This window comes from Lissotriton vulgaris, chromosome 12 (genome assembly GCF_964263255.1).
Source record: "Lissotriton vulgaris chromosome 12, aLisVul1.2, whole genome shotgun sequence".
Classification (NCBI taxonomy): domain Eukaryota; kingdom Metazoa; phylum Chordata; class Amphibia; order Caudata; family Salamandridae; genus Lissotriton; species Lissotriton vulgaris.
In genome coordinates, this window is record NC_141700.1 from 296,613,480 (window position 1) to 296,757,658 (window position 144,179).

Genomic DNA, 144,179 nt, shown 5'->3' on the forward strand with positions numbered 1-144,179 from the left:
CCACGCCTGCCTCTCGTGATCCTCGTCTGTCCCCCCGGGGACACCAATTCACTCGGGAGGTGATTGTGATCGGTCTCGGGCGTGAGACCATGGACCGAAATGTGTCTGAGCCATCGCTGAGCTCATTGATGGCAGAACTCTGGGCGTTTCAATCGCAAGTAACTGTTTCAATTAATAAAATTGATGCAAGCCTATCTGGGATGCTGCTTATTGTACCAGACCCTGCCCCAATATTGGACCTACCATCTGTAGCCATTCAAGCAGCGGCCATTTTGACTCACTGCGAGGACCCCGTGGGGATGCGAGTATTGGAATCATCGGATGAAGCCCTGGAAGATGGTGTCCTAGAGGTCGTGAGTGTGCCACCGCATCTTCCACCGTTATTGACTTTTGAGGTATTGACTGGCATCCTACCCCCGGAGACTTGTGTTGTAGACTCTTTTTTCATCTTGTGGTCGTCTCCCCCCCCTTTTGGAAACGTTGCGACCCCGGGGCAAGGAACATCGGAACTGTCTTGATGGGGGAGGGAGACTTCATGCACCTGAAGCTCCCGTGGATCTACTTGCTGCAAGTGGTAACGGACTGATTCTCGATGATTTCCCTATCCTCTGTGACTTGCTTGTATGCCTTTGGGTCTCGCTGGGAAGGGTTCGTGTGCTGGTCCGGAAGGGTCAGGGGTGAGAGTAGTCAACTCGGGCGGTTTGAAATGGTATTAGGACAGTTCGATTTGTAATGGTTTGATTACGAGGCTGGGCGGTGTGTCACGGTGCCCCCTAATTTCTTTCATAAGGGTCGCTTCACATCAATCTCTTTGCGATAGGGGGTGTCTGTTTTTGGCGGGGGGACTAAGGGGCTGGGAGCATGTACTACTAGGCCCTCCTCCACTCTTTCTCTTTCTTTCCCTTCTTTTAGGGTTTTAGTTCTTTAGGGCGACAGGCACGCTGCTAGTGGGGTTAGGCTATAGCCATCGGCAGGGGTGCAGGGTGGGGGGTTGGAGGGGGGGGGTTATTTTGCCTTTCTTATTTTCTATGGCCTTTTTCTCCCTTCCCTATCTTTCCTTTCGGGTCAGTCTTGTCTGTGTTCTATTCTGCTTACACTGTGTTCTGGAATTTTGTGCTTACGCTTCCTAGGTTAATCGAAAGTCCGGGTGGGCAGGCTTTGGGAACCGGCGCTTACTAACCTGTATTCACAAGCATCGGCGCCAGGGTTCCTTATATTGTTGTTCCTGAACGTATATCCTGTCTCTTGACCTGTCCCCCATTTCCTTTAGCTGGATTGTATGGCACCTGATCCGTCTAGTTATATAATATAAAATTAAACCTTTAGTATATCCTGTGACCTATCCATGTTTTTCAAGACAAACTTCATCCTGAATCGCTGCCGGACCTCAGGGATGTCGGCTGATGAGCTGTGTTACACCGTGCTATGATTGGTTACATTTATGACTAGCGGCCGGCCCCTGCGGTTGTAGGCCCATACTTGTACTTTCATAATGTTGCAATAAAGGTTTAAAAAAGAAATGTATATTATTATACACACACCAAGTACTGCGAAGTAGTGAGATTGGAACTCATATCAATGGTACTTCCAGGACACATCTCCTTCAGTACACACAACGCCAGACAGGGCTGCTCTCCCCTGGAGCAAAGGGAAGCTAAACACCATAGACGGCATAACGCCAATGTTGGCAAGGTTAGCTAAGCTGGCGGCCAGGCAGTGGGCTTGTCCAACTAATGTGATAATGTTAAGGGTTGCAAGCATGCACCAAGAGATGGATCCTCGAGACCATCCAGGACAGACAAAACAACCTCCCTATAGCCGGGGAGCCAGGCATTTGCGGAAGCCGCCAGCTAACTTGTGGGTTGCGGTGCAATAAGCTGAGGGGAACATGGGGTCAGAGCATAATTTGGCTACATTGATTGAAGAAGGATTGTTTTGCGTTCCCACTGCTCAAGAAGGGGCAGGTATTTGTTCATGTTGTTCCCCCTAACACGGCAGGTACACGAGGACACCTCTGCTTAATGTCACATATCCCATGGCAGAATAGTCACCAAAAGGGGGGAATGGCCATTGACATGTCTTGCCAGGACAGGGATAGCCACTCACACTAACTGGCGCCTCTAGTAAAGATAAATGTTAGAAACACAGACTGGGTGTGCTGGGCCCAAAACCCTTCACCAAAGCTGCAGGGGTCTGTCAGGTGTCTTTAAGGGACGGGCAAGGGCATTAAAGGGCTGTAGTGCGTGACACGGCATTTGCAGGGATACAGAAGGGTCCCAGCGGATCCACCAAAGGGGCTACAGCAAAACATGTGACACAGAATCTGGTAGTCCGACACCATTATGGTATAAGTATCAAGGGTCACAGGTGGTTAGCAGGGACCAGGCATCTGTGACCAGTCGAAGGTTCAGCAAGCAGGGTAGGCTTCATAAGTTGTCACTTCACGAAAAGGTGCAGTGTCTAATAACGGGCACCATACACTTATTCCCTCAAACCTGTTGTGAAACCATTACTATGTTCGCCAGGGATCAATCGAAAAGAACTATGAATTGGTCTGGTCAATTTGGCAAAGTAATGCACCCTAGAATAAGACCACAAGTTGGGGACAGGAAAACTTTAGTGGTTTGAATTCAACCCCCGGCTCCCTTGGCAGGGAGTTCAGTCAGGGGAGGCGATGGAGCCTGCGCACAAGAGGTTAATCTGCGCTATGCGTGAATACTCGGAGCAGAGGGGTTTTGGCTTCATTAGACATGGGTGCTACATGCCAAATTCACAGGGTGCTTTGAGGACGATGGGGTACATCTGTCCAGTATAAGAAGGGACCTGTTCTTGCTGGATAAGGGGAGAGGCCCTAGAAATAGCAGGATGTAAGTAGGAATGCCGGCCTTGGTGGGGGGCCCTGGCTGCGACAGTCACCACACCCAGGGCTGTGGTGTGGTTACAGGGCGATCTAGCGGCGGAAAGGTACTCAGGGGTACCCTCTTCAAGGGCACAAACGATGCTGAGGCCTAATATCCCCATGAAGTCTTTGCGGTGGACCCTGAGGTGCGACGGTGCCCCGTCTGTCCTACAGGCGGTTGGAAACCTGTACAACCAGGGGTCGCTTCAACACGCCACCCTTCATAAGGGGGGGGGGGGCGTAAGGGGTGGACCGATGGTTCACCAGAAGTGGGAGGGGCTATCACCTCACCACAACCGCTAAGCACCGATTGGCTATTGCCACGATGCCAGTTGGCCCATTGGGTGGTAGGCCGCGAGGGGCGGCTTGCCTTTGGATCGCCTGTAAGATAACCCACCATGTTGGCATATTTGATATGCTAATAAACCTGCAGCAATTTTCTCCACCAAAAAGTTGTCTTGTCTGCCTATTTATGCTACCTGTATGTTGCTGCAGGGGGCTGGTGAATGTGGCCGATATTGGCACTATGCGGGCTAACAGACACGTCCCTGCAGGGGACCCTCATAAGGGGGTGGTCCCTTTAGTGCCACAGGATGGCACACTGAGCAGCCTAGTATTCAGAGACCCCTTTAGGGTCCTGCTCGTCACTTCCGGGCGAGGTGGGGTGGGGAGAAGTATAAGTTCCTCCACCGCCCACCTGGCGGCCTCTTTGTCCCTCACCCTGACGCAGTTTCCCTCCCTACCGCTTACTCGGCCTTCTCAGGGTGGGGGGGGGGTAAGAATTGTAATCTTTTTTGTTTGTCTTGCAGACGGAGTTACAGGGCGATCCAGAGGCGGAAAGGTACTCAGGGGTACCGTACCCTCTTCAAGAGCACAAAGGGTGCTGAGGCCTAATAGCCCCAGGAAGTCTTTGCGGTGGACCCAGAGGTGCGACGGCTCCCCGTCTGTCCTACAGGCGGTTGGAAACCTGTACAACCGGGGGTCGCTTGAACGCTCCGCCCCTCATAGTAAGGGGGTGGACCGACGGTTCACCGGAAGTGGGAGGGGCTATCCCCTCACCACAACCGCTAAGCACCGATTGGCTAAGGCCACGATGCAAGTTGGCCTATCAGGTGGAAGGCCGCGAGGGGCGGCTTGCCTTTGGATTGCCTGTAAGATAACCCACCATGTTGGGATATTTGGTATGCTATTTATTTATTTATTTATGCGTTTTTTATATAGCACGGACCTTACCCGAAGGCATCAGAGCGCTTCACAAAAGGAACAGAACTGATACATGAGGAGAACATTACACGTGAACAGATTACAAAAGCAGACGTTAAGTTACATGAGGTAAAAGTGACAATTGTGAGCAAACAAAATACATGAGGTAGCAAAAAGTGCACAGGAGGAAAAAGTGACAAGTGTGCAGGTTACAAGAGAAAACAAAGTACAGTTAGAGGTATAATACTGCAAAATATGCTAGACACTCAGGCACAAGAATAAACGTAACGTAGGCAATGGTGGCACTTGTGCAAGTATCAAAGGCAAACAAAATGTGAGAGGTAGTATACTGTGTGTTACAAGGGAAAAGTGGTGTGTGCAAGTTACCAAAAGTACCAAACACAAGTACAAGGATAAAACAGCAGTGAATGTTAAACACTCCAACCACAAGAACACACTGGGAAGGCACTTCCATAGTCAAGGAGAATAGAATTTTCAGTAAAGGGAGGTCTTCCTACAGATAATAGAGTGGATGTGGATTACTTTTGGAGGTGTCTTTGGAGGAGGAGAACTTTGAGGTCCGTTTTGAAGGCCTGGGAGGAGGCGGTGGTCCGGAGCTGCGGCGGAAGGGAGTTCCAGATTCTCACCGCGTTGCCTGAAAAGGATTGGGCCATCGTTCTTTCCTTCTTGAAAGTGGGAGGTTCAAGCAGAAGATTTTCCGCATTACGTGATGGTCTAGATCCTCCAGAGAGTTTCAGTTTATTTGCCAGGCAGCTAGGAGAGGAGGAGTGTAAGGCTTTGTAGGTGAATCAAGCAGTCTTGTAGATAGCTCTAGCCTCGATGGGAAGCCAGCGGAGGGTGGATAACATCGGTGTGATGTGGTCGCTTCTTTTGGCCCCATAAATTAAACGAGCTGCTGAATGGAAAACAGATTTAAGGGGGGCCAAGTGGGATTTGGGGAGGCCAGTAAGAAGAGAATTGCAGTAGTCAAGTCTGGAGAGGACCCGCGATTGCACCAGGGTTATAAGGTCCTGCTCCGGGAAGAAGCGACGGATTCCCCAAAGAAGGCGCAGATGGTATCGAGCAGACTTTGCAATGGAATTGATGTGGGGGATTGAATTGAGTTTTTTGTCGAGTATGACACCGAGGGATTTTGCGCTGTCGGCAATGATGGGTTTAGTGTTAAGTAGATTCAACTGATTCATCCATGATTGCACCGGGGGAGGAGAGATTGAGGAGGAGAAGAGGAGGAATTCAGTTTTGGAGGGATTCAGAATCAGTTGATGAGTAAACATCCAGTTTTGAATGGAGACGAGAGTAGAGCTTAGGATAGAGAGATCATGAGTGGAGGCCACCTTGAGGTAGATTTGAGTGTCGTCTGCATAGAGATGATAGTGGATCCCAGATTTACTTAGGAGATTTCCTAGTGGTTCTAAATAGAGATTAAACAATGTGGGTGCAAGTATAGAGCCTTGAGGAACACCCTGACCTACCACCACAGGAGATGAAAGACTGTTTGCTATTTTGATCATTTGGGATCTATCAGAGAGGAAGGAGGCAAACCATTTAAGCACAGTGCCCTCCATGCCCATTCTCTGTTGAAGAATGTTGAGGAGGGTGTTGTGATTGACAGTGTCAAAGGCTGCAGAAAGGTCAAGGAGAATTAGAAGACATGACCCCCCAATTCGAGGATCCTCAGCGCGTCATCAACCACTTGCAATAGGGCTGTTTCAGTGCTGCAGTTTTGAATGAAGCCAGACTGGAAATTGTCATGAAGATCATTGTCCTTGATATGACGAGAGAGTTGTTTCGCTACACATCTTTCTGTAATCTTCGCAAGAAAGGGTAAGTTAGTGATGGGGCGAAAGTTGTTAAGGTCAGACGCATCAGCAGTTGGTTTTTTAAGCAGCGGGTGACCTGCCCAGTTTTGAAGGAGACCGGAAGGGAGCCTTGATAGAGGGAGAGGTTGACCAGAGTAGTCCAGTAGGAGAGGGGAAGGGTATAAAAGTCAATGGCAATGGCACTGGGGATGGGGTCCAGATGATGGTTGGAGGGCTTTGTTTCATGGATGCACTTGAGAAGGGCATCTTCAGATATGGGGTCAAAGTTCTGCCAAATGGCTAAGGATTTGCACTCCTCTGGAGGGGTAGGATGAGCGACCTGATCCACAAGTGATTTAACTTTTTAATCGAAGAATATAGCGAAATCCGCTGCTCTCTTTGCAGAATCCTCCAACTTGGAGGAAGGGGGAGAGCAGTCAGGAATCTTGATGAGATCGAATAATTTATTGGGTCTATTGTTGGCTGACTCCAGGAGAGTTTTGAAGCGCTCCGCTTTCCCAAGGAGGCCTAATAAACCTGCAGCAATTTTTTTCCACCAAAAAGTTATCTTGTCTGCTTATTTAAGCTACCTGTAGGTTGCTGCGGGAGGGCTGGTGAGTGTGGCCGATATTGTCACTGTTCTCCATACCTTTATCGCCATTATTTTCACGGATTAAATTTGAAGTACAACCGAGGGCATGCTAAGAACCCCACCCCAGAGGTAGTTAGTCAGCGCTATAAAAATACAAGTACATAGAATGATGCGGCTAAGGCTTGCCAACTAGGAAGGTCATGTGAACCAGGCAAGACTGGGCCCCTCACGTGAAGTAAGAACATTCTCCGCAACCGCTATCTACTCGATTTCCCATCATCCTCCTCAGCCCCTCGTACTGGTTAGTGTTGCTGCGTGCCAGGTGACGTCACTTCCAGCGTCGGCGTTCCCTTGGCTCTGCGGCGGCGGTTGCCCCTGGTTACGATAGCGTCTGCGGTTTGTTCTGGCTGTGGTGAGGCTAAAAGTGACAGCGTGGCTGCTGCGCCCATAGAGGGCAGGTACCTGTTCTACCGTGCGCCTCCCACCCCGGCTCGCCGCCAGTTTACGGCCGGTGTCCTCGGGCATGGACACTCCGGTGTGGATCAGTAGCTTGGTAAACACTGAAAATCTGGATCTCCGCGGGTACTGCGCATGCGTGAAACATTTGGTATGTAATATTTCTTTTTCGAACTTGCTTTATACACTGGACGCACTGTGAACTTAGGAGGGGTTTTCCTTTTATAACAGTCCCGCGTAGTCCCACTGCTTTGCTTAATGGTGTTCTTGTTTACCATAAAATGTAAACATCTGTGACCATATCTAAAGTGTAATCCGCCTCTTATAACGAATGCTGTGTAACCAAAAATTTAGTAAAAAATATCACGAGCGCTCTTACATATTTCTCCGTTCGCATACATCACATGAAAATAGTATTGTGTATGCTAAAAGATAGCTATGAGCGTTTCAAATTGAATGATAACATGGTTGCAGATTAGTAGTCATGCGGTTTAGTATTCTTTTGACCTTCGTTCTTTGCATTAGCATGACATTATGAAGTTCAAAGTGGTTCCAAATGGCTTTACGCCTGAGCATGGTGGGTGCCTCCGTACTTTGTCCGGTCACATTAATTTTGAAATACAATTGGAGGCATTGGTTTAGTATGACTGCTGAATTCTCGTCCTTAATGTAGAATTGTGCAGAGTAGTGCTGGAACTTTCTTTGCTACACAAATAAAGGAATAACTGACATATTGACGGATTTAGCACACACTAGTTGTTCATTCTGTTCGCTATCTACCACATGAATGTGCATCGAGACATTTTGAACAATCAGTGCAACCTTAAAAATAAAAGCTTGGACATTTGCAATAAAATGAGAATATTCTTGGACATCTCCAGCACCAGCCAGAGCATCCGCCGGTAAGAATGGTTCAGCGTTATTAGCTCCAATCTGAAAAAAATTAAATGTTTGTGAAATTCCTGTTCTCTTAAACAATACCGCATCAAATCTTTCTGTTCATCTACTTGAGAGTCGTAGCAAGTACTGTGGTCTCGTGTTCTGACTTCAAGCATTTCCCCTGTTTCCAATACAGAGGGAGTACTTTCGCGTTTGAGTTGTACTGAGGCAAGGTTTTTTAAGGAAGGAAATCTGAGCATTACAAGTACAATCAAAATAATGAGAACATATCTTCAATGTCTACATTTGTCTTACGTCGAAAAAAGGGTTGGCTTGCCATCCCTGAAGACATTTACAATGTTGATTAGAGTGTCATAAGTGATTTCAGCGTACACCATATTATATGACTCATTTAGTCTTCAGAAACAACCAGGATTAGCTACAGAGCGAATTTGTATTAAGTAATGCACGTCTTTTCATAATGCAGTAGTTCAAAATGTACACTGCAAGGAGTCAAAGGTGGGCGTTATATCAGACTATATAAGTCCAACTTTCACAGCACCTTTCCAATTCGACCGCAAAATGCCTTTCTTGTTTAATTTAATCAATGTATTGCTACCCATTCATATTTCTATATTTTTAAGACTTTAGTTTCCAATATAATGCACTTAACAGGTAAACTATGGGATGTTTCTCTCATAGCAAAGAATGGGCCCTTTATGGAGTGAAAAGGGATAGAAAAGAGTTTCCATTCAGAGAAAACTATATACTGGAACAAATCTCTTTTAAGCAAGGATAAGCTCCTCTAATGGAAATGATCTAACGACAACGAGGAATGTGCTGTACTGTCAAGAAAATAGAAACACTGGAGACCAATTCACCCCCAAAGAGTTAATTCATCTAGAAAGCCAAAACAAATGATAATCCCCATTGAGAGGGGAAAAATACGTTTTAGGGTTGCCTGTTTATTTGCTTACATACTTTTTCCAAAACACTTGACAGAAGTCATAGTATTGCACAATAATGCAAATTAAGGTTGTTCTACTTATACCTAAGAAAGGGTACTTTTCAAGTAAAAGAAGCATGGGGTGGGAAGAAATTTGTCTAAGTGGAAGTTGAGATGTAATCATTTTAAATAATTGAACATCAAGAAACTACTTACTCATGAATCAAAGTTGGTTATGGGATGGTGACAAGAGGGAAAGGAGCAACAATGTTTGGTAATACACAGGAGAGAAGAACAAACATATAGTAGTTTCTGAAGAGTGTCTGTTCATAAATTTCATTATCAAATTTGGAAAATAGACACAAATGTGGTAGGCAACATGAGCTTTGCCCACCAGCACAAAGACCCAAATTCCCTATTGTGAAAGTTGTCTCTTTAGAGAGCATTGTGGCTCTTTTTTATTTGTTTATAACACTTGTACAGTATACAAAAGGAAAACACTAAAACACATACATATTTGTAATTATATGCTAAGTCGATAGAAAATGCAACGGGAATAGATATTTATGTTTTTGGTTCAGATAATTATCAGGACTACGTTTGGGTTAGTTGTCAATATTTACCAGAACTGACAGATATCCTGTGCATGTCTGGAAGACACCACCCCTATGCAGAACACTCCACTGTGCTGGAGAGATTCATAGACACTGTGATGTCTATTCACAAACTGCATTTTGTAGTACACTTAGTAGTACTACAATAGTACTCCTAATGTACTACAAATTGCTATTCATATACCTACATGGGGAGGTCTGTGCCTCCACCGGTCTTATCTTTTATGTGCGGAGGTGTCCACATCAACTGCGAGGATCTCCACACCTGTAAGTATACATTTTAGTAATAAATTGTAATTGCATTTGTATAGCGCTTACTATTGCTGATGAGGTGTTGAAGTGCTTTATGCCCAACCAGCATGCTTATCCAGAATCCAAGGGTAGTGGTTAGTCCAGTGTTATCTGTTATTGTTAGTTATGAGGTTTAGTCTTGTGTGCGCAGCAAACAATTTCATGCATTTATTCCAGTTTCTTTGTGATAGATTAAATTAATAGTAGTTAGATGTGATCATTAGTGGTGGTGGGTATGTGAGTTGGTTAGTGGGATTAGTAGTTGAGATTGAGAAAATAGGTATTGTTAGGTTACATGGTTATGACTCTCACAGAAGGAGAGATTGTGATCCTTGATGTGAGTTGTGGGCTGTTAAAAAAATACAGTCATAGAAATTAAGGCAAACATGCATGTGACTTTGAGATAGTTGTGCTCAAAGAGGGAGGAGGCATGCAGAGGATGGAATGGAAAGATAGGGGCGTTTGAAAGTAAAACAGGAGCGGTGACAATCTGAAGTTTTAAGTAAAGGTCAGTTTTTTATCAGTGTATTTAAAAATATAGAGGTTGCTTTTTGAGGATGCAAAGCTGTAGAAAGAAACACCTTGAAGTGAAGGCAAAGATAGTGATATATTATGTACTTTTTTAGGCTCTAAAATCAGACAAAGGGTCTGTCTATAGCGAGGCTACCACTAGACTACAGATCAGGCAAAGTAAACTGATTAGTCTAGGTGGTAAACCATGTGAGGCTATCCTTTCTATTTATAAGGCAAAATGCCTGGCAATCGCGACATATGGTGCTGCAATTTGGGGCTATAAACAAACGGAATGTATCCAGAAGGCGGAAAATCATTTTTTTCGTTCACTCCTATCCCTCCCCCAGTCTACTGCAACTTTTGCAATCCATCAGGAGTTAGGGATGGGATATGTTTCTGATTTAACGAGTATGGCCCCCCTACTCTGCTGGATCAAAACATGGCTGAATCTGGAGCTATCATTAAATCATAAGATTCTAAAGGATTGTGTGAGCTTAGAGAGAGCTAATGAGATACAGTGGCTGTCCTTTATCAAGGCAATGTTTACGAAACTGGGGCGACCTGAGATCTTTTCTGTACCTGAGGGAATAGTAAAAGCAGATGTAAAGTGGGTTAAAACTAACTTCCTGAATTTTAGAGAACAGGAACGTGAGGCAGTGGAACTAAAAAAAACCCTGGTTAGGGCACACTATTTATTAGTAACATCTTTAACTATTCAGCCCTATTTAAAAATCGTTTCAAAACCGTTCCACCGTTGGTTACTAACCAGATTTCGTTTTAACCAGATTCACCTCATTTTGGGGGATTTTGCGGGGTGAAGTAAACCAGAGGACGCTGCTTTCTGTAACTGTGATTGTTATTCAATTCAGGACACTGCACACTTTACATTCTTTTGTACTTTTTATACAGATATCTGAAAGAAGTACATAATCCCACTGTTAAAAGATTAAGGCTTTTTACAGGTTAAACCAGCTTTACTGTATCTACAATTATTGGATAACCCACAGAATTTTTTTTTATATTGCAAACTTTTTTGTATCTGCTGTTCGGATCAAGAAACTAAGAAACACAAGAATGATACAATTATGAATTTTATTGGACCCTTTTAAATTATAATGAAATTGTTTTTATTGAGAAATTTTGTATTGTATATAGGAGTCTTATAAAATGGTATTCATGGATTTATTTTAAAGTATACTTTTATGATTTTTATTAATCGAATAAAAGGGTTTTGACTGACTGACTGACTGATTAGCACAGGGGTTGAAAGTATTAAGTAATGGCTGGACGCATATACTGGAAAATATTGACCTTTAGGCTGTGCTTGAAAGAAACAGTAACCTCTTGGTCATGGTGAGAAGATGTAAAGGTAAATAACGCTAAACTTAAGAAAGGGATTCTGCAAATGCTAGAGTGGATGTCTGGTGATGTTTATTTTCAAGATTGTCTCACAGTATTAATTACAACAAGTAAAGTGGGGTCCCTTTAGATGCCCCTGGTTGTAGCATTGCAAAAGGGGGTGGTAATGGACGGAGCATCTGAACCAATCAAACACTCAAACCCAGTCAAAAGATCTGGGTTTAATCCAGCACTGTTCTTTAGCCCACTCTGCCACCCCAGTTCAGATATGGCTATATGCAAATCAGTCTGACCCTGTGCCTCATGGGAACAGTTCAGCCCGAACTGCCAAGCCATGCCTTCCCTGGACCGGAAACAAGCTTCCGAGGACCGGTTTCTGGCATTACAGCCGTCTTCAGCCCGGCTTGCTTGAATCCAGTGGCAAAGTGAGCAAGGGACTCGCGTCTGAGCTTACCCTGCCACACTTATGGCGGCCAAAAGCGGTGCAAAAGGGGGTGGTAATGGACGGAGCATCTGAACCAATCAAACACTCACACCCAGTCAAAAGATCTGGGTTTAATCCATCACCGTTCTTTAGCCCACTCTGCCACCCCAGTTCAGATATGGCTATATGCAAATCAGTCTGACCCTGGTTGTAGCATGGCACAAGATGGAGGGTGAGGACAATTTACCCAGACAGTGGAAGTGTGCTTACCTTCATTCCTGTGACTGGAGAGTGGCAATCTAGACACAGTAGGCAGAAGAATGGCGACTGTGCTTCTTTTAGGAATTAAATGAATACTTTGTTATCAAATGCTATATTCAAACCGCCGTGTGAAAGCAGTCTCATTTGATATCCAACTTAACTGAGGTAAAATTTGAAAAGTAAGCTGCTGCTAGAGTACTGCAAATCAACAACACATTTATTGTTTTTCCATAGGTTTTGGAACCACTGCTACTGAAATCCAGGCAATGACTAATTGCAAATGCAAAAAATACTCACAGTGTTGATTGAAAGGTTTAGGTGGAATATACAACATCATGTTTCCTCCCTTAGGCTTCTATTAGAATATAAACTGTGAACGGTACCAGCAAAACATATTTTAGGTTCAGATAAACATTTGTTTCCTTAACAACGTTTCTATACAAAAAGTAAAGCTGGATATCAAGCTGGATATCATATATGCACTCCTCTAAATGCTACAGGTCTATCACATGAAGTATTTAACCGTGAGTGTGCACACAGCCCAGGGTGACCGTTAGCTGAAAGGAAAATGCACCAGAGTGAATGAGCTGATAAGTAACCCCTCACAAGTGCAGGTTATGTGCAGGTTATTTTCCTTACTTGGTATGCTTCTTGTGAGACTCGAATAAATGCGCCTCCTCCTCGCTTTTCAACTCCGCCCTGGACGCAAACATCTCTCACATGCCACTTAGGAGACCTTGGGTTGCCTGCTTGGAATCTAGTATCTTGGGAACATCTAAGGAACAAATACCTGCCCAACCTCTCCTCTTTGGTGCTCCCTACCTTTTCGAAGAACTCAATGTTCCTTTTGATGCCGAGGTCCTCTGCCCTGCCGACAGATAGTGCATGACTAGCCCTGGCACCCTTTCCTTTCTGATGAATAATATATTTTAGAACATTACAAGTATCCTGTCCATTTCCCGGAAAATACATAGAAGTTGCAATTTTTTTTAAATAACCTCAGAGTGTGGGCCTCTTAGTGCATCCCTGTATAAGCTAAACAAGACATGTTCTTCTCTACCATTTTTGGCTTCGAGGCGCTGCTCTTTTGAGGTAATGCACGCAATTTATATCAGCCCCTTTCTTGGCAGAGAGTGTTTGCCCCAATGCGAGTTACAACTTGTTTCAAATAGGTTCCACCCATTTAGTGCGGCCAGATTTGTTTGCTTTCTGATCACTCAGTTTTGCACCTTTACTGTGGATCTCACTCCCAGTAATTTAATGGTAAATTGGACTGCATGTGTTTACTGTCAGTGTCCAACATTTAAGATAAGGCCATTGCTACGCAGCTAGGGTAATGGGCACTAGGCTGGTTACACATAAACATGTGTGCACACGCGGGGGCAGGCTGCACAAGAGAGAATACAATTGCGCGCAACCTGGTAGCTGAACAAGGTAACCTGCCTATGACAGTTTTAAACTGCACATTTGACATGCCAAAACATTCCTTTTGACAGGCCTAAACCATCCTTTTAAATATTAATAAGTCACCCATATGTAGGCCTTAATATTAACAACGCCCTTACAGTGAAATATCCGTAAAAACAGTTTTTACTGTGGAAAAGCTGGCTGCTGCCATGGGGAATCATTGGGCTACATTGTTACATTTATTAAATGCAAAATTCGGATTGCTAGCAGCTAGAAAAAAATACTACTTACACTCTTTTGAATTGTTAGTTAAAGTCCTCTTTAATGGTGAGGTCAGATTTTAAATCATTATTTTAGAAATTACAATTAGAAAGCTGACATTTTTCTTTCTAAAGTTTCTGGGAGTTTCCAGCTGCCTCGGCTGGTAATGACTCTCCCACTGGGAAATGCGAATTTGAGTCAGATAATGCACAAAGGGGCTTGGGTGTAGAAGGAGTGGGGCTTCCTGACAGGATGGCAGGGGAGGAGTTGGGCCCTGGCCGTATTACACTGCAGAGGGACTTTACCCAACACCCACAAAGAGACCCATTACCATTGTTTTGCGTTACTAGCTGGGCCGGAGCCAAACCCAAGAAAGGGGGAGGGTTAGAAAAAGGGGGAAGACCCCACCAATAGCTGGACTGGTCATGAATGTGGCACCGCAGAACATGAAGGAGAGCAAGACATTGGACCTGGACTGCAACAGCGGCAGCTCAACGGACAGCTGGGAGAACAAGTCCCCTGATGCTCTAATCGGCAGAGAACTTAGTCTACAGCTGACCCCAGGACTACAGGGTCTCTCCAGGGCCAGTGATACTGGTTCCTTTACCTTCCCCGAGGACCAGTTGTGAGAAGACTTGAACTCAACTGCCCGCCCATATTCTCTACAGGAGGAAAAGGGGTCTGTGGATGGCAAAGCAGAGGAGAAGGCGAGCCACAGGAAGCAAGTGAAACCAGCTCCCCACCTCGTGCAACCCTTTTGTGGCCAGATTTAAAGATTTCACCTTTGGACCCGCTGTAGAAAATGGAGCACGTGGGGCTCTGCCACAATCTTTTCGTGTTGCCCAGGGGAGGGCCAAGCCCCTGGGGGTTGGTGCAAGCACCATCATCTACTGTGTAAAGGGAAATGGTATATATGGGGACCCTTCCCCAGAAGAAGTGGAGCTGTTATCCTAAGCACTCTATTTCTCTGAAGTTTTAACGTTTTAATGACACTAGAGGTAGGAGCCTCAGTCGTCGCACGTAGTCAATGAACGTGCCTGGTAAGCAAATGAATGTGGAGGTTAGGGAACTAGCCTCAAGGCTTGGCGCCAAATTTAACACGAAAACAACGTTTTCTTATCAATCTTCTTCAGTTTATTTGATTCTTTAATGTTCATTTAGAAACGAATTTTCTGATGTGATAATCCATATAGATTTTTAACAGACATAATATCCATCTTATGTCATGCATACATTCAATGTATAATCCATTTTTCAATACACCCAATGCATTTCGGGTCAAACCAACAAACGTGACCCTTCGTCAGGGGTCTGTAAAGGAACAACAGACAGGACCAGATTAGTCACTCTCTATAGTGTAAAACGATATAATGCTCTCTGCTTATCAACATTACATTCCTATAACTCATATCAACATGAAGCGTGATCAGTGTATTAATTTACGATCTACTCAATAACTCGTAATGATCAGGACTGTATAAGCATATAAACCAAATTGTAAATCACCTTAAAATGCTATACTTAATCTGAGTGGCATATTAATCAATATCCTCAGTTCCAGGACTTACGTGAATTGGGACGCGGAGCGCGTCTCCGAAGGGTTCTGTATGAAATTGACCGCGAAGGATCAACAGTCCTAATAGGTTGAAAACTCGGTCACGTGCCCGCGACCGCATCCAATCGTAATGCGGTAAGCGGGACACGTGAAATGAGTAGAACGGCTTCAAAACAAAGCGGATCACGGCAACAATGTTACATGGTATTCTATGTATACGAATTCGCTCAGAGTGACTGCAGTGCGATTTAAATGAATAACTAATAGAATGAAGAGCAAAAAGATTACATTGCTGAATGGAACTAAACATAAGCTGAAAATGATAACGTCAACATTAAAAATATACTTTACCAATTGAATACGGGGCACAGTATGTTGCAAAAGACAATGCTTAAGAATCAGTCCATTTATAGAACCCAACAATGTTCGATCCTGTCATTCAACCCAAATGGGTGCAAGGAGTTCAGTCTTTTTATCCAATAATATTCCGCTCTCAGCCTTTGTTTTATTGGATCCATGACGGGGCGCTGTCGGATTACCTCGATCACAGTGAATTTTAATTGGGAAATTTGATGATTCAACTCTTTCCAGTGTATTGCCACAGCCGATTTGAGATTGTTGAGTCTAATATTGCTCTTGTGTTCCGTAATGCGGATTTTGACCTTGCGCTCAGTTTGACCTATGTATATTTTGCCGCAGGGGCATTTTATAAGGTACACACAATTAGCAGTGTCACACGTGCTTGAGTGTTGAAGTTCTATTGGAAAGCCTTTAGTTGGATGCATTAGCGTTTTGCCACACATGACGTTGTTACAATGGGTGCAGTTGTGGAAAGGAATGTCCAAGTGTTTTAACTGCACCCATTGTAACAACGTCATGTGTGGCAAAACGCTAATGCATCCAACCAAAGGCTTTCCAATAGAACTTCAACACTCAAGCACGTGTGACACTGCTAATTGTGTGTACCTTATAAAATGCCCCTGCGGCAAAATATACATAGGTCAAACTGAGCGCAAGGTCAAAATCCGCATTACGGAACACAAGAGCAATATTAGACTCAACAATCTCAAATCGGCTGTGGCAATACACTGGAAAGAGTTGAATCATCAAATTTCCCAATTAAAATTCACTGTGATCGAGGTAATCCGACAGCGCCCCGACATGGATCCAATAAAACAAAGGCTGAGAGCGGAATATTATTGGATAAAAAGACTGAACTCCTTGCACCCATTTGGGTTGAATGACAGGATCGAACATTCTTGGGTTCTATAAATGGACTGATTCTTAAGCATTGTCTTTTGCAACATACTGTGCCCCGTATTCAATTGGTAAAGTATATTTTTAATGTTGACGTTATCATTTTCAGCTTATGTTTAGTTCCATTCAGCAATGTAATCTTTTTGCTCTTCATTCTATTAGTTATTCATTTAAATCGCACTGCAGTCACTCTGAGCGAATTCGTATACATAGAATACCATGTAACATTGTTGCCGTGATCCGCTTTGTTTTGAAGCCGTTCTACTCATTTCACGTGTCCCGCTTACCGCATTACGATTGGATGCGGTCGCGGGCACGTGACCGAGTTTTCAACCTATTAGGACTGTTGATCCTTCGCGGTCAATTTCATACAGAACCCTTCGGAGACGCGCTCCGCGTCCCAATTCACGTAAGTCCTGGAACTGAGGATATTGATTAATATGCCACTCAGATTAAGTATAGCATTTTAAGGTGATTTACAATTTGGTTTATATGCTTATACAGTCCTGATCATTATGAGTTATTGAGTAGATCGTAAATTAATACACTGATCACGCTTCATGTTGATATGAGTTATAGGAATGTAATGTTGATAAGCAGAGAGCATTATATCGTTTTACACTATAGAGAGTGACTAATCTGGTCCTGTCTGTTGTTCCTTTACAGACCCCTGACGAAGGGTCACGTTTGTTGGTTTGACCCGAAATGCATTGGGTGTATTGAAAAATGGATTATACATTGAATGTATGCATGACATAAGATGGATATTATGTCTGTTAAAAATCTATATGGATTATCACATCAGAAAATTTGTTTCTAAATGAACATTAAAGAATCAAATAAACTGAAGAAGATTGATAAGAAAACGTTGTTTTCGTGTTAAATTTGGCGCCAAACCTTGAGGCTAGTTCCCTAACCTCCACATTCATTGACCCTTCCCCAGAACCCTTTTATGCCCCGTGGCCCGGGACACTCTTTCAAGCATGGGGCTCAGGATCGCATACCACGCCCCAACTACAAAGACTGGGTCCAGAGACTCTATCCCTGCGACCTAGGAGCAACACTGACTGCTCCCGCCATGAGCAAAAGCCATATAGGAAGTAGCAGGAAAAGCTAATGCTAGATCCCGTGCCCATGCTGTAAGGCACCCAGTGAACTGGCCAGGCAGTGCAGAATTGGGCTCCCCATGCTGCCCCAACATACAGAAAGGCTTGTGGTGTCCCAGGCGGGAGCAGTAAACCCCTTTTCAAAAAAAGAAGCAAAAGAAGAAGGATTACGGCTCTCCTGAAGGCAGCGGGAAAGCGATTCAAAATATTCACTGTTCCACTGAGGCCCATAATGCCCTGCGGGGCTTAATTTGGCAACGGTTTTTTTTCTGCTTGTGGCCCCAGGAGGGTAGGGACACCACCACATTTTAAGTATTGGGAGGAGAGGCTGCAGGGTGTGCAGCAGCCTCTCCTCAAAAGCAGTTTGAAACTTGACCCTAACTTTCTGGAATCAAAATATAATTACATTGGATTTAATTTTAAAAAACGATTTCTAATAATAACACATTATTATTAATTTAATGTAAAATATTTTATTAACCTTTTGTAAATTAAACTATTCAATGAGTCATTAATAGTAATTCAAATAATTAAATTACTGTTAATTAATTCTATACGTAACTTTTAATGCCTTTAAATATATAATCCAAATGACATATTTTGTACTTTAGGTAGGATTTTTTAAATTAAACTTCAAAAAAATAATTTTATTTCACATATAATATATTTGAAATATATTTTTAATTAGAGGAATTAGTACTGCTGCAGCATTTTATTATATTATTCGTTATTTAAAGTAAATATATAAAATAAAATTGACATTAATATTTAATGGAAACATATTTTATCTACGTTTTTTTAAATTTTAATAAACTTTTAGTCTTTTCCCTATACTATATAATACAGAGATTCCCTCCCCGATACTGAGGTCTCCGTCAAATGTGCGGAATATCAAATGCAGTCATAAAGTTAATACAAATAGTAACATTATGGTCGTATTGGACATTTTTGATGACCACCCTTATTTCAGGGGGTGGGGTTATCCAAATCTACACTTTTGAGTAACTTTACACTATGAAAGGGTGAATAGCCTAAAGTAGTAATGTTACTCAAAAGCTTAAGGGGTAAACCTACACTTGTAGATTTACTAATGTGTAAATTTACCTTTGTGAATGGGCCCCCATGTTTTTTTGATGAACCTCAGCAGTAAGATGTAGTTGTTTCCCATGAATAACATGCTCAGATGCCAATTTCTAGATGCACCCAAAATGCAGAGGGAAAACATTTGTTTGAAACCAATTCTGACGCACAGAGGCGTATACATGCCGAACTTCAACACAAATAATGAATGACTGAGCCGAAAAAAATATACATGTTAAAACTGAGTGCAGTGAAACACTAAAAACATATTTTGAATGTAGAAAATATTTTTTCTTTCAAATATTGAATTAGTTCTAACATTGCATGTCGTGCTTTGGACATCGTTTTACAAAAAAGTTCTACATTGTGTTTAAAAGCAAATGGGATGTTCTAAAATAAAAAGGTATACCACAAATATGGTAAATACAGCAAACGTTGAAAAGAAAAATCTATAATAAAATATCCTGAAAGTGTGGTACACTGAAAAGATGAATTATTTTTGAGTGTGATAGTGATTTTGGCGAATCTACGAAGCCTCCAAATTGCCGATAGGGAGTACTCACTCTTAATTAAACAACACAAGGCTTCTGTGTCATCCAGTAACTTTTCTGTGTCATTGAAGAAGCAAGTCAATTGTATTTTTCTTGAATATCTCACTTCATAGATATTGTATACATAACTCCAAATTTTCACAAAATTACAGAAGGGGACCATAAGAGACAGCACCACTAATACCCTCATTGTTGCTAATAGAAGTGCCTGAAAAGTTTGATTTGAAACTAATTAGGGTGTACGTTTAACATGCATAAATATGGTAAATTGTAACAACAAGGTCGTTCATTTGCAAAATCCTATTCTTCTACGAGAAAATCTAAAATAACCTGCCATTATGACACGTTTGGGCAGTACAATGGAACATGTAGCATTCAGCAGAACCATGCTTTAAAATGCTTCACAGTTATCTTCAGAGAATGCTGTTGTTTTGTTTTAACAGGGTTATAGCTGAGCATGTAATAAGCCTTAAACAAAAATGAATGTGATAATGTAAATGTACATCTACATCGTATCAGTCCTCTAAAGATTATTCTTAAAGTTGAACCTTGTAGGTTGGTGTTTTTCCATCTTATTTTAGAACATTGTACTATAGTGTGAGACCAGAGAGTATCATGAAAACACCATAGGAAGGAAGGGGTCCACCACACTCAGGATATCTACCCCCAAAGGAGACAGCCATTTAGATTAATTACATTTTTCAATGAAACATTTACATGTCACTGGTGTGTTGATCGAATGACATTGTTTTTTATTAATTCAAACTTTAAGATTGATGTCAGTAATGATAAACATTTAACAAAACTGAAATAAACCCTGTGTCATGTGAGCCATTCCATAGTTTGTTAGTACATAATACCCTTTGTGGTAACAAACTATCAGTCACAGAGGACAATCCTATGGTACTTTTGAAGGACAGATTATTGCTTTAAAAAGCAATACTTTTTGCTGTGTTCAAGAGAGCAGTGGTAAGCTCACGGGGAGAATTTGTGCTATGAGAGTAGAGGCATTAATCTTAATATAGTTGGCAGCCACCCCTTTCACAAAGCATGTCGTTGTTTACAAACGTAGCTAAGAAGCAACAACACAGATAAAGAAAGATAAGATGTCTTTGTAGTACAGGAATTATTGCACAACCATAGTTTCCTTCAAAGATAAAGAAAGATAAGATGTCTTTGTACTACAGGAATTATTGCACAACCATAGTTTCCTTTACTAATTATTTGGCTGGACTAACAATCCCACAAAATTACTCTGTGGGTGACAGAGATTAATAAAACATGAAGCAAATGTTGATGGTGTTATTGTTGTAACTTTGGCACAGCATGTTAAGGTCACATTAGCAATGCCAATGAGTCTGGCTTTAAAGGTATATTGTATAGCTTTTTGTATAGTAATATGAGGGATTGCCGCTAGATAGCATGGAAAAGGGTATGTGTTTGTTTGGAAGCAAGGGACTGTAGAATATGATTGGCACAGGTTAAGAGTAGCTTTATTTGGATGTTGTTAGCCGATGTTGAAGAACAACAGCATGATGATAATTAGGTATGCGCTACATTGGTAGAGGATGTAACCTATGGAAAAACCTATGCAAATATACTGGATAAGTGTGTAATGTAGGTAGGAAGTAAAGAGTTAAGACTGTGGAAGTTCTCATTCACACATACACACAGACATGGGAGGTTGAATGGGAGGAGGATCAGTAGCTGAGTCAGGCAGCTTCAAAATAAATGTTTCACAGAAGGTGAGATGTAGGAATGTGGGTAGAGTCTGTGGATCAGGATTGTTTGGGAAGAATTGTGTCCTTCTTGTTAGGGAAAACAGAATATAAAAAACAATATATTTAACTTCTCCTTCCAAAACGCCTCCTGATCAACAATAAAACATTCTAATCCGTGCATTAAAATATCTGCACTAACAAATTATACTCCATTGCCAAAAAGTAGAACATCAAAAATAAGGACCCCAGCCAGAATAACCCTTTGTATTTTATCTGGCTGGGTTTAGAAACACCATTCACTAGCTGACCCTTTTGAAGTCGTTTTTAGGCCTGGCATGACAACACAGCTCTCTGTTTGCCTATTGTTGATAATTCTTTAAATTTTCCATAGGTATGGGCAGGGGCCAATGACGAAGTAGAGAGGTCAAGATAAACGAACAGCTTAATATGCGGTTCCTGTCGATCTGGTACAGAAATACAGCAGAGTCCCAAGTTCAGGAAGCACTGTGACATGATGTAATGCTGGATAGATTTCAGTCCTATGGACACGGTGCCAGGGCATGGCTTGTGCCTCCCATTGTCAGGGTCCTCTGTTAACAAGGAGAGATTTCACCCCAAAACTGCCTATTGCAAAATACGCAGCAACTCAGGGAGAACACATTCTATATCTCAAACTTGTTGATTGTAGCAACAGTGAGGACTAAGTTAACAAAAATTCGGTATCACCTTTTAAGCATAATCCACAGTATCCGACGCTTAAGAAACATGAGTTCCTGCTGTAGTTCAAGCAATTTCCTGACTTCACAGACCTAACCCTAGAGTGAGGGCAACACCAGCATAATATGCAAGTCATTATCAATGTTAAGTTAACTGCTACATATAGATATTTGGCTCCACAGGGAGTTCTTCTACAAATTAGCCAGTCATTAAAACTGACTATAAGCTTATGTTTGCACACCTTTACTTTATGAACTAAAAAACAGTAAATCCAACATGTTATCAGGACAACAATGTAAAACAAATTAATCTACAAGAGTGGTTAGTGAATAACCTTAGCCTCCCTCAAAGCAACCGATAGGCACTTCCTAAGCAACACGCATAAACCTGCAATTAAAATGTCAGTAAAGTACACCAAAGAACACATACAGACTGATTACAAGCTACACATTGTTATGCTTTTGTGGTCCAACAAAAGGCTTTTGGAGCTCAATCACCAAGAGGACCACAAATGGCACATTGTAACAATCCACAAAAAAGACATGGCCTTAAATAGACAACCCATCCAAGCAATGGAAAACCATGAAAAAACCATGAAAGTCAATGGTAAAATAGGGTGATCTGAATCCCACTCTTTCTGTTCCACATCTTGCACATACTTTGTTAAAGTATTGGTAACATGAGTTGTCCAACACAACTAAAACTCTCTGTAGCAAGATGTAAAACAGACATCACCACACGCTTTTGTATATTTAAATACCTTTCACTACAAAAGAGCGTTTGTTTGAGTATATGTATATGTGTATATCTATGTATGTATATTACCCAGTGGGGTCCCCACTGGATAGATATAGCTAGGTCAGTTTTTCCACAGGAAAAACGTTTTTGTGTTGATGAATCTTCATGAAACTTTCCAAAATGGTGCTAATCTTTTAACTAGTTCGTGCATGGAACATTTCGAGGTGATCCATCAAGCGAGGTCCGAGAAAAAAGGGGGCGGTGGGTCCCAAAACGCAAAATCCCCATGTATTTTCCATAGACAAGGTAGCAGCAGAAACAGCTGAACTAAACTAAATTTGGCAAGAAGCCAGATCTTGGTCGGCAGATTCTGCTTTTTAGGTCTCGCCTTTACCATTCCGCAGGAATGGGAAATGGGGAGAATTCAAGTCGGCTATTTTCTCTTCAAACTAAGGGCTTTCAGCCGCGGTCTTCTTTCAGTTCACGTGAATCACGTGAGCAAACATGCACGAGCATTCACGGCCAGGGCTTCTCCTCCCCTAGCAGCACTCCTCCCACACTAGCAACTCCCCCCTCACACACCAGCACCTCCCCTCTCTCTCCCCGCAATCACAGCCTTTCCCTAGCAGCACTCCTCCCACACCAGCACCTCCCCTCTCTCTCCACGCAATCACAGCCTTGCCCTAGCAGCACTCCTCCCCCCTCCCACACCAGCACCTCCCCTCTCTCTCCACGCAATCACAGCCTTGCCCTAGCAGCACTCCTCCCCCCTCCCACACCAGCACCTCCCCTCTCTCTCCACGCAATCACAGCCTTGCCGTCTGGTATCTGCCTCATCCTTGTCCTCTAGTTCCAACTCTCCATTGAGGACACTGGCCCGTTTGTTACTTGTTTAAAGTGGCAACGATGTCTAGGTGGTTTGTTCGTCTGACGTCTGCAGTCTCTGACTTCTGCTCGGATAAGTAGTTGTCCAATTGTGACAGACTGTGAGCATTTCATGTTATTAGCAAATTGTACAGTCTTCGTGACAGCTTCGCACCGCATGCTGGATGCAAATGAACAGTATTTTAAATTGTGATACGCTCAGGCACTCATTATTTCCATATTTTTCGCATTTTCCCAAATTAAGCGACTCACATGTCGTAATAACTTTTCTTTTCGAGCTGCGCCTGGCGTGCTCCACTGACGCTAGACCTATCATTACATGCCCATTTCCCCTTTGTCTAGCTCCTCGCCTCGTGTCAGGGATACTCAAAGCCCTGGCTGACACCGCACGCGCTGGCGGGTAATTCCGAGGGGTGAATATTCCTCATTTTGCCGCAGCTCACAGAAAACAGCTGTAATTTCATCCTTCGATGTGAAATGCGACGGGGAGCAGAAGGGGACATTACATTTCCGTCACCGGAAATATTTATGGCTCATAATTCATATGGTATGGTTGAACTGTCATAGGGAGGCCGTAGTGCACTTATTAATCGCGCGACGGGAATGAAATGATGTCTCTTCTGTTTCATGAACCCTTGGAACGCGCTTGTCTCAGTTCCCGAGGGCATGAGCTTCAGTGGATGTCTGATGTATGCCTGTGTCTGCAATGAAAGGATCTCTCCACACAATCACAGCCTTGCCCTAGCAGCACTCCTCCCCCCTCCCACACCAGCACCTCCCCTCTCTCTCCACGCAATCACAGCCTTGCCGTCTGGTATCTGCCTCATCCTTGTCCTCTAGTTCCAACTCTCCATTGAGGACACTGGCCCGTTTGTTACTTGTTTAAAGTGGCAACGATGTCTAGGTGGTTTGTTCGTCTGACGTCTGCAGTCTCTGACTTCTGCTCGGATAAGTAGTTGTCCAATTGTGACAGACTGTGAGCATTTCATGTTATTAGCAAATTGTACAGTCTTCGTGAGAGCTTCGCACCGCATGCTGGATGCAAATGAACAGTATTTTAAATTGTGATACGCTCAGGCACTCATTATTTCCATATTTTTCGCATTTTCCCACATTAAGCGACTGACATGTTGTAATAACTTTTCTTTTCGAGCTGCGCCTGGCGTGCTCCACTGACGCTAGACCTATCACATGCAGCCTCACTCAGCCTCACATCCTCACCCTCACACACTCTCACCCTCACACACCCTCACTCACACTCACACACCCACTCACCCTCACCCTCACACCCCATCACCCTCACACCCTCACACCACTCAGTGCTACAACACATATGTGTGTGTAGGTGCAAATGCAATGTTCTTGTATTTTCGTCACAATAAAATACACTGAACATAATCTTCACAAAATGTATTTACTAACGTTTAAGCTATTGCCATTATAAATTACAATAACTTTTATTTAAGTATTAATTATTTACAAAATTAAAAGCCATTGTTATTAGTAATATCAATACATCTAAGTCACGTAAATACAACACATATTGCATTACAAATGCTAAAGGTGTCACATTTGCGAAAGTTAAAACTATTTACATTGTAACTGACAAAGCTATTAATTTTGCTATTTTCAAAACAAACACATAAATTAAAAAAGTGTCATTTACAGTGTCATTTACAATACAATACAATACAATACGAATCGCTCAAACTTTCCTAATACGAAAAGTTAAAAGTAGGGGCATTGTAAATCACAAAACAAAAAAATAAAATGTCATTTAGAAAACCAATAGCTCAAACTTTCCTACTGCGAGACCTATTGGCAACGCCAGTGCTTGTTGTGATTTGGCATACATCCATTCAGTAGATATTGAGAAATTAGGGTTAAAAAAGAATTTTATATCTGAACAGTTGGATCGACGAAAGGCTCAAGAGACTCACAGGAGCCCTAATTTAAAAATAGAGCATTCTAATTTGCACAGGGAGCTCTATTTCCCTTGTACCATCTCGCTTCTGTGGGAGTCAGACTCGCGCAGGCGGGAGCTCTCCGATTGTATGCCAGCACAATAAGGAAAATTTGCTGATGGCCATTACAGGACTCTGAGACATAGTCCCTTATCAGGAAGTAAAAAATAAAAAATAATATTAAGGGGGCAGGGTAGGGATGCTTTGACCCTCCAACACCATGTGGAACTCATAGAAAAAAGATCTGTAAAAATTACTGGGATCCCACAGGACTCCTGCAGGTTAAAAGAAAAATGGCTGCTGTACCGTATTATTTAATTAGAAGCCCCAGGGCGCCCACCCCTGGGACTGTATTCAAAAAGGGGGGAGAGCCACATAGCATCCCCTCCCAAGCCATTAAAGGCCCCTGGGAGCCCATCCCGGGGCCGACATTTGCATAGACGGGTAAGGGGCCCCCCTCAGCAACTCTCTAGAGGTCCTGGGGATCCCATCTCCTGGGTATGATGTCAACAACAAAGGGGAGCTACGACACGTCCCTGAGAGCCCACCCCAGGGCCGAAAATAGTGTACAGGGGGGGGGGGGGGGCACTAGGCAAGCTCCCCTAGCCATTAAAGGCCCAGTGCCAGCTCACAAGCTATGTCCTGGAAAGCCCATCCACGGGACATAGCGGTTTCCCTGCTGTCAGCGGCACAGGCAGGGAAACCTGTGTATTTAAATCTCCGACCACGCGGGACCAAATACAAAGTCTGCTCACCGCCAGCGGGAGCTTTGAAAATGCACCAGCAAGCTGGGAGTAGACTTTTGATTTGTTTTCCTGCCCGCACTGATGCTCTCTATCACCCTCTCATTTAATTTGTGTAGTGGCCCTGGGGGAAAAGGGTCCCCAAGGGCTAAGAAGGTTCGGGGAGGAAACCAAGCGGCCCACTCCACTGTAATAAAAAAAAAACAGCCCTGGGGGACGGGGTCAGCAGGACCTAAGAAGGTGTCCCCTCCTGTTTCTTTATAAATAAGGCCCTGGGGATGGAATGCCCAGGGCCTAACAAGGCTTGGGGTGAGAGGGGGTACATGGCCCGCCTCTCCTTTTAAGAAAAAAAACAAAGTAAGTCCCTGGGTGATGGGGTCCACAGGGCCTAATGAAGCTCTGGGAGGGGCGTATATGGATCCCTCCCCCTTTTAAAATAGATGGTCCTGTGGTCAAGAGGCGGGGTTGGCTTGACGTGTGGTATTAGAATATTACTTTACGTTAAAAAAATCCTAGCAACTCACTGAACAAAAAAGGTTTAAAAATGTTTTAGTTAGGTGTAATAAAAAGATCTGTTTAAAACACAAACAAAAAACCTTAGTAATTCTCTGAAAAACAAAAGTTAAAGTAATGTCATAATTCGGTGACAGCATTAATGTTTTAAACAAAAAAAAACACTGAAATACACCAAAGATGACTTTCCTACCCCCTCCACCATCAAGTCTCCGCATTGAGAAACTTTCATACCTTTTCTCCACACTGTCATTATCTTGCTAACCCAAAGCATCTTCCCAGACAGTCACAAGAGCGGACTGATCCTCACCCCTCCTACAAAAACTTACCATGCCAACTTCTGTCCTTTAAACACCTCCTGGAATAAATCATTGAGGAGGCAGTGGACACACAGTTTCAAGAGCACATCAGCAAGAATGACCTACTTCAGGACTGTAAGTCGGGGCTTTACAGTATTGAAACAGCCACCTTCCAAGTAGTCGACAACACCCTCTTCCTCCACTACAAAGACAACCTTAACTTTCGGGTCCCAGTCACCCTCTCTGCAGCTTTCAACAGAGTCGAACAACCACATCCTGAAACTCGCATGAATTTCACTGGCAACATCTTACTCCACCACCCAAAAGCAAATCATTTACATAGTAAATACCAGATCATTGACTCTCTCGATCATCTCTGGAATCCCCCAGGCCTCCATCCTGTCAGCCATCATTTTTAACCCTTAAATGGAAACGGTGGGAACAATCCTTGCAGGTTGCAACATAAAGATCCACCTGTATGCTGACAACACCAAACTCTATCTCAAATGATAACATCTCCAAACATTCTAATTCAATCATAGCTGTCCACTTTAATCTAACAGGCTTCACAACCCTACTGACAGAGGAGGCCAAAACCCACAGATTCACCACAAATCAAACCTCTCATTCAAAGAACACATTGCCAAGAAGACGAAAACAAACTGGTTCCAACACTCTCTCCTTAAAAAAGTAATTCCTTTTTTTCATAGGAGAAGACTTTAGTGTGATTATTGGAAATGGGGTGGGAATTTTAAAGAATATTTGGAGTCCTGTCCCTTTTGACACATACTTCTAGCTAGGATATAAATGACAAAAGATGTTAGTGATGGCCCATTACAGGGCGGCTTTCTGCTGCTCATTTTCTTCCTGCTTAAAACAAAGCACTGCTATCAGCATGATGCTTCTTTTGGACAGATCCTGCTGCCCCCCCTCGAATCACTTGAGGCCCCTCTAGGGGGACCCGCCCCCCAGTTTGAAGAACCCGCTGTAAAGAATCTACACTGGACTCCCCCTGCAAGCCTTGAATATTTCCAAGATCAGCTACTCCACTTACAAGGACTTCTACACAAAGACCTAATTACCAAGGTAGAGATTAACAAGAAGTGGATATCAGTGCTAGACAAAGAGCTCTGACTTTGGCAGACTAGAGACTAAACACTGCAGAAAGGAGAAAACAAAAAAACAAGCCTTAGCTTATGCCTCTACGATCTGTACCATTATCCCTTCTCACATAAGAATGGCACCAACCCTCCAACATTTGCGGAAGAAGCAAAAACAAAACTCACCTATTTAAGTAATGCTGTCTCGGATAGGTTGACTTTTCATCTGTTTCACACACTCAACCTCCTCCCCTTGCCTCCTCGGTCCACCCCGTTTATCCCATATGATGCTCTCCATTTGTACCCTACTCCTTTGTTAGGTATATGCTTTAGCAATCCCAAAACACACATGCAAATATACATATGTCTTGGCATTTGGCCACATCCAGCAAATTCTGTCTCATGGGCATTTTGGGGGAGAGATCACAAGGGTTACCAAGATGTGTTTTTCATTTGACATTCTCTGAAGAATGTTTTGTCAAACATTCACTAAAAAAATGCTGGACATATTTGTATCAAACTTACCACTCAGGGAAGGTACTGGCTGTGGTGTGCGGGCTTTGATTTAGTGTGAAGTCTTCCAGCAGTTTTTTAAATATTCATAACACCATGTTTTAATCACTGTATTGGCAGCTGAGTTTTAATTTTAATTTGAACCTGAGATTTTACTGGCTGAAATATTTTCTCCAACTTACATTCTGTGGTCCATGAGGCCCCCTTTAGAAAACAAGCATTGGCAAAGCCAATAGGTTTATGGGGTGAGCTGTTGGCTAGGTCAGTTGCATGGGGTGGTGAAGAGGTGGGCAAGTAGGGTGGAGAGCAGGATGGTAAAAAAAGCAATATGAAGTGGACAGTGCTTCCCTTGTCATGGTGCTTTTTTCCCTTTTGTCTGTTGGGGAGGGGAGAAGAAAAGGACGGGAGTGGGTAGGAGGAAGAGAAGAAACAGTGATGGGCAGGTGGGGGTCACTGAAACAGGTACGGGACAGGTGGGGGGAGAAGAAACAGGTATGGGCGGGTGGGGGAGAGGAAATAGGAACTTATTCTATTATCCGCGCTTCGTGCATCTCACAAGACTGGCCAGCTGCCCCCACTGTCGTATCAATAACAACGGACATACCACTGCTACTGGCACCAAGGCTCGTGCCAAAAATTTCACTCTAGAGAAAAGCTGATGAAGCCACCACGGCATCAGGGCTCACTGTCCAGCAGGAGAAAGCAACTGTACTATAGCTGTGTGACTGTGTACATGAGACTCCCGCCTTTCACTGTTTCTGGTGCAGCAGCCAGCCACCGATTTAGCAGGACTTACAAAAATCAGCCTTCTCAACAGCCAGGACCTCGGGTAGGCGGTGTTTCTGAGCTGCTCACAAACTGTATGCCTTGCACATACATCTTGCTTACTGAATACACAGAAAAGATGTTCATGAATGGTACTGTTAACATCATAATGAATGAGCTAAGAAGGTAATATATTGTTTTTTCTATTTTGAATGTACTAATATTCGAATCCTGGTCCGTGCTGTGAAAAGTCAGAAGGAATAGAGTACAAATGGCCTCACCAATGTCAGCTTAAAACAGAGCACAGCAACCCAGCCTCAAGAACAATGGAGGTAAACAACCACTACATACAGCTTAATCTCAGTGTGAGGAGTGGACGAACACTAATTGTTGTGTTACGTTATGTTGTGGGGATTTCTAGGTTGCTGCTCACCACCAGTGTGGGTATCCAGGCGCCATAGCAGGAGCGAGGTCTGGAGGTGCTCTTAGTAGATATTCAGGTCTTTCACTTCTCTGCGAAAGTTGAGCAGTGGAGGTGTGTCTGGGTATGTAGAGGAATTTGTTTCAGCTTTTGACCACGATAAAGAAATTGCGACCTCCTAGCTTGCTTCTGCGGATGCAGGGATTCGTGTGAAGCAGAGAAAAGTTGAGCATAGGTGTCTGGAAGGTTGGTAGAGTTGGAGTCAGTCATTGAGGTCAGCTGGTCCTGTACTGTTGCGAGCTTTGTAGACATGCGGGAACAACTTGAATTTGCAGCATTTATGGATTGTAGCCAGTGCAGTTCCGTGGGGTAGTGCATGATGTTTGCCCTTCCGGGGATGTCTAGGATGAGTCTGGCAGCGGTGTTCTGGATGGTGTGGAGTCTTTAAGTGAGCAGGCTGGAGATGCAGACATATAGTGCATTGCCGTAGTCGAGTCTGCTGGTGAAGAGGTCTTGAGTGACCATGCGTCTGGTGTTCGTTGGAGCCATTTAAAGATTTCCCATAGCATTCTGAGGATGTGGCAGCAGGATGATATCACAGTGTTGACTTGTTTATTCATGGAGAGCTCGTCATCAAGGATGATACCGAGGTTTCTGGCATGGTCTGTGGGCTTGGACTAAGGACCCAATTTGGGTAGCTACCAGGAGTCCTAGGGGGAGTTCTTGTTTCCAAAGATCAGGACCTCTGATATATCTGTGTTGAGTTTGAGGCAGTTCTCTTGCATCCAGTTTGATACGTTGGATATGCAGGCGCTGACATTGTTCCTGATGGTGTTGTTCTTGTCGCAAGGGAGTAGATGAGCTGAGTGTCATCGGCACAGGAGACAATGTTGATGCCATGGGTTCTTATGCTGCAATTGAAAGGTGCCATGTAAACGTTGAACAGTGTCGGGCTGAGGGAGGAGCTCTTTGTGGGGTCAGAGGGAAAAGTAAAGAGTCTGACCCCTTGTGTCCTATTGGAGAGGAAAAAGGAGATCCTTGGACTTGTGATTCCTCATGTTTGCCGACGAAGATGTCGAGGTGTTGAATGCTGTCGAGAGGTCAAGCAGGATAAGTGCAGCGGTCTCTTCTCTGTCCATTATTAGGCGTATGCCATCTGTTACTGATAGAAGGGCTGTCTTCATGCTGTGTTTGCGGCGTAATTCTAGTTGGGTGGAGTCCAGGAGGTGGTGCTCTTCAAGATGAGTGGAGAGCTGCTTGTTGATCTCGTTCTCCAGGACTTTGACTGGGAAAGGTAGGAGTGAGATGGGCCCGTAATCTTCAGGATAGACCAAGGGTTTCTTCAGCAGAGCAGTGATCTCCGTATGTTTCCATGTGTCCAGGAAGTTCACACTGAGGATGGAGGAGTTGATGATGGTGATGATATTGGTGCACTGTGCTTCCCAGGTTATACATGTGGTGAGGGCAGGGGTATGAGGGTGATCCTGAGTGGATCGTCTGCATGATTTTAGTGTTGTCATCTGTGGTGAGTGGGCTCCAGCTTGTTAAGAGGTGGGTGCTCCAGGTGGCGGGGGAGGTTGCGTAGTGATGACCTCAATTGTGGGTTGGGGTGCGAAGTTGGAGTAGATCTTGAGGTTTTTGTTGTGGAAAAAATCGGAAAGGTAGTCACAGAGGATCTGTGAGGGTTGATGGTGATGGTCGTGGCCGTCGTGTTCTTGACCTCCTTGACGATGTTGAACAGCTATTTGTCTGTGTTGGAGCAAGATTCAAGTTTGCTTACGAGGGCCAATTTCCTGGCTTCTTTGGTCTGTGCTTGGTACCTTCTGAAGGTGGATTTGTAGGTGTCTTTAAAGATGATGTCTCGGCTAGTCCTCCATCTTCTTTTCAGCTGCTTACAGTGGCTTTTGGATACTCAGGTCCTCGGTGTTACAGCATGCTTCTGCGCGAGTTCTAGTGTGTTTGATTCTTTTCAAGGGGGGTTATTGGCCCAGTCTGAGATCCATTTGTCGAATGTGGGTAGGTCTCTCTGTAGGTTGCCAGTGAGGGTTGTATGGTTGGATCTGAGGGGGTGGGTCAAGTCCTATTCTTTTAAGTTGCTCCAGTTGCACTCAGTCTGCTGGTTGGTTTGTGTACGTTGGGGGGAGGCATGATGGAGTGGTCTGTCCATGTGAGCAGGGAGGTGTGGCTGAAGGTGATCTTATTGCTGGACGTGAAGATAGGGTCGAGTGTGTGTTCGGTGACGTGAGTCGCGCCCGGTACAAGCTGTGTGAGGCAGATATTGTTGAGGCTTTCTAGGAGGTCAGTGGTGTTTCGGTCCATGAGGTAGTCGAGATGAATGGTGAGGAGGAAATCATTGGATCTGATGGCGATTAAGTCAGTAAGGAGCCTACTGAAGGACATACAGAGTGGTTGTTAGGCGAGAGTGCCTGTGATGGTCGTGGAGTGGCTGATCTGTAGTTTGAATTGCAGGTGTTCCATGAGCACAGTAGGTTTATCCTGAGAGGTGGTGCAGGTGATGGTGTTCTCTTGTGGATGATTGCATGGCCTTCTCCTGGCTTGTTGGGCCTGTCATGGTGGATGTTCTTGTATCCAGGGGGGTGGCTATAGCGATTGCAGGGGTTGAAGATGGGTTGAGGCAGGTCTCAGTGAGGAGGAGGATGTCCAGGAAGTGGCTGTCAATGAGATCCAAGATCTCAGTGGCGTACTTGCAGAGGGATCTGGTGTTGAGAAGCATGGAGGCATTATGGGGTGAAGTGTGCGGAGGGTGGTGCAGGGGGATGTTGCAGAAGAAGTGAGCACAAGAGAAAACACCTACCATACGGTGCGGGGGCAGATGTGGTGGTGGCTGCGTTCAGTGATGAGCGCTAGCAGGTCGGCAGGGCTGTAGCAGGGGAAGTCAGAATGACCATGGGCTGTGGCGCTGGGCGCCGGCTAGGCGCAGACAGGCGTAGGCAGGCTTGCCTTTGGCCACCATTAGTTTTTTTATTTTTATTAACTGTACAATTAATTAAAATCATTACAGTAAAAAGTGCTCATCATATTACAGCTAGAACAATAATTAAAAACTATTATTTTTGGTCAGGGGTTTAAAATACGTTTTGATAAAAAGAAGAAAGAAAAAGTTTGACTCTCCTCCCCAAGTTCCACCAAAGTCGGTCTTCCCCAGAGTTAGTGTTTATGGAGGTGTGGCTTTAAAGGTGGCCCAGGCTCCCATGTTGTTCTATGGGTGGCATTGTCGGGTAATAATTCCTTCCCCTTGGCCTCTAGACCATTCACCATGAGGGAAGTTTTCCTGACTGGGATGCTGGAAGTGCAGACAAGCCTCGATGCACGGACTAGGCCACCTCAGCATCCTTGCGCTGGATTTGCAGTGATCTTCTCCAGAGTTTTATTGCATTTATTTGCCAGTTTTAAGTCAGTCCTAATATGATGGAGAAATTTCCCCAGTCTGGCTAGAATCATCGTGCTGTTTGTGGAAAAACGCATGGCTGATGCTTCGCTGCAGGATTTTGTTCCATTAGTGGAGCAAATCGGGCGCAGTAATCGCCTTCTTTCCTTGATAAGACTGGGGCAACAACATAGCAGGTGGAGCCACGATTCCCTCTTGTATGGGCAGAGTCTGCATTTAGTGGCTTCCCCTCTGCGAGCCCACTCAGGATTAAAATACATAATTCCTAGGGTGATTAGTCGCATGGACAAGATTTTACTTTGAACTGATGGTGTAATGGCGTCACTTAAATAAGCCTAGGCTTTTCCAACTGTTTAAGAACTATTCAAGGAGACTAAGAGAGGACTTGAACGAAGGGATTTGCAGTCCAAATCAAATGAGATTTCACACACTTGTTCATTTATCACTTTTTTCCATGTGTTCAGGGGGATTTCCGGCCTCGATATGCTTTCTCTCACTATATTCAATTTCTCAATTGCTTTATCGAGTGCAGAATGCCAGGGCATACAAGGCTCTTCAAAGATTATTTTTAGTTGGAGTTTTAGGGAGTAGTCCGGAGCCCTTAAAATCCTGAGGTAGAGTTTCATGATGTCACCCTGGCACATCAGGTCCGGCCTTGCCATTACCAGCTCCAATCTTAAGCCTTGCTTGCCTTGCTGCCCTTGGGATTTGAAACAGTTTTATAAGCTTTAGATTGGGCTGTATTTAAGTAGGCCTGCAGTGACCCGGGGAAAGCCTGGTGGCCATAGCTGATTGCAGGTAGCAGTTTCACTTTCATAGCTTTCAATATTGGGCCGGCGGTTGGATTAATCAGCTGATTGTTTAGTTGTTTGAGTGAGTATATGACCCTGTTGGCCTTAGTGCTTTGATGTTTCAAATGGGCAGTCGCCTTAGCCCGATCCGTCGGCCAGACTCCTAGGTAATTGTATGACACCGCCATCTTGATTTTCAGATTGCCCAAATGCCATTGTGCTTTCTTTTTCTGATGGTAGGACCCAAAGATGACAACCTTGGTCTTTCCTTGGTTTACTGTCAGATTATTGATGTTATTAAATTGATTTAAAGCAGTCAGGAGTCTTTGGAGACCCACATTTGTGTAATGCATTATGGCAGTGTCGTCAGCGTATTGGAGCACCAGCAACTTCATATTTCCTAGTCTTGGAGTTACCAAGCTGGCTCCTTTTAGCGCATTCCCCAAGTTCGCTGTGTAAAGATTGAAAAGAATGGGAGCCAACATGCAACCTTGTTTCAGCCCGTTCTCCGTGTTGAGTTTCGAGGACACAGTGCTGACGCTGGTTTTGACTCTTACCCAGGTGTCTTCATAAAGCGATCTTATTGCCTTCAATAGGTTCGGTGGAATGCCCCAGTTTTCTAGCTTCCACCATAATCTTCTTAGCACCACTTTATCGAAGGCTGTGCTGTAATCCACGAAGCAGCAGAAAAGTGGGGGATGGTTCTTCATGGTGGCCTGGGTGGATAAATAGGCCAGTGCAAGTATGTTATCCATGGTCGATGCCTTTGACCTGAAGCCCGTTTGATAAGATGGTATAATGCTGTTCTCTTCTGCTCACCCCTCCAGTCCTTTAGTAGAAGGCAAGCGTAGGCCTTGGCTTCAAGGTCAAGCAGGGCAATAAGCCTATAGTTCGAAGGTTTTAGGCTGTCTCCTTTTTTATGTATAGGGACCAAAATGGAGCCCCTCCAGGAATCGGGGGTTGTTGATGATTGGAATGTATGGATGAATAAAGGAGTTAGCAAACCTGCCCAGAAGTCGGGGGCCTTTTTAAAGACCAGTGCTGGAATTCCATTTGGTCCAGGGGCCCCATCGTTCTTCATGTTCTTAATGATCTTACTGACCATATGGGTATTTAGCTTGGCTGGTATTTCATCGTGTGATTCTACCGGCGCTCTATTATCCTCAGGCCAGTTGTCTTGGCTGGCTTTCGTGTCGCCTGGAGTGATGTTTGTTTGCCGGTCTGGGCCCTCTATGCCACTGGCCACTTCTGGACTGTCTTTGTGGGCAGCGGTACTTGTATAAAGCTGGTTGACATACGTCAGCCAGTCATTTTCTGCTACTCCATTCTCTCTTGGTATTCCTCTGTTGCTCAGTTAATTTATATGTCTCCACAGGTGGACTGTGTTCTTTCGTTTTATCAGGGCAAAGACTTTTAGCCATTCTCTTTCTGTGATGGCGGTTTTGTGTTCCCACATTTTTTTTCTTAGTGCTGCTCTCAGAGATGCAACCGTCAGTCTCTCCGAGGCGCCATTTACTAGGTCCTAGGAGAGGAGGACTGCAGGGTGCAGGACTAGGTAGGGGATAGAAAGTAGCGGGAGAAGGCAGCAGAAGAGGCACGCAGGTGAATGCACACAGAGAAGGAGGTAAGCAGAGGGGAAGGAAGTAGGCAGAAAGAGCACGGGAGGCAGGAGGAGAGGGGATCACAATGACTGGGCAGAGCAAAACGTGCAAAAACAAGCACAAAAGACGGAGGCATAAATGAGTGGAAAAGACAACAGTGAAACGGGCGCAGAGGTAAAAGAAGGTATAAAAAACTAAGGCAAAATGGGCACAGAGACAAAAATAGTACAAAAGAGAAAAGGCAAAAAGGTTATTGAGGCAAATCGAGTACAAAAGACGGGCACAAAAGGCAAAAGGATTGGGCAGGTCACTGGGAACAGGGCACAAGGATAGACAGGCACACACAGAAAGTGCAAAGAGGCAGAGCCTCAGGCAAGACGGCCGAGTCTGGAAGCCCGTAGACTGGTCGGAGGACCAGTCCAAGGTAACTGGGAGCTGAGGCCTAGCTACCTACTCAATGGGGTCATGCAGTGGCCTCCATTAAGTAGGTCCTAGAAGGAAAGGAGTGCGGGGTTAGGGAGGGGCAGGAAAGCAGCAGGAGAGGCATGCAGGAGTAGGCACGTGGAGAAGCAAGTAAGGAGAGGGGGAGGAAGGAGGCGGGAAGATCGCGGGAGGAGCGAGGAGGGGGAGCACAAAGACTGGGCAGAGCAAATCGAGCACAAAAGACAGAGGCAAACATGAGTACAAAAGACAAAGACAAAGCCTACACAGAGGCAAAAACGAGTACAAAGACAAACACAAAAGAGGCACAAAAGCAAAAAGGAGTAAAACAGACACAAAGCAAAATGAGGTAAAAAGAAAAGAGTACAAAATATGGGCACAAAAGGCAACAGGATTAGGCAGCAAGGAATGTGTACATGGGGCACAGAGCGCAGGTACAGAAAGGCGTGCACAGAAAGCTCAGAGAACTGGAGCGTAGGTCAAGACGACTAGGTCCAAATGGGCATTGGACTGGTTGGAGGACAAGTCAAAGTTAAGTGGAAGCTGGGGCCTAGGCACCTGCTCAGGCGGGTTGTGTAGCGGGCCCCATTAAGTAGGTCCCAGGTAGAGAGGAGTGCGGTGGGTGAATCAATCTGTGCTTGGTCCTTGCACCACAGAAAGAAAAGAAAGTGATACCTGGCAAGTACTGCCCAATTAGAAGGCAGCAAAGAAGAATGACAATGATGCCAAAGAATGGCATGCAATGGGTGGACTCCAACCCATTATTCGACATAAAAGTCTTGCAAGTGACAGCCCATGCCCTAGCTCATGCTCTCGCAGGCGAGGCCTAAAAAAATGCCTGGACCGCATGATTAAAAGATGAGCTACAGAACACATTGCAGTGAGGTTAAACTTGATATACATTTTTTGCCTCTAAAAAAAGTCACATTCAAAACGTTGGTCTTGTGAGTCTCTTAATTAATTTGTGAACATGGGTTCTTAATTCCAAACCAATATTTTTAAAAAAAATATTACCCATGTGGTGCCACAACACACTTATTAGGTTTTGGCGAGGGAGAAAGAAATACATAAAATACAGGTACAGGGAGACTGGACACGTGGCTTGATCAAAGATTACATCTGGCCACGACTGCGAACTGGCCTAGGTGCAGGAGAACTGGGCTCAGAACATGGATGGAGATCATGACCAGTGGCGTAGCTCCAGGAGGGGGTGTGAGGTGTGAGGCCCCCCCCCTAATAAACGGATTCTGGTGTGTGTAGTTCGGTGAATCTGGCCCTGACTTTTCTCTATACAAGAGTCTCATGAGGGATGAAAAAAACGATAGCAACACAACATGTGGAAAAGCAAATATTCAGAGGGAATGCAAGATGGAGTATTTATTTTATTTTATTTATTATTATTATTTTTTATTCATAAAGTTTTATATAGTGTGAACAAGATCCCGAAGGATATCAGACTGCTTTACAAAAGGGTGGAAGGAAGGTTAAAACCCAATATCAACATCAAGTAAGAATACAAAACATGAATAATCGCATGATTCACATACAAATGACACAAAGGAGAGTAATACAATATTCAGGTATATAGCGGGCTATGAGGGGGCACACAATGCTGTAAAGAAGAGCAGAGTCACATGATGGACCAGTGATTGTAGGATCAATGATTTCAAGCCAATGGACCTAGCCCAGATTAAGGTAGGAATGTGTCCATTAGGAATCTTTTGGCTTCCAGTTTGAAAGCTGCAATCTGAGTAAACTCAGATTGTACTGGACAGGTTGTCAAAGGCTGCAAACTGTGCAGTCTGGGGATGTTTGCAGCCCTGTCAAGTACCACACATCAGGCGTTAGATTAACGCATTTTAATGCGGGTGCCCACATCACCACATTAAAATGCATTAGGCATGCATTCATAGATTCCAGACACACTCTGGGGCTCATGCAGCACTCCTCGTACACAGCACTTAATGTCTGCACTGCGGCGGAAGGAATTTATGCTGCCGACGCTGGGCCTGGAGGACTCATTGTTATGGTTACCTGGCAATGCAATACATTGTTCTTTTCCTGTGTCAGGAACACAGATTGTGCGCCGACTGTCAGCTCCACCTGGTCTTTCTGAGACCCGTGTGTATTTGCTCATCTCTTCCTGCATGGATAGCTGCTAAATTAAAAGTCATTGAATGGGGCTATGTTTCCTCTTGTCACTGGCTGTAGCAGATGGCCTCCTAGCATGGAAAAAGTAATGCGATGTGTGTTCACATCTAATATTTAGTGCCACTGCTGCCTGCCAGAGTAAAACACTCTCGAGAATCAAGAGGAGAGCTGACTGGCTCTCTGCCCACTTGAAAGAAGGTTTGAGCTGCCGCCTGTGCTGCACTGGTCTGATCTCTGCAACAAGTGCATTAACCGCTTTCGGCCACCCTTCGCTCTAGGCTCATGGTGGCCCTGGGCAGCGGGCGTAGGTAGGGGGCCCTGGAACAGGGGGTCCGGGCGGGAGAGAGCCCCCCCCAGCCCAGGAAGGTGTTTGGAAGTGGAACAGAGCCAGAGGCCGCCATATCCCTGCCAAGGGCCACCACGCAAATATGTATCCATCCTCAGAGGATTATTATATTAAGGATATATATTGGTGCGGTGTCCCCTGGGGTTTGGTGGCCCTGTGCAGGTGCACAGCTTGCACATGCCTAAGGCCGCCCCTGTTCCACCTAGTTACACTTAACCCAAAAGCACGTTTTTCTTATTTTATTTTATTTCAGACGGATAAAAAGGTTACAGTCTGGGCCCAAGTCTCGGAGATGGGGTTTGGTTGCCGTTGTGATCAACGGCCTAAGCCCAGCAATTTGTTTACGTAACTTAAACTTTTTAATTAAGCTACCTCTAGGCCCATCCCTGACTTGTTAAACACAAAACAAAAGCATTGTTTTTCGGGCCCAGTCCGCCATTCAGGCATCTGGCTTCTGACCTCTTTCATTCCACAGTGCCTTGCAATTAGTAGACAGGCTGGCGTCACACACCATTCACAGGTGTTACTCGAGGGCAGTGGGCTCAGAGAGGCGGGGCACGTCACGTGATGATTCCATCTCGAGGTGCACAGGGAAGCCGAGGCACTATGCAAGTGGCAGCGGGATAGCCAGCGCAAGCTCTCTCCATTCACGCAGAGTTTCCAGCCAGCACCCCTGTATAAGGGCACTAGGTTAGTGCTATCCTTCTGGTGCTGTGCAGCAGTTTAAAGATCTTTTTAGAGTTTCTTGTTGCTCAAATGGGTGTCATTTCTGTTTTTATATGTTTCCTTCGTCTTCATTTCTTGATTTTGCTTGTGAGATAGTGTTACTCATATTCGTTGAAAGCCACTCATAATTACACTGAAACTATGAAAATGTCACACATAAGCAATCTAAAACCTTGGCACTTGGAAGGGTGCAGTGTGCCACTGCTGGAGGATAATGCATGTTTTTTATTATAGATGTGAAAACTATTTCCTTTAAGGATACATAGATTGTGCGTCTTACATTACTTCGGCATTTTTTACTTGTTTGCAGGCCCAGGCAGGCCTTTTATTCCACTGGGCATTTCAGCTCAGCCAGACATTGAATTTTCATGCACAAATGATACTCATTCTGTGCCTGCACTGGAACCTTCTTAATGCTAGATCCAAGACAGGAGATCTATGAACGCTTGACATTTTGTTGAAAATTCTTTCAACTTTCCTTCCCGAACACTACCTCTTTAGTATGTCAAATACGAACAAACCAACAAATGGGATTATTTAAAACAATTTATGCTTACATGTTTGGTAGAAAAATAACGCTATATGCTGGTACAATCTTTTAAATTTACCCCTAAAGATCCATTTTTTCCTGTATTGGTTACTGATTGAAATCCATAGTAAAAATATTCAATTCTATTAAGTCATTTCAGTCTTTGAAAATAACCCCATTTTATATCCTTTTTTTCAGCTGCCTTTGTCAGAGTTTTCTATTGGTAAGATCCCTTTGCTTATTATTTGTAATACACTGTATGTTTATTGTTTTAAACAAAACACTGTGAAAAGCGTAACAAATAATTTGGCCCATATACTGTGAAATATAATTTGTTTCAGTACGCACTAAACACATCCTCCATTCTTTTGCTTTCTCGTCTTCCATCTTGTCATTTTAAGAATCTAAATCTGGCATTCAGGTAAGTCATAGTACTTTTGTGTATGGGAAAGTAAAATTCCTGGAAGACATTTACGCCAGCTCTTACTAGAACTGGCCCATTAAAAAGAAATTAAAAAAAAAAATTCAAACACAATACTTTGAGAAAAAATCCGGACATGCTGTTCTCTGACCCATATTTTGATATAGTCAAAGGCACAGTGATGAACAACCTAATATTCTACACTGACAAAACAGCTAAATGGCGTAACGCCCTGACAGAAATGCTGTTCACTAAAACTATAAAAAACATACCATATGGCACAAAAATAACGACCTCATTAACTAAAAGAAGTAATACCGATCTATGCATTACCATCTATAAAACGGGAATAGTGCTGATACAAGCAACCAACAGAGAACTTGAGAAATTTGTGATAGCCTTCCAAAATTTAAAGAAATATATAGAAGGACCAAGCAACCAACAAAACTTGACATTACCAGATGCCACACTAGAACATAATGACCCTAATACCAGAGTCACCATTCAAACGGAAAGCCAGAACAACCAAAGTGATAACACCGGAGATTCTACCGAAAACATGGAGGTAATACCAGAGAATGAGATAATAATGACAGCGCTGTCCACTAACCCTCGAAATAAAGAGAAGAACCAGGCCCCAAGGAAAGAGCCGCTGCCGCTAACGCACAACTCCGTCACGCTTGAAGAGTGTACCCCAGCCCCAAGCGAGTCACTCCACGAAGCTATCGAAAGATCTACTGCAGAGGTCATTGACCCACTCCATCCTCCTACGAAGATGAGACTTGAGCCCCAGAGACCCCTATCCACAAAAACACCACTTACATCCCATAATATCAGAATCCTTGAGGACACCTATCATAGAACCCCTGATAGAATCAGAACTCAGAACCAAACCAAGGACACGAAGAAAAGATTTGGGGTAATCAGAACAGATTATTCACGAAGAAGAGCAAAATCTAATACCAACCCAGCCAGGACTATCTCACACACGAAATCATCCCGAACGCAGAAACAACTCAAGGAACTCCAGAAAATCGTAGATAACCTGGCACAAAACTCGATGAAAATCACACAGACAATTGGGAAAATCTGGGAGATGGCGATAAATACTCACACCAAGGTCTCACACATCCAGAATCTGATACTCAGACCCAATAGACCCAACAGGACCAAGCCTATGCCAAAAGAAGAAGCGCTGGCTTTGCTACGATCTTATGAACAACCTCCCCGGAGTAAGGAGGAGAATATCAAAGTAATACCTATCGACCATAATAGAACGTCCAGAAAGAAGGACAGGAAAGCAATTCACCAAAATCTACAACAAATCCAGTTAACAGCATCCGAATATGATAATGGAAAATGCGAAAAATCTCAGAAACCCCTGAATTGTCTGCTACTTAACTGTCGTTCAGCAACGAAACATGCATCAGACATAGCTGCCCTCATCATCAATAAGGAAATTGACTTGGCCATCCTCACAGAAACATGGCTCAATGAATCATCATCTCCTACCATGGACCTCTTAATACCACCCCAATATAACATCGTCAGGTTAGACAGACCAAGGAATGTGGGAGGTGGCATAGCTTGCATTCACCGCTCGGAGATCGAGGTCGGCCAATTCCAATCTGACCCCTTAGACTCCTGCGAATACCTGGGGATCAATGTAAGAACACCAAATAATCAAAACTGCATCATACATGCATTCTATCATCCACCTGGAGAGAATGCAAAGTTCACAGAACAATTGATGGAGATCATAACGACTAACTCTAACTCGGATGCCAACAACATATTCCTAGGCGACTTTAACCTGCACTGGGATGACGGAAAGGACAAACTGGTCAACTCGCTTAAAGTCTTCCTCAATGAGCTAAAACTTATACAAGCTTGCAACCAACCCACTCACTCACAAGGAGCGACCTTAGACTGGATTATTGCAAGAAAGGATATGGCATCAATCCTCGCCATAGACCCATGTGACTGGTCTGACCATCACGTCATAACATTCGCGATACCGATAATGAAAAAGGGTAGGACCGTGCAACCACACAAGCTCAAGAAACTGATCCGAGACACAAAAGAGGCTAATATAGAACTACTGGTTGAAAGGTGTGAGAAAGATCTGAAACCACCTTACAATAAGCAAAATGTAAATGAGCTGACGGAACACTATACAACCGTGATCGATAATATCGTCAATGACACCATGCCCCAAAAGCTGAAAAAAGTCTCTGAGAAACCAAAAAATCCGTGGTTTAATGAATCATTGAACGAGGACAGGCGCAAACTGAGAATGGCTGAAAGGAAATGGAGACAACATCCCTCCTCCCCGGAGCTGAAAGCCCTCAGGAAAACTAGAAATGAATACAATAAAAAGATAATCAACTCCAAAAAAGAATTCATCCGATCGGAATTGGACAGAGCCACAAACAGACCGCGAAAACTCTTCGAGATTTTAAAACAGCAGTCAAACAAACTAGCCAAAACGGTCCAAGAGAATACAAAAACCCCCATAAGCTGCGAGGAATTCTCCTCCTTTTTCACAGAAAAATCCAAATTACTAGAGGTGGAACTCTCAATTGCAGCAACTAACCTCTTGACCCTTCCTCCACCTAAAAATGAGGCCAAGGTCACAACAGGAGACCTACAAACAAAAAATATGGCAAAATGGGATACATTTGAATTATATGACCAGAGAAATATCGCCAAAACGCTGGCGGAACTCCGACCGAACAACCACTATCAAGATCCTCTACCGGGAAAATGTGTAAGAAAAATCAGCCACACTCTTGTTCCGATCTGGACTGAGATAATAAATGCTTCACTTGCACAAGGAACCCTCCCGGACTGCCTAAAAACAGGGCAAGTAGTGCCCATCATTAAAAAGCCGACGGCTGATGCAACAGACCCTAACAACTATCGACCAGTGACCAACATCCCTCTACTGGCCAAACTCATTGAGAAATGCGTACAGAGCCAACTGAGTCAACATATCGCTAAATTCTCACTACTAGACGACTGCCAATCTGGATTCAGAACAGGACACAGCACTGAGACTGCGATCCTGCATATTGTCGATGACGCACTTCAAGCCTTAGACCAAAATCAAACATGCCTACTAATCCTCCTAGACCTGTCATCAGCATTCGACACGGTAAACCACGAAGTGCTATTGACTAGGCTACAAAACAGGATGGGATTGTCCGGAAACGTGTTGAAATGGTTCAACTCCTTCCTACAAAATAGGACTCAACGATTCTTAGTGAATCAAGCAATCTCTTCCCCAAGCCCCAACGAAATCGGGGTCCCACAAGGCTCAACGTTATCCCCAGATCTATTTAACTTATATGTAGAACCTCTCACGGAGATTCTTCAACAATCACAGATATCCTATCACATGTATGCTGATGACACGCAATTATACATAAAGATCGCCTCCCTCGAGGACATTGACCTAATGAACAAGACACTAAAGAGAGCACTGCAATGGTTAACAATGAACCATCTGAAACTAAATGCCCAGAAAACAGAATTCCTGCTAATTTCACCGACAAGGAGCCAACCGGATGTTAAGGAATGGACTAAATTGGTGACGGCGCTAAATTGCGCCCCGACCCTAGTTAACTCAGCCAAATCACTAGGAATCACCTTAGACGAAAACCTTGATATGAAAAACCATATTAACTCAATGGCCAAGAGCGCCCGCTTCCACCTAAATTACCTAAGAAAACTGAAACCCTTTATCTCAGAGTCCGATCTAAAACTGGCTATCCAATCACTAGTTATCTCGAGGATCGAATATGGCTGCACCACACTAGCTGGCCTACCGAAAACTTCCACAGCACCACTAAAAGCCTGCCTCAACGCAGCGGCAAGACTCATCACGGGATCGAAGAAATTTGATCATATATCTCCTCACCTGAAAGCACTAAACTGGCTACCCTACGAAGCCAGAATTCAAATGAAGATGGCCTGTATTACACATAAAGCGGTTCACTACAACACGCCTAGATACCTAGCCAAGAAACTTAAGATATCAGGAGGTAACAGAACAACTAGAAGCGCAAAAGAGCTGCTGCTGCGACCAGCCTTTTTCCACAAGAAAAAAACTTACAACAGAGCATTCTCTGGAGCTGCCCCCAGAATATGGAACTCACTCCCGCCAAGCATCAGGAAGATTCAAAATACATTATTATTCAAACGAGAACTTAAGAGCCACTTGATGAGTGAATACCCTACTTAGAGATACCTACGGACTACTGTGACGAACAGTTATGCTACCAGAAGATTGCCCACTTCAGGAATGTGGGAAGTTCAATACCTGACATCTGTCTGTGCCCATGTACAAGCCGAGGCTAGACACTTACTGCTACCTCATTTACTTGTGATCCTATAACTATATCTGACTGACAAAACTATATAACCTCTACCTCACCTATCTATTTATCCACACTTCTTAATATGCACTGGAATACTATATAACGCTACCTCACCTAGCTTGGTTTGAGACCAAGACTAATTGCACAGACGTTAAGAAATTATATATCTAATCACGTCCATTCATTACTTTGCCTTTCTACCTCATATATATGTTACTATTATTATTGCTACTATAATGTCTATTTTTGTTATTCTTCCCTGTTAAGCGCTCTGATACCTACGGGTCTTGTACGCGCTATATAAAACACTATAAATAAATAAATAAATAAACCCTTGGGGGAATGTTTGCTTCTGGGTATGTGGTTTTTTTTTTAAATAAAGAGCTGTCTAAAGCAAAATGTATGAGTATTGGTTATGATGTTGTCAGAAAGGGAAACAAAACAATCCTGAGAGGACCTCTATGTATTCTAGAAGGGGACCCAGACATTGTCCTCTTATTATGAATTTTTGAGGACCCCCCGTTTGAAACAACTTTGAGTTTTATTGCCTATTTTCTGCCAATTCAAGCCTCCGTCAATTTAAAAATATATAGATATGCAGGCATATTTATACACACACAAATGTGTATTTATTTATATATGGGGGGTCCTTAAAAGAGAGAGAGAAGTGGAGGTACAAAAGATCTCATAGAAAAATTGACAAAGATAAGAACGAGTGAGCGAAAGATTCCTTTACCAGAGAGCCCCTTGGAAGGTGGGGGCCTTTGGCAGATGCCCACTTTGCCTTTATCTTAAAACGTCTGTGTCCCGAAAAACACTTTTCAATGGAAAAAGTGTTTCTGGCTTTGTTGTACCAGCCTGTTCCCTCCTCAATTTAAGCTCCTTTGTCAGCTCCGATCCCCCCCCCCCCCGCCCTACCTGGGTTTTGTCTTTTCTTTTAGTGTAACTTCCTCAGCAACTCAATATTTGAAAGATTTTGTTAGAGCTTCTTCTTGATTGAGTTGCTCTGAACGTCCAGTGTTTCAAGAATATTAGTGTTAAAGAGAGACACAAGACCAGGCTTATTTCAAGGGACTTTTCTGCCTTCATCCAAGAGAGCGCAGGCCTCCAGTTTAGCAATTACTCTACTGACTACCTATAGCCAGAAGAGGACTCTTCAATGCACTCTGCATTGTCCACAGAGCCTACCAAGGAAAAGGACCACTATACTTACAAGTTAAATTAAAGAAATACAAACAAAACAGGCACTGCACTCCAGGTTTGCTCTACAGGTCATCATACCACCTTTCTATAGGAAATCCATAGGAGGCACTGATTTCTCAGAACAAGACCCTTATTATATCTTACGTTCAGACCATCCGGTTGGGAAAGCTGGAGGTGGAGTCGCGATAATTATTAACTCGAACTTCCAGTTTCTGCCTATGCCCTTCCCCATCATTGCAGCGGTTGATTTCCTCGTTATCCAATCAACCTCCACCACTGCCCCTTTAACCTGTGTCCTTTTTTACCGCCCACCGCAGTCCATGCCCCACTTTTCACAGGTAGTCGGGAACTGCTGGCTACGCTTGTTGCAAACAACTCTCGTTTACTGGTGCTGGGCGATTTTAACTTCTGGCCCTCTGACCCACGGGAGGATCCCCACTCCAAAGAGTTCCCTGATCTTCTCTGCAACTTGAATTTTTCCCAGCATATACATTCCTCGACCCATATTCATGGCCATATCCTTGACCAGGTTTGGTCAATCAACTTGAGCATTCCTACCCCGATCATCAGCCCATGTCTTTGGTCCGACCACTCCCTTATTTCATTTTCCTTTGACCTCGCGGAGGTTAGTAAACCCCTGCTCCCCTCCAATACCTGGGCCCAAAATTGGGGACGAGTGGACACATCCCTCCTCTGCTCTTCCCTCTCATCCTCATGTCCTAACATATATGACCTTTCCCCTCACACCCAGGCTATCGCAATTAATAACTGGCTCTCTTCAGCCTTCGATCAGCTGGCCCCTCTAAAACGCCCCAAGACTCGACTCCTCCATGACTCTAATAGATGGTTCACTCCCAAGTTAAAATAAAAAAAACTGGCCCTCATGCAAGCTGAACGTCATTGGAGGCTCAGGTACTGCCCAACTTTAAGATCGCTGTACCTTACTCTGTTACAAGATTATAAAAAATCTATTCTTCAGGCTAAATCAGACTACTTCACATCAAAAATTCTCCTCTCTTCCAACAAACCTAAATACATTTTTTCCATTGTCCATGACTTTTCTATATCTGCAAGAGCCACCCTTAAACCTTCCCCTTCACAAGTCCTCTGTAACTCTCTCAATGAGTATTTTATTGATAAAATCAGCATAATTAAAGCAAATATCTCCTCTCCTTCACCCAATTTCTTCTGCCCTGATCCCTCACCTAATTCCCACCTTTTTGAACAATTCCCTCACATATCTAGGGAAAATGTCATCTCTTTACTCACCAAAGTCAAATCTGGCTCTCCCATTGAAAGCTGTCCTGTCTACCTATTAAAAGAGGCCTTCTTTGTCTGTCCCGATCCCCCTCTTTTACTTCTTAACAATTCCCTTTCATTGGGGACGGTCCTCGACCTTTTTAAATCAGCTAAAATTATTTCCATCTTGAAGAAAGTAGAGGCCGACCCCTCCTTCCCTTGTAACTTCCGTCCCAGTTCCTTGCTTCCCTTTTTGGGGAAATTTTTAGAGAGGCATGTCACAGCTTGTCTTAGCTCTTTTATTGAGAATACGCACTTTCTATATTCCCATCAAGCGGGCTTTTGTCCTGCGCACTCTACAGAGTCTGTCATCCTCTCTGTGCTAGATGAACTCAGATGCAGAGCCGACGCTAACTCTTCTCAGGCCCTGGTCCTCCTGGATCTTTCGGCCGCCTTTGGCACGGTCGATCATACCATTATGATCAACCGTGTCAAGAGTGCTGGCCTCCGGGGATCCTCCTTAGCCTGGATCTCCTCATTTTTGGAGAACTGTCAGCAGGCGGAGGAGTGTGGCTCAATGGTTAGAGCGGCAGACCCTGATGCAGAGTTCTGGCCAGGGATCAGGGTTCGATTCCCGCCTCGGCGGAGTCTCGGGCTCAATTTCCTCGGACCTGTTAATTCTCGCCTCGGTGCCTATTCTAATCACGGGCCCCATGCTGCAACTCTGGGCAATAGCTTGCTTAGCCTCCACACCGGCCCCAACAGCGCTAAGGATGCCTGGCTTCACCCTGGGCGTGCCAAGGAGTGGACACTTCACAGGGAAAGCCAGGAGGGGTTCCAAAGCGGTATGAGTATCAGCGCCAGGAAGCCGAATAGGCGACACCGCAAGGTGACCGTCTGGTGACAGTGCGCTCTATAAGTACCATGACATTTACATTTAAAGGCCGTCCAGTTAGCCGGCTTTTCTGCCGCTGCTTGTCCTATCACCTGTGGTGTTCCCCAAGGTTCTTCGCTTTCTCCTCTCCTTTTCAATCTGTACATCTTCCCTCTTATCTTTGCCCTTCAAAAACTGGACGTTACAGTATTTAACTATGCTGATGACCTCCAACTCATTTTCAATATCTCTTCTTCTCCTTCTTCTGTTTCAAATTTCCAATCAGTTATGATTTTCATCAGCGACTGGATGAATTCCAACTACCTTAAGCTCAATCGCGACAAGACTGAGCTTGTACTTACTGGTGGTGTCTCCAGTCCCTGGTCCCCCATATTCTGGCCCCTTTCTCTTGGTCCCACTCCCTCTCCTTCAGCCTCTGTTAAAAGCCTTGGCATTAGAGTCAGCAGCGATCTCTCCATGCACAACCAAGTCAGTGCGGTGGTCTCAACATGCTTTCTTAACTTACGTATTATACGTAAAATTTCCCGTTTTTTTCCCACCGAGGCACTTAAAGTAATCTTGCTAGCCATGGTTATATCACGTCTGGATTACGGAAATGCTCTGTACCTCGGAATTCCGGCGTACGCGCTCCGCCGTCTCCAGCTTGTCTAAAACCAGGCTGCAAGGTTGGTTTATATACTTCCCAAACACTATAACATCACCCGCTCCTAAAAACTTTACATTGGCTACCACTTACTGAACGTTCCTTTTTTAAACTCGGCTGCCTAATTTTCAAGGCTTTAGACGGTTCAGCCCCCGCTTTCGTATCTGCCAAACTCAAGCTTTAAGTCCCCACCTGTGACCTTCGGTTTTCCTCTAAACACCTCTTGCACATCCCCCGTTGTAGAAGGAAGAAACATGGCGGCATGAGTTTCTCCTTCTTGGCCCCCTCTTTTTGGAACTCCCTACCCCTCAGCATTAGGACCACAGCTCTTTACATGGATTTCCGCAAGGCTCTGAAGACCTGGCTTTTTTTGCAAGCTTTTGCTGAGTAGGCAACCCTCCACTTACTCCCGTCCTCAGCGCCAAGAAACCGCTTGGTCAACGAGCGCTTTATAAATCTTTTAACTTTAACTTTAAGCCACCAAACATTGGAACTCACTACCAGCGAAGATTGAAAGCATTCAGAAGCATGTACACTTCAGAAAATAGTTGAAAATATGGTTCTTTACAAGATAACTGCATCACCCCACAATCCTAGAATAGAACCCGCACCAGTACTACACACAGGTTACTGCTTACAGATATGGACCAGCTCAACTATAACACTACTTTTTATATCCAGGCCTCTGTATTGTATAGTAATGTCAATTAATATATGACCCTTGTGACCAGCGGTAATACTAATACCATAACACTCAGCAGTCAGCAGCCAATTGTAGTTCATAGAGGCTTCACAATAACTCTTTAAGACTGTTTAATCCCCTCCCATTAAACTCATATAAGATATATCTGCTTTGGGTCTCGTTCATCACCCCTATAAACCAGTCATTACTAACTAAAAAGGCATGAAATAACTGAAGAGATGTGCCAAATACTGCTAGTGAATTGGAGAACTCTAATCTAGTCCATCACTGCAGGGCCAATTAACTACGTACTATGACTGCTTCCTTACATCTCACAATGGCAATCTGTTGTTGTTGCAACACACTTTAGTTTGCTGTCAGCCAAAAAAGGTATACACCAAATCCATCACATTTATATTCTATTTGCAAAAATTAATTATATTAAAAATAAAGAAATTTAAAATCTATAAAGCCACTAAACACTTCATTAAAATAAAAAAATCAGTTAATAATAAATATTTGTAAATCGTGTGCAAGCACCAGTAACAATACTAAGGGGCCTTGTTAAAATACAAAAGCTCTCCTAAGCACAACTCTACTCAAGATAGAGATTCCTCGCTGGCACGTGACAATGAAGAGACATGGTGCCCGATTCACAAAAGTAATCTGAGACAAAATCCTAACTTTATGACTTTTGGTATTCACAAAGGGCATTTAGGAGTAGTAAAGATAGGATTTTGTTTCAGTTTTGGTCGTATGTTTAACTTAAGTAAAATTTAAGTTTAACTGAGACAAAATCATAACTTTACTACTCCTAAATGCTCCTACTGCTACCAAGTCAAATCACCAGTAACACCCAATTCACCGTGGAGAGAGCTCTGCAGGAGATGAAGTGTCGTGAGCGCATCATTCAAATTTTGGGTTTACCTCATCTACGAGAATTAAATACCACATGGTTTCTGTCATTTAGACCAATCTGGCAAGATTGCATCTTACCTGTTCTACACTGCCTGCTTTGCGGCGAATAATGTGTGCTAGACATCTGTCTCACACTCCCATCAGTCATGCCAACGGATGGTGCTACTCTGCTGGACCCTGTAACGGCCCATGCGCTGTGTTGCCCCCAGCGGCTACCAATTCTGATGATGGCATTCATTGAGATCTCACAGACGAAAAATGCAACTGCTGAGGTACGAGAGGGAACAAAAGGCGCGCAGGTAACATCCGATAAGAACATTGCTGATGCAACCAATGCTGAAGGTGATACTTCTCATCTATGTGAGGTTAATCTTCTAAACAAGGTAATCCAACTTTCACCTACAATAATAGATTACTTTTTGTTTACGGACATAGAAGATTTCATGTTTTCTCCAAGCCCTAACACTGACTTTTGATTTTGTACTGAGAGACTCTGAAATGGACCTTCATTTTCAAAACAAGGTACTAAATTTGAAACGTTTTCCTATGATTCATTTTTTTCTCCAAATTTGTATTTTTAATTTTTGGCACAAAGTAATCTGCTTGTAGTAGAACTATTCATAGAGAACAATAATTCTTTGAATACTTCCAGAGATAATATATGACCTTGTCCACAAACAAACAGCTTTATGTAATCTGTCATGAAATGGTTTCGGCCTTTTTTCTTCTGTATTTGCGAGCCATTTCATATATTTTTCATGATTCATTCAATTTGCATTTCAAATGTCAACATATGCTTAGAATGAAACATTGCTTTAATATGTACAGCACCAAGGCATTTTTATGCTTACAACCAGTTCTAAATACATTTTACAATGTATTTTTGACATGTTTTTAGCACTTCGTGTGTAGATATATTTTAGATATGTTTAAACATGTTTAGGATTTAGTAATGTCGATCATACGAAAGTGGAGTGGGTGTTGTGTGTCGATTTAGATACCGTATATAGATTTACCGATTCTTGCCCTTATATGGTACAATTCACATTGCCCTTATTTAGGTATTGCTCATGTTAACCAAATACAGGCATGGTCAACTACATCAGATACCCTTTGTCACAACGAGTTCTTGGAAAAGTAGACTCTTAAGCCTTTAGGACTTCCCCTTGCCTGGATATTGATTTCTCCAAGAACTCATTTATTATGCATGAACATCTATTGCTTAGGGGTTCATTCATGACGTTCATATGCCCAACTTGTCGGTCAATACAGGCATTCCTAAACACCTTCAAGGTATAAATATACCTTCACTTGCTATGGCAAGGCACGGTGCGGTTCGGCTACCTACTTGCATGACGCCTTGTGCCACACCAAGTCCCGAAGGAAGTCAACTCCCCAACTGACGCACTGACCAGACGCTGTCATCCTCCTCACTGAGAATCCAGCTCCAGTGTTTCTGGCTCCCCTTGCGGGGTGTTGTAGATCGAGTCCCGGGAAAGAGATACCAACCTCTCTCATTCTAAGGTATGGAGCTAATTAGAACCTAGAGAAACTTTTGGCAATTCTTGGCACAACCAAACTAAACTATAGCTAAAACAACACCTACTGCTTCCCTCGTACTAGACTTAGGTTAGGTACACTGCGGTAGAATTAATTTAGAAGCACCAGTTGAGTATTTTAGCCTGTGCTATTTATGTATGTATTTTGATATATGTCATAGCTACAAGCCATGCTATTGCAGTATTATTTTATATTACTGTTAACACTGTACATATTATACTTTGCATTCTGTCATACGATTGTAGCAGTTCATATCTCTTGCATGAGAAATAAGACTGTTCAATAAGCCCTTTTATTGAAACGTCTGTCTCTATTTCTGTGCAACTATGTAGAAACGAAGCATGCACGATTGACTGAGTGAAACTGTAATCTATTGTTTCCATGACTCTGAAGATATTGTTCCGACTCTAAGGGAAACAAAGTTGTCATGTTTATGCGGTTGTCAGAAACTAATCCCTTCTTGTTCATTTGAGAAGTTTCTAGTGACCTCTGAGTTAACTGGCACACACAAGTAATTAAGTTTAATGTACTCGATAGAGACATACTGACCTCAGTCCTATGTCAAAACTGTAGTGTATATTATTCCAATGTGCAGAGCCTATCAGGGATATCGGAACTACACTACATACCGAAAGTCGTAAAGTTAGGATTTTGTCTCAGATTACTTTTGTTAATCGGGCCCATGGTGTTATTCCAATATATATAACACAAAGCAGCAAGGATCTGTAATAGATAACAGAAGTAGACCAAACAGGAAAATTAGAATCTCAAATCGAGTGTGAGAAAATGGGCTGCTGCCATTGTAATGCAAACCCCAGCCTCTGCGGCTAGCAGCAGATGACAGCCCCCAGTTTAGACCCCCCCACAGACCTGTTCCTGAGGCTCAGCTGGGAACGAGCGCGCCAGTTTAGCCGATACGCTTGCGATCTGTGCTCTGATTTTTAATTGTTCTGTGACAGTGTGACATTGAAGCTACTGCTTAATTTTACAGTATGACATTGAAGCTATTGTTTAATTTAAATTTTGTGACAGTGTGATATTGAAGCTACTGTCTAAACTGCTGTTGCGCTGACAATGAAGTGAGTCTTTTAATATTTAGCCCTACCTGACTTAGCACTCTGGTTAAAACGCTGCTTCCAGCGGGACGCCATCTTGGGTGTAACTGGGGTCAGCACGCTAGTCTTTAGCGCCCTCTGACTCACTTCCTCTCCACTATTTCTTCCGAATGCCTCCGAGGACGTGCAGCGGACGAGTGCAGCGGGCGCGCCTCATGCGCGCCGAAGGTGCACCTAAGGTAAGCCCGTCTGCGCCCGCAGCGTCCCGGAGGCACCGGGGGCCGGCCGGTGGTTGGACCCATAGCCACTATTTCTGGTAATGTGCATAGGTATGATTCTAGTTATTTAAAAACTCTAAGGGGAAATACTGGCTGCTGCTGTCCTGTGTTCCCTACCAATCCTAAGGGCAATTCATGCTGCACTAGCTGTGGATGGACACTTTACATCGTACCACCCAGCAAGGACACCCCTTGCTCTTTAGACCCCTCTGATTCTGGGATGACCAGGGGAAGCCACCAAAAAACTACTCTTGCATGCTACTCAACACGCGGTCTCTGGGTAAACATGCCCTTGATCTCTTTAATTTACTAACCGAGTCCAATTTCTGACAGAGACCTGGCTAGGAGATTCCTCTAGTCCTGACATATCCAATGCTCTCCCTCAAAATTATTATATACTGAGGAGAGACCGGGATGTGGGCAAGTGAGGAGGAGCCGCAATTGTAGTGGACAGCCGCTACTCCTGCTCAGTCGTCCCTACGGAGGATATTCACGGGGTGGACTCACTTGGCTTTTGTCTGTCGTTCTCACCCCACCATTCGTGCACCGGATTATTGCTATATAGACCGCCTGGTCATGTTAGTTCCTTTCATGACGAACTTCATATTGCTATCTCCTCAATAATTATTCAATTTAAGCACTGTTTGCTTCAGGGTGATTTTAACATCCATATGGACGTGGCAGATGCAGCAGACTCCATAAAACCTCTGGATGTTACAAGTCCATTTGGTTTGATCCCTTCCATTTCTACAGCCACTCACAATAAAGGTCACATCTTGGACCACATTTTTTTCAACGATCCCCATCACTTCTTCCCCTCCTTTACCTCTGGTGTGGTCTGATCACTACTTATTGAAGTTTGACATCCTGAGTGTGACTAAAGCTGCCAGTACTGGTTCTGGCTCACAGCCAACTGCCACTCGCTCTTATCATCGTGTTTCTCCTGATATGCTAGCCCAGTCTCTTGCAATGCATCCTTGCCAGCTAACAGGTGATTTGGCCAATGACTTAGCTCTCTTGCAGTCCTAGCAACGTCTCGATGAGCTAGCACCTCTCTCTACCCGCTTGAAAAGAAACTATTGTGCTTCTGCACCTTCACCCCTGCGCTACATGATAGTAGAAGACTCTGTTAGAAAGCCGAGAGAGCCTGGCGTAAAAATGATGATGTTTCATCAAAAGAGGCATGTAAGGAACTTATTAAAATCTACCATAAAGACATTGTTACCGAGGAAAAATCTAATTTTTCTAAAAGAATTGAATCAGCAGCCAACATTAGCAGGGACATTTTTACAATAGTTAAGGAATTCATTTCCCCTACTACCTTAATATCTAAATTTTCACCCTTGGAACTCTGGATTAAACAACTGCCCAGTTTTTTGCCAACAAAATCAAAAACATTCAGGCCTCATTCACGCCAACTTGTTCAATAAGTGATTCTGGCTTAAACCTCCCCGCACCTCCTTTTCTCCCCAAGAGCCACATGCTCTCGACTTTTCCTCCCCTCTCCCCACAAACATCACTGGAGCTACTGTCTAAATTAAAGTCTGGCTCTCCCTCGGATTCGTGTCCTGCGAAGTTCCTTGCCAAGATAGCACACATTATCAATCCTATCATTAATCCGGTTCTTAATTCCTCTCTTAAAACCGGCACTGTTCCCAGTACTTGGAAAAAGGCTCATATCCTTCCCTTACTAAAAAAACCTAATCTGGATCCCCTCGCACACTCTAACTATAGACCTATTTTGTTACTCCCTGCTTTTGCTAAAATTGTGGAAAAACATGTCCATTCCTCCCTCTCGAATTTTCTTGAAACCCATGATATCCGCCATCACACTCAATCTGGGTTTCGCTCTAACTTGAGTACGGAGAGGGCACTGTTGGAGGTTACTGAGTCTATCAAGGAGGTTTTGGACAACGGAGGGAAGGCGATGCTGGTTCTACTCGACCTGTCGGCGGCTTTTGATATCGTCCCTCACAACCGTCTTCTTTCAAGACTCCAGGAGATTGGTCTGAGAGGGACGGTATTCAGTTGATTCGAGTCCTTTCTTTCTGGTCGGCAACAATTAATTTGGGCCCCTCCCTTCACAGCTTCAGTTCCACCGCTGATGGTAGGGGTCCGATAGGGATCGATTTTGAGTCCCACTCTTTTTAATATATACATGTCCCCCATGGCTGATTTAGTCCAGTCTTATGGAGCCCAGATTGTCTCCTACGCTGACGATACGCAGCTTCTTTTTACCTGTGATAAAAACACAGACTTCGCCGGCGATAACATTAGGAGCTGCCTCGAGGCTGTTTTCTCGTGGTTCCAACTGAATCAACTCAGATGCAACTCTGATAAATCAGAGGTCCTTTTTTTCGGCTGTCTCCCCGACGCGAATTGGAGATCCTGGTGGGCCGCCGATATGTATCCTCCATCGTCTGCTACTTCTATGGCGAAAAATTTGGGTGTTAAAATTGACAATGGTCTGACCTTTAAACCCCAGATTCTCAGTGTAGTTGGCCAATGCTTTGGCCTCCTAAAAAACTATCATGGAAATGTCTTCCCTTTTTGTCACCTGCCCACAGGAGGATCACTGTACAGGCCTTGATCGGCTCACGGCTGGACTATGCCAATATACTTTATCTAGGCCTCCCGGAATATGTTCTCACCCGTCTACATTCTGTTCAAAACTCGGCAGCAAGGGCCATTTTTGGCCTCAGCCAAAGGTCTAATACCTCTGCTCTTTTAAATTCACTCCATTGGCTGCTGGTGCGCAAACGCATTTACTTTAAGACTCTTATCACGGCGTTTAAATCTCTTCACGGCACCGGTGCCTTCTATTTAAGGAGAAGAGTGTGCTTCTATCATCCTTCCCGCTCCTTGCGATCCGCTTCTCAAGCGCTGGCTATTGTTCCTGCAACCAAACGAGCTCGCATTGGGGGACGTTCATACAGACTCCTTGCGCCTCAACTGTGGAACAGATTGCCTCTTTCCCTCAGGAAGCTAGACAACCTGCTTTCCTTTAGGAAGGAGCTTAAGACCTGGCTGTTTGGACAGTAGTTCCATGTGTTTTCCGACCAAGCCCCCGCAGGTGTGTATAGCGCCGGGACACTCTGCCCGAGTAGCTGAGCGCTCTATAAGACCACCCTTAACATAACATAACATAGGGCGGGAAAATCGGCGGTTAAAGCTAGGAAGAATAGGAGGTGTGCCAACCTCTGCCAACTCCATCCCTAAGGTGTAAGAGGCGAGGTGAAGCACATCTTTCAGTCCCCGCCATTTTGAAAATGGGGGGATTCCTCCAGTCAGGGTTAGAACTATGCCCTCTCACACAGGAGGGTGACTTAATTGAGGATCTAAACACCCCAGGTACATTACCAATTGGCCCTACCTGTCACTCCCTTAAAACGTTCCTAAATGTAGTATTTGGGTTGCTCACCCAGACTATGAAACTATTAATGCTGAAGAAAGATGATGAAGACGTCAAACAGCTAAACCTGAAGACGCCTACTGACTTGGCCCCAGCCCTACCAGCTTGTTTCCAACTTCAAAGACCCTGCAAAAAAGACAATGCCTGTCCTCCAGCCAGCGAATTCCAGAACCCGAGGAAAACTGCCTGACCTTTGATAAAGACCAGAACTCCAGAGGACAGCGGACCTGTCCCAAAGAAATCTACACAAAGGACTCTGGTGTCCTCCAGAGCCACAAGTCCTGTACAGTCTGCACCTAATGCCTCTGGCCCTTGTCCAGCGTGCCCACCAATCCAGAACAGGTTCCCCGGCGATTTTGACCTCAAGTCCAGCGTTGGCTGATCCCCTCCTGGACTCCATGAAGACACCTGCAATCTGAATCCAGAGGCTCCCCGCTATCATGACCGACCCAGTAAGAAAAATCTGACATCAAATGACACCCCTGCACCCAAAGCCCCTAGGCCTTGGTGATCTCAACCAACGGTGTCCCTATGACCTACAGCATCGCAACTTACCTCTGTTGTTACTGCTTCCCTTCATGCAGCCTCGGGTTCAACGCCTGCAGCGTGTTTGTCCAACCAAGTTTCTCCATTGGAAAGCATTGGGCGCCCGACGCTGTGTTTGTACTCTGCATTCAGCCACCCGTGCCGCTGACAGGTGCATGTTTGGTGCTGCTTTGTGGCCCCCTGTGCTTGCTCTAACCCCCGAAGCTTGGGCCCTGCAACCAATTTACTTACCCTCAAGCAGAGTGGTTTCAAGCCGCCCTGTCTCCATTGAAACGCATTGGGCCTACTTTCGAATTTGACCTCTGCACATGGCTGCCCCTGTGCGGCTGGTGAAGCAGACTTTGTGCTTAGCTGAACCTTGCCCTCTGCTTGACCTTAATCCCTGAAGATGGGAACTATAGGTTGGGTACTTACCCATGAAACCGCATTGTTGTTTTCCCCCATAGGTTAACATTGAACAGTTTGAAAATTGCTCTGTCAACTTTTGAAAGACTAAAGTTTTTTGTTTTTTTTAAACATACATACCTTTTTGGGAAGATCTTGGTCTTAAAATAAACCTCAAACTAAGCTTATTCTTATAAAATTGGTGTGGATCTCCTTTTGAGTGGTGTATCATTTATTGGTCATTGTGTGCATAATAAATGTCTTACTCTCCTTTATGTTGGACCTGAGGATTCTCACCCACACTGCCATAAATAGAGAATTTCTGGTTTGCATTGAGCCCTGTACACTTCTGGGGGAATCTCTGGACGGTATAACCACCTAGTGGTATACCATATACAGAGCTAGCTTCCTACATTGAGTCCACCAACTTTACTATAAACTCTTTTATGGTGACCGACTCGCCTCAGTGCTAAACCAATTGTAGGTTCCTATATGTCGGATTGGGCTTGACTATGATGTAACCAATAAACAATTTTCCTGAAGTCTTTTTTTCCTCACTATCCAGACTGCCAATAAATAACAAGATTCGGCAAAAACAATTAAACACGGAGTATTGCTCTTCAAGATTCTAGACCCCTCTCTATAATCCCTATGGCATAAAAGATTTATCTATTTCTTCAGTGCTCCTATATGTTCTGAGCAAAAATAGAGCAGATGATCTACTGTTTCATCATCTGGCTTACAGGATGGACACCGGGTATCAATTATTGATGGAGTCTGGTTTAATTTAGAGGTGAATGTATAGATTGGTAAAGTCCCACGTCTAAACTTCCAAGCATAATTGCTTTTCCCTGTGGGGTTTGAGCTCGTAAAGGAAACCTTCCCTAATATATTCGTCCTTATGAGTTAGGAAGGAGGTGGATAGGTGTCCATGGGCCACATGCCCAATCAGTAGCTGTTGTTGCCAGTGCCCATACCTAGACTTTATCAAGTCTGTAGTTACAGCTCTCGCCTCCATAGGAGGTCAGCTATGGGGTTTACCATACTCTTCACCAGTATAATAGTGGCCTACCCCAACTTTCTGTTTAATAGATTTGAGGCCCTGATCTAATCTTATGGGAATTAGTGGAGTTCTGACAGGAAGGTTAGTCAACAACCAAACAGTTTTCTACAGCCTCCAAAATGAACGTATTCTTAAAAACCAAGAGCTTGTTCCCATACAGGGCTGATCCCAAAACTTGTTGAGTATATATTTGAAACACTAGACTAATGGTCAAGCTGAGGTAGAACGGTGCAATTTTGCTATACCCCGCAGACTGCTGTTCCATTCTTAGTCTATACTCTTTTAAAAAAAATGTTTTTTATTAGTTTCCATAGTGTATGTTATGTGTTATGTTAAAAAGCTTATACCGCGCACGTACACCGAAACGGTTTCTTGGCGCTCATAATAGACATAGCGGACCAGGGCAGGTGGTTTACTCAAAGGCAGCTTTGAAGAGATAAGTTTTTAAGGTCTTTCGGAAAAGCTCATAGGAGGGGCAGTGACGAAAGGAGGAAGGGAGAGAGTTCCAAAAGGAAGGACCTAGAAAAGAGAAGCGCAGGCCGCCATGTTTCTTACGGCGGTTGGATGGAATGCACAGAAGATTGTCAGCAGAGGAGCGGAGATTGCGGGTTGGGAGATACCGCTTTAGCTTGGAGGAGATGAAAGCGGGTGCACGGTTATGAAGAGATTTAAAAATAGTGCATCCGAGTTTGAAGGAACACCGTTTGGCCACTGGAAGCCAGTGAAGGCTCCTCAAAAGAGGGGAAACATGCTGGTGTTTGGGTTGGTGGAACACCAAGCGTGCGGCCTGGTTCTGGATTAGTTGGAGTCTTTGGAGCTGGTAGGCAGGAATCCCCACATATAGGATGTTTGCAAAGTCAACCCTGGAGATGACCAAAGCCAGGATGACTAATATGAGTGCCTCTCTGGTAAGAAATCGACAGATCTTACGAATCCTGCGCAGCTGAAAGAAGCAGGAAGATGTTACAGCCGAGATCTGCGATTTCATAGATAGATCTTCAGAGATGACCACTCCAAGGCTTTTCACAGAGCTGACCGGGCGAGGGGGGATGCCAAGAGAGGGGGGCCAGTAATTGTCATCCCAGGGATTGGTCGGGCCACCCACCAGAACAAGTTCCGTCTTAGACGGATTCAGCTTGAGCTGGCTGTGAGCCATCCAATCGGAGATGTATAGCATAATGGTTTGGAAATTAGTGCGGGAAGAAGGTGAGGTACCCAAAGGAAAGATCAATTGCAGATCGTCTGCGTAATTATAAATAGTGGCAGGGGAGTGGCGGAGAGAAACCATAAGGGGTTGCATGTATAAATTAAAAAGAAGGGGGGATAGAGCCGAGCCCTGAGGGACACCACAGGAGAGGGGGGAAAGAGGATCAGAAAAAGTGGAGAGGTGGACTGCCTGGGAGCGGCCTTGAAGGAAAGATCGAACCCAGTCAAGGGCTACGCCCTGAATGCCGGCGTTGGTGACACGGTCCATCAGTATGGTGTGATCGACCGTGTCAAAAGCCGCCGACAGGTCCAACAGTACAAGGGCTTGGGGAGTGTTGTTGTCAGCTCCTGTTCTTAAAGTGTCCATGACTGCCGCGATCACCGCCTCGGTGGAATGGAGGGGGCGGAAACCAGCCTGTTGGGGGTCCAAGAAAGATGAATTCTCAATGAAAGTGCTCAGACACCAAGTTACATAGGTCTCTAAGATCTTTCCCAGAAAAGGGAGAAGGGGAATAGTGTACAGCATATAACATTGCATATTCAACATCAGTAAACAAATTAGCCTCATCCATATAAAAAAAATTGCATTGATCTGTTACATATTCAGCTTAAAAATACGGAACACCTCCTCCCAATATTTCAGTATAGTCACACAATTCCAGGCTAAGTGCGTAAGGTTACTAAATAATGGACTGACCGTAACGCTGGAGGGCCTTAGATAATGCCTTTCTGGCCAGTCTACCGATATTATTGGACCAGGTTGGATATTGTGTTTTCAGTACCCTTTGCTTTGCCTAGATATAAAGCATGTTATGTAGGGTGACTGTCATTTGTTCATGAAGAACCCAAAGTTTATATGAGTTACATTCAGAGGAACCCATCAACTCTATTACCTCTAAGCCATATGCCACCACTTTATAAACCTCTGCAAGAGATTCTTCAGAATGAGCCATGTCGCTCCACCGAGGGGGTTCATTAGTGGATTCTGAAATTATTTATCCAATGGCATTTAGGGTAAGTACAAGAACATTGTGATCACTATCCTGCCTGGCTGTCACAACCATCAGCCCTAAATGAAGGCTTTGATGCCAATATTTTGCTCCAGTTTTCAGTATGAAATAATAAGGAATGTCTACGGGCTTTGCAGTCCTCAGTCTCCCCCTTTTGTGATGTCATTTGTTTATGCTTATTTTTCCACTAGACATTTTCTCTCTTTCTGTCTCTGGAGTACTCGAGGTTATTGCCCTGGGCTAGGCCTCATTTTTTGCCTCAAATGTTGCCACTGAGGGGGTCAGAGTGCACCTGAGACATGCAGTATAAATAATATCATATTATTTATACTGCGTGTGTTTTTTGCTGTTGGACACTCCAGGGCCGGATTCCTGCTGAAAACTCATGCTGCCACAGGCCTGGAAGCAGGACGTGCTCTGATTTTGTTGCTGGGGGACGATTTTTCCAAAATCGGCAGCCCCAGTAACAAAACCGCCCCCCCCTGTAAAGAAACCAGCCCCACCCCTTCCGGCCTACTGGGGGATTGCCCAGTGCCCGGTATTTCCAGTCCCTGTTCGTCTCCCTCTCCATCCAAAGCATCGTCTGTTCCTGTGCACCATACAGGCACTGTGCAGGACCTGTGGAGCATCAAGGACATTCGAAGTATCTCCCTTGGGGGCGAAGGAGCCGCTCCTCTGCATTCGCAGGCACCATAACACAACTTACCAGTCTGCTGATCCTGAGCTCCTGCGGACTCCGAAGGTTACAGCAACACAGGAGGTGGGTTCCTAGGTTCCTTGAGGTTGAGCTGCTTTCTCACCAGGTTTGAGACCAGTATCCCTCGTGGGGACCGCATAACCCGAACCCTGTGCACCTCGTACTTTTGCAACTGCATATGCTTGTTGGCGTTCCCCAACTAAGTGCATTTGGCTATTGATAGCCCCAACCTCTGCACACATTTCTTACAAGGGACTTTGGCCTCCTCGCACTCTGTGCCCTGCGAGCGGTGACTTTGGGAAACTGCTAGAGGTCCCCTCGCGACTCCTGTTCCTTCGGCCTGTGGGTTCATTTGAGGGACAACACTGATTATCTTGGGCTCCCTTGGTTGCTCCAGCCATGTCCTGACTCCCCTTGCTGTGGTGAGTCTCCTGGTCCTTGCTGGGCCAGACCCTGACCTTTCTCAACCTTCTTCGTGGGTTACCGCTGCCAAGGCTTGTTTGTGCTCCCGCCAGACATCGACCCCTCAGCACTCGACATCTATCGTGAGACAGTTTGTATCCAGCTCCTGGTTGTCTTTGACGTCTCCTGGTCCCCGTGGCTGCAGAGTCAAGGTCTCCTTCTTCGCACCTGAAGCACCGACATCGGAGGGCATTCGTCTACCAAGCCACTGGTCACTCCTGAGTGACCCAGACTCTGTCCCCTCTGCTTTTAGGTTCTTTCCTTCAAGAATCCACCTGTGGGTTCCACCGGACACTTTCTTCTTTCCAGCAGTGGCATTTCTTTGAAGACTTCCATTGAGTACGAACGGTTTCTGACAACACTTCGACCCTATGCAGCCGGCTTCCCTGGGATAGGTAACTCTGGTACTTCTGCATCCACAGGTAGGGTGGCTCTCCAACCTTCAATGTTTTAAATGGTTTCTGCGTAATCCACTGGGAAGGGTCCTTGAACACTAAAACTGCAACTGTGACTCTCCCATTGAATTGTACGTAACACGCAGTCGTGTTCTAACACTGCACCCGTCCTCCGTGGGGTCCCTACTTACTCACCTTGGGTGGTTCCTTGGTGTCCCAGCGATTCTACAACCTCTAGATACTGTCTTGACTCAAGTCGTGCTTCTTATACCACTATTTTAGTATATGGTTTGGTCTCCCCCTGAAGCCCACTGTGTATTAGTGCTACTTACGTTTGTTTCTGTGCTTCCTTATTGTCTACTTTGTGTTTATCTGCGTTTAGCAGATACTGTGAGGTTTTTAAGGTGTGATGTAATAATAAATACATATTTTCATAACTACTGTGTGGTTCTCCTTTCATTTAACCAATACATTAAGGTTGCATTCTGGTAAAACAAGCTGCTTAACATTCATTCAAGACTAAGCCTGAAGACTGCTCTCCACAGTTACCACTTGGATAGCTTTCTAAGGTTATCTTTGACCTCTTAAATCACCATAAGGGGTGTTTGGACTGGTGCAAGGTGCCCACTTTAATTAGTGGACATCAAATACCAGACCAACTTCTCACAGAGAGGTTCAAAACAATTGAAAAGTGGGAAATCCGACTGAGATCATACTAGGCACATTCTATAGTCTAGTGGGTCAGGTCTCTGTCTGATTCTGCTTCCATTATTGTGTGATTTAAAAATAAAACCTTAATGGTACAAGTTAGGCACCCCTCTGTGTTTGGTTATTATAGTAAGCTGATTGTAAGACAGAATGAACATGTTCGGAGGTACAGCAACTGATAATTATACAGTCACCATCACAGTCTTTTGAACTACTCCTAATCCAAGCCACCCGCATTCACTAAAATCACTTCTCTGTGTAGATAATTTATGTCTGTAGTATAGTCCGTTAACCAATGAATACGCTTATTTTTTAGTGACTCAGAAGTTTCTGTAATGGACATTTCTAATCACCATGACGTATGGTGTGGATTCAGGAGGAAGATGCATTCACGGTGGGTTACTTCCCTTCAGTTGGCAAAGCACAGCATTAGAATGGTTAGCTTTTCTAGCCTCCTTATGTATAGTTGACAAATCCATATCACATTGTCTAACAGTTATTAATGATTATTGTCCACTATGATGGCCCCCTTACTGGGTTGATTGACTTGTACTGAATTATAGTTGTATGAAGTATTTGTCCTTAGGTCCGTTTCTTGTACCCTTTCAACATTATTTATTAAACCATTACTGCCTATATCAGAACCAGAAAAGACCACTGAATTCACATTATTACCTTTATGTAGCCCCATGAGGGATTTAAGATTTAAGATTTCAGTTTTTAATTTTTTACTTCAATCATAATACTTACTTTACTTGTCCTTTGCTTTTCATTACTCGTCCAATCAGCGGATCTAGTTAAATGGATGGAAACAGTGGAGGTTACACCTGACTGGACCTGCTCATGTGCTTTTCATTTTGCACCTTCCATTGGGCCTTTCTTCTCCTCATTTGATCTATTGGCACCCGCATTCACCTTCGTTTGAGCACTGTTAGATCCTCCTGTATGTACTTTAGCAACTTCAGGTTAACAATTAGTGTTGTCCGCTTATTGGTTGCGTCCATACCCTGGGCACTACCTTTTTCCAGTTGATGGCTTTCAGATGAATTTGCCCCCGAGGCTCTTCCCCCAGTTGATGTATTTGATACATTTCCTTTATTAGATTTTAAAAGGTACAAAGAGTCATCATTACACTGTTGTTAATACTTGAAGACAACAGCGTATATGAGCTACTAACCGTTCCAAATTGTCAAAACGATTTGGCTGACATTGTGAAGAATGTACACACCATTTGAAACAATATATCAATCATCCAGTGTTGCTAACTTACCAATAAAAGTACCTTCCCTTGTAAGTAAAGCAACCCAGCTAAGAAACATGTAAAAAGAAAAACACAATCAATAAAACTCAACCAACACAACAACTGGCAAAGAAGATTCATTGAAAGCAAAGAGGCCCACACATGGGCTCCATCTCCTGGGTGGGAGTGTTCTTGTGAGATAGTTTAACCTGTGGCAAATTAAAGGTATGGGTGGAAGGATTTATGTCTGGAAGAGGTGAAGCACTGCTACACAGGGTGATAAATAAAGAGAGGAAGTCCTCTTGACAGAAATTGTCTCAACAGGCCACATATTTAATCAAAGTTTTTCCTTGAATCGGCCAGGATGTCAGCTATACGTTCCATTGTAATGGCCAGCCAGGGTGGGGCATACCATTTGGACATGGACAGGGCATCAGGTTTACTTTCTTTCATGCTGCTGGTAAGGCATTCTTGGCTGCCCTAAACAAAGCCATAGAATAGCGAAATATCCCAGAGTCTGGTGTTTTAAAGATGGATCCTCAAGACCTAAAAGTAAGTACTCTGGGTGGCCAGGAATCAGGTAGCCAAAAATCTCTTTTTTCTGTGACAGTATTTCATTCCAATAGGGCTGAATAGTGGGGCAATCCCACCAAATATGCTGAAAGTCTCCCGGCATCCCACACCCTCTCCTGCACCCCACACCCTCTCCTGCACGTACAAAGTATTTGGGAATATTTTTTGAAGTTTCTCAGAATAACGGTACCAATCGTAGAGGAGATTGTAGTATGCTTCCCTTAATCCCAAGGAGTGATTATGCTTAGAGATATCACAGTAAAGTGTGCGCCATTGCTTATCCTCTAGTGATCACTATTGTATGTTCCCAGAAAGATACATAATGTGGAGTAGGGCTGTGCTCAGTGGACTTCAGGAGCTCTTAAAGAAATTAAATACATTGTGGGGCCCACTCACAGATCGTGCATACCGTTCTATGGGGAGCAGTTCTTTGGTAGCAGTGAGTCGTACATGTGGCTGTAAAACCCAAGCTGCAGCAGAGCGTAATGACAAATTTCCAAAGCTTGTAGATTTAAATTACAGCAGCAGTTTTAGAATGTTAAAACGTCCCACCCATGAGATAAATCCGGAGACTTAAACAGCCTCCTTCCCGCCATCTATCAAAGGAGCCTGGAAGTAGGTCTTGGGGGAAAGGATGTATTATAGTGGATAGGCGTTTATGGAGAGGGGAAAGTCATCAGTTCATGTGACTTACTTACGATGTTTCATATTTTAAGAGTGGTGGACTTGGGATTGCTAAAATAGGCGTTGCTCGAACGTTCCTGTCTGGGCTTTCATAGGACATCACAAATTGTTTGTCCCACTATCACCCTATCCATCTGTAGCCAGTGCTTATCTCAAGCCCTGAGTGACAATTCGGATATAACTTGAAGTTGTGTCACCCTGTAATAGGCTAGTAAGTCTAGCAATGCCAGATTTCCAGATTCCTTCAGGTGAGACAACAGGTTGTGGGATAGTCTAGCCCTGTGTCCCTGCGAGATGAAGCTAGTTACAATAGATCAGCCCGTGGAAAAAAATCCCCATAAACCTCAATTGCAAGTCCTTGAAGTAAATATAATACGCATGGAAGCTCTGTCATTTTATTGGATTTATGCCACTTATCCAAGTGAGGTACATCAGAGTCCAACTGTTGAAATATAATTTCAATCGCCTTAACAGGGGAGGGTAATTTGCCTTGTATAAATCCGTTACTCTGAGTGTAATCTTAATCTCTAAATAATTAATCTCTTTTTTGACCCACTGAAAGGTGGAGGCCAAAGCAATATGCTCCATCTCCGTCAGAGGGGTCGTCAGATTAAGTAGAAAGGTTTTTTTAAGGTTATCCCGGAAGCCTGATATCATTTCGGAGTGTCTGATTTCTACCTGTAGTGAGTATCAGGTCAAGGCAACGGACAATAAAACGTCGTCCACAGAGAACGAGATCTTATGTTCATCTGGGCCGATGTAAATCCCTCGGATTTCAGAGTTGGTTGTTATTTTTGCAACTAGGGGTTCAATGCAAAGAGTAAGGGAGAAAGGGGGTAACCCTGCCTCGTCCTCCTGGTTGGTTCAAAGAATTCAGAAGATAAACAGTTTGTCAATACATGGGATCGAGGGCATGAATAGTGTAGACTAATCAAAAACTACTAACGGGTATAATTCGAAATAATAATGGGATGAATTATCGCTGAGGTGACTCTCGTTAGCGCCCCCCCTGCTCCTTTGCCCAGAGGATTCTGGGTCTTACGTTTCAAATGATGAACTACAACAGCACAAAGTTCCAGTGAGCGCGCCCCATCCTGCGGGGGATTGCAGGTGCTCTTAAGCGCTACAGGTGACTCATGTTAGCGTTCTTCCTTTGTCCAGAGGATTATGGTCTTGCGGTCTAGATGATGGGCTACAACAGCACAAAGTTCCAGTGAGTACGTCCCAATGACAATCACATATGGGATGAAAGTAACAACATGCTTCCAGGATCTCTCCCCACCATTGCTCTCTCAATTGTGTCAATCACCCGATTTAATAAATGTGCACTTTCAAAGCAAAAATATATATTTCTAAATATGTTGAGGCCCTATTTCCTTCCTTTCAAAGCTACTTATCACCAAGTTGCTGTAGACTTGGCGTACTTTATGTAGTGTAAAAGAAAAAGAGAAAAAACTTGATAATAAACAGGTAAAGCTCCTAAGCATACTTAAAGTGTGCAGACTTTCCATACAAGCTGTCTGGCTTTAATAACAATCAACCATCAAGCAATGAGAGCCTTGTAAAGTGTGGCTACTCACCCATGTGGATCTCAAGGCGCTGGGGAGGGGGGCTGCTGGTTGGACTGGGTGGAGGATCATTCGAAGAGCCAGGTCTTGAGGTCCTTCCTGAATTTGGGTGAATACTTGTTCTGTTTTTATTCGGAGGACGGGACTAATTTAAATGAGAAATTAGTAGAGTGATAATTTATAATGTGTACATAATATGGTTAAAAATACAGGACTGGTGCCTCATTTCATTATGATGCTTTTATGAGCAACCTCAAAGATTTGAACTGTTTACATTAGGAAACACATTTAGCACCTTCACCCCTTTACATGAAAAGTATTAGAAAAAGTAAATGGTTTCTTAGAGTGCCTACATTTATAATCACAGACCGAGGTCCAAAGTCACACACCTTTCAATAAAACCTGTTGTTCAAACAACGGGGTTATTCTTTATGAGACACCAACTAGACCATCTCCATTTAGGCACAAATTTAGACTCCACAATACAAAATTAGAAATAAAAAGGGTGAACTAAATGGGCAGTTAGTAAAACACAGAAAACAAGTTTTATTTGCATACATTCTTACTTAAAAGCTGTGGTCAAAAACAACATTTTTACTTGTACTTATCTTAATGTAGTGCTTGCCTCCCTTCAAAAATGTATAACTTGAATGTATAAATAGTTGGTATTTCAAAGTCAAGAAGAGTCATTTTGGGGTCTTCCAGAAAGTACCTTGTGAGAGAATGCCCTTTTTGCATAGCCACCCCCATGTATTTGCTGATTTCTATTGCTGTTTTTTTTGTGATGCACACTGCGGCACTTCTGTCAAGTGTCCAGTGTATATTCTCTGACCCTTACAGCATGTAGAAATTGGCTACTCCCAAATTGGCATATTTACCTATCCTATCATATATTATATGATGTAGAAACTGCAACCTTAGTATGGAAAGTTGTAGACTGCCCCTACAAATCCCTCCTAGAGACACCACTGTTAGAATGTGAGGAAGTGGAGTGGCTAATACCACACAGGAGGAGGCATCTGGCGTGTGAACCAGAAGTGAAAATGGGCACATCATGACTCAGCTGGATCCTGACAGAAAGCCAGTGAAGGGGATGAACCCAAATGGTACTACAGTGTAAACATGAGGGGAGGAGTAGGGTATTATTAAATAGCTCTGTAACCTTCCTGTGCAGATACAAATGATTGTGCATTGCAGGCAATTCATTGCATGGAGGTCATCAGCAAGAATGCTGAAACTGAATACTCACACACCATTCATCTGGTACCAGAAGTAAAGTTTGTGCTCCGCCTACCCTGTGCAGAAATCCTAGCTACATCCATTTTCAGAATCTTGATTTTTGCCAGGAGCATGCAAACATTAAAGGAAGACACTGGATAAATGGATGGTGGATTTCCAAGCTTGGGCACATTTAGTGTCACTGGAATGGCACCCATTGTATCTCACTCCAGTATTGGCACACATCCTTCCCAATGTCATATGCATGCTTCCCTGGAATTCATGAGGCTACCTTCGTCCTTCCTCTCCCTTATCAGCAGTGTGCCATCTTTACTTGCAGAAGGTTGTTGTATGGCGTTTTAGATTCCGAATGCATTTTCCCGTTTCATGCCCTTATATAGGTACAATTCTCATTGCCCTTGTATAAGCATATAAATTAAGCCCTTATTTAGACATAGCCCATGCAACCCAAATACAGGCATGGCTACTTCCATCCGTTCACCAAACGATTTCTTGGAAAACCAGCTTAAGCTGTTAGGGACTTCCCCTTGCTTGAATATTGATTTCTCCAAGAATTCAGTTACTTTACAATGAACAACTATTCCCTAGGGGTTCATTCATGACGTTCATATGCCCGATTCTACGTCAAACAAGTCATTTCTAAACACCCTCAAGGTATAAATATACCTTCACTTGCTATAGCAAAGTACGGTGGTTCAGTGCAGTTCGACGACCTACTTGCCCGACGCAGCTCGCTACAGCAAGTGTCGAAGGAAGCCGACTCTCCAGCTGACGCACTGATCAGGAAGCTGCCCTCCTCTGCCGAGAAATCCAGCTCTAGTGTTTCTGACTCCCCTAGCGGGAGTTGGGAAATCGAGTCCCGAGACAGAGATACCAGACCTCCTTCATTCTAAGGTATGGAGCTGATTAGAACCTAGAGAAACCTTTGGCAAATTCTTGGCAAAACTAAACCTATGCTAAAAAACAATACCCACTTCTTCCCTCGTACTAGACCTAGGTTAGGTACATTGGGGTAGGCGTATTTTAGAAGCACCAGTTGAGTATTTTAGCCTGTGTTATTTATGTATGTATTTTTCTATGGCTTAGAAATCATACAATGCTCTTACAGTATTATTTGGTATTACTGTTTACACTGTACGCATTATACTTTGCATTCTGCCTAACAATTGTAGCAGTTCACCTCTCTTGCATGAGAAAGAAGAATGTTCAATAAACCTTTTTATTAAAACGCCTGTCTCTCTATTTCAGTTCACCCTGTGTAGAAACGAAGCATACACGATTGACTGAGTCAAATACTTATCTATTGTTTCCACGACTCTGAAGATAGTTATTGCAGTCCCAGGGAAACAAAGTTGTCATGTTTATGCGGTTGTCAGAAACTAATTCCTTCTTGTGAATTCGAGAAAGTTTTTAGTGACCTCTGAGCTAGCTGGCACTCACTATTAAGTTTAGTATATTGGATAGAGACCTACTGACCTAAGATCTACGTCATATCTATAGGATATATTATTCCAATGCGCAGAGCCTATTGGGAATATAGGAACTACACTACATGGAGCCCAACGTTTGGTAAGGCACTAATTTAACGCTAGATACTAAAGTAACTCAGTCGTGCTTTTCTCAGAGACCCCTTTTTTCGTAAATACTCAAATAGACGTCTGGAGTGGGTAAAAGGATAATATCCGCCATAGCTGAGTAGGACGGAAAATCTAATGTATTAGCTTTTTGGTTTGTTTAACGTTGAAGGATACAGTGTTCCAAAATATTGTGCACCTTATCTTTATTTCCTTGAAACTTGCACTGCAAACTTTCAGTCAAGAAAATGCCAGATAGTGACAACAACACTGAAGCCGGTGGAGCTACAGGCGATGGTGCCGTACAAGCTTTAAACTATACAGGTTTCCAAGAAACCGATGAGGATGCTATAAGCATACTTCTAAATTTTAGGAAAGTCATCACTATAAAACTTATAAAAAATGGCCTATCAGCAAGAGGTGGTAGGGCAGTTTTTGTGATAGAGGCACATGAATAGCACCAGACAGAGGTATTCTATTCATGGATAGTTTTCCCTGAAGCAGATCCAAGAACACATGTGTTTCACTTCTACAAAGAAGATGAACCACCAGGGAATACATTCCTTTTGAGGATATTGAGATTCCACTAACTTACCAAGAGCATGCACTCCAGTTTAAAGGCGCCCTAAAACATATTATTCACATTACCAGGCTCGGCCCACTAGGTAGAGCAGGAGCAACATGGCCGGTCTTAGCCAGCTATACATCACATCCTGAAATTAATGAAATGACAGATGTGGCACTACTAGCTCAACTGAAAGAGCTAATAAAAATGTATAGACAATTGGTTCAATATGTCATGCGGACTCTTACAGTCCAACCAGCAATATTGATTCCACAACACTCCCCTCACCAGGGGAATACAAATAAAAGGACACCACAGACTTTACATTCAGTCGTTGGTAAATTACCCTCAAAACCGGAACAAATTCCATTCTGGATAGCTCAAAAAATGACTCAAATCGAAGCAGTATTTCCAAAACCTACCCCTCATGATAACACAGAATTTTAATAATCTATTTACCAATGGGGATCGCACCACATCTGGAGGACTGCGACACTTGGGGTGCAGACTTTGCTGCAATCTACACTAAAACACACAGTGTTCCGTCTATGGCGCTAATACCAGATGTCCTGAAACAGATTCAAAATTAATACGGTGCAGAGCCTGCTTTAAATCTAGGTATGAAACTACTGAAAGATTTCAAACAGGTCCCAACAATAATATTAGCCAATATTAAAGGTGAAGCAGCATCCGTGGCGATCCGCCAAAAGTTAAGGGAATTTGATGTAACTGAGCAACCACAAGAACTGGCCAGAATAATTGAAAAATCCTATGAAGAATTAGGCAGAGATAGTCTGGGAGGGAAACCAGTAAAACCCCAACTGTATGAAAGTCCTGAAAAGGTCTTTACTAAAAACACTCCTACTCCTTCTAAAAAGAAGTGGGAAAACACTAAACAAATTTCTAAAGAGAAACGTTCTCAATCCAGAGGTAGTCCTCCTCAAAAGGAGCCCTCTGAAAGGAGGTAAACCCTCAGGAATAGGGATAATTTGAGAAAACCTGATAGATATCAAGATACTGATACACGTTCCTTTCGTACCTTTCAGACTTCGTCACAGAAATCCGGTCAGAATACAAGGAAAGAACGTGTGAAGTCCAAAGACGATCAACACGTTCAAAAAAGCAAGAAACCTCAATTCACCAAAAAGAAGATAGCAGGTCTGAAAATCAGACATGCTGAGGATCTTGAGGACACAACTCGAGAACGGGGAATGGGCTCGGACAATGTTGGACAGCGCAGCAGAAGTGACCATAACTCGCAAGAACTTAAAGTATCATTTGGAGACAGTGGACTTGAATGAATGTATTCAAGTTGAAACTGCAGATACCAGGGTTAGTTCTCCACATAAGTTATATGAAGTAACACTCCGGATGGAGGGAGACATACCAAGAAAAGTGAGAGCACTCTTTTGGGAGCGACTTTCTAAGGGTTATGACATTCTTCTAGCTGAACAAGACAGGCCACCAGAATTTGTAAGGGAGTGCCCACATGGCGAATAAATCATTATGCCAGCCTTCTACAACCACATTCCAATTCATTTACAATATACCTATGCCAGGAAATGGGCAGTAGCCCAGGCACCTGCATTATATAAAAAATCATGTAGGATGGGATGAGGATTCTCCTCACCATAAAATCCAGTTAAAAAAATCAACCAACTGCAGAAAGGCAGTACCCAGTTAAGCAAGAAGCTAAAAAACAGGCCAGGTAGATATTAGATCAACTTGAATACCAAGGGGTGATTGAAACATGCACCTTGTCCATGAACAATCCTTTGTTTCCTGTCTCCAACCCAGACAATACATATCCTCTAGTTTTGGACTACAGACATCTAAATTCTTGTTGCAAAACCTTTGCAGTACAAAATGCACACAGTGCAGCATTCATGAATAAGATTGTGCGTAAAAAATATAAAACCACATTAGATATTTCTAACAGTTTCTTCTGTCAAAACATTGCACCAGAAAGTAGGTATTTGACCACTTTCTCAATTATGAGGACACAGGGTCACTTCTGTCGTCTCTTACAGGGATTCAAGAATAGTCCTGGGTTATTCTCAACGAGGGTAACAGAGTTACTTCAAACTTATGATGATGAAGCATTCATATGTCGATGACATCTATCTGACAGATGATGACTTGGATAGGCACTTGAACAGGATGAATACAATTATATTGAGATTCGCCTCTGAAGGGTACAAAATCAATTTCCAAAAATCTAGAATTGCCAATTTAAACGTCCTCTTTCTAGGATATGAACTTTCAAGTGAAGGCAAAAGCTGGCAGCAAACTTTCTAGAGAAATGTGCGCTGCTCCAACCTCCAAAAATGCTGAAAAATTTAGTCGATACTAGGTTTCCTAAATTTCGGTAGAACATACATTCTAAATTACACACCTTTCTACAAACTAATCAAACCTGATTTTAAAACAACTAATTGGACACAAAAACACACAGAAATTTTGCGTTTATTGCAAACAGACATGTTAGCAACTAAACATTTGCAAACACGCGTAAACTTACGCAACTTAGTGATCCGAATCATTCCAGGGCTATGTGGATTCAGGTACTTAACTTTTAACGTAGGTGAAAAAGTACCAATAGCATACAAATCACACTTGTACACACAAGCAGAAATTAAATTCACTTCACCAGAAAAAATTCTGACAGCGGTTCAAACTGCAGTAGCAAAAGAGAGAGCCCTCGCACAGGGAAAGCGCATTATTGTCGTTACTCCGGTACCCGCCTTAGAGGCAGTGACAAAAGCGAGCATTCCAAACGCTAAAGCATTACATCCAAGATGGATACAATGGGTTAATTCTCCTGCTGCAACAGACGTTGAATACATTTTTGATCCATATTTAAAAACACAAGCCTTTCTACAATATGAACAAGAATGTCCTCTGCTGACTGAAATTCTGCTTCTAGAGCAGTATGAATGTATAATTTATACTGACGGATCAGCTCAACCCGCTACGGGGGTTAAACAAGTCTATAGTGCGGCGTGCACACTCGTTAAAGGTCGCTGGCGCAATGGCAAATTCTGACCAATGGTCACTAAAACACAATCTCTAGGAGATTGTACAGCTCAGCGAGCTGAACTACGAGCATTCAAGATGGCACTTGATAATACAGATCGCAAATTCCCCACACTCATAGTGTGCGATTTGTATTATTGTGTTCAATCTTACAATGAATACTTGCAAAACTGGATTCAAAACGGTTACAAAGATGCAAAAGGTGGCAAAATCAAGCATAAAATGCTTTGGGAACAAGTAGTTCAGTTACGACAAGGACTACAAAACACTCATGTGATATATACGCTGATCATCAACGTTACCTAATGAGTTTCCACTCAAATACTCATATATAATTGATGCAAACTCCGTTCCTTTTTCTCGAATCCCTGGAGTCGGGATAGGGTACCAAACAGGAAATGTAGAGTAGCTTTGATACACGAAGCACATTTGGGAGAGGGTCTGATACATCAGGTGATCTCTAAGTCTATGCTAGAATTAAAAGAGACGTACTGGTGGCCAGGGATGAATGCTCACATTTGCACATTTACAATTAACTGCCATCACTGCAATAGAGATCGCAGCAGAGAACGCCGCCAGATACCTGACTACAGTGTTGCCAGCCCAGTACCGACACCATTGTTAGACAGCATTAGACTTTCTACACGTAGACGTCCATGTGGACAAATGTGGTCCCACAAATATTAAGACAAGATTCATTTGGATGTGGCCTCCGCGCTCGGCTGACACTCGAACTATTATAAAAGATTTGCGAGTCTTTATCGGCACATACGCAGTCGGCACACTACATTCTAACCAGGGTCCTGCATTTAGCTCCCGAGCTTACAAGGAGGCCATGCTCAAATTGGGCGTTGAATTGCGGCACTCTAGTCCATTCCATCCTGAGGGAAATTCGGTAGTGGAGGAAAAACGGGACATAAAGCAATCTATACCAGCTAGGGTATTAGGCTCGGGTGACGGGTGGGTCAAACATCTATTAAGTGTCCAAAGTAGTCTTAACAATCTGCCAAGAAGTTCTCTAGAGGGTATCACTCCATATGAAGTCCTTTTTGGGACCAGAATGTTAGTATCAGACCTCGATTGTCAAACTTCAGTGGTAGACCAAAAACCCTTTGATATCAATGACCGTTTGGCTGTTTTACAGGACTTAAATGAAATAAGAACAAAACAATGTAATGTGTTCCTGAAGCCAACCACCACTGAAGAGAAACCGACCGTCCCAGCAAGGCATGTCTGGATTCCTAAGCTTGGGGATCTAGTCAGAGAGAAGATCGCAGACAAGAAGGAATTTGGGCCTGCTTATAGACAACCAGTACCTGTCCTAGCAATCCACGTATCAAGAGCAGTATTACTACCGCCCCTTGCTGGTAAAAAGGAGAACAGATTTGTGTCCATCGACCTGGCCAAACCACATCATGTGGCCGATAATAAGCAGGAGGCCAAGTGGACTCCGCCGATGTAGCCGACGCCCTAATCTAGCTACTATCCAAGAGGTTCAAACTGAGAGACTCATCACCTTTGATGAATCTGCAGTGCGAAATGAAGGACTAAGCGACAAAGCTATGGAACTTGTACCTCTTGAAACCTAAATAACAGTTCATCAAGAAACGCCTGTCTACAACAAAGTATCATCTGCCTAAACAAATGTAACAAGTGATCGTGAGGTTCCAGCGATTTCAACGAATCCTGATGCAATCCCTACAATTGACAGAACTGCCTCTGGCAATTTCATTAACTTTGATACATTTTCCGAGGATCCCAGTGAGCCTGAAACGACGCCAGTAAAAAGAACTTTCAAAGAAAAAGCAACAGACCTTTTTCATCCCTGGAAAAGACTTATCTGGTTTCACCATGGATTGAACTTTGGATTGTGTTGGGTGTGCTATTTCATCTACTTTGGTTGACTCTGGTAATAACTTTGGGAATGCTGATAAATGGAAGATATGTCAAAAAGGACACAGCAAGTAAGAACATCAACTTACTCCTCAAGCCAGACAAATCATCTCATTGTGAACAAAGAGACTTGTCAACAGTGAACATCACAGCCGTTCCTATACCTGGTGGTATAGCTTGGGACAGAACTGACTATGACATTTTTGGCCCCGCTGAGCTGTTGAAGATTCCACACCAGTTCAAGATTTCCTTGAATGACTTTGTTTCATCTAGTACCTTTTCTGATGATTGGGACTTTGAGACTGTTAATAATATGATGTCAGATTAAAAAAAAGTCTGCTGTTTTTACAAATCATGAATAATTAGAAGGTTCATCAGATTATGAACAAATGTATTGTTATAATCATTATTGTCACCATTTCTTTCAACAATGCCTAGAAATGTATTAATGTATAACCAATGGGAACATTGTCCTACACCACCAGAGGGTAGCTCAAAAACATATGTAGGAAAATTTCCATTCCATACTTTTCAGGTTTTAAGGTATCCAATCCAGAATCATTTTACTTTAAGAATGTTAACAAGACAGGATTGAAAGTATGTTGGCAAATACCAAACAAATGTATTCTGCCGCCACTTGGCTAGACTAGGTTTCGACTTTTGGAAAGACAACATTGACACAAAAGCTGTCTTGGGCACAAAAGATTGGCAGGTCCAGGGTATATAGAAGCTATGTTTCAAGCCTGTATCATCCCTGAGCAAATTATGGTTTCGAATGACACTGTCTAACTGTCGTCTTGTCTTGGGTTAGCCAAGATAAAAGACCTAAACAGTCCGTCCATATCTACACCTACACCTGATAGTAATACTTCAGAGGGGGAGGTCGACGTACATACTATTTTGTTTCACAACAGAACAGATCCAGATTGGAAAAAATGGGTAATCTGTCCCAGAGACACAAACAACTGTCAAGATAGATCCTGAAAAAAACACAGGGTTTCACATTCACTAGGCCAGATCCAAGATATGTTCAGAGACAGCATCCAGGAATAGTAACAACATACAGTGTAGGGAAGCTGTGCCTTGATTGGCTACATAGATCTACACTTAAGGATGTTAAACAACACTTATCTTTACTTAAAGATGGCGCTGATCTTAGGGAATTCTTGCTAGGACCAAAAACACTGTGTCATAAACGTTTTATATATGCCGGTATCTATGCTGCTTATAATGAAGCATGGAAGATTACGCAAGCAGAGACTGCAGCAAGAATACGAGAAATTGATCGTATTAATTTAGAGAAAACTCTCTCTGTGGGTGACAATGGGTTAATGACTCTGTCGTCCAGGATATATTCTTTGTACAGCATAGTGTCTTCTGCCATAGACATGGTCAGTCGCAATTACGTTCTATCATGCTATTAGGCTGGACGCTGCAAAACCTTTGTTCAGGCTATGTGCCTTGGCATTTAATCAATACTACGTCACTGTTTTCAGAATTCAATCTTACTGATAAACAGATCGAATTGGCACAAAGGGGAGCAGACTATACGGTGCTAAGCACTGAAAAACTGGAAAGATTGCCATTTACAGTTGCTGAAAAGCCAGCCACTGAATGGATTATACATGGAACGATCACTCTGCCTGTTAGAATTTTCCATTTTCAGTATTGCCTAAAACATATACCAGCAAGCACATATGAAAGGTTGGGTAAAGAATACATCAAGACATCCTGGGAATTACCATACACTTACAGATGTTGGAGTGGTGGTCGTGAAGTGTTTCTTAGTGGTAAAAACTGTGAAAACGCACTAAGCGGTTCCCCCCTTTCTCAGAGTATAAGCCTACACTGGGTCTGCGATATATAGACATAGAAATCAAGCCCTTATTTAGGCAAAGCCCATGCAATCCAAATACAGGCATGGCTACTTCCATCCGTTCACCAAACGTCACAACGATTTCTTGAAAAACAAGCTTAAGCCGTTAGGGACTTCCCCTTGCTTGAATATTGATTTCTCCAAGAACTCAGTTACTTTACAACGAACAACTATTCCCTAGGGAATCATTTATGACGTTCATATGCCCGACTCTACGTCAAACATGGCATTCCAAAACACCTTCAAGGTATATATATACCTTCACTTGCTATAGCAAAGTACGGTGGTTCGGTGCAGTTCGACGACCTACTTGCCCGACGCAGCTCGCTACATCAGTGCCGAAGGAAGCCGACTCTCCAGCTGACGCACTGAACAGGAAACTGCCCTCCTCTGCCGAGAAATCCAGCTCCAGTGTTTCTGACTCCCCTTGCGGGGTGTTGGGAAATCGAGTCCCGAGACAGAGATACCAGACCTCCTTCATTCTATGGTATGGAGCTGATTAGAACCTAGGAAAACCTTTGGCAAATTCTTGGCAAAACTAAACCTATGCTAAAAAAAATGCCTACTTCTTCCCTCGTACTAGACCTGGGGAAGGCGTATTTTAGAAGCACCAGCTGAGTATTTTAGCCTGTGTTATTTATGTATATATTTTTATATGGCTTAGAAACCATACAATGCTCTTGCAGTATTATTTTGTATTACTGTTTACGCTGTACGCGTTATACTTTGCATTCTGCCTAACGATTGTAGCAGTTCATCTCTCTTGGATGAGAAAGAAGACTGTTCAATAAACCTTTTTATTGAAACGCCTGTCTCTCTATTTCTGTGCACCCTCTGTAGAAACGAAGCATGCATAATTGACTGAGTGAAATACTTATATATTGTTTCCACGACTCTGAAGATAGTTATTCCAGTCCAAGGGAAACAAAGTTGTCATGTTTATGCGGTTGTCAAAAACGAATCTCTTCTTGTGAATTTGAGCAAGTTTCTAGTGACCTCTGAGCTAGCTGGCACTCACTATTAAGTTTAGTTTATTCGATAGAGACCTACTGACCTAAGTCCTACATCATATCTATAGGATATATTATTCCAATGCGCATAGCCTATTGGGAATATAGGAACTACACTACAAGGTCATTTTATAAAATATCAACCCTGCTTCTTTATTTGCCATGGGAGCTCCATTAAGCTTCAAACATTTCTTCCGCACTATATAAAATATTATCTTGTGTCTGGTAACAGAGCTTTCCACCTCCCAAGAGCAGTGGAGGGCCTTACAGAAGACATCCTTAATGCAACAGGGGTATCTCTGGATACAACAGTATTGTTTTTGTTAGATCAGGTAGCAATCAAATAACAGAAAACATGATGTTTGTTGCAAATGAAACTGTAGAACTGGTTTATAGCATTACACATGATTACAGTTTAATGAACAGAGAGATAAAGTGATTTGGCAAGAATCACACAATTTTGGTCATGTGGCAAAGCAAGTTTTTAGAACCTGGTATGCAGAACCAGTTTTAAATTTACAACACTGATGCATGCAGGAATATAAATTACATTAAAAGGTCATTGAAGAAGATATGGTTGGGGTGATGTTAAAATGTTATGTTAATGCATTCCTAGCCGATAGGCATGGAAGAACAGGACATTACAGTTTAGGATATTCTCATTGGTCAAGGTCACTACAGTTGCCCCTCGTCTTTGGAATGCACTCCCCTTGGAGCTTAAGTCCTTATCCTCACTGCCCCTCTTCAAAAAGGCCCTCAAAACATGGTGTTTCAGGAAAGCCTACTAGTAATTAGCTCTCTGGTCATGCAAACATTTTGGTTAGGCGCCTTGATGCCCATTGGGCTGAGTACGCGCGTTATAAATTTGCTTTCATTTCATTTCATTTCAGATACCAGATATGTTGGCTAACAACAAAGATTTTGTGCACATGCTTTTTCCATCCAAGGTGAACTACTGAACTGAGATATCAGGATATATTAGACACGTAATGGGCAATACAGTATTGTGTGCACTAAGAGTCTACATACTGGGACCAGTGGGTAGACCCAAACAGAAAACAGAAAACATATTTGTCGACCTGCTACTACTACTTGCCAAATAGCAAATTGACTTGATATGGAAGACTAAGAATGCTTCACATTCAGCTCAGTGGAAAATTAATTAGACCAAATAGGACAGAGTTGGATCTGATACTTTTAAATTGGACTAAGAAAAATGATGATAGACATACGTGATGAGACACACTAGGTCGACATATTGTGAGGGTGAACAAGTAGGCCTACGGTCAAGATACAACAATGGTGCCAAACACACGCTTGACATAAGCTGTCTAACTGATCTCGAATAACCTAAAGCACACATACATGTTCAGCAACCCAGCAAAACCTTATCTGATACAATTTTACACTGACTATGCACAATCCAATATGTTTCAGTACACATTTATTAAGTTTATGTTATGCAATGTAGCCAACAAATCTTGAATGTAAACGTGTAACTACCAACAACCATAATCAAACTTGATATTTAATGTCAAAAAGGCAAATTAACACTTTAGAAAAAAATGACTGAAGAGGTTAATGTATTTTTGAGAATGTATATTAAAGTTTGAGCTGTATGATTATTTATTTCTCTGAAAGAAGACACATTTAAATATAAAGAAATAGTAAATATGACTGCTGCATTTTCAGGATTCTAGAAGACTTATTTTTATACATGCATCTAAAGTTTCATCTCACATTCCTAACTTGCATGCAGTACAATCAACTTCATTGTTCCTTTTTTTATCTTTGTAGAGTTTTAATTGTAGAATGTAAGTCATAAGCTGTAAGGAGAAGGAACCATAATGTTATCCACCAATGAAGGAGAATTGGATCCGGACAGTGACATAGAAACTGAAGAGACTCAAGAAATCCAGTGGCAGGATTATTACCCAAACTGGAATGAAAGGGAAGAGAATCTTGTCTATGCTCTTCTAGATGTTAGCGAGAAACATATAGTAGAAGATGACAAGGCAGTGGAGCTCTCTATTCCAACAGGATGGGAAGAAGCGGTACGTTATGCATTTTCATTGCTGATATTTTGTACATTTTCTCGACATCTTTCAGACACTTAGACAGCCTTTCCATGTTTCCCTGGTCCATGTGTGACAAGATGGGGCAGTCCATGGTTTCCATTGCATTCTGGGGCTTGTAGGTTTGTTTATTGCATTGTTATGTTTAGCTCTTCCCATTAAGGTGGGTACCTGGATTCCAAACTCAGTAATTCACTGCTATGATATTCTAGCAGTGAGAGCCTGTCAGAGCAGCGCTGACGAACAGGCTTCTGTTAGGAAGGAAAAGGAAGGCGCAAAGAATGGTGGAGTGGGTGGCCAGGGGGCCCACATATGGAGTGAAGGAGTGTTAAACAAAGGCATAACCTCCTTACATCAAAATATTCACACAGCAGATGCCAAGGCCTTAATTAAGAGGCTCTGTTGAAACTTGCAGGAATCCTAAAGATTTTGGAGAAATCGCTTCACCCACAACTTATTGTGGCATGCTTCATTAGAGAGGTTTTGCCATACCTCTGTAGGTAAATACCACCTTGGTGGACTCAACAAGTGGTGAGAGTTCTTGAATAAATACAGACTGGATTATAGTAGGGATCCAAATACGTCATAAAAGTATCTTGCAGTATACCCAAGGGAATCTCCTTTACCGTCTGGTACCCCAGATATGATTAAAAATCCATATATGTCATCTGTGATGAAATACAATGACTCATCTACCCAGAAAATTGTGCCAATATGCTTCGGCTGTGTTAAAAGCCCATACGGGCCTCTGGTCTTCGTCAGGGCTTCTATAATCCCTAACATAACAAGTGTATTGGTAACACGTACATTCACCCCAAAGGGTATTTTGGCGCTGAATAACAGATGTTTATTGTTACCCAACTCAATGGTACTCATTTTATCGAACTCAGAAGAATGAAAGGTTGAGTGGACCCATCGGGAATACAAGCCCCTACAGTGGATGCATTAGTCCTCTAAGACACCAGACCCACAATAATAAAAAAATATATATAATCCCTACACATTTGTGCAGTGCGCCACCATGAGACCTATTGGTCTCAGACCTTTCCTTTTGTTTCTCTCTGAACGGCAACTACAAGAGTAGTTATATTAACCCCTTCACTGCAGCCCAATTCCCCCGCTGTGCCGGGGGGGGGCGCGCACAGCGCCCCCATGCTCATGACGAGCTCAGCTCGTCATGAGCCTCGGTTCTCGTGTGCTCATGACGAGCTGAGCTCGTCATGACCACGCCCGTTCCTTAGAACGCCCAGTACAGCAGGGGAATTAGCCCCGCGTGTGAGCGTTCCTATGGTCATGACGAGCTCAGCTCGTCATGAGCACACGGAACCGTGGCTCATGACGAGCTGAACTGGTCATGAGCGTGGGAGGGATTAAAGACTAAAGTCATGAGAATTAGTTAATCCGTTAAGATTAATAAGCACTTACCCCAGAGGCGTGGAAACTGCATATTTCAGGTGCACTTGTTGCATGATCACAAGCCCCTAGTTAAACTCCACATCTCAGTTTGTTAACATTGTGAGATCGAGAACAATGTGCCAAACTTCACTGCAGTAAAACACTCCACTTGTGAACATGCTTGTGTGTTTCCTCTCTTACACATCTTGCTACCTTTTTGGGAATCGCAGTATCTGTGTCTAGTATGGAATGGTAGTTTTAGACAGTTATGCCCCCCAAAATGAATTTGTGCATACTCATTTGGCTTGTTTATAGGACCATGACTATAGAACGGACTCAAGCCTCCATAAATGTTTTGGTTACAGGCTTACTACACAAAACTAAAAGTGGACAGGCAAACCTAACCAGGAAATTGCTGTATATTGGCCAAGAGCACCTCACAGCCTAAGACCTACACTCAGCAGGACCTGCCCCTGATCATCCTGCTGAGTACCAGATTCCAAAGTGTTTCTTGCTTCATCGAGGGGATGTGCCTGTATGTACACCTATGCTTTGCCCCATTTGCCGGTTGTATCGTTCAGGCATCCTGTATTTCATCCGTGGTGGCCAGTGTCCCTGGGGTGTAGTAACATCACGACATTTGTGTGGTGCTGTGATGTCATTGCTGTAATATGTATGAAGGCAACACCCGCCGCTGCTGGAAACATAGTCCCCAGTCTGCGATGTCTCAGGAGCATATGAAATAATCAGATTAACTGTGATGTGACTAACAGCATTTTAATTCCATGGAAAATATTAAAATCTAATCTTTCAAAAATTTCTTTATTTTTAGGAAAAATTGTTTATGGTTTAAAAAAAGCCACAATTGTCTAGTAATACCATGAATTAAAGGTCCTCGACATGACCTTAGTATACTTTTTCTGTGATATTTGTAAATTTTTTGCCAGATAACATCGTGTCAAGCAACATTCAAAAGTTATTTGGGTACTGATCTAGCAGGAGTTCATCTGTCATTCATGTATTATTTTTTCTGGACTTTTTTTTTTTACATATAATATTGTTAAAAGTGAAAGCGCTCACTTAATGAATGAGTTTTTTACCAGTCAGAACCTGCAGTATTTCTTGAGTTCTTGCTTGAATATGTCCCTATATTAGAGCACAGAATAACCAATATGTAGATAAAATTCAGAAAGGGGAAATCCAACCAGGTGGGAAAAAGGTAAGAAGTCTTAGATATGGCATATGCCCGTCATGAGCTGGGTCCATTGGATATCACCACAGAGGCTCAGGCTCAAGTGTTTTAGACGGTAAATCCATAGCTGTTCAAAATGGAACATTTTCAGCCCCAAATTGCCAGCATTTGGGGGCAGATTATCGATAATGGTCAAGTACAGCTATCCGATGGGTATATTTTGGCGAAGACCATTCTAAGAACGATTTATAATGATAAATCGTTCTCAAAATGGTCTTCACTAAAAAATGCCTTATCAGTTTTGTAAGGGTTTTCTTACATCTTATCGTGATCCTGTGTTCATTTTTCCTTGTCCGGACCTTAAGCGCCGTCATTTCTATGTATTTAAGACCAGACAGACAGATGATCATATAAATTTTATTTTTCAAGTCAGAATTCATGTGATGTTTAAGGGACTGTAGGAAATTGAGTTACTGGTTGGGGGGTGAAACCTTACTCAAGTAGCAACCACAATTCCTGTCATGGAAAAGCCACAAGCAACCCCAAATCCTGTGCTAAACTCTTTGGTAGCTTTGCACAGAAACAGTCAGGCTTAACTTAGAGGCAATATGTAAAGTACTTATGTAGCACTTTAAACAGTAATAAAGTAAGCACATCACACAAGAAAAATCCCACACCAATCTAGAAAAACAAAGTAACATGCCATAAATTATTTGAGATCAAAATGACAAAAATCTCATTTGTAGAACCGGAGATATGCAATTTTAAAGATGTAAGTAAAAATAGTGCCTAAATGTACAAAGCGGCAACTGTGGTAATGTGGTCGCACCAAACCACGACAAAGTCACAAGTTCAGGCTGACCGCAATGAAGCCTGTGTTGGATACAGAGACTATGCTAGGCCAGCTGAACGAAGTACCTTAAATTTGGGTTGTGGAGCGTTGCAAGATACCGCATAGAGGATGATTTATCATGCAGCAGCAGTGCCGATGGGCTGTGACGTGAGGTCCTGCATTGAAGATGCATCGCACAAGGGCGATTTCGGGAGCTCTGGGCCTGTGGTGTGATATCCTCTGTTGAGAGTGCGTTGCACAGAGATGGTTCCAAAGAGTTGCGAGGCTGCAATGAGAGGTCCTGTGTCAAGGAGGCGTCACACAGCAGTGGTTCTGATGCAGAGCTGCAATGCGTTGCACTGCATCGGTTCTGCTTGGACCACAGCTGGACCCACAGGGCATATTCAGGCCCATGTCCAAGGGTCCAGGCCTGGGGTGTCACTACTTGTGGGGCAAGATTAACAGTAGGCAGAGTCCAAGTGCTGGTTTCAAGGTGTTTGGAGCCTTTTCTGTCCATGAGGCTGCGATCAGGAGGCAGAGACAACTAACCCTGGGAGTCTCTCTATTAGGCCTGGGTTCAAGAGGCTGGTCCAGTCCCTTTCACTCAGGCAGCAAAGTAGCCGTCCTTTTTGCAGCAGAGCAACACAGGAGTCCTTCTGAGGCTTCACAGTTCCAGAGGCGTATTGAAGGCTTGGATTAGGGGGTCCAATATTAATACTTGGTTGCAGCATTGAAGCAGGGGAAGGTAATGGAGATTTCCACCCCCAGAGGTATTTGGAATTTCCCACCTCCCTGCCCCCAGCTTGTCTGGGGGCACAAAAGACTAGTGTCAAACCCTTTGTGAGTATGCTGGGGCAGAACCTTTGTCATGTGCATATGTGATATATGACAGCTCCTCCCCCCTTATCAGGTCAGAGATGCGCCATTCTGCCAACACTTCATCCCCCTTTGTCTCACTGCCTGGTAGCAACACACAAAAATCAAGTGCCAGCTACACATAGTGATGTGAACCAGGAATCTGAAAGAGACACGTTAGTGATAGATTCCTTACCTTAGAATATCCCCAGGTATCAGACTGGATCCAGAAACTTTTGCGTAGCAGTACCCTTGCGCGTCGGTAGGCATCGTATGCGGCTCCGCGTCCGTCGTCGGCGTCGTGGGCCCCGTGATGATGTCGTCGGAGTACTTTTTTCCGCGCCAGCCAGCGCAGATCTGGAAAAAGTAGTAACCCAGTCAATTTTTGACTAACTTTTTGGTGATCATTTTTTATCCTTTTCGAAGTCTTGCGACTCCGATCGGTGCCGTAGGGATGCCTGGCTTCAAGCATTGTGACGATTGCGACTGCACCATGTCGGTCACGGATCCTCACCGCCTGTGCCTGACGTGTCTGGGCGTCGACCATGACGACGAGGCCTGCCCCGACTGTCGTGCCCTTTCGAGGAAAGCCAGGCGGGAGCAGTCCCGCAGGCGGCTCGAACTCCGGCAGTCGGCCCCGCGCCGCGTGAGGTCCCGGTCCCGGTCCCACGGGAGGTCGAGGGACAGGTCGCGGGGACGGAGCCGTCACAGCTCCGGGAGTCGGCACCACTCCTCCGGGTCCAAGTCGTCAGGTAAGAAACACAAGAAGTCGAAGAGGCATCATCGCTCTTCTGACTCCCCCCGACGCTCGCGCAATGCGGCCGGGGGTTCGGGTGACACCGCCCACGCGGCTCCTCGGGAGTCGCGGGCGTCGCGTCCGTTCCCATACCCTCCGGTCCCTGGGCTGAACGCGACGCCGGAGGAGATTGAGCGCTTCCTCATGGCCGTGAGGTCCCTTTCTCCTCCGACGGGCTCCGCGGCGCCTCCGGGCCCAGCGGACCCGTCTGGGGGCCCTAGTGGGTCGGGGGCTTCGACCCCGATGCCGTCGGGTGCTTCAGCCCCGACGCTGCCGGCACCTTTGGGCCTAGCGCCGCAAGGCCCCACGATCCCGACACCGCTGGTGCCCTCGGGCCCGGCGCCGCAGGGAACAGCGTTGGGCCTTCAGCTCCCCGTCGCGGCCGTGAGGACTAACCTGCTCACAGAGGTCCTTAAACCGCAGTCATGCTCAGTTGAGCCTCTGCTGCCCTTTAATGAGGCCTTGACCGACGTTCTTTTGGGCACTTGGTCCAGGCCCGCTACGGTTCGCCCGTAGATGGGAACGTGGCCAGACGCCCCCGCCCGGCTCCGGGCGACCCATGTTTCCCGTCCTCCCACCCCACCCCCGAGAGTCTGGTCATCCAGGCCTCCAACTCCCAGACCGCATTCCCGCCGGCTCCGCCCGACAGGGAATCCAAGAGGTATGAGAATTATGGTAAAAAGATATTCTCCTCCCTTTGTCTGGGACTGCGGTCTTCCAACACCGCATGCCTCTTGGGCTGCTACACCCACTCTCTGTGGGAGACGGTGGCGGAGTTGCTGCCCAAGTGCCCGTTGGAGGTACGGGCCAAACTCGGCCAAGGACTTGTGGAGGGCCGAGATGCAGCCAGATATTCGATCAGGTGTGGGCTGGATACCACCGACTCGCTAGGCAGAGCAATGGCTACGACGGTGGCGGTAAGACGCCACGCCTGGCTGAGATCCGCCAATTTTTCGGCTGATGTCCAGAACACTCTGATGGACATGCCGTTCGATGGCCGTCGCCTCTTTGGCGACAAAGCGGACCACGTGCTTGAGCGCTTTAAGGACTCCAGGGCTATGGCCAAGTCCTTGGGCCCCTCGGCCCCGCGCCAGCAAACGGGTTCCTTTCGCTCCTTTTGTGGCCAAGGAATGGGTTTCCCCACACGTGCCGCCAGCCACTCGCCGCAGACTGTCGTCCAGCGCGGCGGCCGTGGAAACCGCTGCGGAGGTGGTCGGGGAAACAGGCGAGGTCAGTCGACACCTTCCCCCGCAGCATCCACCTCTAAACCCTCCTAGTTCATGCTTTCCGGCCCATGTGACGCCAGTGGGAGGCAGGGTTCGCCATCACCACTCTCACTGGCGCACTGTCACTTCGGACAGGTGGGTGCTGCAGATCGTCCGGAGGGGCTACTCCCTCCCCTTCGAGACGACCCCTCAAGCCATGCCACCGCAACACCACCGCGTATCGGGGATCACTTGCGGCTCCTGCAGGAGGAAGTTTCGGCCCTCTTGGCCAAGGGGGCCATTGAGCGCGTTCCTGGGCCAGAAGTAGGACGTGGTTGCTACTCCCACTACTTTCTGGTACCCAAGAAGGGCAAAGGGGGCCTACGCCCTATCTTGGATCTAAGGAACGTCAACGGCTTCCTCCAGAAGGAGAAGTTCAAAATGCTGACTCTGGCTCAGGTTTTAGCTGCCCTAGACCCAGGAGACTGGATGGTAGCGTTGGACTTGCAGGACGCGTATTTCCACATCCCCGTCCTGCCGGCCCACCGGCGTTACCTGCGGTTCACGGTAGTCCACGAGTACTTTCAGTTTACCGTGCTCCCCTTCGGCCTTACAAGCGCCCCACGGGTGTTCACGAAGGTGATGGCGGTGGTCGCAGCTCATCTGCGCAGGTTGGGGGTCTCAGTCTTCCCCTACCTCGACGACTGGTTGTTGAAGGCGGGCTCGCCCCAGACAGCGCTAAGAAAGGGAAAGCGGTGCACAAGCGGACCATCTCCCGGTGGATCATCTTGTGCATCCAGGCGTGTTACTCCTTGGCTAAGAAGGAACCCCCTGTTGGGCTGAGGGCTCATTCTACTCGAGCCACAGCCACTACAACTGTCTTGGGCCGAGGTGTGTCCTTGCAGGACATTTGCCAGGCGGCTACGTGGGCCTTGCTGCACACGTTTGCACGACATTATTGCCTGGACAGTCAAGTCCGGAGGGATGGCTACTTTGGCCGTTCCGTCCTCCAGGACTTTCTGGTGTGATTATTGGTTCGCAGACCCACCACCACGGGGTTGGTATTGCTGGGGTATCTATTCTAAGGTAAGGAATCTATCACTAACGTGTCTCTTTCAGATGCACAAGTTACTACTTGTGTAACGATATATCTGTAAGAGACATTAGTTAGTGATAGATTCCTTACCGACCCACCCATCCTCCCCGTTCTGCGAACCGATATCTAGGGTTAAGGTCATCCCCTTTCAGGGCCCTAGTTTCATGGCACCACTGTTGGTTTTTGGCATGGCTCTGCGCTTCTGGCGCGGAAAAGCTGTGTCTAAGAACTGACGTCAGCACGCGGAGGCGGCGTCTAAGTACTCCGACAACGTCATCACGGCGCCCACGACGCCGACGGCGAACGCGGAACCGCAGACTACGCCTACCAACGCGCAAGGGTACTGCTACGCAAAAGTTTCCGGATCCAGTCTGACGCCTGGGGATATTCTAAGGTAAGGAATCTATCACTAACTAATGTCTCTTACAGATATATCGTTACACAAGTAGTAACTTGTGCTACAGGCACAAAATGTTTAGGACAAGAAAAAATGCAAACTCTCTATAAGTGGCATTTTCAGAATTGTGACTTAAAATCCGACTTAACCATTATTAATGAGGGTTCATCCCCAAAGAACTGTGGCAGGCTAACTACGGGCAAGGGATGGACTGGCTGAAGGATCGTGTTCCGGTGTGGTCTAGGCTACCATTGTCTATAGCTGGCCGTACCGCCTTGGCTAAAATTGTTGTGCTCCCCAAATTCCTTAAACTATTCGTAAATATCCCAGGACCCCTTACCATCAATGTTTTTTAAACGCCTACAGTCCAACCTGATGCGCGGATATGGGCTGGACGACAACCCCGAGCCCTATATGAGCTACTCACACTACCGCAAACGCAAGCGGGCATGCACCTTTATGCCCCATACACGCAAGTCCAGCATTTACACTATGGGTTCAGCCCCACACCGTTTCAACCGCACGTGGCAATTGAACCAGAAAGGGCTGCCCCTTGGCCGCTTACCACGGCTTTGTTCCTCCCATACAAGCCACCTGGGTCTGAGATTGACACTTCAAAGAGTGTATTTTTGCTTGGCGTGGGTTGGGCTCAAGAAACGGGATTGTATTCCAATGCTGCATGCCCCTTCCGCTCCAGTAGCTAACCATCCCTTTCTCCCGCCACCACATGACAAAGAAGCGATAGGTCACGCAGGCACACTTGGTATTTATACCTTTGCAGATCTCTATCCCAACATCCACTTTCTCCTTCTCCCGGTGGCCACAACTTCATTTGCCTCCGCGCTACTAGATACTTTATTATATTTTCAGCTACGAGCCACCTGCCGTATGATTCATGAAACCTTCCCCGCTCCTCCGCAGACACTCACTGCGCTAGAATATGTCTAGACTGACGCATCACAGCGCAAGCTGATAACATGCCTCTACTTTCATATGCAACAGTCCTTTCCAGTACTCGTTCTGAAGGTTCATGAAGCCTGGAACTCCGATCTCGATGCTCCTTTGACTGATGCCCAGAGGACCTTTTGCTGCAGCCAACTCGAAATGCTATCCCCCAACTATTGGCTCCGCCTCATACATTTTAAATTCCTACATCGTCTATACCGTACACCCACACAATTATTGCAGATGAGGCTCATCTCTGATTCTCACTGTCGGCACTGCCACACACCTCATGCTGATTTCATACTCCTAGATTTGTCCTGCCCCAGGGTTCCAGCCTTCTGGACCGAGATTTCCACGTGTTGTAGGACGTCACTGACACACTCATTCCCTTATCTCCAGTAACCGGGCTGCTTTGGTATGTGAAGGAAGTGCCACACGATTCCCACTGACCTGTCACTATGATGCTTCTACTAGCCATGGGCAGGGTTGCAGTGAATTGAATTGAATTGAATTGAACGTGCATTTGTAGAGCGCGTGGTTACCCGGAGGCCTCCCAGTGCACTGTGGCAGACCAAAGGCCCCAATGATCCAAGCATGACTCACCGATATTTCATACTGCAATGAGCAACTCTGCATTCTGGGAACTTAAGCCACTAAGATCTCTTCCCAGGGATATTTGGGAACCCTTTACCTCTTACCTTTTGTGGAGAACCTCCCCCTCCCCCACTGAGCCAGAGCAAGAGTGGAAAGGTGTATTAAATCCCATCTAGTAAAACCAGCGAGTTTCACTGTTTTTAAAAACAGAGTACCCCAACACAGCGGCAATGCTGCTGTTAATTTTACTGTGTCATTGAATATATATTAGTGCAGCATGCCAGAAAAGGATGGAAAGGCTCATGACAGGGATCAATGAGTGGGGCAAGGCCCCACCACAGAGCAAATTAAGAGCTCCGTGTGGGTCGATGATCTCAAGTTCCAGGCGGTTAGTTAGGTCATCTCTATCACGGTACATCCAGTCATTAATAAGCAGCAGGTGGGAGGCCCAATACTACAATTTAACGTCTGTCTAATCCCACGTTATATGGTAACAAACAACATTGACGATTGAAACTCGGAGAGCCTTGCTCACCCACACGAATGAGGCAGTCTGGGCTTGCAAATTTGCAAAAAACGGCGTTGGGCAAAATGTATCGATAATGTTGGAGGACATAGAGGAAATGAGGAACAGAGACCATCTTAAACAACGCTACCTAGCCTGCTATAGTATGTGTCAAGGATGCCCACACCTCGAAATCCTGCTTCATGTTATGTAGTAGCGTAATACGTTTAATTCCAAATATCTCTGCTGGGTAAAGACTATCACCCGCCACTTGAAGTCCGGCTTCCATGGATGCCATTTGTACACCTCCCTTTTTTGAGACTAATGTGTTTTCCCCATTTCACCTTGAGCCCCAAGGCATCTCTGTAAATGTATAGGATTTTCAGGAGACCGAGAACTATGTCTTGATGCCACTGGACGCAGGGTAAAATATCATCAGCATAGATGGAGATTTTGTCCTCAAGACTTCGTCTACACTGAAAACTTCGAAGCTCAGAAACGATCCCACTGAGACTGTGTGCGTTTGGTGCCAATAAAGCAGCTTCCTTGCCTATTCTGCCATAGCTTCTGTTTACCTGGAAGGGCGATGATGCAGAGGTTTGTTCTGCCCAGAACTGCCTGCTTTCAATATTTCGCTGGTTGGCCCAGGCCCAATTGAAGTATAATGAGGAGAAATCCGAATTACTTCTGTATGGTAAATTTCCGCCTAACTTTAGAGAGTTATTATGGCCGGCGGAGTTTCCCCTGCCCTATATGCCAGACACTGCTGTAAAAAAACTGGGTGTTTGGTTTTAAGAGAACTTAACCTTTGCTACCCAAATCAAGAACTTGTCGGGGGTCCGTTTTGGCATTCTGAAAACCTTGAGGACGTTTCTACCTCTTCTCCCAAAGGATGCAAGGTAAACTGTGGTCCGGGCGTTGATTCTTTCTCGCCTGGACTATGATAATGCACTGTATGTCCTGTCCCCTGGCTACTTGGTGAAGAAGCTCCAGGTGGTGCAGAATTCTGCGGCCCGCCTCCTCCTAGATCTCCTCAGGAGGAGTAGTGTGCGCCCTTATATGCGCACCCTACACTGGCTTCCGATGGAGGTGCGGATTAAATTTAAAGTCGTCAATTGCCCACTCAGCATTGTATGGTCGGGGACCCAGCTACTTGCAGAAGAGGTTCTCTTTGTATGTACTGTCAAGACAGTTGTGATCCGCCTCCCAATTGTTGGTTCAGATCCCCCGTTTTATCTGTCAAAGGTTGGGCGGCTGCTCCCTTGTTCGGAAGGCGGCTTTTGGTTAAAATGCATTGCCTTTGGCTATACGTAGCATTCAGGATTCCCGGATATTTAAAAAAAAAAGCTGAAGACCTTCTTGTTTTAATCTCTAGAATTACGATCTATCTCGGGTTTCGTGCCGGGACACTCTCTGGAGTAGCTGCGCGCGCTACAAATATATTTAACAATAACAATACCATACACCTTTCCCTGTTAGTGGAACCAGCCCAGACAGGCCAAATCAAGGAAATTCTGTCAGAAGACAATATGGGCTTAGTCTAGGGAACATTGGACCAATTCGCAAGCATGCTCAAGGCGGTTGACATCCTGCTCAAGATGCAGGAGCTCATGCTCTCAATCCCTGGTTTTGCTTCGAATATATGATAGAGCTTCCTTCTAACCACCATCTTGCAGGCCTCCCAGAGCACTGCATGGGTGAGGCCGAGACACCACATTATGGTCAAAATACTCCATTATAGTGCCACAGAGATAGTCGCTAAAAGAATCGTCCATCACCTACCAGGCATTCACCTTAGGTGGCCCACTCTTCCTTGTCAATCAACCAACCGTCAGCATTATGGGGGAGTGGTCAGTGAGCCCCCTAGACAGTATATGTATTTAGGAAACTTTGCCAGTATCGGCAGCAGGAGTAAAAAAATAGTAAATGTGGGAGGATGTGCTGTCGGTGTTGTATGTGTATTGCCTAGTGCTGTGGTGGTTTAGCTGCCAAACCTCGATGAGTCCCAGGGTCCTCACTGGGTCAGAGAGACGCAGTGATCTACCAGTCTTTGACTGACAGTCTGTGTCATGTCAAGAATGCATTAAGGCAACTAACTGATAAAGAGGGGGATCACTTTGTCACCAAACTATACCGAGCGTGCTCGGTGCTAAAACCGGCTCGGGATCTGGGGGCTAGAGAACAGTGGAGAAAGACCTGGGTCACCCATTAACCCCTTCAACACTGATGACGAGTTGGGCTCGTCATGGCGTAGCCTCCTCGCACGCTGATGACGAGCCCAGCTCGTCACGTAAAGTGCGTTTTAAAAAATCTCAGCGTACGAGCGGAATTGCGCTCGCACGCATGAGGTTAAGTGATAGGGACTGGGTGTGTTGCCTGCAACATATACATAGGGTATCTCCCAGGGTATCTCCCAACTATAGGCACAAACTCCTCCACCTCAGGTTTGTACATAGGACTTACATCACATTGTGCCAGCTGAACAAATTTTATCCTACTAGGCCACCCGTCTGTCCAAAATGCCAGGCTCCCGAAGCGGACTTTGCCCACATAACCTGGGTATGCCCCTGGATAGAACCCTACTGGACTGATGTCTTCCAAACACTCTCAGACATTATAGCTACCCCATTTCCTCCTTCTCCCAAGTTGGCTTTATTGGGAATAGTTAATGTTGTAAAATTATGTTACCAACGGTTCGTTGCTCTGGCACTTTTACCAGCGAAAAGGGAAATTGCTGTGCACTGGGGGGCGAACACCAGTCCATCGAAAGACACGTGGATGCATAGTATGGTGTACTGCGATACACAAACAAAAATTTATGCCAAGCTGCAGCCCCCAACCTCCCGTCCTAAGGACACCTGGCAAGTCTACTGCTGCTATTTGAGGCAGACGCAACAACCATCCCCTCACCCCTCTCCAGGTTCTCCACACACTGGCAGAGAGCATGGGCCCCTGTGCCCATTAGCCCCAACTACTCTTCGGATATCCTAGGGTGGTATCTCACCCCCCCCCCCCCATAGTACGCCAAGAAGAGAGCTGACTGTAAAGACATGTGAAAGCACTGTGTTGTACTTGCCGCAGAATGATGTACTCTAATGCACTATGAGGCACATATCATGTTTCTACTCATATGTTCTTCAACATATTCCTGTGAGAGAGTTTGACATCCCCCTGCCTTTCCTCCCCTCCTTCCCTGTTCCTCCCCTGTAGGGACTTTATTTTCTGTTTGATTCAAAGCACAATCCACTATTGATGTTATTGAGAATATATGCTAGAACTCCTAAAGAGCATATGCTTTGAAATGTGTTTTTATTGCAAATGTTTAAAAATCTCAATTTAAAAAAAAGAATGCATTAAGGCATTAACGTCACCACCTATGAAGGTAAAGCCTGGGACAGAGGCAGCCAAGAGATGCAAAACATCCTCCTGCATGAAATCTAGTTATCAGGAGGAAGCATACACGCAAAGTAGCATCCATACACTGCCGCCCAGGACTCCAGAGAGAATGACGTAACAACCCAGTGGTTCCATTGATACCTTTTGAACTACGATGGGGAAAGTTTTCTTCAGTAGGATGGCCACTCCAGGGGAACCTCGCATATGGCCTGATTGGTACATTCTGGTGTAGCCATGTCTGCCCAAGAAGGAATAGTTTGTAATCAGTAGGTGCGTTTCTTGGAACTACAGGACAGCAGGCTGGAACTGCTTGACATAAAGCAAACCTGCTTCCCTTTTGAGTTTATCGTTCCCCCCGTTAATTTTACTTGATAATATTGTATAACCCTTAGAGGTCCCAATATTGTAGCCTGAGGTCATCTAGGGTGGGTGAGTTTAGTGTAAGGGAGGTGGTATGGAGTGGCTCCAAGAGCCAGGCAATACAACTTGAAAAAAAGTAAAAGGAAATAACAAAAAAAATATGTGAAATAACAAAACAGCATGTGTAGCACCCACCCATACTACACTTCTCCTCTTGAAGCACCTGTCGCTTAAACAGGAAAGTCTAACAGAAAAGTCCCAACAGAACTGAGTAAACAATGCTAACTAGGGAGGAGGCAAGAGCCACCCGGTGGTGCAGTAGTTTGTGATACAGAGCAGCCAAAAGAAATTATAGTATGCATCATCCTCATGATCATGCATTGCCGCAGACATTTTGTATGACTCCAGTCATGTCTCCAGAGAGCGCTCCAGCCAATATTGGGCATGGATATTTTCGAGTTTTGGGAGACTGCATTGTCTGAGCAATGGCCACCCCTTTTTCTTCACATGAGGCCCAGTGGTTGTCTCCACATGCTGGCCTCCATCCCCCAGTCGGCGTGCTCAGAGACGAAGACGAGGGCCAGTGGTAGCCGATGTCAGGACGCTCCTCCATAGAGGATCAGACACGCTTGGCTGTATCGATGAAGAGGGTTTTACCCTTGTAAATCACTTTTATACGTGCTTTGAACTGCAGCATGTATTGTATTTGAGTGGCCCTAGGCATCACCATGACAGCCAGGAATGAGCGCCGTTGTTGCTGCACCCTACGGGTGTAATCCAGGAAACATACAACAGAGTCCAACCCACACTAAAGTTTTCCCAGATTGCGGGCATCCTGAAGGATAGCATCATGTTCTGCAAAGCTTAGAAACCTGCCAATCATAGCCCCCGTGGCAGACGAGCTGTCAGTGACCTGTGCGCGCTATCCACCACAAAGCAAGTTGATAGCTTCCAAGTCCGGAGCCACAACTTAAACCACTCTGCAATGAACTGTGTGAGGCAGGCGTACTCCGCTGCCTCTGGGATTCCCACTATCGGATATTATTCCTTCTAGATCTGTTCTCCACATCTCCAGGCCTCGCCTTCAACTGGCTGAGCTTGCTCTGGAGGGCAGACACAGTGGTCTGGAGCGTGCAGGTAGAGTTCTCCACTTTCGACAAGCAACCCTCTACCTTTCAATCACGTTGCAAAGATCTTGAGCTGTGATAGGTCGAGGCTCAGCTCATCAATCTTTCCCTCTAGAGCGGTCCTCAAATCCTTAATGGCCTGCACCATGGACACCACAGAGTCACCGCCAGCCCTGGGAGTCCAACCTCACAGCCCTTGCACTTATCAAAGGTGGAATTGAATTTTGCAAACTTTTCGATCTTGACCTGCGGTGGGGGGAGTTTGGGCAATTTGTCTTTGCCCATGGTCAATGAAGGGCCTTTGTCATCACCAGAAAACAATTGGGTGAATGAAAAGGGAGGCCACGGAAGAAGCGAGAGCACCACCAATAAGTTCAAGTCTCAACCAAGAAGGGGGCAAAAACGGGCCCCTCTCGAAGTCTAGGGATCTGATGACCAAATACTCGGCGTCCAAGCACGTAAGGACCCCTAAGCAAGCAAGGTCCAGAGCCCCCCTCACTGGACCTCGGTTTTATCGCAGTTGAGCTTCAGCGCATTTTTGTTTATCCATAAGGAGATATTCCTCAGGTTAAATGGAAGCAACAAGTGGTCATGATGTTGGGCGGCTGTTAACGAAAAGATGATCTGAGTGTCATCAGCATATGAAAAGAGGGTAAACCCACACTTCTCAATTACATCTGCTAAAGGACGAATATAGAGGTTAAAGAGCCAGGAGCTCAAAATGGATCTCTGAGTGACGCCAGAGGCCATGGCTAGCGTCTTAGTTCCTGCTTTGGCCGAAGAGACCTGGAAGGTGCGATCCTTTAAAAAGGAGATCACCCACTTCAAGACCAAGCCTTCTATACCAAAAGACTCAAGTCTGCCAGTCAGGATAGAATGTGACACTGTGTCAAACGCAGCGCTCAAGTCACGCAAAATAAGAACAGCCGTGCCTCCAGAGTCAAGATGTTGTCTAAGACATTCAGTTAAGCTTAGCTTATACAGTTTCCCTTGAAGATCAATACAAGAACCATTTGCATCCTCTAAAAATCCAGCAATTATGGGAATCAAGAAGCAAAGCCCAGTTAAACAGCAACAGGGGCCGTCATTTCGGAGCTTTCAACATTTAAGGAATTATCAAATATTTTTTCGGATGTGGATTGGGAAGTCACAGACCAAACATCTCATCTGGTATCAAGCTTTTGCTGACCAGGTCTGAGGCTTGCTCTGCTCAGAAAGTGAAACCGGTTTTAGTCAGGACCTATTTCGAGACAAATTTCTGGTTGGAATGTGGACTGCAGTTCAGAAACAAGGCAGATGAAACTACTACACAGTCTCAAAGACGCAGCCCCCCTCCTGGACCCTTTCAAAGACAGAGAAGCCATAATGATCTTAATCCTAATGTTAGGAACCTTTGTATTTTGCAGTAGTCAGTGCATGCTCATAGAGGATACTGACACAGCTTAGAGTATCTGTAAGTGCTACACTTAGTCAGTGGTGAGCTAGTTTAAAAATTACAACACAAGTCCTGTGAACACGTTATATTAAGTTAGTCAAGCAAGTATTTTTATCTCTTTTTGGATGAACAATAACGAGCGTGAGTCTTAGGTAATGAGACAAGGTAGACACATGTGGAAAGTTTTGTTCAGATGTATTAAGCCTTCTTGTGCTGGAAGGGTCCTCCCGCACTTCGGAAGCACAGCACGATCACCACACGGCTTCTACTTACAGACAGCCATTTAACGACGGATGTACCCGCCCGTTGTTCCATTTCTTTTGAGATCCTTCACCTCAACCCTTTCATTTCACCCGTGATTGCCGGGTTGGAATTATCACCAGCCACCTAATAATGGTTTACTCATACCGCCCACAGCCCTGAAGAGTCACAAGCTTATGGCTTGCTTGACGAAACACGTGTCGGCTGTTTTTTTATGTTGATATCACCCTTCCAGCACAAGAAGGCTTAATATATCTGAACGAAACGTTCCACATGTGTCTACCTTGTCTCATTACCTAAGACTCATGCTTGTTATTGTTCATCCAAAAAGAGAGAAAAATACTTGCTTGACTAACTTAATATAACGTGTGCACAGGACTTGTGTTGTATCTTTTGTGTTGGGCCCTTGCCAACCCCTACAGAGGTTTTCGGGTCTCCTCTGCCCTAGTTTGCACCGTTCTTACTTTGCTGTTTTTTTACCCATACTCACCGCTACCAGCATAGGCACCACCATTTCTTGTACACTCCAAAACCCTGCATCGAACCCACAACTAGTTTAAAAATTAGACCATGTAAAACGTGTAAAATAGGCTGTACTGGTGGCCATGCCAATACAGATCACAAAAAATAGGTCCGATTGGATCATTTATTGTAGCTTAATTAAAATTGTTACAATAGCTTTGAGACAAACTCCGTAGTGCCCCATGTTACAGAAGCTAATGAAGTTGCTACCATAGGCTGATCACAACGTCATAACAAATTGATTTCTATGCAAGTCTAATTAAACAAAAAAAATAAACATAACAGCATTAAATAAAACAGTCTTCAGAGTTTAAAACTCATGTAAAAAGACAGAATAAAAATATTACTTGGCAACACAGTTTTTTCTGCAGCATCTCAAAATGTAGAAAGTATTTTAAACTGCACTGTAACAATCTGAAATGCAGGTTATGAAGAAAAAAAATAAAGAAGCCAATAGCAACCTTCCAGCCTTAAGGCTGCAACCAATACATAATATATGAAAAACTGGGTTTTTCAGAGGATTGCAAAGCTTGAAATTCCTGCTCTTATTAAAATATGATCGGCATCTCTCAAAGAGTGAACTGTAACTATCTCATCCTGATGATCTTCTTTCTAATAGTTAGTGGCGGCTGCTGCAAGTCCAAACTGATGGGACAGCTCGGAGAAAAACAAATACTCTGACCTTTCGCTGCCGGCCGCCATGATCTTCTGCTCCTGCGCCTCTTCTCACTGCTCCTCTGCTTCCGGCACTCTATTTCCCAGGAGCCCCTGCTCCCAGACTCCCCTCGCAAGGCCTATGCTGCTCTCATGCTATTACTCCTAGCCTGAGAGTAGCGCAGGGATTGGACGGAGCGGGCCAGTCTCACGCTCCAGCAGAGAGTGGGAGCCCGGGGAATATCTCCAAGGAACAGCCTGGAGATATCCAAGTGTGCATGTAGGATTAGCCGGCTGTGGATGGTCGGCCAAACCGACATGCACACTTTCAGTGCCTACCACCATCTGCCCCCTGCACTTGACATGACATGGCCCCGCCCCGCCCTAGACTCGCAGGATTGGAAGTCAAAAATAAAATGACAATAAAATAGTTTTATTGTCATTTTATTTTTCTTCTGCCTGTTGTTTTTCAGCAATAGGCCGACGTTCTTCCACCATAGCGGAGGAGCCGCCCCTGCATTAATAGGTACCTGTTACAATTAGCCTTGTTGGTACACTCCGTCCACCCCCACTCCCTGCCCCTGTTGGACCCTTCCATCCTGAAGCTCCCTGTGGAATGTTGGTGTGTTCTCTAGCGAGGAGAGTGGATGGTCATTAAACAGTTATCTTCCAATCTTCTGTGTCCTGTCATTCATCAGGATTTCCAACACTGGCGACGGAACTGCGCAGGGGGCAGTATTGGCCATCTCCCCTTTGAGTACTCTCTCCACACGTGAAGAAAGAACAGAGAATAAGTATATGCCACCGCACCTGGACTATCGTTGTTGGAAAAAATTCAGAAGAACACGATGGGGTATTGAGGCAAGTCTTCCAAAGGCTCACAGATGCCGGCCTAACAGTGAAGAAGGAAAAGTGCAAAATAAAAGTACAACAAGTTGAATACTTGGGCCATTCAATCTAGGATTTAGACCAAAGAGCAGTTTGATCCGAGCAGTAAAAGAAGCCCCCAACCCAAGAAACAAGGATGAACTCAAGTCTTTTTTGGGACTTATGGAATACATGTCAAAGTATGTGGACAATTTTGCTGCTAAGTGCGAACCAATGAGAGAGATGTTGAAGAAAAACAAGGAGTTCGTGTGAAACGAGGAGCAGGAGGCCGTTGCGAATGCCTTGGAGGAAGACTTAATCAACTCTCCAGCCCTTGGAACATTTGATTCGACTAAGAAAACCATTCTTGCAACTGATGCCTCAAACTATGGATTGGGTGCTACTTTAGTCCAGAAAAATGGTAATGAAGAAAAGATTATTGCCTACGCGTCCAGGAGCCTCTCTCCACCAGAAAAGAACTATTCGGTAATCGAACGAGAAGCCTTGGCGTGTTTTTGGGCGGTCAGGCATTTTACGTTTTTTCTATGGGGATTGAGGTTCACAATACAGACGGATCACAAGCCCCTCACGTATATATTCTCTGTGAAAGGCCTGGAGAATTGCACCCAGCGCATCAGCAAATGGATTCTAGGGCTGGAACACTTCAATTTCAAGATTGAACATGTGCCGGGCAAGGAAAATACAATTGCAGGTTTCCTCTCAAGATCACCCTTACCAGAGGAAGGAGTACCTGAGGAAGCTCTGGACAGTCCTATAATGATGATGGATTTTCCTGCCATCATGGAAAAGGAGTGGGAAGATGGAATGAAGGAGGACAAAGAGCTTAGTGTCTTAAAAGAGCATGTCAAGAAGGGATGGCCAACCAAGTAGAAAGATGTTGAAGCGGAAGTGGAAGAATTTTGGGAGGTCAGAGATGAATTAAGTATCATTGGAGGAAAAGTTTATCGCAACAAAAGAGTGATACCACCCAAAGAATTACGGAAGAGAGTCATTGACTTGGTGCATGAATGCCACCTTGGACGCAGTGCCACCAAGGCAAGAGAAAGAAACAATTTCTGGTTCCCTAAAATAGACGCCATGACGGAAGAGGTTGTAAAAGATTGTGGAGCGTGTGCTAAAAGTGATAAATCCAAAATGATGCACAAGTCTCCGTTGTCTCCAGTAAATGTTCCAAACAAGCCATGAAGCAAATTGGCAATAGACATCATTGGACCGATGCAGAATCAGGTTGTGCAGAAAAGATTCATGTTGGTTCTGATCGATTATACTTCACACTGGAGCAAGCAAAGGTTTGTGCACAGCATCACTACCAAATCAGTGATCCAATTCCTGAAAGAGGTGTTCTGTGAGGAAGGTATACCTTCCACATTAATTACCAACAATGGGGTACAATTCACCTCTGAGGAAATGCAGGATTTTCTGAAAATTTTAGGCATAAGGCATGAAACCACAGCTCTCTATTGCCCAAAAGCAAATGGCCTGGTGGAGAGAGCAAATAGGGTCATTAAGGAAAATATCCAGCTAGCTGCCATCAATAGACATGACGTAGAAAACTCTTTGAGGAAATGTCTGTGGGCTTATCACACATCACCCAACAGAGTAACTGGGGTCTCCCCTTTCGTGTCTTTACGTGGGAGGGAACCATGTACCAAATTTAATCCCAGTTGGTTAAATGGGGGTGATGTCAGGGAAGTAGATTGGGAGGAGGCAGGAGAGAAGGTCAGGCAACATCAAACCAAGTACAAACAATGGTATGGTCTGAAACATGGAGTGAAGGTTCAAAAGTGGGAGGTGGGAGACATGGCGCAAGCCAGAAGGAATACCAAGTCGGGAACTACCCTCAGCAAGTTTCACTCTCCCAGTAAGATTGTTAAAGTGTTGAAAAATGTGGTACAGTTTGAAAATGGTCAATGGTGGAGTTTTGACAACATTGTAAATGTACAATCCTAACCTGTTTTGCTAGGTACCCCTGTGTTCCCCCGCTGGTGTGTCCAGCCTACCAGTAGCCACTCTGCATCCTCTCTTTAGAGTTGTTAGTCCTCATTATAAGGAAGGGAGATGTGTTACAATTAGCCTTGTTGGTACATTCCGTCCACCCCCACTCCCTGCCCCTGTTGGACCCTTCCATCCTGAAGCTCCCTGTGGAATGTTGGTGTGTTCTCTAGTGAGGAGAGTGGATGGTCATTAAACAGTTATCTTCCAATTTTCTGTGTCCTGTCATTCATCAGGATTTCCAACAGTACCCTTTCACCGATCCATCTTGAAAGGAGTTAACACAATATATTTCAACCTTAAGTTTAGCAAATGTTTCAAAATCTGACACTTTAGATACAATGGTTTTCTGCTCACTGACAGAAGAGGTACTCTGTCTCCCCATTTTACATGAATTTCTAATCATGACAAAGCATAAGGTAGCTGGGCTAACTAAGCCACTGATCCCGCACTCGCTTCCCCGAATATATATGGGCAGAGAAGACTTTTTAAAGTTTCTCAATAAGTTCTCTCAGCTTATAAGCCTATTCAAGAAACTTGGCAGCATGGATAAAACCATGCAGCAATAATTGAATAACTTATCTATTTTCTGCTTGACTGGTCGAACTTGACAGCCCAAAAATCCGTCTGAACTTTGCACATTGTACCAAATTAAGTGCTTTCAACTTACTCCCTGGCCAAACAACATTGCCGTAAATCAGTGTCAAGTAAAGCTCTCCGAAGTAAAATCCAGAGAGGTGCATTTATTCCAATGAATACGCATTATATCTGAGGCAAGGTGTCACAAATCCATATTACTAAATTGTTGGAAACATGGGTGCATTCAGTTTCTTTCCTCCCGAGACGCCGTTTTCTCCAGTTCCAACACCCTTTTCTGTAGATGACGACTTTTAGGGTCAATCAAATCATTCATTTAATTTAGACAAAATGTATTTCTAACGATTACAAATGTCATGTATAAAAGACAAACACGATCCCTGAAGTAAAACTAAAGGTTTTCCAAAGAAACTGGTACAACCACCAAGGTGTACTGCCACGTCTAAAAAGCGCAGATTAGCTGAGAGTTTCATTGCTGATTAATGGGACATTACCGCTTATTTGATAAATAAATGTTTTAAAATGTGCTGCTGCAAAGATAAGAAATAGCACTGAGCAGTAAAATAGGAGTATTAGTACCACTGCCATTTAAAATGCATAAACATTTCTCTTCATTAGCCCTAATGAGTGACTACATGCTTTGGCTAGAAACACACAATTAATCCCTAACTGAAATGTAAGAACCTGTAACCTTAACTATCAGTCTGGCAACTGATCCATGTAAGGAAACACCTCATCATCACACAAAGAATTAAGGGTAATAGAGGATTTAACTACTTGGTAAAGACAGTCTCTTATTTTTACAAATCTGCATGGATGAACGCCTGGTTAGAGGGGAAAACATCCCACTACTGTATGCGGCCAAAGTCAATATGCAGACCTTTGTTTAAGTTTATCTGTCTTAAAACGAATCCGGTCCTTGCTGTTTCACTCATTAATATCTAATTGCAACACAGTAGAGAGATTTTAATTTGATCCCTACAAAGGCAAAGAATGTGTAGATCTAATTAGGCTTGCCTTTGCCAAGTCATACCATGATATTTATATCCAATCTCACGCCTGAGCGCCTGGTTCATGGAATTGGGCAAACAATTTAATATGCGTTTCAAAATATGGTTTTGATGATTTTCCAGGAGACTATGTTCATAGACCAGCAGTTTTGCATCATACAAAGCCTGCGGGGTTACCTTACTTTGAAATGCTAATAAAAGTGTGGTAATCAATAGTCCCCTGTGCTTGTGACTGAACGTTGCCAAGCCACTGGAAGTTACCATAGACGGGACAGATACCTGCTCTAAGTCCTGTGCCCAGTGAAAGGCGATAGAAGCATTTATGCCAAAATATTTGTAGAAATGTACTCTCTCCGCCTAATTTCCTCCATGCTGTCAGAAAGACGTGCTATATTTCTTCCCAAAAATAAGAATCTTTATTTTTCAGTGTTTACTGCAAAATGGGGCAGATAAATGGATGGTGGCAGTGGATAACTTAAACAGCCAGCACCTCTGTTATGTTTGCATATGGATTTAGTAATAACTCTCTTTTCAAGGCGTGAACTATGTTCTTAATTTTACTACAAAATGGTTATAAATACTGTACTCGTGAATTGCCACACAAATTTCTTTGCTTACCATTATTAATACATTATTTGCATATAGTTAAATTTGGACAGGGACTCGTCTTTTTGCTGAAAATGATGAAGCAGTTTATTTTTATTTAAGTCGGTAAATCTGTCAAATTTAGATTTCACTATTTAGGTATTATCGATGTTAACTTCTAACTTATTCCCTCGATTGTAACTGGACAATGCTGAAAGAGCTCTTTAAAGACCATCCCTAATGTGAACTAGCATAACAGCATCATCTGTATCTTGGAACAGCTGCATTGGTCTGGTTAGTCCTGGCAATGTCCCATCAATGCAAAGGCTATAAAACAGGTCAGGGGTACTTCAGCAAACACTTAGTTGTCCTCTGATCTTGTAGATGTATTTAGAAATTTCCTGGTACAGCCGTAATTTGACTGTGACCAATGTGTTACAATACGGTGCCTGAACAGCTCTCAGTAGCCGTGGCGGTATAAGTTTCAGTATCCAATAAAGAGGGGAATTCAGGGGGTTTGCTGTCTTGGAAGATGCAAGGAAATACCCCTCACACTAATTCTAACTCTTATTATATTGGTTCCACAAAACCTGATGGCATAGTATCCCAAAGGCACGTCTTTCACAAAATGTCTTGAGGTCCCTGTCAGCACACAATCAAAGTGAAGTCAAGAGCTTTAGTTAGTGGTGGGAGGTGGGCAGATTTTAATAAGAGGCTCGGTAGACACATTTCAATGTTGTGTCAGTAAAAGGCCTATGCCGTACCTACCAATCAGTTGCACCACATCCAGTTGACTGAGGGCCAAGGGACTGGCCAGTGGTCAACATATACTATGGGTGGAGGTGGACTGAACACTTTGGGTGTATCCCAAGTCCAGCAGAGCTGTGTGCGTTGCTAGAGAAGCAAGGTGGCTCACTTCCAGTGACATCAGAGATATTGTGACCACCTGTGCTCTGCCTGGGGAAAAACAGCATCAGCCAAAAATGTTAAAATATGACAGGATAGCACAGATATTTGCAAGGTGGGAAGATTTGATTTTCGACCCCACAAGCAATTTTCACAGCAGTTTCTGATTGTCTTTTTCTCCAACCCAGTCTCTCTGGTTCTCCTCGCTGTGGGAGACCTTGCCTGAGGTGTTGTTGGGCGAGGCTGATATATCTGTGTTATAAAGAGTAAGATAGCTTGGTAAACAAATAGGTGAGTCTACAATTTAAGGAGAGCTCTGGTTTGCCACAAGAGTCTTTCAGCATCGTAAACTTTACAGAAAAGACCTTGGCCATAAAGTAACTCTCCTAAAGTAAGACATACTTCACAAGTTTGAGAAAGTTGATGTAGGAGAATTTTCTTGATTGTTAGGTGTAGTGGGGTACCTACCATTGATCAACAAACCTGATGTCTTTGAACCCCTTGCAGAGCCCACGCAGAAAAGGAACTGCCACTGCTTTCACTGCAGAAAAGTTTTCTTGATTTGAGACCTTTGCCTCAGACTCCCCCCTACATCTCTGTTCCAAGAATTTGCTTCATACCTGTGGGAGACAGTTCCTTGAACAAACCACCATGAACTCTGGAAATATGGTCTGCTTGTGGACATCTTGCAACTTGTTGGGAATGTTCTCCCTGGTGTGTTTGGGGCTGAAACATAGGTAGCCTGCTACCCGGTAGAAAGGAGGACTACCATGTGTGGTCTCTCTTCATCTGTCTGTAAGTGAGCTGTTGCTGAACTGACCGCTTACACAAAGTCTGCAATATCGGTAGACAGAAATCGGTAACTGGTTTCACCCCACCCCTACTGATGCCCTGTATCCATTTTCTTTGTGCAATTTTCCACTAGTTAACATTTTTGAAAGTAGACTACTTTATAACTACATTTTGTAGTTTTGCATTATCCCTATAATGCTTACGCGTTTTCACTTCCTGTTTTTCAGTGCATTATCTTCTTAATTTTTTCAGTTTTCCTATACATAGATTTAAGTAATCTTAGTTTAAACTTTCATATACTTCATTATTTTGGCGGTTTTCTTTTTGTTAGATTGAATTGGTACCCCCAACACACATTTGTCTTTGCATTGCTTTGCTGCCCATGTCAAGCAGCCAAGCGCACGTTTTCTTGGTCCTGGCCGCTTCTGCCGACTCTCCTGTCCGCTCTTACTCTGCGCTCCCCTGGGCATGTCGACGCTCCTCTGCGCGCTCCGGACCTTGGAGGGTGTTGCTTGCTTTCTCCTGTCCGCTCCTCGCAGGGTGTTGCTTCTGGCTTCCGCGCTCCCCCGTGATGTCAGCACGCATCAGCACGCACGTCGTTAGCTGGCGCTACTTCTAAGGGACTACTTTCCCTTAAAAATTACGTTTCCCTTCTAACATATATATTTTGGTTTTATATAGCCTATGTCCTTCTGCTTGCCCTGACGTTTTCAAAGATGTATTGGGTGTTTGGATTGGTGGTGTACTTTTCGAGGTTACCTGGCTCAAAGGACACAGTTCTCTCTTTATAATAGTAGTATAGATAAAACAATAAAAAAAATGGAATAATGGAATGGAATGGAATGGAAATAGATTTATTGAGCGCGATTGCTGCCCGGGGGCGTCCAAGCGCTGGGGGTAAGAATCAAAAGGACAGGTGACGTGACACATTAGAGCTCGGAGGCTTGGGTGAATAGTAAAGTCTTCAGTTTTTTGCGGAATGACAGCAGGTCCGGGTTGGAACGGAGTGAGAGGGGGAGGGTGTTCCAAAGTTTAGCGGTATTCACTGAGAAAAGCCTACCCCCGGATCTAGCTCTCTTTACTCGAGGAACCACTGCCAGAAGAGCCTCAGAGGAGCGGAGATTCCTGTTTGGGTGGTAGGGGATGACGAGCTTGCTGTTAATAGCAGGTCCTGTTTTCCAGAATGCCCGGTGTGCGATGCACAACGCCTTGAATGACACCCTGTGTCTAACTGGCAGCCAGTGAAGACTTTTCAGTGCAGATCTGGCTGACTGAGCTCGGGGAATCTTTAACAGGGTGCGTGCTGCGCAATTTTGCACTATCTGGAGTTTCCGGAGGGTCAGCTCGGGAGCTCCCACGTATAGAGCATTGTTTGTGTCAAGGCGGGACTGGATGAGGCCTTGGACTGCCACTTTCTTGGCTTCTGGAGGCAGAAGTGGAAGGACCTTCCTTAGGATTTTGAGGATACCGAAGCATGTGGCGGACAGTTTGGTAGCCTGGGTGGCGAAGGACAGCTTGCTATCCAGCCACACTCCTAGGCTCTTGACGCTTTCCTTGGGGGTGGGGGGAGTGCCCAGGGCTTGGGGCCATAAGGAGATAAAAGATGTTGGCGAGGCTGGGCCTAGAAGCAAGAGCTCTGTTTTATCTCCATTTAATTTGAGGGAGGAGCTGGTCATCCAGTCCTTTATGTCCTCTAGGCAACTCAGCAGGCCTCCTTGGGGGAGACTGATGTTCTTTTGAGCCAATGATACCACTAGCTGAGTGTCGTCGGCGTACGACACAATTTTGATGCCGTACGGTTTGACGATTCCAGCCAGTGGTCTCATGTAAACATTGAATAACACAGGGCTCAGAGAGGAGCCCTGTGGTACTCCGCAGCTGAGGGGCTTGCTGGTTGATATTGTGTCACCATCGAAGATCTGAAATGATCTGTCGGACAGGAAGGAGCCGAGCCACCTTAGAGCATTGCCAGAGACTCCGATGTCCCGGAGACGGTTCAGCAGGGTGGCATAGCTGACCGTATCGAAAGCGGCGCTTAGATCAAGGAGGATCACTGCCACTGATCCTCCCTGATCCAGAGCCCTTCGAGATTCCTCGGCGACCGCTAATAAGGCAGTTTCGGTGCCATGTTTAGGCCTGAAACCTGTCTGGGATGTATCCAGTAGGGAATGATTTTCAATAAACTGGACCAGTTGGACGTTTATATATTTTTCCAACACCTTGCCAGCCCAAGGGAGGAGAGAGATGGGACGATAGTTGGAATAATCGTCGGGGTTCAAGTTTGGTTTTTTTAGCAGCGCCCGCACCATGGCTTGTTTCCATGCTGTAGGAACAACACCTGAGGCTATAGATGTGTTAAGGAGTTCCAGGATAACAGGCAGGGTGGCTTTGTGTGCTTGCATCAGAACTTCTGGTGGGGCTGGGTCGCGTGGGGAACCCGATTTGACTTGCCGTGCCATTTTCCCGAGAGTGTCAAGGTCCAGGGGAGGGAAGTGCTCGAGGGTTGACTGGACAAGGGGAGGGAGTGTTCTCGGGGGGGGGGTGGGTCAGCTGTCTCTGGAACTGTGGCTCCTGTTTGGAAGGTGGAGTAAATTTTCAGGACTTTATTGTGAAAAAAGTCCGCAAGCTCATCGCATTGAACTTGGGTTTTAGTCGGAGGAGGGGCAGTGGTGACATTTGAACAGTGTTTTATTATCTGGAAAATTTCCCTGGGTTTTGATTTAGCCTCTAGGATTTTGTCAGAGTAAAAAGTAGCTTTCGCCGTCTTGATCCCATCTCTGTAAGTTTTTATTGCCTCTCTATATGCGTCCTTTTTTTCCGGGAGGAAATCCATGCGCCAGGCTCTCTCTCGTTGCCTGCAGCAACGTTTTAGTTCTCTTAAAGAGTCAGAGAACCAGGGCGCTGATCTCTGCATTTTTTTAGACGAGGATCTCTGGAGAGGGAGGATCGTGTCTAGTGAGTTCGTAATCCAGCTAACATAATTTTCGTTTGCTGCACTAGGGTCTGGGCAGGGAGGCGGGTGGGTGGCGTCCAGGCTAAGCAGCCAGGATTCCAACGGGAGTTTTGGCCAGTTTCTCCTGAGTGTTGTCCGGGGGGGTAGCTGAGGGGCCTTGTGAGTTGCACAGGAGAACGGTATCAGAAAGTGATCCGTCCAAGGGAGGGGGATAGGAGAGTCGACAATCAGGTCGCTGCAACTGCTGAAAATTGGGTCAAGCAGGTTGCCCTTCTCGTGAGTTGGAGCTGTGACCAGCTGGGACAGCTGCAGAGCTCCCAGGTCGTCTGTTAGGTCTTTGGCAATATTGTCTGAGGGGGAGTTGAAATGGAGATTCAGATCACCCAGGACTGTGTAGTTAGCCACGGACATAGCTCTTTTAGCAATGATCTCTGGGAGCAACCTATGAAACAGTTTTGATGGGTCAGGAGGACGGTAGATCAATGTGCCCGAGAAGGAGGTATTGGCATTGAACTCTATACAGAATTCTATGCTTTCGCATTCGGGATAATGCTCGACTCCTTGCAAAGGTGATGAAAATTCTAAAATGGATACAACAGCTTAGTTGTTACAAGTTTTTGTGGAGTTCCCTGAGCACAAAAAATATATATATACGTATCTTGAAAAATTCACAAAGAATGTCCATTCAAACAATGATTGTCCATATCTGTATAGCCAAGTTGTGAAAAAAATCCTTATTTTATTATCCAATCCAGATGATCACGAAGACTTGTAAAAACAGCAATGCAGTCTTGGTATAGTTTTACAACAGCCAAAACGTCAAAACGCCAAAACGTCAAAACGCCAACACGTGTTTCGTCAAGGGTCTTCACCCAGTGACTTCCTCAGGGCATAATACTGTAATCACTTGTGGTACAAAATATTTTCCATCTGGATTGGATAATAAAATAAGGATTTTTTTCACAACTTGGCTATACAGATATGGACAATCATTGTTTGAATGGACATTCTTTGTGAATTTTTCAAGATACGTATATATATATTTTTTGTGCTCAGGGAACTCCACAAAAACTTTTGCGATTGTGACAACAATTACTTTGTAACTTGCTGTCCCTTGACAGCGGTGGGTGGTAGCTGTCTTTGGTTCCCTTGATGCCCTTTTGTGCACTAACTATCTATAGATTCATTGCTGCATAGGCTATGCGCTGTTAATACCTCACCACCCATTCATCAAAGTGAGCTTAGTTGTTACGTTGCTTAGCCGTTCTACTTCAATACTTTTTGTGTGAAGAATACAATCTCAGTCTTGGGCGAGAAGGGGAATCAGATTAAATTGTGTGCGGTCTACCTGTGGCAGTGGTGAGTTAACACCACTTTTGTGGGTAATTACCCATGGCTCCCGGGGCCTGGTCCCCGAACATAGAGTCCGGACTGTTTGAATTACATATCTCATAAGCACCTGGTTAAATGTAGCAGACAGGTAACCCAGACCCAATCTGTGACCAGGTGGAAATTGACTTCAGGAGCTGAAGAAGGGGCGCATGAGTCTCACCATTGCTGCATACTTTTCGACTCTTATTCCAGGCACATAAACCGATTTTCAAATCAAATCAAATAATGTTTTGGACTTTCTTAAAACTCAATTGTGTTTTTATGTAGGTGAAGTATTGAAAAATGTTGTGGACTAGTGTACTGAATATACTAGAAAGCTGTATCTGCAGTGGCGTGTTTGTTTCTTTGTCAAGGTTCTAATGCCACAAAAACATGGGGAGAGGATGTGGTCTCACGGGTAGACTGCCGACTTTGGAGCTGGGAAACCCAGGTTCGAGTCTTGGGTCGACTCCACATCGTGTGATTATGGGCAAATCACTAAGGGGCAGATGTATCACCACCATCATTTGCCATTCTAAAATCGCAATTTTTTAGAAATCGCTATTTGAGAATTGCAATTTTGGATGTATGTAGAAAATTGCTATTTTTTTGCGATTTCTTAAAATTCCTTAATTACGATTAGCAAATTGCTAATCGCAATTAAGGAATCATTTCCTATTCATTTCTATGGGCCAGGAGGCCCATAGGAAGGAATGGGAAGTTTTTCTCAATTTGCGATTCGCAATTTGCAAATCGCAAATTGAGAATAATTTCAAGGGAGCAAGGGTGTCTTAAGGACACCCTGCTGCACCCCTGAAATTTACATGTGTGCGCATATGGCGCACACACATGCCCTAAGGGCATGTATGAGCGCCACATGGCTCCTTTACAAATGCCAAAAAGTGCAACTGTAAAAGAATTTGCAAATTACCACCAACTACAAGTTGGTGGTAATTTGCGATTTCTTAGTGTGAAATCGCGAAACATTATTGTTTCTTACATAGCATTTAAGGAATCGCTTTTTGGGATTCCTTAAATGCTTGCGCAAAATTAAGGAATCGCAAATTTGCGATTCCTTAATTTTGCAATGCAATTTTTTCATACAACGCATTTGCTGATTTTTTTGTCGCAAACGCTGATTTTTTGCGAATCGCAGCGTTTGCAACAAAAAAAACGGATGATACATCTGCCCCCTAATCTCCCCGTACCTACCAAAAAAATGAATATGTCCTTGTGTAACATAACTGGTGCTCATGTAAAGCGCGCTCCAATACCTTCGGGTCGAGAACGCCCTATATAAATCTGCAAAAAAAACACGTTTTACAAGTAAAAGAAATTTGGATATGATGACTCGTTCTGCACTGTCTTTGGTTTGATAGACTTTTAACCATATTCTTACTGAGATCAGATCATTGCTATAGCTAGGCAATGTGAAGTTAGTTTACTAGAAAATTACATTTCGTTTATTCACATTTTTGATGCATTAAACTGCAAGGGTACCCTTCCGGCACACAATACTACGCTCAGACATTGGTTTAATACTTTTCCAAGTTTGTATGAGTGTTCACAGCTCAGCAAACATCCCAAGTTTGAAGAGTTAAGAAAAAAACTTTTCTCGAGCATTACAGCAGCCTTGTGGGGGCTTCATTTTGACGCAAATCCCTGTCTACCAATTTCAATAGATCGGGATTTGCATCAGAACCCGTGGGTGGTTGCCACGCCCCTTGACGCAAAGTACTACAAAATGATACTTTGCTTCATTTTAAGACTACTTTCCAGCACAAATCAGGATTTGCGCTGGAAAGTAAATCCCAATGCAAGCCTTTGCACTGGTTTGTATCACTTCTTGTGACTGCACCAGTGCAAAAGCTTGATAAACCTGGCCCCTTCTGTACCATTACCTACACCACTATTTTACTGAGTTCATAATGCAGCCTCGGCTATCTAATTACAACCTTGCTATTTAACAATGAAAATGCTTCTAATGAATAGAAATCGCATTGTTTTCTTATGTCTCTTGATGAAATAATTATTAATGGATATGTCATTTCCTTCATGCTTCACAGGTGCAAGGCTGGGGTCGAGTTTCTCCATACATGTGTCTTCGGCCCAGGAAAAATCCAAGGAAACCAAAGCTCAGAGAGGACAGCAGCTGCGTGCTGTGTTCAGAAATGCAGAAAGTCCCAGATAGAGCGCTGACCCCAGACAACAAACCAGCACGTGATCAGCCGTCACTAGACAACAGGTCCGTTGCCTCGTGTACAGTCTCACTGGAGGCAGATTCACGCCCTGCAGAGGAATTCCCATCTGTGTGCAGTTCCTCTCATTGTTCTCCACTTGATGCTTCTAAAGATACGGACAGTGACAGATGGGCTACTGTCCAGAAATACCAAGGAGAACCACAACAAACATACTTTCTCTCATCCTGGTACAAGGAAAAACCTAAAAGCCCGGAAGCCAATTTATTGCGAGAATTTGACGCCTTGAGCCTCAAGGCTACAATTCCAATTTCTGAGAGTGGCCAGAAAGAATATTTGACTTTAAATACCTTTGCCGTTCTCCCACCGGTGAAAGCTGCAGTTTTAAACGACCGCTCTTTTTCTGCTGGCAGGAAGGTCAGAGGCGTATTGATGCCGCCACAGGTGAAAGTGCCAAGTCATGCTTTCATAGAGGACCATTTGTGTGGCTATTCTGCAAAAAAGACAGAGCACAAAGGGGAGAGAGACGCTCTTGATAAAATGCCAGATCTGGCCAGTCAGCAGATACGAATGCACGAGGCCGCATCCCTCGTTGCGCCCAATGTCCCTAAGGGTCATCTTCTGCAGGAAGCGGAACGTCTGTACTGGCAGTACTCCTTCCTGCCTGGTAAAAACAATGCCACTGTAAATGGTATGTCTTCAAAACATCACTCTCGTCTCAGCAGCCTGGGACTAGCACACATCCCTCAAAATAAGCGAAATGTGAGGCTGGATGACGTGAGAGCACCCGTGGCTCCACAGGCCAGAAATCCCAGTGAGGCTAAGCGACGAACCCGATCCAAGATGGCTCCCGCATCCCTACTTTCAGCCCCAATACTGCCCTCGCTGACAGTCACCAGAGTTGAAATACCAATCTGTTCCCACAGACTTATGTAACCTTTGTGAAATGAGGTCACAGAACAATGCTGCTTAAGAGCCCACTGAACAAAACGTCTTGAAAAATGTGTGTAGGCGGACACACTTGGCAGCAAACAGATAGTCACTGTCCTCCACTATGCATTTTTTAAGAACCTGAAGTTGTGCCCTTTAGTTCCAATAATACTTGACTCAGTTATACATTCTAATTATTAAGAAACTATGTTTTTAAAATACTCTGTATTCAAATATTTAGCATTTGATGAGGAATAATTCCTATTTATCAAAATAAACTCAATAAATATATCATGCTTCCCTTGCATCCGGAGTAAATGGCTACACAATTGTTAATGCTCATACCCCACAGAAACGTGCCCCCTATTTCTCCTCACACATTGCTTCCGAAAACAGAACATTTCCTTCCTCCCAGATTCCATTATTTCTGCCTAACAACTTTTTAACCTCTGGGTCGTTTCTTCAGCAAAATAAGTATCCATTTTTAATCATTTTAGTCGCTAACTCTGCTCATGTGTAAAATCTTCCCTTCACGAGAAACACTGTTGAGTTAATTACTTGAAAACATTAATATCACGCACACTAAAACAAAGGTTATTCTTGAAGCTTAAAGAACAAGTGACTTTTTGTATTGATGCCTTATTTTATGATTAATAAAATTCTTTTTGAAACTTAAAAAAAAAAAGAACAAGTGACTTACCTTCTATGACGTCTTTTCTGGTAGAGACTATCTAACCACAGTTTCTTCACATTTTGTATATCGCCAGGAGTCAGACTCTAACTGGAAACTTTTACATAGCAATTTCCCTCCAGTGCCGACAGGGAGTATCAAATGGTATGTTGCTTCATGCCGCTCCGTCGCGATGTCTGGACCAGTACAAATAAACCATCTGCACATGCTGGCATCACTTTGTTTCTGTACTCTGTCTGTGCCAACAAACGTGGAACCTCAAGAAATCAGTAATAGTGTGTAGAATATATTGGCATCTTATTAACCATGTCTTGTAAGAGTTCATTCCACAGAATGAGGAAAGGGGAGGGTAGGTGAGGAAACTCTGGTTAGATAGAGTCTCTACCAGAAAAGATATTACCCAAGGTAATTTGATCTTCTGATAGAGCCTTCTAATGGTATATTCCTCACCTTTTCAATAGATACCAAAGCAGTACTCTTCAGGTGGTGTGTCTGTGGAATGGCTCAGACTAGGAAATCTTGCAGGACTTAATGGGCAAAATGACCATCCTACCGAATCTGACTATCCAGGCAGTAATTCTTTGTGAACGTGTGGAGGGATGCCCACATAGCAGCCTGACAGATGTCCAAGGCTAGCACACCACGCCCTAGTGTTGTAGTTTCAGCCATTGCTCTAGTAGAATGAGCATTTAAGCCTTCCGGAGGTTGCCTCTTGGCTTCCCCATAGCATAGCCTAATACACAGTACAACCCATCTAGAGATGGTCCTCTTCTACTCTGCCTTGTCCTTTTTTGCTTCAGAGAAAATGATAAACAGCTGTCTTGTTAGACTTCCCTCGTTCTCTTGATATAAAAACTGAGAGCCCTTTTAGGCTCAAGGCGATGTTTGTGCTCTTTTTCCTTTGAGGGGTGGGTATGTGCATCCATAAAGGATGATTAAGTGATGGATTAACCTATAAGAAGGGGCAAGACTAACTTGGAAATGACTGTTGCCTTCATGCGGAAGACTAACTTGTCCTTAAAGGAGACATAAAGAAGCGCCGCTGATGAAGCCTGAAGTTTTCTCACTTGCCTTGCAGATGTTATAGCAATGAGGAACCCCGTTTTAGGAGTAAGCAACCGCAAAGAATAACAGTGCATTGGCATGAAAGGCAAGCACATCAGGTAGGTCAAGACCAGGTTCAGATTCCATTGTGGAATTACAAAAGGCACAGGTGAGAAAATGTGGCTCAACCCCTTCAATGCACACAGAGGAGTACAAAGTTCCCCAGGGATCGTGAAACAGTGTGGAGAAGAGAGTTAATATGAAGGATCAGGGAACTAGGAAGGTTTCCTTGTCGGAACTAGAGAGCCTCACACACCAAGAGCGTTTAGGTGTGAAACACACCCTGACTGAAGGATGTCCAGTATCATCATCGGCTCACTGCCCCTCGTCAGACCGGCACTGCAATGTCCGACGGAGTCCCCTAGGGTACTCTTTTGGCGGGGATCTTTTGTTCCTTACCGATGGTGAGTGTGAGTGAGGATGGAGTGGAGTGTAGTCAGTGTAAAGTGAGTGAATGTTAAAAAGGGTAGTCAGTCCACAATAAACTTTATTGACGTGGCTGATTCCCTAATTAAAAGGGGTGGGAGGGGAGTTAGAGGCTGAGGGGGTGTACAGACATCTAACTCAACCCCCTGGTGTGGTCAACATGTTTCTCGCCAACCGGCGATTTGTCAGGACCTAAAACAAGGTACTACACAACAAAACGAAACAGTGGTGTGCTCATGCACTAAGTAAAGAGCAAATACAACCTCTCAGGGTCGGGTGCAAAGAGGGCCACGGGGTCCTGCTCTAATTAGGCGACCCTAAGGGAAAGTAACACGGGCTTCGCAGCATGCTCCCGTGAGGCCAGCACTGTCTGGTGGGTAAACCTCAGTGTGGGCGTTGGCACGGCGGAACACCTACCCCTCACGCTCGCGGCACCCCTTCAATAACACATCACAACAGGTGATTTGAGGAAAGACGGCTGATCTAGTAAAAGGAGATAGGCTGAAAGAGCCAATAGGTAACCCTTAACCACATGGCTGCTAGGCGTTTTCCCGTCCTGCGCTGAAAAACCAAAATCACAATAATTCATGACGAGCTGGTCTTGTCATCCGCGCACGGCAGGTAAGCGCCATGACGAGCCCAGCTCGTCATTAGCTTCGAAGGGGTTAACTGTGGTCAAAGCAAGGCATCGTTGGGCCAATGATAAACGAAACAAGCGAGAATGTCAGAATGATAAGCTTGTAATGGTTAGATATTACTGGAACACCACCACAGCATAAACTGCTCCTATCGCCTCGCATAAACACTTTTGGTCGAAAGCCGCCTGGCTGCCAAGATAATCTCAGCTACTTCGGGAGGAGATCGAAAGCCATCAACTGTCTCCATGCCTGAAGGTGTAGGTATTGCAGGCTTGGGTACAGAACCCACCCCTTTGCTCCAACAGGAGATCTTCTTGAAGGGCTGTCGGACTGGAGGACAGATGCTCATGTCCAGAAGTTCTTTGTACCATACTCTCCTCACCCAGTCCGGCACCACTAGGATGACGTAGGCTCAATCTTTATTGTTATTTTTTAACACCTGAGCAGGAGGGAGGGATGGAAAAGCATACAGGAGTTGCATGCCCTATTTGAAGGCAAAAGCATCTCCTAATGAAGTCTGTATTGGTAACACCAATGTGCAAAGGTTGTGAGATTGCACGTTCTCTGCTGTGATGTATACATCAACACAGGGTTCTCCCTTCCCTGGAAGATCCCCTGTGCCACCACAGAGTGTATTCACCATTCGTGATCCACTAGGCAACAATGGTTGAGTTTGTCTGCCCTGCCAGGTGTTGTAAAGGCAGAAAGTTGACCAGGGTGTTAGCCACCTCCAGAAGCATAGAGCTCCCTGGCACGGGGTCGCGACCTCACTCCGTTGCAATACCACAGGGCATTTCCCCTTTGAAGGATGGGAGAAAAGCCTTTGGTTCGAAGTGAATCTCTTGCAACTCCAACAAGTTGATGAGGAGGTGAGACTCTGTTGGAGATCAGAGTCCTCTGATCTCCACCTCTCCCAGATTACTTTCCCAACCCATTAAGGATGCATAAGTCATGACTGCTGTTTCTGGGTGGGAAAGGGAGAGGGGTCTTCCGCCGTTCCAATTGCGGTACAGCAGCCACCACTGCAGGTCTTTCCTCTGACACCTGGATGGAGTCCGAGGGATTTCCTTGGTATTGAGCCCACTGAAAATTCAGTTCCCACTGCAGTGCCTGCATATGTCCCCTAGTGTGGCGCACAAGTAAGATGCAGGCGGCAAAAGGTCAAGAAGCCTTAAGGTTACTCTCACGGAGACCCAGGCTCCAGGTTCAAAGATTGGGATCATGGCCCAAATGTCCTAGACTCATGGAGGGTAGCTCGGAAAATCACTGTTTACGGTGCCAGGCCAGGTGGGTGGTCCAGACCCTGCAACTTCTATTGGCTCCAATGAATAGGAAGCACTGTGAAGGAGTCAGGTGTGACTTTGGCACATTGACGGAGAAACCCAACAATGTCAACAGGTTGTCTGGCTGAGGGTAGCTCGGAAGAGCACTGTTTACGGTGCCAGGCCAGGTGGGTGTTCCAGACCCAGCAAATTTGGTTGGCTCCAATGAATAGGAAGCACTGTGAAGCAGTCGGGTGTGACTTTGGCACATTGATGGGGAAACCCAACAATGTCAGCAGGTTGTCTAGCTCCTTGAGAGGATTTGCAACCATTAGAGGCGAGGAAGACTGGTATTCCCAACCTCCTCAAATGAACTGTAGCCACCACCATCACCTTTGTAAACACCTGAAGTACACTAGTCAGGCCAAACGAGAGCATGGAGTACTGAAAGTGCTCCTGGCTCACCTTAAACTCCAGGTAGCACCTGTGTGATGGTAATGTAGAAGTATGCATCCCGCAAGTCCAGTTTCCCGGGTCAAGGGCAGAGAGAACTTGGGCCAGGGTGAGAATCATGAACTTGTCTTTCCTTAAGAAGAAGTTCAGAGAGCATAGATACAGGATTGGACGAAGATCTCTTTTCTTTTTCAGAATCAGAAAGAAACAGGGGTAACAAACAGTCCTGATTTCTGAAACTGGCACCCTCCCTCTTGCTCCCTTATTCCAGAGAATTAGAACTTTTTTCCTTGGAGTATGAATAAGTGGTCCTCCGAGAGATGTTGTGTGGGTGGTATGACTGGAGGGTAGGCAAGGTAGGGGGTAACCTAGTTCCACGATCTATATCACCCAATGATCTGAAGTGATGCTCTTCTATATGGGGACGTAAAAAGTTTTTCGACCTCCAACCGGCCGTTCGTGCGTCACCAAGATCAAATCAAAGGGGTATTGGTGCAGCAGGAGGAGCTGAATACTAGCTGGAACAATATCCCTGACCTTTTCCTCTATTAAGTTGGGGGTCTATTGTTGCTGAGGCAAATATTGACTCTCTCGCTGCATGAAGCCGCTTCCAAAATCTCAAAAACAGCGCTGTTGTTAGAGAAACTGCCATGTTTGTGTAGCTAAGCCCAATGAGCAGGCACTAACTTTACTGTTGCAAAGTTTAAAGCCAAAAGGCATATCAATCAATGACTGTTGCATGTCTGTGGAAAAGCCTGTACAGTGAATCCAAGCAAAGCGTCTCAGCACCATACTGGTACCAATTGCTCTATGGTGACAATCACTGGTGTCTAGGCTTTATTTATTGGAATACGTTGCAGAAGCCTGTCAATCATAGACCACATGAAGCAACACCTGCTTGACTTCTTCAGAAACCGCTAGTAGAGCCACTCTACCCCATAAAGCATGGGAGTTTCTCCCTAAAAGGCACAATATGCTAACCGTCCTAAGGCTGGTTGATGAAAAGACTCTTTGCATACACTTCCATTCTCTTTGAATCCCTATCAGGATGAGTAGTTGGAAATGCATTTGGGTTGGTACGACTAGTAGAAGCTTGTACCACAAGGCTTTCCGGGGTTAGATTTTAAAACAAAAATCCTGATCTCAGAGAGCTGGCCTATGACGTCTTGCAACTTGCCTATTAGTCGATGGGTACGATTCTTGTTTTACCCAGGTGCTCACTAGAACATCCGATAATGACTCATCGAAGAGCAACCGTGGCTCCTGGGAAGACCGAGCTGGGTTTAAAACTTCTGTCAATGGTGCTGTTTTTACCTTTTGAGCACATAGGAAACGCTCCAAGACCTCTGCCGCCCTCTGTAACACTGTGTCAAAATAATTAGTCTCCTCAGTGGCCACTGCAGGGTTAGGTGATGCCAATCCAATATCAGGTGAGGTACCTAACCCACTAGCAGCTCTTAAGTCATCCAAAATATCACAAGGGGAACAAAAAAGTTGATATTCTTCATCAATGGTGAATCCCTCTTTGCCTGTATCTGGCTCTGACTGGGCATAAACTCAGGGGCCTAGGTGGAGGGGCATGTTCTGAATCAGAAAAAACAATCAGATCTCATATTAGTTGTCAAGACTAACCTCTTGACCGAAGTGCTTCAGCCTGATGCTTCCTCCACCGAACCACTATTGCCCTTTAACGAAGCACTGACCGATGTCCTTCTAGGAACGTGGTCCAAGCCTAGCACAAGGAGTCCTGTGAACAGGACAATTGCCCGCCGTCATTGCACTGGCCCGGGTGATCCTAGTTTTCTCAGCCAACACCTTACCCTTGAGAGCTTGGTAGTCCAAGCCGCGACTTTCCATGGCACGTTCCCTGCCATTCCCCCATACAGGAAATCAAAGAGGCTAGACACACTTGAGAAGAAGATGTTTTCTTCCGCCAGCCTTGCATTGCAGTTGGTGAACACCGCATTCCCTTTTGGGCAGTTACTCCCATACCCTATTGGAAAAGGTTGAGCAAGTGCTGCCACAGGTCCCGGAGGAGGCCCGAACCCTCCTCTCCAAAGCAGCGAAAGATGGGAGGGATGCAGCAAAGTTCACCATTCGGTGAGGACTCGATACAACTGACTCGCTGGGCAAAGCAGTTTTGTTGATAGTGGCTTTACGGCGCCGTACCCTGCTGAGAACATCTGGCTTTTTGGGGGATGTCCAGGCCAACCTTTTGGATATGACCTTCAATGGAACTCGTCTCTTCGGAGGGAAGGCAGATAAAGCGCTGCAGCACTTCAAGGACTCGCGGGCTACAGCCAAGTCCTTTGGCCTCTCGGTGACACTTGGCCCCCATTCTAACTATCACTCCTTTCGTGGCTGTGGAAGGGGCTTTTAGCCACACCAGCTATACCCCAGCCACGGTCCTTCGCAAGCTTCCCAAGTTGTGCAACAATGCAGTGCAGCAGGATGACGTGTGAATGGTTGCCAGAAATCATCTGCTACCAACTCCTCAGCAGCTAAAGCCTCAAAGCCTTCTTAGTTTGGTTCTGAAAGACAATGGTTGCCCAGTTGGAGAGAGAATCCACCATAATTTCCTCCACTGGCAGTCCATAACATCAGACAAATGGGTCTTGCAGATCATTTAGAGGGGTTACTCCCTTCCTTTTCAATTTTTCCCTCCCCCTTCTCCGCCAACTCAAGAATGGCTGGCAGAGGATCATCTTATCTTTCTCCGAGAGTAAGCTACAGTTCTCCTGGCCCAGGGGGCTATAGAAAGGGTTCCAATATCAGAAGTAGGCAGTGATTGTTTCCGCTACTCTCTGATACCCAAGAAGAACAAGGGTCTTTGTCTTATTTTAGACTTACAAACCGCCAATCTCTTCCTCAAAAAGGAGAAATTTAAGATGCTCACTTTGGCTCAGGTCTTGTCTGGCCTAAACCAAGGACACTGGCTGGTGGCGTTGGACTCGCAGGATGTGTATTTGTACATCCCCATCCTGCCTGCCCACAGGCGTTATCTGCGGTTCAAGGTAGGCCACAAGCACTTTCAGTTCATCGTGCTTCCCTTTGGCCTTCCCAGCACCCCTTGGGTGTTCACCAAGGTGATGGCGGAGGTAGTGGCTCATCTGCACAGGATGGGGGTTTCAGTCTTTCCCTACCTCAACGACTGACTGTTGAAGGCAACCTCGTCCCAGACTGTTGTCTCTCATCCAGATTACAGCAGACCTCCTGCACTTGCTGGTGTTCACTATAAACATGTCAAAGACACACCTGACACCTCAGATGATCCCTTTCATCGAAGCTGTTCCGGACTCAGTGCAGTGTTGGGCTTATCCACCCAAGTAGCGAGTACAGGATATTCAGGTTATGATACCGATGTTTCAGCCTCTAGCCTCAATTTCGCTGATAATCAGCAGTTCTGCGCATTTGAGTTTCCAATGCAGCTATTGCTCGGCAGCGTTTTTCGTAGGGAGTGGAGCTTAGCTCTCCTGTATGTCTTTCCGCCTATACCAATTCTGCCCAGAGTTCTCAAGAAGATCAGGAACGACCGGGACCAAGTGATTCTTGTGGCTCTGCACTGGGCACAGAGAGTTTGGTATCCTGAGTTTCTGAAAATGAGTGTCGATCCTCCAATGAGGCTGCCCCTTTGGGAGGATCTTCTGTCACAGTAGCAGGGGAGGGTCTTCCACCGAACCGATCAACTCTCTGCCTCCTTACATAGACATTGAGTGGAATTAGTTCATAGCTTTTGACCTTCCTCCTTAAGTTTGCAAAGTTAACTTGGCTACCAGGCTGCCTCCACCAAAGCGGTATGCGCCTGATGTTTGCAAAAGTTTGGAAAATATTGTACAGAATAGTCTATTGACCCTCCTTCATCCTCTCTTTCTGATATTAGCCTCTTAATTCTAATCCTTGCCAAGCAGGGCTCTGCTCTGGGCACTCTCAAGGCATATCTCTCTGCTCTGTCTGCTTTTGTGCGGCTGAATGGCCAACACTCTTTATTTAAGACCCCTATTGTAAATAGGTTCCTGCAAGGGCTTGTACATATGTTTTCCCCATCTGTAAGAGACACGTTAGTGATAGATTCCTTACCTTAGAATATCCCCAGGCGTCAGACTGGATCCGCAAAGTTTTTAGTCAGCAGTACCCCTGCACGTCGGTAGGTGGCATTGTGCGGCTCCGCGTCCGTCGTAGGCGCCGAGATGACGTCACGGAGACTACTTAGGCGCCACCCATGCGCTCTGACGTCAGTTCTTTCTTTTTCCGCGCCAGCAAGCGCAAATCCGGTTAGAGCACGTACCCTTGACTCCTGGTGCCACGTGGGGATGCCAGGGTTTAAATCCTGCGGGGCCTGTCCTAGTACGATGTCGGTGGCCAACCCCCATGGCATAATACTACTGTCTGGAGCGCGACCATGGCTCCCGGTCATGTTCTGACTGTCTGGCCATGGCTCGGAAGGCCATGCAGGAGCGATCCTGTAAGCTGCTGGGGGCCCGGCAGTCGTCTCCGCGCCGTTCGAGGTCCAGGAGTCACTCGAGGGACCGACCGCTGAGCCATCATCACTGCTCCTCGGGGTCCAAGTCTTCACACTCGAAGTCGTGTAAGAAACATCATAAGAAGAAGTTGAAGAAGCGATTATGCTCTCCGACATCCCCCCGTCGGTGTCCGGACACAGACGGGTGGCCGGGGGTACCTCTCCCACAGCTCCCTCTGAGCCAGTGAGTCCCGCGGCCTACCCACTTTATCCAGGTCCGTCGGCGACTCCGGCCCAGGTACAAGATTTTCTTGCAGCCATGGACCGCCTCTTCAGGTCTCGGGCTCCTGCTGGCGCGCCTTCGGGCCCTGCGGTCCCACCTGGGGGTCCGCCCTTGCCGCCGGCTTTGCTACTGGTGCCGCCGGCGGCTCCGGCGCCGCAAGGTTCTCCACCGGCGGCTCTGGCCCCGGTGCCACAGGGCCCTCCGCTGGTGACTCCGGGCCTGGCGCCTCCCGCAGCTCAGTTCCTGGTGCCGCAGTGGGTTCCGTTGGTTCCACCTCCACCCTTGCCCGGGTTTCTGGACAATTTTGCTCCAGGTTAGGACCCTAACTGTGATATGGAGCTGGATCGGTGCCGTTCCCAGCGCCGTTGGACCATTTTTATTTCCCTGGCCCTCCCCGCAACCTGTGCCTCTGGCAGAGGAGGAGAGGGACGACTGGGAGGGGTCTGAGGACCCTCTTGCACGGCAGTGCGAGTCGGAACAGGAGTGGGCAGAAGAGTCGGAGGATGCAGGTGGCCTTGACCTCTCCTCTGAGCCTGGTTTCCTTTCTCCTCCTGCTGTGGCAATGGAGGAGGGCGCTACATGCACTGTGGTGCTCCTTAGAGCAGCTGAGGCCCTTGACCTGCCTACGGTAACTCTGAAAACTAACCTCCTCACTGAAGTCCTTCAGCCGGTGGGAAGCTCTAGGGAGCCTCTGCTACTGTTCAATGAGGTGTTAACTGATGTGTTGATGGGCACCTGGTTAAGGCGGACCACAGGGCTCCCCGTGTATAAGATCGTGGCCAGGTGTCATCTCCTGGCCCCGGGTGACCCTGCCTTTTTACCGACTCACAACACTCCAGAGAGCCTGGTCATCCAAGCCTCCTCCTCCCAAAGCGCATTCCCTACCACCCCTACCGGATAAGGAATCTAAGAAGCTAGAACAGTTTTGCAAGAAACAGTTTTCCTCTGCCAGCTAGGGGCTGCGGTCGGTGAACAACGCATGCCTCTTGGGTCGTTACTCTCACCCTGTGTGGGGCACAGTTGGCAGACGCTACCTAAGAGTCCAGAGGATTTCAGGCAGTGCTTTCCAAAGCGGTGGCTGAGGGGAAAGATGCCACAAAGTTCTCCATCCGGTGTAGACTGGACACTGCGTACTCAATAGGTAGGACAATTTCCACCACAGTGGCCCTCCGTTGCCACGCCTGGTTACAGTCCACGGGGTTCTCTGGGTATGTTCAGAGTTCCCTTATGGACATGCCTTTTAATGATACCTGCCTGTTTGACGATAAGGCAGATAGTGCCATGGAGCGTTTTAAGGACTCCCAGGCTACGGCCAAGTCCTTGGGTCTTTCCGCCACCCGCACAGCCACATCTGCTTTTCATTCCTTTTGTGGCCATGGAAGGCACCCCAACATGTTCGTACAGCCAAAAGCTGGTGCAAAACCAACCTCAGTGCCGCCATGGACGTGGTTCCCGCCGCGACGGGACAGGGGGCCAGCGTCTGGGTAGTCCACCTCCGCTCCCACAGCATCCGCCTCAAAGCCTTCCTAGACCGAGCTTTGGGGTGCACCCCACGCCAGTGGATGGCAGGATTCACCATCACCTCCCCCACTGGCGTTCTGTCACTTCGGACAGGTGGGTGCTGCAAATCGTCCGAAGGGGCTACTCCCTCCCTTTTGAGTTTGCCCCCCCCCCCCAGCCATGCCACCTCAGTTCCACCGCATGTCGGGGGATCACTTTGAGCTTCTCCAACAGGAAGTTACTGCCCTCTTGGCCAAGGGGGCCATCAAGTACGTTCCTGGGCCAGAAGTATGACATGGTTGTTATTCCCAATATTTTCTGGTCCCCAAGAAGGAGAAAGGGGGTCTGCGCCCCATCTTGGACTTCAGGAACGTCAATCGCTTCCTCCGGAAGTAGAAGTCCAAGATGTTAACTCTGGCTCAGGTCTTGACTGCCCTCGACCCTGGAGACTGGATGGTAGCATTGGACTTGCAGGACCCATATTTTCATATGCCTGTCTTGCCGACCCACCAGCGTTACCTGCAGTTCACAGTAGGCTAGGAGCATTTTCAGTTGGCCGTTCTCCCCTTCGGCCTTACCAGTGCCCCTCGGCTGTTCACGAAAGTGATGGCGGTGGTCACAGCTCATTTGCGCAGCTCAGGGGTTCTAGTCTTCCCCTATCTCGACAACTGGTTGTTGATGGCGGACTCGCCCCAGGCAGTCGTCTCCCACCTCCAGACTACGGCCGACCTCATGCATTTGCTGGGGTTCTCCATCAACGTGCCAAAGTCGCACCCGAGTCCCTCTCAGAAGCTCCCCTTCATCGGAGCGGTTCTGGATTCGACGCAGTTTCGGGTTTATTCTCCCGAGCAGGGAGTCTGGGATATTCAGGTTATGATTCCGATCTTTCAGCCTCTATCCTGGGTTTCAGTCAGGATGACCCTCCGGCTCCTGGGCTGGATGGTTTCTGCATCCTGCTAGTGCAACATGCCAGGTGGCATATGCGGGCTCTGCAGTGGGATCTGAAGTTCCAGTGGGCACAGCATCAGGGCAACCAGTCCGATCATGTCCAGAGCTCGAAGGGCACTGCACGACAATTGCAATGGTGGCTCACGAATCGCGATTGGGTCAGTGGCCAATCCCTCTCCCTTCCATCTCCCTTCCCCAACCAGAGCACACAGTGGTGACGGATACGGCCCTCCTGGGATGGGGCGGCCACTTGGGAGGGGCGGAGATCAGAGGCCTCTGGTCTCCGGCGGGGTCCTGGCTCCATATCACCCTGTCGGAGCTTCGGGCGGTCCGACTTGCACTGAAGGCATTCCGTCCCTCTGTCTGGCGAAGTGTAGTGCAGGTGTTCACGGACAACACCACTGCCATGTGGTACTGCAACAAACAGGGAAGGGTGGGGTTGTGCACCCTATGTCAGGAGGCTCTGCGCCTCTGGATATGGCTGGAACATCAAGGCATTACCTTGGTGGTTCAACACCTGGCAGGTTCTCTGAACGCCAGGGCAGACGAACTCAGCCGCCGGTGCATGATGGATCACGAATGGCATCTGAACTCGGAGGTGGCAAAAGGTTTCTTTCTGCAGTGGGAGAGCCTTGGTTAGATCTATTTGCCACTGAAGAGAACATGCAATGTCATCGGTTCTGCACGTTGGCATTTCCAAGGCAGCACTCACTCGGCGACGCTTTTCATTGTGAGTGGAGCTGCGGTCTGTTGTACACCTTTCCGCGTATACCACTTCTGCCAAGAGTGCTAAAGAAGATTCGGCGCTTCCAGGCCCAAGTCATTCTTGTGACTCCAGATTGGGCACGAAGATACTTGTATCCCGAGCTACTCAGCATGGCGATTGATCTCCCCATCCGACTGCCTCTTCGGTAGGAACTTTTATTGCAGTAGTAGGGGACGGTTCTCCACCCAAACCTGTCCAGCCTCCACCTTTATGCGTGTAGATTGAGTGGCGACAGTTGACCGCTTTCGACCTTCCTCCCGAAGTCTGTGATTTCATTCTTGCAGCCAGGCGTCCCTCCACTAAGACTGTGTCCGCCTGCAGATGGAACAAATTTGTTGCATGGTGCACAGCAAAGGCTGTGTATCCCCTTTCTACGATCCTTCTGTTCCTTTTCTCTTTGGCCCAACAGGGCTCTGCTCTGGGCACCATCAAAGGTTATCTTTCCTCCATCTCTGCCTTTCTACGGCTTCCAGATCAGCCTTCTCTTTTTAAGTCCCCGATTGTTAATCGCTTCCTCAAAGGCATTACACACACGTTTCCTCCCGTGCCTTTCATAATGCCTCAATGGGACTTACATTTGTATCTTAACCTATCTTATGTGCGCTCCCTTTGAGCCCCTTCATAACTGTCCATTACGTCTTCTCACTCTAAAGACAGCTTTCCTTGTAGCTGTCACCTCTGCCAGAAGAGTGAGTGAGCACCAGGTTCTTTCTTCTAAACCTCCTTTCCTTTCTGTTTATTCGGACAAGGTGGTTTTAAGGACCCGTCCTTTCTTGCTAAAGGTTGTCACCCCCTTCCACATCGGGCAGACCATTATTTTGCCCACCTTCCTTCCGCTTCTGCATCCTTCAAAAGAGAAAGGGAGGCTTAACTGTCTGGACCCAAAACATGCGTGCTCGTTCTATCTGAAGTGCACACTACAGTTACGGGTGGATGACCAGCTCTTTGTTGGCTACGTGGGCGCCAAAAAAGGTCGGGCCATGCACAAACGAACCCTCTCTCTATGGGTCATTCTGTGCATCAAAGCATGCTACTCGTTTGCTAAGAAGGAGCCTGCTGTGGGGCTGCGTGCTCATTCTACCAGTGCAATGGCAGCCACTACTGCCTTGGGACGCGGCGTTCCCTTGCAGGACATTTGTCAGGCAGCTGCGTGGGCCTCGCTGCACATGTTTACCAAACATTTTTGCCTTGACAGTCAAAGCCCGGAGAGACTGCTTCTTTGGCCGTTCTGTTCTCCGTGACTTTCTGGTGTAATCTTGTTCGTAGACCCACCACCGTGGTTGATATTGCTGGGGTATCTATTCTAAGGTAAGGAATCTATCACTAACGTGTCTCTTTCAGATGCACAAGTTACTACTTGTGTAACAATATATCTGTAAGAGACATTAGTTAGTGATAGATTCCTTACCGCCCCACCCATCCTCCCCATTCTGCGAACTGATTTCTAGGGTTAAGGTCATCCCTTTCAGGGCCCTAGTTTCATGGCAACATTAGTCAGTTTCTTGCATGGCTCTGCGTTCCTGGCACGGAAAGTTGTGTACCAAACTGACGTCAGCGGCCATGGCTGACACCAGCGACGGACGCGCTATCACTAACTAATGTCTCTTACAGATATATTGTTACACAAGTAGTAACTTGTACATCTTCCTTCATAATGGAGAAGTGTGGCTCCCTGGTTAGAGGAGGCAGACCTGGAAGCAGAGGTCAGCCCGGGACCAGGGTTCAATTCCCAGCTCGGCGGGGTCTTGAGTCCTAAAATGTCCATGGACTCGACAATTCTCGCTCCGGTGCCTACTCGATTCACGGGTTCACACTCTGCGACTCTGGGCAATTTCTTGCTTAATCTCCACAATGGCCCCTCGCGGCAGGATGCCTGGCTTTCACCTTGCGGATACCCTGCCGGGGTTATCTCACAGGGGAATACCAGGACGGGTTCCCTAAGCAAGCTCTTAGAGACCGGTTGGTGATTTGCGCTATATAAATTCCTGTACATAATGCCTCAGTGGGATCTGAACCTGGTTCTCACATACCTCATTTGTGCTCCTTTTGATCCGCTACACAATTGTCCCCTCTAGCTGCTTACCTTCAAGACAGCCTTTCTAGTGGCAATAACATCTGCCAGGAGGGTGAGTGAGCTGCAGGCTTTATCATCCAAGCCTCCCTGTCTTATGATATTCCTGGAAAAGGTGGTGCTTCTTTCCTGCCTAAAGTGGTGTCCCCATTCCATTTGGTACAGTCTGTCATCCTGCCCACCTTTTATGCTCCTCCGCATCCCTCTAAAGGCAGAGGAATGACTACATTGTCTGACCCAGAAAGAGCGTTGTTGTTCTACCTTGACTGCACAAAAGATTTCTGGGTGAACAACCAACTCTTTGTAGGCTGTGTAGCAGCTAAAAACATGTTGGGCAAATCAGAAACAAACCATTTCGCGCTGGGTCATTCTCTATATCAATTTCTGCTATGCCCTGGCTAAAAACCAGCCTCCTGAGGGCTTACGGGCCCATTCCACCAGAGGAAAAGCTGCGACCACAGCGTTAACGTGTGATGTTCCAGTCCTGGACCTCTGCCAGGCAGGAGTGGGGGCATCCCTGCACATGTTTGCAAAGCACTACTGCCTGGACAGTAAGGTCCACAGGGACGGGCATTTTACCCTTTCGATCTGCAGGATTTCTTAGATTAGTCAGTTTGTCCGCAGCCCACCACGTGGATGTTAATGTTTGGGTATCTATTCAAAGGTTAGGAATCTGCAGCTAGAAGTCACTGGCAGATGAACAAGTTACCTACCTTTGGTAACACATTATCTAATAGAGACAATATCTGGCTGTCGATTCCTAACAGACCCACACAAGCCTCCCCGCTCTGCGGACACATTTACAGGGCTAGGGTTGCTCCCTTTTCAGGCCCCTAGTTTGGACACTCTAGTCAGTTCGATTCATGGCTCTGCACTTCTAGCTTGGAAAGTCCTGAAAAGTAACTAAAGTCCATGCCCCTGGGTGGCGCCTATATAGGTAACCGCAACATCACCTCCGACGACGCGCGGAAATTAACGGAGCTACCTGAGGGCGTGCAGGGGGACTGCTCACGTGAAACTTTCTGGACTCAGTCTGACACCTGGGAAATTTGAAGGTTAGGAATCTGCAGCTAGATATTGTCTCTACCAGAGAATGCGTTACCGAAGGTGAGTATCTTGTTTTTTTAGGTGATTTTGTGAGAAAAGTGTAAAACATTGGTCGAATGACAGTTGAAGCTCTGGATCCACCATGGAAAGAAAGGAACTAATGCCAGAGCATGCAGATGGACTATACGCATTGGTCCCGACCTTATACCTGCACGGGACAGAGCGGCACAACGCAATACAATGCCATAAGATGCCACCAGTCTGCACTGGAGTGAACTGTTATGTAAAAGGTTTCGGATCCAATCTGATGCCTGGGGATATTCAAAAGGTGAGGAATCTGTGATTAGAAGTCACCATCAAAATGCCTTGTTTACTAAACATAAAGAGACTAGTTAGAAACAGGCAGAAATGACTCGCTCAAAGATTGGGTGTGTTGACGTTATTTGAAATAGTATATTTTTACTGAGCTCTGAAACCTTAGATATCAATTGTGCTGCCTAATTTCTTACAGTAATGCATTCCAGAACCTTTGTTTTAGGATTAAGAAGCTCCTCCTGCACCATTCTCTATGATTGCATCCGAAAGGCAAATACGTTTTACCCTTTAGATCATAGTGATCACAATTGAATCATATCTTCATAGCCCTTTCCCATGTAGGGCTCAGTAAGGTGTGCAGTTATTTGTTGAAATTAATGATGCCCTACTTTTCACCAAAGGAGGGAGCAATGTTCTTCTGAAATATGGTTATATTTACGCAGGCCATATGTCAATTGAACACTCACATTTTGAGCAATCCATAAGTTATGCAGCAAGTGAATAACAAAGCCCGCATAGACACCATTGACATAAACCAAATGAGGGTTCACAATGAAGCCCACTACAGTACACTAATCTTGTTAAAGGATAAAAATTAATCCTTTCGAAGGGATTATTAAAATAAAAGGTACGTTTCATGACTGTATTCACTCAATGTATCATTCAGAACTCCCCATCTAAATTGAGCTTGTGTTTGTTGGAATTCCAGAGTGTGGTCAAGCGCGTGCCATTTTTTTATTGAGCCATTCGTTTGGCATTAACCTCAAAGAACATGATTTCTGTTTTCTCCTGACTGATTGGAACAAATTAGAACTGATACAGGTTCATATTTGAATTACATTTCACAGCAGGTTATCCAACTGCATGCTCTCTCCATTGATTTCAGGTAAGAGCTGGGTATCATCTGTTTGTTTACTCTCAGTAATTTATGGATTACAGAAAGACAAGGATGATTACCCTAAGTAACACATGAATTATGGAGGGATATGGGTGATCTCTGGTGGATCTTATAACACTGTTTTCTGAGAGTCACACAGAATGTCCCCGCTTATCTTTGCAGTTACATGAGACTGACAAGTAATGGGAAAATCACCTCAGCTGCTTTGGGTGGGCAGTGGACATTATTAAATACTGTTATGAAGACCCGAAGGACAAGATCTGAGCAATCAATCTAGTGGAATCAAGTTTATCTATTATCGGAGTCTCTGTCCCACATCCTAATGGAAGACAGACTGCAATATATCTAGGAGACTTGGGCCTCTAAGTGCTTTTTATTACTCGGAGGCCACCTTTTCCAGGATTTTACTTCCTATGTGGAGGCCCACTAATGGTTTGTGGTATAAGGATTCTTTTGGATGTAGGAATATCTTTTACCGCAATGGGTTAAAAGTTGGCCTTTGCAAAGCTGGTGAGACTTTACCATTCATGATAGAGGAATTTGCCAAATCTCTACAGCTAGGCCAAACATATTTGGGTTTGTTTGTCAGGTTCCCTGGGGAAGTAATATTACATTTTTAATTTTATTTAGTCTACTCCACATGATAGTAGAATCCTTTCGGATGTAGTCTTGTAATCAAATAGCTACTTATACAAAACTAATGCCTGCTATCACCCTGATTAACACTAGTGCTCAACAGGCAAGACCACTTCAAAAGCCTCTCAGACTTTCCAGATTCCTCCGCCCAAATCTTTTTTTTAAAAAGAGGCCTAATCTTTGACTGTCAAACGATGTTTAATCTACCCCTTTCCATCTCCACTTACCCCTGCATATTTCATTGGCTTGTTTTTATATATTGTCTGTCCCCATAGAAGTTGTTTATTTTCCTACACAAACCCAAAATCGCCTGTCCACCCACAAACCACAGTGCCTACACAAATTAAGGTTAGGACCAGCCCTCTGTTCCAAGAGTGGCCTTCCCCTCAAGCACCATTTAGAAACACTCACATATAACGTCCTTCAAGCCATCTCCACTATCCAAAACGGTCATCCTGTTGTGAACTATCATAACATGAAGATTGTATACTTTAATGGATAATGTTTGATGCAACCTTGGTTTTAATATTAAATTCGCCACCCACTCTCCAAAAATCGGAGTTTCTTTAATCAGTCACAAGAAGTTCCTTTGCTATTTTTCTAGTACGTTTTGCACATAATTTATTTTGTCGGTGCTAAGCAAATGATTAAATGCAAATTCAAACCACAGTAAGCAAAACATCCTTCCATCCTATCCAGTCTGAAAATATTAATGGAATTTATGGCACAGAAAGGTAAAACCACAGTATGGAATCTACAGTGCCAAATGTTTTGTCACGGTGAATGCCTGGAATCCCCTTCCGTGACTTAAACTAATATTCTTCTTAATTCAAGGTTAATGCATACCTGCCAACTCACACGGTGCCTCCCTGTGTCACACAGATTCGTCTCCCTTCAAATAGTCACACGTGAGGAGCCGAAAACAAACGGTGGCAGGGAAAACAAGCTGAAAACCACTGTAAACAGTGGATTTCCAGCTTGTTTTCAGAGGCTGTAAGCAGCCGATGACCATTAAAAAGGTTTGAAAACATTCCAGGACATCAGCGACAGCCTCAATGTCCCTTTGTTTTTTTGGGAGGGGGTGGGGGCTTGGTGAGGGGCAGGGTGCCTCCTAGAAAGCTCTCAGCACCAGGAACCCCCCCCCTCCAAGGCCCCGCCCCTCCACACACGGTGAAGTGATATTGTAAGTTGGCATGTATGATAATGTACTTTTCATTTTATTGATGCTAGTTTGCTTTTTTCTGTAAACATATATTGGTTTAAAATAGATTTAATTTTCTTTAAGATAGTCATTGATTTCAACCTGATTTTGTATTTGGCTTTCCAAAACCTTCTTAATTGTACATTGCAGAAGGAAATATAGAGGAAATCTAACACCATGTAAATGCTGTTTACAGACGTGTTAGCGAAAATAATCTTGACAACGTTTTTCAGGGACAAAAGTTAATTTCTGAAATACACCAAATGCAATAACCTAATATTAAATTGAGATTAGACAATCATGTTATCAGGAAATGTAATGTGGAGAAAGGCCATAATATGTCATTGTACATAGCATTTCTTAAACTCACATGCCTGTAAATTAAAATAGTATTTTGTTAATCATGTAACAATTTTCTTATTATAAATGTGTACTTGATTCCGTTACTGATTTATTCGTTTTGTAAAAATTATGTATTTATTTATTTTGAAGGTTTTCTATAGCGCGAACAAGAATCTTGCGGGTATCAGAGCGCTTTACAAACATATATAAGAAACAAGCACAGAACATAGGGCCAGATTCATCAAACAAAAATCCGCTCGCAAAGGGCCAGATTCTGAGATTCTGGCCCTTTGCGAGCGGTATTTTTGCATTTGGGATGCATCATCCCAAATGCAAAAATCGCAATTTTAAAAATCGCTAAATTGCGATTATTTGCATTTAAGGAATCTCAATTTGAGATTCCTTAAATGCAATGCATGAAAGTGTTTAAAGTAGCGAATCCGCTACTAGGGCACGCAAATTACCATGAAGTACAACTTCGTGGTAATTTGCAAAAACTTCAAAAAATGCACTAAAGTGCATTTTTCAAAGTTCCATGTTGCGCACACACATGCCCCAAGGGCATGTGTGTGCACAACATATGTGCACATATCAATTTCAGGGGTGCAACAGGGTGTCCTTTGGACACCCCTGCACCCTTGAAATCGCAATCTCTATTTGCGAATCGCTAATTGCGATTCGCAAATTGAGATGGTCTTCCCATTCATTCCTATGTGCCTCTAGGCCCATAGGAATGAATGGGGAGGTATTCCTTAATTGCGAGTCGCAATTTGCGGGTCGCAATTAAGGAATTCTAAGAAATCGCAATTTTTTAAGTGATTTCTCGATGCATTCCATTTTGCAATTCCTTAATAGCGAATCTGTATTTTTCCCCATGCTCGTGACGGAACCGTTCCGTCATGAGCCTCGGGTGGGCTGTGCTGGTGACGGAACGGTTCCGTCACGGCCCTCTTTCCGCGCCTGCGCTGACGTTCTGAAGCGCGGGCGGGGCCATGACGGAACCGTTCCGTCACAAGCACAACTCACCCGCGTACCGTGACGGAGCGGTTCCGTCACGAGCACGGGACCACCGCACGGCCCCCCAACCCCCTTAGCACTGCGGCGGAATAGCCGCCGCAGTGAAGGGGTTAAGGAATCACAAATAGGTTTGGTTTTTTTTAAACCTTTATTTATGTAATGCACATTACACAGCGTCTGCCTACAACCCCTCGGGGCCGGCCGCTATGACATATAATAAAAGAATGAAAAAGGACAATACACTGTTAAAGCAATCTCTGAGCGTACGTTATAGTGTGAAGCATGGAACTATAGCATAAGGATATTAAAGGTTTAATTTTGTGATTTTGTCAAAGAAAAACAACAACACACAAACACATGGTATCATACTGGCAAGGGTCATAGGAGGTGAGGGAAGGGGGAAAAGGAATAAATATATAAAGGAGAACATTTGGCAAGGGGGAGCGAGAATGAAGGAAGGAAGGACACATATGATATAGAAGAAAGGAAACGGAACGTCAATCATGGGGAGGAGGGAAGAGGAACCTCGCAGTCAAGTGGAGGGGAACAGATATCACCACGATACGAATTCCACTGAGCCCAAACCCTAGACCATTTCTTGGGACGACCCCGTGCCTCATACACAGTCTTTTCTCGGAACATGCACCAGTCCATGTTATCCTTCCAGGCACTGAGCAACGGTGGTCTAGCGGAGCCCCAGAGCTGAGCTATATCTCTCTTTGCAACCATGTTGCCCAGAGTGACCCAGAACGTCTGAGCAGCAGTACAATCTGTAGGCTCCCACACATTAAGTAAGCAACGTCGTGCCTCAGGAAGGAGGGGGATTCCAGTGACACGTCCCATAACGTCATGCACTCTAGACCAAAAGGTCGAGACAATCGGACATTCCCACAGGACATGAAGAAAAGTGGCATCCATACCGCACCCACGCCTGCACCGTCCGTCCGTCACAAATCCCATTCGCACCAGTCGCACACCAGTCACATACACACGGTGGAGGATCTTTAGCTGTACAAAACGAAGCTGAGCCGGAATAGCCACCTCCTTAGGGGAGGAAACTGCCGACTGCCAGTCCTCATCGTCTAGTTCGAGCCTGTCAGCTGTCCAGGAAGCACGAAGTTTCTCCAGCTGGTCAGCCCTGTTGTTAATGAGCTTCTTATATATTAAGGAGATTGTGCTATCGGGAACATGTCCGTCCAGGACACGATCTTCCAGGGGGGAGGATTGCGGAATATCAGTACCGGGGGGAAAGACGGAGGACAAGGCATGTCGAACCTGCATATATCGAAAGTGCTCCCTGTCATCAAGCTGGTATTCCAGCTTCAGGGCTTCAAAGGATTTCACCGCGCCCCTGGCCCAAAGATCATCCACCTTGCTGATCCCAATCATGTCCCACCTATCAAACCCCTTCGTCTTCCAAAGGTTGCCCAACCGATCGGAATCGTACAATGGCGTCATACGCGTCAGCTTGCCACCCCAGCCCGTAGCCACAGTTGCATCCCTCTAGGCCCGCACTGCACACTTCGTAGGACCTGTAAGGAGACGGATAGGCGCTTTCGAATACAAAGCCCTATTAAAGTTGCCACCGGGTAGCAAAAATGTATCCAAGGCAAAGGCGGGAGCGGGTTCTGATGAGTACGTTGCATGGTTAATGGCACTCAAGTGTGAAGCCCAGTAATAGCGTCTAATATCTGGCAGAGCGATACCACCGTCGTACCAGGAAAGGGTGAGCTTAGACAACGCAATACGGGCACGACCATCCCAGATCAATTGCCGCTGTAGACTCTCGATCTCATGAAAGTAGCGAGCGGGGAACGGGTCGAAAAAATTCAGCAAGGCATAGCGAAATCGGGGGAGCGACATTTTAAAAAGCGCCGCTCGGCCCAATGGAGACAAGGGCAACTCACGCCAACGTTTTACATCTTGTTTGAGTCGGCGGAGCGGGGCATAAAGATTTCGCTCATAACGAACCACAGAAACCGTGGAGACATAAATCCCCAAATACTTGAAACCGTCAGCCGCCACCAAAATTGGGAACCTGCGAGGCAGTGGCGGTAGAACCCCGGCTATTACATAAACACAGGATTTGGTCCAGTTGATGACCAATCCAGAGTTCTTACCGAAGGAGGTGAGTACGTCGAAAAGTACGTTCAAGGACTTTTGCGGGGAAGTGAAGTAAAGAAGGATGTCGTCGGCATACAGTGAGACGCGATCCTCTAGATCTGGCGTCCACCGGATCCCTTTAAATCGAGGGTTCCCACCGGAGCCACGCCGCAAGGGTTCAAGTGCCAACGCAAATAGGAGCGGGGAAAGCGGACATCCCTGACGGGTGCCGCGGCCCAACGGGAAGGAGTCAGAGCTTCTACCATTTACTACAACCTGAGCCAGTGGTTGTTCATAAAGGAGCCTGACCCAGGCAATAAAGTTAGGGCCGAAGCCAAACTTGGAGAGGGCCGCCCAAAGATAAGGCCATTCAATGGTGTCAAAAGCCATCGTGGCGTCTAGTGAGGCCACCACCGCAGGCTCCGCGAGAGTTGCAGCTCTCGCGAGTACACCATGAAGCCTACGCAGATTGAGGGCCGTGTTTCTGTGCGGTATGAAACCGGATTGATCCGGATGGATCAAGTCACAGATCACCGTCAACAACCAATTGGCCAGAACCTTGGCTAGGATTTTAGGTTCCGCGTTTAGCAGGGAAATGGGGCGATAGGAAGTGCAGCGATCACGAGGCTTGCCATCCTTATAAATGACCACTATAGTAGCCAGGCGCTGATCAAGCGGAAGGACTCCTGCCTCGAACGCGTCAAGAAACATGTTGCGCAGATGGGCGGCCATTTTGTCCGGACAAAGTTTGTAAAGTTCAATGGGCAGACCATTGGGCCCCATCGCCTTACCCGAGCGCAAAGAGCGGATAGCAAGGGCAATCTCATCCACCGTAAAGGGAGCCTCCAGAGCCAGGCCCTCTTCTTCCGAGACAGAAGGAAGAGCTAAATCACGCAACAGCAAACGGGAATCAGCCTCATCACGATCACTCACCGGGGTGTAAACCTTCCGGAAGTGATCAACAAAGCAGTCAACAATCTCACCGGGGTCAGACACACTTCCACCAGACTCACGGACAATAACGGGCACAACACGATTCGCTCTTTCAGCCTTATCCAGCCACGCCAGGAGTTTGCTAGCCTTGTCACCCACATCATACAGCCGGCCCAATTGATTCGCTCGCATCAACTTGGCAGCATCGGTAACACAAGCCTTATATTCCGCCTGTTTCAGTTCTAAAGTGTGTAACAGTGCAGGCGTGTCATCCCCACCCAGCTCACTTTCAAGCGCAGTAATTTCAGTCTCGAGGGCCGAAACGGCCTCCCTCTTAGCCCTCCGCTCAGCTGCAATGAAAGACAGTGCGGATCCCCGAATGACAGTTTTAAAGGCCTCCCAGAGAACCGTAGGGGAGGTCACCGAACCCACATTTTCAGCAAAGTAACAGTCAATAGCCTTCACCATCTCTGAGCGGAGCCGGGGGTTCGGGAAATGCCAGGGGGGAACAGGGGGAACTCTGTTACCAAAAGAACCGCCCACAGAAATCTTAATCATCAAGGGGGAATGATCCGAGATACCCCGGGGGAGATGACGAACCTCCGGGACCAAGGATAAAGCAGAGGCCAGCATAAAGAAGTAATCTATCCGAGAGAGGCTGCCATGCGCACCAGAGTGGAAGGTATACTGCGTCAGGGCAGGGTGCAGTGAACGCCAAACATCCACCAGACCAAAAGTCTCAGTCATATCATTGAGCCACCTCTGGGACTGCGGTACCACTCTAGGGGGTAGCCGATCACATTCGCCAGACATAACAGAGTTAAAGTCTCCACCCATGATAAGCAGACCATCAGGGAGACCAAGAAGAGTCTTGCCAAGATCAGCGTACGTGGTAGCCTGCAGCCCCGGGGGAATATACACAGCCATTAATACAATTTGCTTACCCTCCCATCTCCCGGAGACAGCAGCATACCGTCCCCGATCATCCAGGATAACACCATCAATCTCAAGGGCCAGGGAGGATTTCACCATTATACCCACTCCCCGGGACCCAGAGGTGAATCCAGCGTGAGCGGCCAATCGATAGCCCCGACGGTCCAGAGCCTGACAGGCATTACCGATCAAGTGGGTTTCCTGAAGGAACACTACATCAGGGGCATGGCGCCTTATAAAGTGTAACACAATGCCACGTTTGATTCTGTCGCCCAAACCGTTGACGTTCCAAGAAAGAACCTGCATCTCACCCCCCCCCCCCCATCCCAGGAAAAACGATCCGATCCAGCCCCATCCCACGACCACAGATCCAGAATACTTGCAATCAATAACATACCATGAAAAAAGAGAAATAACAAAAGACATGAAACAAAACCAAGTCCCCAGAAACCACCCCCCAACCAGGAACCCGTTACAACGCCCCCCACCCTGCACCCCTGCTGACTAGAAAGCCACCCCAAACTGCAGTGTGCCTGTCGCCCCATCTGATCTACACAAAGAACCCCCCGAGGAGGAAGGGAGAAATCACCCGTACCCGCACAACCCCGGGCATAATCATAAAGCATACAGTAAGGGTTACTCTGTAAAGTTCATAGTCTCAAGTCGGACCACTGGGGGCCAACGTTAAACCTGGGCCGTCGCACCACCTTCCGCACCACCAGGGCCTCCACTCTCGGTGTCATCTTTCGGCAACGAGTCCAACCAGTCACTGGCACGATCCGGCTGATCGAAGAAGTAAGCTTGTTCTCTGAACTCAATCCGCAAGCGAGCCGGAAACAGCATGGCGTACTTCAGTCCCAGATCTCTCAGACGACGCTTCACTCCAAGGAACCCAGAACGTTCTCGTTGCACTTGGGGAGTGAAATCAGGATAGATGGAGACAGAGTTATTATCGTACTTCAACGGGCCGTGTTTACGAGCGGCCTGCAGGATAGCGTCTCTGTCCCGATAATGAAACAGCCTGGCGATGATAGGCCTCGGAGGGCCTCCCGGCTTCACCTGACCACCTGGGAAGCGATAGGCACGCTCAACCGCAAAGAATTTGCTGAGACCTGCGGGAGCGAGTTTAGCGACAATGAGTTCCTCGACCAGTAAATCGATCGAGGCGGCACCATTGTCTTCCGGAACTCCGACCAATTGTATGTTGTTCCGCCTGTTCCTATTATCGTAGTCTTCCATGCGTTTGAGCAAAAGGTCGTGTGAGGAACGCAGATTCCCTATCTCGGATTGCGCCTCCGCCATGTCCGTCACCAAACTCGATGCCTTTAAGTCCAATGCTTTGACTCTCTCGTTCGTCTTGGCCAAGTCGGCTCGAATAAGAGTAACATCCACCGCCACCGTGTCTATCTTGGACACGATGGCCTCGTATTGTAGACTCATATCGGCCTTGAGTCCAGAAATGGCGGCCAACAGGTCCTGAAGTGACACTTCTGAGGAAGACGACATATCGGTCTTCGGGTCCTCCAAAGCAACACTAGTAGCACCGGGGGAACCTTTCGGTTGGGTATAGCGCTCGATCATATTGGACTGGATCGACCCCCCGCGAGTAACGGTCTTCCTGCGTTTCTCCGCCTCAGGCTTCGTCGCCATGTTGCGTTCAGCGCCGGCCGGGGACACCCAAGTATAGCAGGACGATGACAAGTCCAAAACCTCAAAAGTCTAGTTTCACGAGAGGATGTCACGGGCCTTCTTGCCAGTACAAAGAAAGAAAGCGTTCGTTGCGAGAGCATCAGGCCAAGACGAAGTAGGAGGTCCCAAGGAGTCAGAGACGAGAAGGCTGGAAACCAAAAGTGAAAGTGGCACACCACCGGTGGGCCAGATGCCAGGCAGCCGTTGTTGTTGCATTACAGCTCGGCCATACAAGGCAGTCGAGACCCCGGTCGCGTCAGGGGTTAGGCCAGAAAGTTAGAGACGATGTAGAAATGGTCCCCGAGGTCCGATTTCGACCAAAAGAGGATCGACAGCATCAGTGAGAGTAGCACTTCAAAAGCCCGTCGAAGTGACCAGGATAGCTGCAGGATAGATAAAGAAGGGCGGCACGGGTCTCAGGAGCTCTCTGCTCACGTGACCATCTTGGATGCCCGCGTAGCTCCTCCCCCGCAAATTGGTTTGTTGATGCATCTGGGGGTTAGTGAAGAATCTGGCTGACTCTAATACAGAGTAGTAACTAAAAAAAAATGAAGCAAATATATTACATGGGTGTGTACATAGTTCAAGTGAATTTAGCCATGAGAATAGATTTCACTATTTTTTTTAAAGAGGCCGTAGATGAGTTCTGTCTTGTTTCTGGGGGCAAGGCATTCCGGATCCTTGGAGCCATTCCTGAGAAGGTCTGGTTGTAAGTTTGCTTCTTGGCAAATCTTTGCGGTTTCAGAAGAAGATTCTTGGAGCTTCTGGAGGATCTGTTACCACAAGAGAGTACCAGTTTCTGAGCTAGGTAACTCAGGGTATTGTGATGTAGGGCCTTGTGCGTCAGATATGCGATTTTCAGGGAAATTCTAGCCTCGAATTGTAGCCAGTTGAGGGCTCTTAGGTCTGGGGAGATGTGACAATTTCTTTTGGAGCCTGTGAAGAGTCTAGCAGCAGTGTTGATTGAAGCTCTTAGCTGGTCCGTCATCGATCTGGGAAGGCCGCAGAGAGCGGCACTCCCGTATTCCACCCTTGGGATAACTAGAGCTTGTACTGCCTTTTTAAAGTCATTTGCGGGCAGGAAGGGTTTCAGTCTTCTCAAAGTGTTCATCTGAAAGTTTGCTGCTTAAGTAGAGGCGCTGATATGTTTCTGCATGTTTAGATTTTTGTCCAGCATTACTCCCAGCGATTTCGCTGAGTCGATAATAAGAGTTTGACCTTTGAGTGCTGTTAGATGATTCAGCCATTCTCGGATGATGGTCGATTGGTTGGGGGGAGCGTTTTATGAAGGGTTGAGTTGAAAGATTTGATGTCCTCAAGTCGGAGGATCTTTATGTAGAGTTGTGTGTCATCTGCGTACATGTGATAATGGACCTTAGAGGAGCTGAGAAGTTCAGTGAGTGGTTTCATGAAAAGGTTGAAAAGTGTGGGTGAAAGGGAAGATCCCTGCGGTTCTCCTAGAGTGACTGGGATGGGTTTGGATAAGGATTGCTTAACCTTGAAATATTGTGATCTATTTTGGAGGAAAGAGGTGAACCAGGTAAGCACCGAGCCAGATAGTCCCATTCTGTGTTTCAAGAGATCTAGCAGGTTGTCGTGTTTGACGGTGTCAAAGGCCGAAGATAGGTCAAGCAAGATTAGTAAGCAGTCTTCGTTTTGGTCATGGAATTTTAGTGCGTCATCTATTATGTGGGTCATGGCTGATTCAGTACTGTGACCTGCACAGAAGCCTGATTGTTATTGGTTGAGCAGGTTGAATTGATCTATGTGTTTGCCAAGCTTTGTCTGAATACATTTTTCTAAGAGTTTGGCCAGAGTCGGGTTGTTGGATATTGGGGGATAGTTGGTTAAGCCCGATGGGTCTGCCAATGGCTTCTTTAAGATCGGGGATACCTACCCCATTTTAAGGATTTCTGGGATGGGTCCTTTGAGGATGGAGGTGTTTATAATCTTGGTCCATAGGGGCAGTACCAGAGGAATGAAGTATTTTAAGAAGGTTGCGGGAAGAGGGTCTGTGAAGTGGCCGGAGGTATTCAGGTTTGTTAGCATTCTTAGTATAGGTTCTTCACTGTAAGTGTTGAAGGAGGACCAGGATGCATTGCTTTTGAAGACGAAATTTGCGGAGCATGTGGGTGGAGCTCTTAGCAGGGCAGTAGAGTGTCTATCTGAGTGTCAGTAAGGGACATTATGTCGTTGAGCAGGTCCATCTTCATGTTTTCCGTCTTCATAGTAAAGAAGGAGGCAAATTCCTCGCAATTGGATAGTGTGTCGGGTTATCCTGGTGATGGGGTTAGACCCTTAGTTTGAGATATGATTGGTGCGAATAGCTTTTTGAGACAGTTCTTGGCTTTATTCTAATTGATTACTGAAGAAGTCAGATTTTGATCGTCTGATCTTTCTGTAGTACGAGTTTCTCGTGGTTCTTAGTAACTTAAGGTGGGCAGAGGCTGGCGCAGATCTCCACCGTCATTCAGTCAATCTTAAGGATCGTCTGTCTTCATTTAGTCTGCCATCATACCAGGGTTTTGAGTCTTTTGTGGAGCCCCTTTTCAGTTGTAAGGGTGCCAATTTGTCTAGAACCATGTTCATAGAGTGAAAGTAGTGGTTAGTCAGACTTTGTACATCTGATAAGCCTTCTGGGGGAAGCAGGATGTTCAGATTGGAGGTTGAGAGTAAGTCGGGACCGAGATTATTTAAATTCCTTTTCCAAATTTTCGTTCTCGTGGATTGTGTGGATAGTAGAATAGAGTAATTTCACTTCTACATTGATGTGGAATGTAATAATGTGGTGGTCAGACCAGTCACGATGTAGGATCGATTCCAGCTGAGTGGAATCCGCTTTGGTCATTACTAGATCGAGGGTTGCACCTTTATCATGTGTGAGGCTGTTGCAGATTTGATTAAGGTTAAGGTCTGAGAGGAAAGCTTTGAGGCTATTGACCCTTGGGTCGTTCTGGTCATCCCAGTGGAGATGGAAGTCACCAATGAATATTTGAGTAATATGAAGTCCGCCATTTGTAGCTTGAATGTTCATGAGGTGTTCGATGAAGGTGAGGTTATCTCCTGGCGGGCGGTAGAATGTGTGTATGGAACATATTGGTTTGTTATTACTTGTGATGTCTAGGTAAAGGTATTCACAGGAAGATAGTACCGGGGAGTTGGAGCAGTTCACTGCTAAATTGATCCGATGTCTGCATGCGATGCCACCACCCGGCCTGTCAGTTCGATCTAGCCTTGTGATATCATAGTTTGAGGGTACCAGTATGTCTAGCATGGACATATAGGATTCATTCAGCCATGTTTCGGTCAGAACTAATAGATCTGAAAGAGACACGTTAGTGATAGATTCCTTACCTTAGAATATCCCCAGTAGTCAGACTGAATCCGGAAAGTTTTGCTAGCAGTACCCCTGCATTTCAGTAGGTGGCATCCTGTGGCTCTGGTTCCGTCGAAGATGTTGTAAGCGCCGAGATGTCATCACAGAGACTACTTAGGCACCACCCATGCGGACTTACGTCAGTTCTTTCTTTTTTCGCGCCAGCCAGCGCCGATCCGGATAGAGCACGTACCTTAGTCACTTTTTGACTACTCTTTTGAGACTTTTGTCTCCCTTTTTTCTCCTGGTGCACGTAGGGATGCCTGGCTTTCAGTCCTGTGGGGCCTGCCGTCGCAATATGATTGTGGCGGACCCCCATGATGTTTGCCTCTACTACCTGGAGACCGACCACGACTCCCGGGCCTGTCGGGACTGTCAGGCTATGGGCCGAAGGCCTTGAGGGAGCGGTGCAGGAAGCTACTGGAGGTCCGGCACTCATCCTGATGCCGCTCTGAGTCCAGGGACCGTTCCCGGGACTGCTCGCGGGGCCGCAGTTGGCGCTCCTCGGGCTCCAAGTCTTCGCCCTCGGATTCCAGTAAGCGACGACATAAAAAGAAGTCAAAGAAGCATGTTCGCTCTCCGACGTCCCCCCGTCGGTCCTCGGATGTGGACGAGGGGGACAGGGGTTCTGTCCCTGCGGCTCCCTTGGAGCCTGGGAGTCACGCGGTCTACTCACCTTTCCCGGGTCCATCGGCGACTCCCGAACAGGTGCAAGAGCTTCTTGCCACCATGGACCGCCTTTTTAGGCCTCTGGCTCTCGCCAGTGCGCCTTTGGGCCCCGCGGTCCTGTGTCCAGATCATGTTGACCCGTCGGCGGCTCCAGCTTCGGAGCCACAGGATCCTATGCCATTGGCTCCAGCCCGGCGCCATGGGGTCCGGCACTGCCGACTCCGGCCCCAGCGCCGCCCTTGGCTTCACCGTCTTTCCGCCCTTGCCCCGGTTCCAGGACCATTTAACTCCTGCCTGGGATCCGCATTGGGATACGGCCTTGGCCGACGCCGTTCACGGCACGGTTTCCGATGCATTCGTCCCTCCTCCAGCTCCGGCTCCGCCTCTGCGGCCCGCTCCCCCGGCAATGGAGGTGGAGGATGATTGGGAAGGGTCTGAGGACCCTCTTGCCCATCAGTGTGACTCCGGGCAGGACTGGGTGGACGATCTGGAGGACGCAGGCGACCTTGATGTCTCTTCTGACCCGGGGTTTACGGTGGCCCTCAAGACTAACTTCTTCACCGAGATGCCCCAGACGGCGTCTACCTCGTCGGAGCCGCTGCTTCCCTTCAATGACGCCCTCACCGACGTCCTGTTGGGTACTTGGTCGCGGCTGGCCCCAGGGGCCCCTGTGGATAAGAATGTCGCCAGGTGTCACCGCCCGGCGCCTGGTGACCCTGCCTTCTTCACCACCCATCCGATGCCTGAGTCTGGTTATCCAAGTCTCGATGTCGCAGAGTGCTTTTCCCACGGCTCCACCTAATAAGGACTCTAAGAAGCTGGAACAGTTTGGTAAGCAGTTGTTCTCCTCGGCCAGCTTGGGGCTGGGGTCGTTGAACATTGCCTGCTTATTAGGCCGCTATTCCTATGCGGTGTGGGATACCGTGGCTCAGGTATTGCCTCAATGTCCTGAGGAAGTTCAAGCTGTTCTTTCCCAAGCGGTTGCTGAGGGTAAGGATGCGGCTAAGTTTGCCATTCGGTGTGGTTTGGACATCGCTGACTCGTTGGGCAGGGCGATTTCTACGACTGTGGCGCTGCGTCGAAATGCTTAGTTGCGTTCTACTGGGTTCTCACCCAATGTCCAGAGTTCACTCATGGACATGCCCTTTGATGTCACCCGCCTGTTTGGCAATAAGGCCGACAGTGCAGTGGAGCGTTTAAGGACTTGCGGGCCACCGCCAAGTCCTTGGGTCTGTCAACAAAGAGCCCGGCCACTCCTGGTTTTCGTTCCTTTCGTGGACACTACAGGGACGCTCAGACATGTTCCTTCAGCAAGCCTGCGCAGAACTAGCCTCAGCACAGATGCGACTGGGAATCAGCGTGGCGGTCAGTCCACTTCCGCCCTTTGCTTCTACCTCCAAACCTTCCTAATCCGAGCTTTGTGGAGCACCCCACGCCAGTGGGTGGCAGGATCCGCCACCACCTCCCCCACTGGCGTGATATTACATCGGACACGTGGGTGTTGCAGATCATCCACAGGGGTTATTCCCTTCCCTTTCGGTCCTTCCCTCCAGCCATGGCACCTCATTGCCACTGCATGTCGGGGGATCACTTGGTGCTTCTCCAGCAGGAAGTCACGGCCCTCTTGGCCAAGGGGGCCATCGAGTGCGTTCCTTGGTCGGAAGTAGGGAGTGGTTGTTATTCCCACTACTTTCTGGTCCCCAAGAAAGACAAGGGGGGCCAGTGTCCCATCTTAGACCTTCGGAATGTCAATCGCTTCCTCTGGAAGGAGAAATTCAAGATGCTGACTCTGGCTCAGGTCCTGGCTGCCCTTGACCCTGGAGAGTGGATGGTAGCGTTGGACTTGCAGAACGCATATTTTCACATCCCCGTCCTGCCAGCCCACCAACGTTACCTACGGTTCATGGTAGGCCGAAAGCATTTTCAGTTTGCCGTGCTCCCCTTCAGCCTTTCCAGTGCCCCTCGGGTGTTCACGAAAGTGATGGCGGTGGTCGCAGCATATCTGCGCAGGTCAGAGGTGTCAGTCTTCCCCTACCTTGATGATTGTTTGTTGAAGGCGGGCTCCCCCCAGGCAGTTGTCACCCACCTCCAGACTACGGCCGACCTCCTGCATTTGCTGTGGTTCTCCGTCAACATGTCGAAGTCGCACCTGAGTCCACTCAGAAGCTCCCCTTCATCGGGGCGGTTCTGGATTCAATGCGGTTTCGGGTTTATCCTCCCGAACTGCGAGTCCGGGATATTTGGTCTATGATTCTGATTTTTCAGCCTCTATCCCGGGTTTCGGTCAGGAT

The 144,179-nt window shown here is 45.4% G+C and overlaps 1 protein-coding gene across 2 annotated transcripts; it reads left to right on the plus strand.

The window, feature by feature from the left end:
- The first annotated feature begins 6,938 nt into the window (after window positions 1-6,938).
- On the plus strand, window positions 6,939-112,754 carry C12H16orf46 (chromosome 12 C16orf46 homolog). 2 transcript variants are annotated; one of them, XM_086946441.1, is made up of 5 exons: window positions 6,939-7,121; window positions 40,046-40,070; window positions 63,323-63,400; window positions 80,062-80,318; window positions 111,067-112,754. In XM_086946441.1, the coding sequence occupies exons 4-5, from the start codon at window positions 80,112-80,114 to the stop codon at window positions 112,132-112,134; spliced, it is 1,275 nt and encodes a 424-aa protein (XP_086802567.1). In that variant the 5' UTR covers window positions 6,939-7,121; window positions 40,046-40,070; window positions 63,323-63,400; window positions 80,062-80,111; the 3' UTR covers window positions 112,135-112,754. The 2 variants fall into 2 exon arrangements, with proteins under 2 accessions (XP_086802567.1, XP_086802568.1); XM_086946442.1 differs by lacking the exons at window positions 6,939-7,121; window positions 40,046-40,070 and adding an exon at window positions 50,505-50,613.
- Window positions 112,755-144,179: the final 31,425 nt, after the last annotated feature.

Bases quoted from the DNA above. Each gene is read 5' to 3' on its own strand.
- C12H16orf46 (XM_086946441.1), top strand. From the start codon at position 80,112: ATGTTATCCACCAATGAAGGAGAATTGGATCCGGACAGTGACATAGAA. The intron at 80,319-111,066 runs GTACGTTATGCA...CATGCTTCACAG, and splicing joins CAACAGGATGGGAAGAAGCG to GTGCAAGGCTGGGGTCGAGT.